Source organism: Aotus nancymaae, unplaced genomic scaffold (genome assembly GCF_030222135.1).
Source record: "Aotus nancymaae isolate 86718 unplaced genomic scaffold, 86718_ANA_hifiasm-v0.15.2.pri h1tg000053l, whole genome shotgun sequence".
Classification (NCBI taxonomy): Eukaryota; Metazoa; Chordata; class Mammalia; order Primates; family Aotidae; genus Aotus; species Aotus nancymaae.
This window is the reverse complement of record NW_026988467.1, coordinates 8,637,403-8,779,494: the sequence shown is the minus strand read 5'-3', so window position 1 is coordinate 8,779,494 and position 142,092 is coordinate 8,637,403. Positions and strand designations below refer to the sequence as shown.

The following is a 142,092-nucleotide window of genomic DNA, read 5'->3' as shown; positions in this document are numbered from 1 at the left end:
GTCCAAACCCCGCGTCCATGTGACTCTCAAACATATACACGGATGGCCAAGGCAGGTAAATCAGACGGCTCAGGGCAGGCTGTGCAGTGAACGCACCTAAGTTTAAGCTCAACTTTGATGCTTAGCTATCAGCTGGGTGCCTTAATTCCCTTGGGCAATTAACTCTCGGAGTCTCAGTTTCCTCATCTGTATAACTCTGTATCATCTCTGTAGATGTCATCTACAGAGACGTTGTGAAGATTAAATAAGATGGGGCGCGTCCACTCTCTCCTGAGCACCAGACACATCTTTAGTGCTCCCTAAACTCGTTGTAGACTCATTTCATCCTGAACTCAACGTAGGACATGGCAATCCAAATAAGTCCCTGCCAAGAAGCAGGGGGTTAAACGCCAGAGGCTGTGAGTACTTGAAAGCAATGGGCAGTTCTGAGGCACCTGTGGCTCTGGCAAGGTGGTCCCGGACCCCTTCTGTCAGCCTCAGCCCTAGCTGAGGGGCTCCTGGTTTCTCGGGATTGGATTTAATCTCAGCAACCCTCACAGGCATTTTAGCTGCTTCCCAAGAACTGGCTGCTGAGCCAGCAACCCGGGAGGGACCATCGATCTAAGAGACCGATGGACCCAAAGCCCACATCTGTATTACAAACCTTACTGTACTCCAGGCAGGTTGATGTGCTGCGCTGCCAGAAAGCTCTGAGCCAGCTTCCCGAATGGGCTCCCTTCAAAGCCAATGGGGAGCCCCCACCCCAAGATTCAGATTCCATAACCTAGGGTGGGGTCTGGGGTGACCCCCAGCAACAAGGAACAGTTGCTTTCTGAGCGCCCTTCTCTGATGCAGAAGCTTCCCAGGCCTCTTGGAGTCTGAAAATTTTTATTTGTTTTCCTAATTACGTGATCAATACCTGCGCAATGAAGGAGAGCTGGAAGACAGACACAGAAAAACCCACACGGGGAATACAGTAATCCAGCCGCGCGGAGACGGCTAATGTTTTTGGCAATTTACTCTCGGCCTTTTTCTAAGAGCGTATTCCAACATGTAACATATTGTTTTGCATTGTATTGTTTTAGACTGCCTTTTCAGTTAAGAGAATAATGCCATAAATGCTCTTCCTTGGTAGGAATTTTTATGCCGGCCCCCATCTTCCAGCCCCCACTCTGGGACTGGCTCAATATATTCTTCCTCTCTAATATATTTGCTCTCCCCTCTCTCTTGGGCTCATATTTTCAGCCAGTATTCTTAGATTTCCTCATCTTGGACCCTCTCTCCTCTTCAAGCTATTTGTCCATGTTCTTTTGTGAATTTACTGTCGATTTTCTAAAAAGAAAAAAAAGGAAAAAAAAAACCTACCTTGTCCATGCCCCTTCCACCCCACCTTTGTCTCTAAAATACTCATTTCCTGATCGTAAAGCCCGGCTCTTGTCCCTTCCCGGTCCCTGGGGTGCTCTGGGGTAACACAAGTGGTAGAAATAGGATGTGAGCCACATACGGAATTAACATTTTATAGTAGCCACGTTCAAAGCTGGAAAAGGAACAGGTGAAATAAATTTTAATAACATACTTCATTTAATCCAATACACCAAACTATCATCATGTCGACATGTAACATGTAATCAACATCAACGTTATTAACGAGATATTTCACATTCTTTTTTTTTTTTGTACCAAGTCTTCGAAATCCAATGTGTATTTTGCATTTGCAGCACACCTCTATGCGAACTAGTCACAATTTAAGTGCTCAGTAGCCACATGTGGCCAGTGACAGTGGCATGAGACAGCACATACCTGAGGGACTCACCGAGGACCCAATGGTCAAACCCAACCACCTCTTTTCAGGGAGTGGATGTCTAGAGTGTATTCTGTATCTGGCATAACTGTCCCTTGTTTCACCTTCATATGTTAAATCTTTACTTTGAAACTTCTTTTGTGTATCAGTAATACATGGCCATCTCTAAATATCAGAAAAATTCAGGATCTGGTGATCTGGGGGGTCTCCCTATTTCACTGTATTGCCCAGGCTGGTCTCAAATTCCTCCTGCCTCAGCTTCCTAAGTAGCTGGTATTACAAGCCCAAGCTACCAGGCTGGTAGTCTAGATTTTTAAAATAGGATCTTTGTGACTTTTTCTGCACCCCGTCCCCAGACCCCTCCTTGTAGTCAACCCGTCTTGGTCAGGTAGAGGGCTCACTTTGCAATAGGGTTAATTATGGCTGGAGCCCAGAGACAGGAATAGTCACTGTTGGGATTTTTGAGGATGAAGAGGGAAAGTCCCAAAGGAAGCTGGGTTTGAATTTTGTGCAATAGAAACAGAGCAGAGAAGAAGGGTGAGCCCAAATCCACTTCCCCTGTGCCACGGAAATAAGACAAGGACACTAGGGTCAGTTTTGGAGCAGAGAATGGATATTTTGCAGGGTCTTCAGTGATCTGCAGAATCACTGGGCACTAAAGGCCCAAATTTCCACTTGAGTTTTCAGGAACCATTCCTACAGTCACATGGCAGAACTGGCCACCAACAGGGAGGCTGTCTTTTCTGTTGTCAAAAAGCCACTTGAGGAATCAGGAGGCTGCTCTTACAGCTACAGGCTCCTGATCACACTGCCCTGAACCTGCTGCTGAATTAGGATGCAGCTGCCACCATTTACACCAGCAACACTGGGATTCTGGAGGCTGGGAAGTCCAAGATCAAGGTGACTGCTGACTTGGTTCCTGGTGAGGGCTCCCTTCCTGGCTTGCAGACAGCCGCCTTCTCCCTTCGTCTCTGGTGTCTCTTGTTATAAGGGCACTAATCCCATCATGAGGGCCCCACCCTCATGGCCTTATCGAAATCTCTCAAAGGCCTCATTTCCAATACCATCACATTGAAGATTAGGGTTTTAATGTACGAATTTTGGGGAGATAAGATTCAGTACATAGCAGTATTTTTAAAATTGCAGGATTACCAAGGCTACTGAGTTGCAAGGGAGCCTGGGAAATATAGTGATTTTGTTCTGGTTTTCCCAATCTCTGCAATAGGGAAGGTGTGTTAGAAGGGAGTTGGGAGACATTGACACAATTGGGGTGGGCATGATGTGAAGGCAGCACTGGCCCCTTGGAAGCCGATCCCCCACCCCACAGACACCCTCACAATCTATCACCAAGGTTGTCTTTGATACTGTGTTGTAGTTTTTATAGACTTTAATAAATGTATATTAATGACCAGAAAGAAATTTGAGATCCTACTCAACATAGGATTCCATGAGTGGCATTTCTATTTGATGTATCATTGAGTCTTTTCTTATATCTACAGACATTTGATGTCTACACCATCAATGTTAACACCTTCCTGATATTTCACAGTCTGGATTTAAAAACCCATAATTTATTTAACCAAATGCTTATTGTTGGCATTTTTTAGAATGTATTAATATTTACATTATTCCCAATTTTCCCCATTAGACACAAAATTACAAAAGACATGAGGTGAAATCTAATGATTAATGACTGAGAGTAAAATTGCTCAAAAAGGGTGTACATATTTTAAAGACTTTAGATACACATTACTAAATTGCCCTCCAAAAAATTATGTCAAATTATACTCCCACCTGTAGTGTTAGAAAGTGCTTATTTCCTTAGGTCTTCAACAACACTGTGGATTGTGATTAGAACTTTTTCCAACTTAATAGTGAAAAATTTCCCCAACTCATCCTCACCACTTTGATGTCCCCCTCCTTTGATTTCACTGGTAATTCTGCCACCCTCTTGGTTGACACAGGTTTTCTCTTCCTCACTCGGCCTCCAAACGTCTGTGCCCCCAGCTGTCTGTCCAGCCTTCTTCTTTCCCTCCCCAACATCCCCTAGTACATTTGAGTGCAATTAACCTCTAAGCTCTCCCTCTGCCAGACACTCACTTTAAAAAGGCTTCATCATAATGCAGGCAAAGCCCCAGAGTAGGGCTTAGCCCCTGAGGGTTCTTGGCTTTGCTCAGGAAAGAATCAAGGGCAAGGAGTGGTAGAAAACGGCTTTACTGAAGAGGCAGTGTGAGCGCTCCATGACTGCTCCCGCAGAGCAGGGTTACCCCGTAGGCAGAGAGCAGCAACTCAGTGCAGTTTTGTGGTCATACTTACACCCACTTCTAATTCTATGCAGATTAAGGGTGGTTTATGCAGAAAATTCTAGGGGAGGGTTAGTCACTTTTGAGTCATTGGGTCATTGTCATGGAAAAAGGCAGTAACTCCCAGATGTTGCTATGGCAATTGTCAACTGTCAGGGCACACAGGTGGGAGTGTCTTATGAAAAGCTGCTTCTGCCCTGGCCCTGTTTCAGCTAGCCCTCAATTTGGAACGAAGTCTGAGCTCTGCCTCCTACCTCAGTAACTGTGTCTCTCCTGTCCTCGGCCCCAAATAAACATGTGATAAATAAACAGAGGAGAAATAACACTTCTAGTTACGATTTGCAACCAGGTATGGAGGGGCCATCCTCAGAACCTGACCTTAAGGGAAAATTGTTCGCATTCAGTACAGTCAAGATTTCACCAGCGAGAACCAAAGAGAAAGCCCTGTCTTAAAGAATCAGCTTTAATGTGCCTTCCTGCAGTTTCCTGGGAACACAAGACAGATCTGGAACAGGGCAAGGCAGCAGTTCTTAGGAAGCACATCCTACCTGCAGATTGAGGAAGAGTTTACTACGCATCTCGTTAGAAAGATCTGCTGCAATACGATACCTTCAGGGGTGCTTTGGTTCACTCTGAAACAGGTTTTGTTTCCACCTCCAACAGGGTCTGGCCACCTCATTTCTGCTTCTAGAGACCTTTGGAAAACAAGAACCAAACAACAAAAAAGGACTTTCTCGTCTCTGTAGGTGAGACTTAATTGTCGCCTCCACCTCTTGAGCTTTATTTTCATTCTTTAGAGATAGGATCTCACTGCGTTGCCCCGCCCAGGCTGGCCTCAGAGTCCTGGGCTCAAGTGATCCTCCCGTCTCAGCCTCCTGAGTAGCTGGGACCATGGGCGTGCACCACCATGCCTGGCTTCTCTTGAGCTTTGGGCTGGGCGTGAACTAGATGCTCTGCTGGGATCTCAGACTCAAGAGGCTACTGCGTCATTTTCCAGTATTCTCATTTTTATTGATAGCCGACATTTATTGAGCACTGTCTTCAGTTGTTTTCCCAGGAGCAGGCCCAGAGATGAGACATGGGTGCAAATAATTCATTCGGAGGTGATTCCAGGAACACTAGTTGGAAGAAATGAAGTTGGAGGGGGTAAGGGAAGGAAGCCAATACAGGGGGTGCTGATGGGCAGGTGACTATTGTGGGCACACGGGGCTCACTCTCCTGGGGACGGCTGGGAGACTTCATAGAGCAGACTTCATGTCACCCAGGTGAGGAGCAAAGAGGCTGGTGTATATCCACCAACTCTTCTTCCTTCCTACGAGAAGGCTGAAAGGACTGGTGCAGTGAGCGAGGTCTCTGGCCAAGGACCCACAGAGGCTTACCGTAGGAAGCCATTGGCTGTGCAGGGAGGGTGAGTGATACGTCTAGGTTTTATGTCCCAACCCAAATCTCATCTTGAATTGTAATCACCACGATCCCTATAATCTGCACGTGTCAAGGGAGAGACCAGGTAGAGGTAACCGAATCACGGGGGTTGTTTCTCCTAAGCTGTTCTCGTGACAGTGAGTGAATTCTCATGAGATCTTCTGGTTTTATAAGGGACTCTTCCCACTTCAAGCGGCACTTCTCCTCTCTGCTGCCCTGTAAAGAAAGTGCCTTGCTTCCCCTATGCCTTCCACCATGATTGTAAGTTTCCTGAGGCCTCCTCAGCCATGCAGAACTATGAGTCAATGAAGCCTCTTTTCTTGATAAATTACCCATTCTTGGCTATGTCTTTACAGTAGTGTGAAAAAAGACTAATACAGTGGTGTCCGTGGGCTCAGAGGGTGCACGTGGCATTCCTTCCCTGTGAGAGTGTCCTGCTGTGTGATTTGCACACGCCATCTCCTTCATCTCCATAGCAGCTCAGGAAGCAGAGACTCCGATGACCTCCATTTGCAGATGGGGAAACTGAGGCTTGAAGAGGTCAACGGATCGGCTCAGGGTTGCCTCCAGGAGGGGAGGAGGCTGGGCTTTAGACCAGGGAACCTGACCCAGGGCCTGTGCTGCTCCACTCTGCACCTGCTGCTTCCTGACACACGACTGTGCTCCTCTGAGGATGGCACCTGGCGAAGAAATGGGAGACAGAGAAAACTCAGAGCTTACTGAGCCTCCGTGCTGTGCATGTCTTTAAATCACAGGATTCTTGCAAGTTTCCGAGCTGCCGGTTCCCCTGCTTGGTGAGATTTTGGGCTCTGAGGTGGGAATTCTGCCTGGGAAGCTCTGCAAAGGGGAAATGAACCAGGAGCAGCCCTGGGGGCTTGGTAATCACATTAGCTGGATTTTGATTGAAGCAAATATGTATGTGTATGTGAGATTTCTTAATGCTTTTGGAGGGGTGGATTTGGTTGGAAAACAACCATTTCTTGGCTTTGAATAATACACTCTAAAGGCGTTCCTTCCTGTCTATTGGGTTCAGAAATCTCAGTCAAGCACAGGAGAAGAAACATTTTCATTTCTGATTTTCTTTACCTCGTCACTTGCTATTTCCTTCAATAAAATAATAGTAGCAGTAGTAACAGTGGTTATTGACAGAGGGCTTACAGTAGATACAAAATGGTATATAGATAATATAGAAACACATTTGTGTATATGATATCTAAATACATAAGTATGAATATGTATCTATTGTATTACTTAATCCCCACAACAACACTGTGAGATCAGTGTATGTCCATCTTGCAGAGGCTGAAACTGAGGCTCAGGAGGTGAAGTTATTTGCCTAAATTCTCACAGCCAGGAAAGGGTGGGGAAGAGGCCACTCCCAGCTGCCTGGTGTCAAAGCCTTCGCTTCTAACCACTACCCGCTCTGCCTTCCTCTAACCCACTCCCCAGTAACCCTGGCTTCTCCATTCCACTTTCCAGATGGGATCTAAGTTGTTGTTTTTGCTTTTTGAGACAGGGTCTCACTCTGTTGCCCAGGCTGAAGTGCAATGGCGTGATCTCGGCTCACTGCAACCTCCGCCTCCTAGATTCAAGCGATCCTTCCACCTCAGCCTCTGAAGTATCTGGGAGGCCTGCGTGACCATGCCCAGCTACTTTTTGTAATTTTAGTAGAGATGGGGTTTCACCATATTGGCCGGGCTGGTCTCGAACTCTTGATCTCAAGTGATCAGCCTACCTTGGCCTCCCAAAGTGCTGGGATTACAGGCATGAGCCACCGCACCAGTCAGGGACCCAAGCTGAAGTGGGCTCAGCTTCTATTCTGGGTCATCCGGTGGAGTCAGCCGTGAGCCTGGGAAGCCTGGGAGTGGCCCTGGAACCCCGTCCCTGTTCTGTGTCCCAGGAGCCACGACTGTGCCCTCTGCTGAAGGCCTCTCATCACAGGTAAATATGTCACAGCATGACGTGTTAAGCATCAGGACTGTGGGTGATTTTTGTTTTACCTTCCATTCCAATTCCTCTGGCTATAGTGTAGGTGCAATGAAAGTGAGTTCCAAAGGCTTTATCTTCTCTGTTCCGCTCTCCCTTCTGGCCGTCCTCTTTCATCCTGTCTCTCCTTGGGCATGTGTTGGATGTGAACGTCCATTCAGTAGTCCCAGCAGTGACACGGAGCCGTTCTCCGGCCCAGAACGTGGCTCTGTGTGGGGACTGGGGTCTCTCTCCGCCGGAGAGAATCAACACAGGAAAATCAACACGGTCACTTAGTGGGAGACACACAGATGGAAAGGGCTCGGAAATGATGTTCCAAACAGCCACCAAATGAAAGACAGGGAGATCCAGATCCCACAGCCACTAACAGAGCGCCCATGGGGGGCGGATGCCTGCCTCACTGACGCTGTCCGGCGGGAGAGGAGGGGAGGGATGGAGTGCTGAACTCGGCTTCTCGGCCTCTAAGCTCTGCCAGCTCATCCTCTCATTCAACAAACGTTCCTGAGCATCTGCTATGCTCCACACCCAGTTTTAAGGCACTGGGAATGCAGCAGGCAAGTATTCTGGCCTCCTGGAGCTTAGATTCTAGCAGAGAAAAATCAAGTAGAACAAGGTAAATCAGTAAATGGTTACTAATAACTATGGCTTGGGAGACGGTGATGAGGTAAAGCGGGGAGTGGGGCTGGCTGGGGCGATTTGCACTTTAAAAAGTGTGGTCGGTGGAGGCTCTCGGAGGAGGTGGTAAAAAGACGGGTAGCAGGGGCAGGTGTGAGCCCTGTGGGTCTGTGGAGGGAGAGCATCCGAGGTAGATGAGATGGAGCAGGGCAGTGAGTTTGAGGAACTTGTTGGAGCAGGTGAATGAGTGACCAGTGCCAGAGCATGCAGGACCTTGGGGTCAATGCCTTGAGTCAGAAGGGAGCCACTGGAAGGGTCTCAGCACAGCAAGGGTGCAATCTTTTGTGTGTGTGTGTGTGTGTGTGTGTGTGTGTGTGAGAGAGAGAGAGAGAGACAAGGTCTTGCTCTGTCACCGAGGCTGGAGTGCAGTGGCACAATCATGGCTCACGGCAGCCTCAGCCTCCCAGACTCATGTGATCCTCCAGCTTCAGGCTCCTGAGTGAGTACCCAGGACTATAAGCACACACCACCATTCCCATCTATTTTTTTCTTTTTTTTTTTTTTTGTAGAGATGGAGTCTCACTATGTTTTGTTTTGAGATGAAGTTTTGCTCTTGCTGCCTGGGCTGGAGTGCAGTGGTGTTATCTCAGCTCACTGCAACCTCTGTCTCCTGGGTTCAAGTGATTCTCCTGCCTCAGCCTCCTGAGTAGCTGGGATTACAGGTGCCTGCCACCATGCCCAGCTAATTTTTTTGTATTTTTAGTAGAGATGGGGGTTTCATCATGTTGGCCAGGCTGGTCTCAAACTCCTGACCTTCAGGTGATCCACCTGCCTCAGCCTCCCAAAGTGCTGGAATTACAGGCATGAGTCATCATGCCTGGATGGAGTCTCACTATGTTACCCAGGTTGGTCTTGAACTCCCGGGCTCAAGCGATCTTCCCGCCTTGGCCTCTCAAAGTGCTGAGATTACAGGCATGAGCCACAGCGCCCGGCCTGGGAGCACAATTTGATTGAGGATTTAATGGAATCCTCCGGCTGCTGTTTCTGGAGAAGAGGGTGCAGGGACCAGAAGGGTGGATGCTGGATCCTAGGAGTGCGGCCCTGTGGCACTCCAGGCTTGGGCCAGCGGGTGCTGGGAGGAGTCGAGGAGCCACGGGTTCTGGATGTAGAAGGTGGCACTGAGGGGACTTGCTATTGGGCTGGGTGAGGGGTGTGAGAGAAACAGCATTCACGCTGACACTGGATTTGGACTGCAGGAGCTGTGGGTTGGGGACAGGTCGGGGCTGCTCCGGTGAAGCAGGGAACGTGCAGTGCATGTGGCCGGGAAGACAGCCTAGGCCCTGATCCCTGGGCCACTTTCCTAAATGCAGGTTTAACTCTCTGGGCTCCGCATCAGGAAAACGGGCCAGCAACTTCTTCTCCACGCGTAGTCATGGGGCTGTTAATAACAGCTGACGTCTGTCCCAGGCCGCCTGTGCAGCTATGCTGCTAAGTCCTTTATGCCCCTTAACTCATTTAACCTTCACAGCAGCCCTGTGGGCAGTGTGCTGGTTAACACGGAGTCTCAACTTGATCGGATTGAAGGATACAAAGTCTGGATCCTGGGTGTGTCTGTGAGGGTGTGGCCAAAGCAGAGTCACGTTCGAGTCAGAGGGCTGGGACAGGCAGAGCCACCCCTGACCTGGGCGGGCACCATCTCATCAGCTGCCAGCAAGGCTAGAATATAAGCGGGCAGAAAAACGTGAGCGGAGAGACGGCCTAGCCTCCCACCTACATCTTTCTCTGGTGCTGGATGCTTCCTGCCCGCCATCATCAGACTCCAGGGTCTTCAGTTTTGGGACGTGGACTGGCTCTCCTTGTTCTTCAGCGTTCAGATAGCCTATTTCGGGACCTGGTGATGGTGTGTTAATAAACTCCCCTTTATATATATATATATATATTCCATGAGTTCTGTCCCGCTAGAGAACCCTGACTAATACAGGCAGGTATGATGATTATCCCCACTTTAAAGATGAGGCAACTGAGGCACAGAGAGGTTAAGTAGCTTGCCCAGGGTCACACAGCACATGAATACGAGGGCAGGACTCACGCCCAGGCCATCCAGCTCCAGAAGCCACCCGCTTTCCTGCTCTCCCTCCCTGCCCCTGGCCTCTGGTGAGATGAAGGGTGAAGGGCCCCTGCCACATGGCGCAGGACCCTTTTCTCTGCTTTTCTGACACCCCCAATCCCCTTTCCTCAGGTTCTAGGGTCTGAGATGGAAAATGAACTTGAAAAAACAAAAACAACAACAACAACCACTTTTGGGAGGTGGAAGAAGAAGACTTTCTTTCCAAGGTGAGGGCTGCGGGAAGGGGGAAGAAGGGAGAAGGGGCCTGTGCCGGGCTGCCCACGGTCAGGGCTGAATCAGGAAGTCCCAGGTGAGGGCTGTGGGAAGGGGGAAGACGGGAGAAGGGGCCTGTGCCGGGCTGTCCACGGTGGGGGCTGAATCAGGAAGTCCCAGGTGAGGGCTGTGGGAAGGGGGAAGAAGGGAGAAGGGGCCTGTGCCGGGCTGCCCACGGTCGGGGCTGAATCAGGAAGGCTGCTGTTTGGGTTCGTGGTCCTTGCATTGAATCTGTGTGCCGGGGCTGCCAGGACAAAGTATCCCAGACTGTGTGACTTCAACAGCAGAGATTCACGTCTCACAGTTCTGGACACCGAAAGTCCAAAGTCAAGGTGTCAGGGCCAGGTGCAGTGGCTTATGCCTGTGATCTCAGCACTTTGGGAGGCCGAGATAGGTGGATCACTTGAGACTAGGAGTTTGAGGCCAGCCTGGCCAACATGGTGAAACCCCGTCTCTACTAAAAATACAAAAATTAGCCGGGGGTGGTGGCGGGTGCCTGTAGTCCCAGCTACTCGGGAGGCTGAGGCAGGAGAATCGCTTGACTCTGGGAGGCAGAGCTTGCAGCGAGCTGAGATCACGACACTGCACTCCAGTCTGAGCGACAGAGTAAGGACTCATCTCAAAAAACGAGAAAGAAAAAAAGCACTACATTGACCAGGGCAGGCAAGGTCATCCTTCCTGCCTTGGCCAGAGCTGCCAAATGTTCCCAGGGGAGGAGCTTTGCTGCAGGGCTTCCAGAAAAAGCCGTTTCCTCCCGACTCTTGCCTACCTGCAGCCTCCTCATCTTTTCAAGCTTGTAATTTCCCTTCACCTCCACGGGAACCAAAGCCATCGCATTAACCCACATTGCAGGGGGAGGTGCTTTTAAAGATCTTTTTGATTCTATGTGACCCTGGTTTAGCTCCTGGGCAAATATGATGCCTGCTGTGGCCACCTGCATCCAGCTGAATGGAGCTTTCAGGAGCTGACCCTACAAGTGCCGCTAGTGGTTCTGAAAAGCATGGCTAGCAAATGCCAAGTCTATTTATTCCGAGACACGGCCACGGTCTCCAGGCAATTCTTCACTATTTCTGAAGAGGAGGCGATGAAGAAGTGGAGTGTGTACGTGTGTAAGTGTGCATGTGTGTGCAAGTGTGCATGCATTTGTATGGGAGAAAAATCAGGAGCTGGTAGCCTAGAAATGCAACCAGCACTACACACATGAATCTAACCCTTATGAATTCACACCTACTGGGGACACACTGCATGTTGCTCCCTAAAAACCCTACCAGGTAGGAACGTTACATCATCTCTGTTCTACAAGTGGGTAAACTGAGGCACAGGGAGATGCAGTAAATTGTTCAGGCTTCCACAGCTGGTAAGTGGAAGAACTGGGATTTGAACCCACAAAGTCTGGTTCTGGAGTCTGTGGGCTAAACCGTTGCACTCTGCTGCCTGGAGAGTCAGCACTGGCCACTTCTCCAACTCTCGGGTCATCTCTGGTGGGTGCCCATGGGTGATTGCTTTTGCTGGTGCCTCTGGGTCAGGGGTGGCCAGTAGGGGACATTCAGGCGGCAGACTCAGAAAATCATGTGTGGCGGTCCTTCCCCAACCTCAGAATCCTGGCTAACACTGTGCTCCAGGCGGCTGCTACGAATCCCGTGAGAAAACCCCGCTCAATCTGGCTTAAGCCGAACAGGAAACACACTGGTTCCTGTAGCAGAACTAGGGGTGCATCTGGCTTCCAGTGCCCAGTTCTCTCTCCACCGGCTGGCAGCTGCTGTGTTGGTTTGAATAGGGCTCTGGGCAGTGATGTGCAGCTCAGCCTCCTGTCCTCCCAAGTCCTGGTCCAGTAGCTGCCTCTGAAACCCCTGGTCCACTGCAGTCAAGGGGCTGGAACGGTGCGATGGGTGACCTCCCACCCAGGGTGGAGCCTTTCCCAGCATGACGGTGGATCATGCAGAAGAGAGTGGTTGCGGGGTGCCTCATACCCTTTCTCTCCCAGGGGGTCCTGCTCCTTCCTGTTCCTCCCTCTCTCTTTTGGCTCCAAAGGCTCGGAGCCCATTTTCTCATATAGCATCTCTTCAGGGGGCTGAAGACTTCCCCGAAGGGTGAGGTCTTCTGTTTCCTCCCCCTGCAAACCGTTCCTCACCCCAGGCAAGGAAAAATTACGCCCAGTTACCTGGCGTGAGATTGTGTGTGTGTGTGTGTGTGTGTGTGTGTGTTGTATGCATGTGTGTGTAACGACTGCACACACACAGATCAATATCCCAATAAATTATCCTGATGATGGAGCGGCGAGTGAATCATCCCTACCCCATCAGGAGTGGAAGCTGTGGCGTCTTCCAGCCACCTGTGGCCCCTCAGGTTCCCCGCACAGGACGGCTGAGCTCTGTGCCTTACATCCATGATTGGCTGGAACTTCCTTTCCCCTCACCCCGGCCACCCACAGATTTGCTGCTGCCTCTGACTCTGTCTGGACAGCACAATGACAGAAGAGAAAGGTCGCCAAGCAGATTGTCATGAGCCCTCCCAGGAGCCACTCTCTGTTCTGTGCTCTGAATGTGGATTTTCCTACTGGATTTTCCCAGGACGCCTGCATGTGAGTTTCACGAGGGCAGGGTTCCTGCTGCCTGCTCCCAGAAGAAACTCCACTAATAATTATTGAAAGAATGAATGATCCAGTGAGCTAGCTACTCTATTATGCCATTTGTGAGACGAGGAAACAGAGGCTCAGAGAGGTTTAGTAACCTGCCCAGGGTCACACAGCACAGAGGTGCAGAGGGGAGATTCAAACACAGGCAACCTCTGCCTGTAAGTACTACTCCGGCCTTGCCTGCTGCTCTGCTGGGAGGAGCCCAAAGTGACAGAAGCCAGGGACAAGGCCAGGACAATATGGGGCTGAGTCCTGGGGCCCTGCCCTGGTTCCTGCCAGGGGCAGCAGCTCGGCAAGCTCCTGGGCTCTCCGTGGTTCTGCTCGTGCTCACTGAGTGGCCGAGCCACCTGCTAAGCCACGCTGGCTTTTGTGCTCCTTCTCCCAGCCACGGTGTGTTCTGGTCACCGGGTGCCTGTGATGCAGCGTCAAGCGCAGCGTCAACCACAGCATGTACTCACCCATCAGCGTGTTCCGGCACGCAGGCCATTACCGCTGAACGAGCTGGAACGTTCTGCCTTCTTCTTGTATTAGGCATGACACAAAACCCCTGCTCCTGGGGAAGTCCAGGGGAAAGTACACCCCCTCCTCAGAGGAGGCGGACGACTAGGAAATGAGTCAGCCAGGACCCTTCTTTAGGGAGGAGGCATCCAAGCCCTCACTGCTGCCTGGCCTGGAACTTTCTCCCACTCTTCCCTCTCCCCCTCCCACCTGCCACCCAGCTGGCTCATGCCACTCCCAGAGTCCCCAGAGCACCCCGGCTCCCTGTCCTCTCATTGTCGCTCCTTCCTCTTATTTTCTTACTGGACTGTGAACTCCATGAGGACAGTAACTCCAAGTTCTGTGTTTGCAGCTGTTCCCTCCGAACCCAGTTCATGGTCCTCTGTGCAAATGGGAAAATGGAGCCTCTCCCTCACAATAGTCTGTTGTCATCTGATATTCATAGGTAGTTGTCCTAATTCACATACAAATCTAGGAACACAAAGTATGATCAATGTCCTCTAGATTTGTGCAGTGCACAGCCTACACAGCTGTACATGACAACCTCCGTGCAGCATGTGTTTATTAACTGACGATAGTTATAAACGAAATGTAATTCAAATGCTCAAATATGTAAACTAAGTCATTTAAATAAACAGCATCTGCTGTGGCTGAAGAGAGTCCGATCTTTGGTACACGGGGCAGAAAACTGGGTCGGGGATACCTAGACAACTGTCAAGAGGCTATTTAGAATGGCAAGGCCCAAAAGTGGGTCAGGGCTTGATCCTGTGCAAATCAATGACTGTTTACTAAGTGACTTATTTAGTGGCTGCGTGGTTGGAGACTTAACTCATTCTGTGGTTGAGCTGCAATAGAGTAATAAAATTGCTTTTTAAAAACACCTTTCCATTCTTAAAGTAAGGCCTTTTCTGACCAGGCGCGGTGGCTCACACCTGTAATCCTAGCCGTTTGGGAGGCTGAGGCAAGTGGATCCCTTGAGGTCAGGAGTCCAAGACCAGCCTGGCCAACATGGTGAAACCCCATCTCTACTAAAATTATAAAAATTAGCTGGGGCCGGGCGTGGTGGCTCACGCCTGTAATCCAAACGTTTTGGAGGCCAAGGCGGGTGGATCACCTGAGGTTGGGAATTCAAGACCAGACTGACCAACATGGTGAAACTCTGTCTTTTAAAAAAAAAAAAAAAAAAAAAAATTAGCTGGGTATGGTGATGTGTGCCTGTAATCCCAGCTATTCTGGAGGATGAGGCAGGATAATCTCTTGAACCTGGGAGGCAGAGGTTGCAGTGAGCTGAGATCTCACCATTGCACTCCACTCTGGGGGACACAAGAGAAACTCCATCTCAAAGAACAACAAAAAAAAAGGTGAGGCCTTTTCCGCTGAGGTCAAGGCTCAACATAACTGCCCTGCTGGCAAGACGCAACCAGAAGCAGGGACAGTAGAATCTCGTCTTGATTTTCTAACAGCTTGGAGAAAATTCAGATCAGCCTCTCCCGCTATGTGCCTAGGCTCTGGGAAACTCTGTCCTCAGGGGCCTCTGGTGCCCGATGAGTATGTTGTGATGGGGGCAGTGGCAATCGAGGATGCATGTGTATGGGAGCAGGGAGATAGACACAAGTGGGAAAAGAAAAGGCCTAACACCTAGCGAGGCTGGCTGTGTTTGGGCGCTCTCGGCACCTGTAAGCAGATGGTCTCATTTCATCTGCCCGACAGCCGCGAGAGCGAGCCTCACCACTGCTGTCATTAAGCAGATGAGAAGACAAGGTTCAGGATCAAGGGTTAGCAGACTTTTTCTGTAAAGAGCCAAAAGTTAAACAGCTTAGGCTTTGCAGGCGGTATAGTCTCTGCTGCAACTACTCAGCCCTCTCCTTGTCACGTGAAACCATGCCACAGACAATTCATAAACAAATGGACATGGTCATGTTCCAATAAAACTTTATTTACAAAAACAGGTGGTGGGCTGGATTTGGTGCACAGATGCTCAGGATGATTAACTTGCCATGCTGAGGTCTAATAGATGAAACGTGATGGTGGATAAGGACATAGAGGTTGGAGCTTGGATAAGGACATGGGGGATAAGGACATGGGGGTTGGATCCCGTCTCCCGAGCTTACCAGCTGATCCTGTACAGATTTCATAACTGTTTTGTGCCTCAGTCTTCTTATCTGCAGAATGGGGACGAGCTCAGTACCTCCTGCATAGGTTTATGTGACGACGGCCAGGTGAGCTAAGTGCCTGGTGCCATTAGTCAGTGCTCTACCAGCCTGGGGACATTTGGGTTCAAAGCCAGGGCATCTTGCAGAGGGGTGGGGAAGGGGTAGCATCCTTCCCTCACCCCTCCCTGCCACCTCCCATCCGCCTTGTGGAATATGCTACAGCTGAACCCTCGAGCCCAGCACTAGTCTCACCAGGTGAGGATGGGGAATGGGGGATGTGGGGCTTGTTCTAAAGAGAATCTAGGGTGTCGCCTTCCAGGCTGGAGCTGTTTTTCCTACATGCTCCCCACTGTCCAGGTGCCCCCTGACCCCAGGAGGACAAGACCTTACGCTTTTTGAGAAGTGGGGTGACACCCAGTTGTCACCATGTCGCTATGCCACAGGTAGGTGGCTGTGCTCGGGGCAAGTGCAAGACAAGGATTTATGGGGTGAAGCGAGAGGCAGCCTCCCTGGTGGATCAGCTTCACGCAGCACCATTTAGCACGGGGAGGAGAGAAAAACAACATAACGAATGAGATGCCGTCCTGGAGCGTCAGGTAGTGCAGCCCATATATTTCTGCCTAAAAGATTTTATACAACTTGGCACTCGCTCAGCAGGGCCGCTGTGTGTTTACAGACGGGGGTTTTAAAGGAACGTCTATGACTAGTCCATAAAGTCACAATTAGCCAAACCCTAATTTACGAGCCTAATTTGTGGTTGCGTTAGAGCTGGTGCCTCCGTGGCCTGCTGGAAACTGCTGGGATCTGTACTGCATTGCACTGGCAGAGGGAGGCTGGGCTCTGTCTGCCACCACAGGGCTGCTTGGGAGCAGATGGGGTACAGAGAGTGTCCCCTAATCTGGGGAGGCTCCCTGGTGCACAGCTTGACATGAGTTCTCAAATCCTCAAGACAACCCTACTGATAGTTTCTGATACTCTCTCCGATTTGTAAGTGAAGAAACTGAGGCTTGGGGGTGTTGATTAACTTGTGTGGGGTCACGTGGTCTGTAAGTGATGGCGCTATAGCCTGAGTCCAGAGCGGGGGAAGGTGGGTGTAAAGCCCTTAGCACCATCCCTGGCACCGCTAGTGACTCTGAAGGATGGCAGACCTGGGCCCCAGGCGCAGCCTCATGCTCACTGCTGTGTAGCCTTAGGAATGTTACTTACCCTCTCTGAACCTCATTTTCGCTGTCTATAAGATGGTGATGATGAAAAAGCCTATCGCATTAGACAAAGCGATGCACAGGGCTTAGCTGTGGATTCATTTCCCAGGGCTGCTGTAACAAATCACCACCAACCAGATGGCTGAGAACAGTGGAAATTTCTTCTCTTACAGTTCTGGAGACCGGAAGTCTGAAATCAAGGTACCATCATGTTGGTTCCTCATGGAGGCTGAGGGAGAATCTGGTCCGTGCCTCTCCCGCACCTTCTGGTGGCTGCCAGACTGCTTGGCATCCCTTGACTTGTGAACACATCACTCCTGTCTCTGCCTCTACCTTTACATCAGTTTCACCTCTGTGTCTCTCTTCTGTCTCTTACAAGGACACGTGTCATTGGATGTAGAAACCACCCCAGTAAACCAGGGGGATCTCATCTTAAGATCCTTTATTTAATTATGTCTGCAAAGATCATTTTTCCAAATAAATTTACAGCCACAGTCTCTGGGTGGCCACATCTTTTGGGGAGCCACCATTCCACCCACTACAGCCCACAAAATGGGTCCAGAGATGTGGTTCTTGTCATCATCAAGGGCTTGCTGAAAACCTCTGTATCGGCCTCCCCAGACACCACCAACCCCCAACCCAACTTCTGTTTTCGAATACTCAGATCTGAGTTCTGTCTCTTTTGCTTTTCCATCTCTGGGTCTTGGGGCTGAAGGACAGATGCTCCCCATCCTCCATGATCCTCCGATAGGCTCCCCTGCGTTTGTGAACCTGGGGTACTGGAGGCTTGTCCTTGGGTGTGAGGGGGTGGGCTGCAAGGGGCTGCCCAGTTCTCAGGAAGCTCCCCTTGCCCCCAAATTGTGGCTGAAGGGGTGGGTGCGGAAAACCCCTCGGATTCCCCTAGAAAGATCCAGGGTGGTTAATCGCTCAGCCTTCCCAGCTTAGGGCAGAAACATGGGCCTGGGCCTTAAGGAGGCCAGGCAGGGAAAGCTGGAGCTGGTGAGCCCGTGTTCTCACCCCAGGCCTGCCCTTGCCCTGTGGGTGCAGAAGGCAACAAGCTCAGATGATGAATAGACTTAGAGTCTATTTATTTTTAAAATCAACTTTGTTGCTGCTATTACAATAGCAGACGTGTTCAGTATGGACAATTTGGCAACTGTAGAAAAGACGAAAGTAGAGAAAGAGATCGCTCCTGTTTCTCCCACCCAGGGGCAGCCATCGACATTTTGGTCTTTCCTTCTTTCCTTCCAGTTGTTGTTTTTTTTCTTTATGAGTTACTTTCATTTCACTGGGTTTAAACTTTTTTTTTTTTTGAGATGGCACTTCGCTCTGATCACCCAGGCTGGAGTGCAGTGGCACTGATGCAGGGCAGGTGATCCCCAACCTGGGGCTCAGTCCGCGAGAGTTCTTGGCTTTGCCCAGGAAAGAAATCAAGGACAAGCCGGTGGTAGAGGAGAAGGAAACAGGTTTACTGAAATGGCAATGCTACAGCTGGGCGACTGCTCCCGCAGAGCACGGCTGCCCTGCAGGCAGAGAGCAGAAGCTCAGGGCAGTTTTGTGGTTATATTTACACTCGCTTCCAATCGCGTGCAGATTAAGGGGCAGTTTATGCAAACATTTCTAGGGAAGGGATAGTAACTTTTGGGTGACCAGGTTATTGCCACGGAAAGGGGCAGTAACGCCAGGTGTCGCCATGGCAACGGTAAACCTCATGGCACGCTGGTGGCATGTCTTATGAAAAGCCACTTTCACCCTTGTGGTCCTGCTTTAGCTAGTCCTCAATTTGGTCCAATGTCCGAGCCCCACTTCTGGCATTGAGCCCTGCCTCCTACCTCAGTGGGATCACGGCTCACGGCAGCCTTGACTTTCTGGGCTCAAGCAATCCTCCTACCTCAGCCTCCTAAGTAACTGGGACCACAGACAGGCATGCACCACCATGCCCTGCTAATTTTTTGATTTTTTTTGTAGAGACAGGGTCTCACTATGTTGCCCAGGCTGGTCTTGAACTCCTGGGCTCAAGCCATCCTCCCTCCTTGGGCTCCCAAAGTGCTAGGATTGCAGGCGTGAGCCGCCACACCTAGCCTGATACTGTTGATATAATTTCGTGTCTTGCCTTTTCCCACTTCCTCCTATAGCATGTAAGTATTTCCCCGTGTAATGCCCATGTCTTTATAAATAGCATCTTGAATGGCCAGGAAGTATCCCACAGAGTGGGTACTGGGCCGTTTCCCTAGCTGGCCCCTCTGGCTGGACCTCTTGGTTGTTTCCGGGGCTTGAGTAGCCATCAGAGCCGGCAGCCAGCAGCAGGGGAACTGGCGGAGGCCCGGCATGGGGTCTCAGGCTGGCTGACCAGGGCTGGGGCAGCGAGTCTGGAGGGCTGGCTGAGCTGCATTCACCGGCCACCTGCAAGGCCGGGCACCCGGCTGGTGCTGCAGTCGCCGCCCTCAGACCTCCTCATCTGCAAGCAGCTTTATCTTCATTTCTGACTGATCTGCGGGGCTTAGCCCTGACACTTCCTCTTTATGTCTCTCCTTTCAGAGCCTCTCTGTCAAGTAGCTAATGAACTGTAAACAGATACTCCAGTGCTCCAGGGGGCCCTCCAAGGAGCTGGCAGAGCTGCCTCTGTACAGCAAAGAAGCCTTCAGGGAGGCGGATGACACTCCGCCGGCACCAGCCCGGCTGGCTGGCGGGGACAGAGACCCTGAGTCCCTGCGTGTGCTCTCCCTGCTGAAGACACAAAGGCCCAAGGGGCAGAGGGATGGCGGGGGCTCTCCCCAGACAGCCTACGCCCTGGGATGCCATTGCCTGTTGCTTTGGAAGCCTCAGCGGGTCCCTGCCCCGCCTTCCTTCTCCCTGCCCCCCATCATCCCCGCTGTGTATAATCCTGGTTCATGGCTAGACTCAACAGAAGACCTTTTGGAAAATGCAGATTGCCAGGCTCCTGAGCCTAAAGATTGGGACTTAGTGGGTTGGGTGGGACTCCCATCTGATTAGATGGTCAGAATGCTTTGGGAACCACTGGCCTAGGCTGGGGACGTCCTCAAAGCTCTTTTCAGAAGCCTCCTTTTTCGGGACAGCACCCCAGGATTGCCCCTTCCTCACTTGGAGCTTGGGGTTGCTGTGCTTTTAAGGAGCCCCGATGTCACTCCATTCAGGGAGGGATGGGTCCTTTACACTGTGTCTCCCTGTTGGGCTTGGAGCCCTTTGAGGCCTGGCGCACAGTAGGTACTCAACCACGTTGAAAGTGAGCAAACTTGGGCCAAGTGTTATGTGGTATTCCTCGCTTTCACCCTTACAGCCCTTTGTGACGTGGGGCCTTTTATTTTCACCCCCATTTTACAGATGAGAACACTGAGGCCCAGCAAGTCTGCATAACTTCCCCAGGTCACAGGGCCTATAAGAGGAGGGTAGGAATCAAATCCTCTCCCTTCCCTTGAATCCATCACTACGCCATGGATACAAGTCCCTTATCAGACACATGGTTCACAAATGTTTTCTCCCGTGTTGTGTATCGTCTTTTTACTTTCTTGACGGTGTTCTTACAAGTTCAGAAGATTTTTTTGTTTTTGTTTTTTGAAATGGAGTCTCACTCTGCCACCCAGCCTGGAGTGCAATGGCGAGAGCTCACTGCAACCTCCGCCTCCCGGGTCCAAACGATTCCCCTGCCTCAACCTCCCGAGTAGCTGGGATTACAGATGCCCGCCCTCATGCTCTGCTAATTTTTATACTTTTTGTAGAGACAGAATTTCACCACGTTGGCCAGGTGGGTCTCAAACTTTTGACCTCCAGTGATCCACCTGCTCCCAAAGCGCTGGGATTGCAGCCGTGGGCCACCACACCCAGCCAGAAGTTCAGACGTTTGTAATTTTGGTAAAGTCCAATTTACTGTTTTTTATTTATCATTTTATTTTGTTACTTTTGCTTTTCGTGTGGTATCTGAGAAGGTTTTGCCTAACCCAAGGTCATGAAGATTTACTGTTATGTTTTCTTCTAAGAGTTTTACAGTTTCAGTTCTTACATTTAGGCCTATGAGTCATTTGGAGTTAATGTTTGTGTACAGTGTGAGGAAGGAGTCCCGTTCCTTTATTTTTTATTTTTATTTTATTGTATTTTATTTTAGAGACAGAGCCTCACTCTGTCACCTAGGCTGGAATACGTGTGGTGTGATCATAGCTCATTGCAAACTCTAACTCCTGGGCTCAAATGATCCTCCTGCCTTAGCTGGGACTACAAGTGCACACCATCATGCTGGCATTTCCTCTCTGTCTTTCCCTTCCCTTCCCTTCCTTCCCTTTCTCTCTTTCTCTCTTCCTTCCTTTCTTTCTTTCTCTTTCTTTCTTCTTTCTTTCTTTCTTTCTCTCTCTTTCTTTATATATATATATATATAATTGCACTTTAGGTTCTGGGGTACATGTGCAGAACATGCAGGATTGTTGCATAGGTACATACATGGCAATGTGGTTTGCTGCCTCCATTGCCCCATCATCTATATCTGGCAATCTGGCATTTCTCCCCATGTTATCCCTCCCCAACCTCCCTACCCCCCACTGTCCCTCCCTTATTCCCCCCCAACAGACCCCGGTGAGTGATGCTTCCCTCCCTGTGTCCATGTGTTCTCATTGTTCAACACCCGCCTATGAGTGAGAACATGCAGTGTTTGATTTTCTGTTCTTGTGTCAGTTTGCTGAGAATGATGGTTTCCAGATTCATCCATGTCCCTACAAAGGACATGAACTCATCATTTTTTATGGCTGCATAGTATTCCATGGTGTATATATGCCACATTTTTCCTGTCCAGTCTATCATCGATGGGCATTTGGGTTGGTTCCAGGTCTTTGCTGTTGTAAACAGTGCTGCAATGAACATACGTGTGCATGTGTCTTTATAATAGAATGATTCATAATCCTTTGGATATATACCCAGTAATGGGATTGCTGGGTCAAATGTAATTTCTATTTCTAGATCCTTAAGGAATTACCTCACTGTCTTCCATAATGGTTGAACTAATTTACACTCCCACTAACAGTGTAAAAGTGTTTCTATTTCTCCACATCCTCTCTAGCATCTGTTGTCTCCAGATTCTTTCTTTCTCTCTGTCTCCCTTCCTTCCTTCCTTCCTTTCTCTTTCTCTCTTTCTTTCTTCTTTCTTTCTCTCTCTCTCTTTCTTTCTGTTTCTCTTTCTTTCTTCTTTCTCTCTTTCTTTCTTCTTTCTTTCTTTCTGACAGGGCCCTGCTATGTTGCCTGGGCTGGTCTTGAACTCCTGGACTCAAGCAATCCTCCTAACTTGGCTCCCCCAAGTGCTGGGATTGCAGGCATGAGCCACCATGCCTGGCCTCTACTCTTTTCTTTTGCTCAGGAATATCCAATTGTCCCCGCTTCATTGCTTGAAGAGGCTCTTCCTTCCCCACTTAGGGCTCACTTTTGAGGGAAGGAGGGAGACAGGTTTACAGTGTGTCTTCCCTCACAAGTCTCATTACTCAACTCTCAGAGGCCCCAGAGAGGCCATGGCAAGCTTCCAGCTAGAGCCACCCCCAGCCCTGGATTTTCCATCTCAGGGTGACTCTCTCCGGAAATGGGAAGACACAGAGGGAGATCGGAGGGACACAGAGGTGGCCACAGCCTGTGAGGGAGGGCAGGCATCCCAAGGAAGATGACCCATGTACAACTTCCAGGGAGGTTCTGGGGCTGCTGGGGCTGACCTCTGCCTTCAGAGGGAATTTTGCCGGTCTAGGGGCTCTAAAAGGAACACTGGGAAGAGGTTCTGCCAAGTGTTTGGATGGAGGCAACAGGACAGTCCGAGTCAGCAAGATTCTCCCAAAGCCAACTCCTTCAGCTCTCCCCATGCCCATCGGACTGCGATTACTCAGTCCCCAGGAGGGCTTCCCTGTGCCAGCAGAGGCCCTCCCATGGCCGTCTCCCAGGACTCCTGTGTTCCTGCTCGGGGTCTTGGCATCTCCTGCAGTCTGGGATGCCCTCCTGAGTCCTGCCAGTGCTGCCTCTGCTTCCTTCAACGGCCGCCCAGAACCCCACCCCATTTCTCCCAGGCTGCTCTGGAGCGGGACCTTGGGACATTGCCTGCTCTCACCTGAAGAATTCTGGGACAGCAGAGCCCTGAGACCATCAAGGCCAGAGGTTTGCACACTGTTCCTCAGGGGTCTCTACAGGGCCAAGGGGCAGGACTTTGGATCCTCCCAGCCACCACCTTCCAGACCCATTTCACATAGGGAACTTCCACCGAAGACTGTTTATACAGAGGGTCCCATGATATGAGAAGTTTGAAAACTGACTGATGTAATCCAATTCCACCATGTTACAGCTGCATGATGGAGGCCCAGAGAGAAAGGCCTTGTCTAAGGCCCTGGCATAGAGCTGAACTAGAACATGGCTCCCCGATCCCCCTGTTCCCCCAGATCCTGTCCCTGTGTCCGAGAGCTTCGTGGCCCCCTCCCACCCCCTGCTGCTGGAGCCCAGTTGGGCTGAGTGCTAGGATGACCGCCCCCGCCCCGCCGCCCCACCTGTCTCCCCACGGTTGAGCTCGGCTGCCCTGGTTCTCCTGCCTATCTGCAGCCAAGCTAATACAATCCTGCAGTTCCGATAACTGTTAGGTCCCGCCGAGCCCTCCAGCTGCTTTAGTTTCCAGTGGGTTTTGCAAGGAGGGGAAAAGGCAAATGCCTATCACTCTGCCTTTGGAAGGTGACAATGAATAGTAACTCCTTTATCTCTGAAGTCCTTTTCATGCTTGAAATTCCCTGATCTTGCCCCAGATCTGCCTGCAGGGATTTGATGGCCTCCCCCACTGCGTGCGGATTTGCTGACATCCTGGGGTTTGTGTCACGCTCAAGGACCAGGTCCCTGGGGGAGGTGAGGATGCCTGAATGAGAGGCATGAAAGAGCGGGGTCCCTGCCCTGGTGAGGGGGGTGAGTAGCTCTTCTGGTGTCACAGAGGGAGTGGAGGGTGGGGTCTGGGTTCAGAGAGGGGCCTGAACTTGTCATAGAATGCGTGTGCATGTGTGTGCACGTGCTTATGCATGAACACTTGGGTGAAGGAGCTGGCAACTCCGAGCCTGCATGTCCCCTCCGGTGTGGGGTCTTCTCTGAGGCAGAGAGGCATCAAATGGGTCCACAGAAGGGAGCAGTGGCAGCTGAGGGAGCCCAGTGTCTGAAATGAAATATGGATGAGGCTTAACATCCTGGTAAATTGGTAGCTGGGGCTGGGGGCGGTGCTGGCTGGAGGCCCTGGCGCTTGTCTAAACTGATAATGGCCATTCTCAGTGACTCCTACTCCCTCACCTCTGGTCTTCCCTCTTATGTGAGCTTATCGCTGCAACTCTGGGATGGAGGTTGGGGGATGAGTGAAGAGATAGGATGGGGTGGGGTACAGTGGGGGGCCTGGAGAGAGCTGGTTTTCTAGGGAACTCTCAGATGAGTTCTCTTCTGGGGTGGAGTGGGGCAAGTGATGTCCTGAGTGTCATATTGGGGCAGCTGCTTTCAGGGACAGGGACAGGGACAGTATCTGCCCTATTCTCCTGAACCCCAGTGCCCAACAGGAGTCCTAACATGCAGGTTTAACTAGTATTGCTAACTTGATGAATGAGGAACCTCAGCATCTTGTCCTTCAAAAGCTTGTTCTCTGCCAGGTGTCAACTAGTACCATGGTCTGAACTAATCTATTCATTGACCAATATATGTTGAGCACCTACTATGTGCTAGACCAAGTCCCTGTGGTCAAGAAGCTCACAGTCAGTGCTGAAGGCTTGCACCTCTCAGGGAACATTTCAGAGGCGATTTCTTGATGGTGGGCATGTTGGGAGCATCTAGGTAGCGGGGGAGGAGATCGCTGGTTTGGGAAAGGAGAAGAGAGACTTCAGAATTACTACCTTGTTGGAGCCTCCCATGGATCTGAGCCAGACAAGGCAGGCAGGTGAGGAAGTGGAGACTCCAAGGACTCATTCCAATTTGCCCTGGGAGTTGGTGGTAGGGCTGGCAGCAAGACTGTGGATTGAGTGGGGAAGAAATACCTTTGCGCTGTTTTCCGGCTGCTGTGGACAGCCCAGGCTGGGAGGAGGAAAAGCTTCTTTCTCTTGCACCCACTCTCCCAACTCTGGGACTGGCTGCAGCCCTGGGTGGGCTGGGGTTGTGTGATGCAAATGTCCAAGCGGAGATACTGATGCTGCCGAGAAGAAGGGGGATGGCGGCCACCGAGTGTCCTTATCACACTAAAGAGTGTCTGGCAGGACATAAAGGATCCATCTTGGAGCGTCCCCAGCCTGTCCCTTCCCCTGCTTGCTAAAGAGGGCTCTGGCATTGCCTATTCAGTTCTACCAGACCCCCTAGCCCCCCGCCCCCCAGCTCCAGGGAGAACCCTACTGTTGAGATGAGACTGGCTCTCTGGGATGCAGAATTGGCAGGAGACGGGGAGTAACGGGAAAATAGAGGGCTGAGATGAAGCCAGGGCTTGGTGGGGGGGGTGCGGGGTTGGAGGAAGGAGGTACCAGAGGACTCTGCAAAGAGAGAGGGAGGAGGGTGGGAGAGGACAAGGCAGTTGGGATGTTTCTCCGACTGTGTGTCCCCTTCCAAAGTTTTGAGAGATGCAGTGGAAGACTTTGAAATAATTTTCATTAGGTTTTTGGTGGCCGGACTATGTGTCTTTATGTGACACTGACTGTGTGGACCGAGGTTTTAGTCGGGTTATGTGTCCTACGAATAAAGACAAAAACGATAGCTAACGGGTACTGAGTGTTATGCACTAGGTATGAACAGAAATTCTGATACACCCCACATTTCACGTAGCAGCACTCTTCTGCCTTTTTCTCCTTTATATGGTAAGCTCTGACCTCCTCAGGCTGCCTTTTTCCTCCCTCACTGCTGACTAATAGAATTTCAATATCTGGTCTTAAAACCGTGGATCCTTAACAACTGCTGGAGAAAGAAATGTCAGCAAGAGAAGATGTTAAAAAACATCTCTGCTCTCCCTGCAGCTACGGGAAAACACACTCTAGTCTGCATCAAAAAATCCATCCTTGTAAATATTATTTCTAACAAGAGTTTTAGAGACTTCAGAATAGTTGCAATGCTTGATGGTAAATACCTTTTACTCCTTTAAAAACTCCATGATTCTGTTTGATTGTCTTACTTAATAATTGATTACTCTGGCAATAGTATTTAAAGGGACATTCCTGTTTTCTGAAAGATATACATACTTATGAATAGTCTTTGTAAAACCAGAGGGGGTGGGCACTGCCTTCTCTCTGCAGGAATGAGGTGAAAAAAAAACCCAGGTCTCTGTTAGAATTCTTATTTAAACAAAGAGTTTGAGAACCTTTGTCTCATTTGAATTAACACGAGTGAGCGAAGTGCTGAGTTCTTTACCTGGGTTATCTTGTTTAATCCTAACAGCCTCACATGGCAGCCTCTATTATTATCTCTCTTTTACAGATGGGACAATCAGACAACGTGAGTCTGGCAAAAGTGCTGAAGGACATGCAGCTGGCAGGTGGCAAAGCTGGGAGTTTGAGCCAGACGGTCTGACATAGACTCTCTCGCCCATAGTGCTGTGCCACCCGGGTGTGGGGAGCTTCATTTCTTCCTGTAAGTTGATGAGCTGGGAAAAGAAGGATGTAGAAACAGGACCCTTCTGGAGAATCTAAGCATTCAGAAAGTTGGAGAGAAAGGTTTCAGAGGAAGGGCAGCTTTGGAGAGCCTGGAAGGAAGGAATGGCCCAGAAAAGAGGAGAAGAATTGAGAGTATTCCTGGGTCAGGGTCCAGGAGGCTGTGGGGTGGCACGGAGTGGAGAAGAGCCCAGGGAGGGGCTGCCAGAATGACTGGGGTGGGTCTGGCAGGTGAAAGGCATGGGGACCTTAAGGCCAATGCCATGGACATGGCACAGCTCAGCTCAGAGGGCACCACTTACCAGGAAGCCTAGGTGAGGAGTGGCCCCTGGGCTTGGGCAGCGTGGAGACCTGGCTTAGAGGAGCAGCCAACTCACTGGATGAAAGAAGAAGAGGGTACATGCAGAAGAGCCTGATAAACGCTTTAATGCTCTGCCAAGCCAGCTGGGAAAGAGAGGCTCCATACCCGGAACATACCTACTTCTACATTGCCTGGATGGCACAAGCACTCCTCCTCGTAATGAAAGTTGGTACATTGCAAAATAGTGGGCACAATTCTAGGTTCTTCAGGTGTAAGACCTAGTGCCTGTTTGCCTAGTGTGCTTCCTCATCCTCTTTCTGATCCTATGTGAAACTATCCTTACACACACACACTCACTCACACTTCCAGTTATCTTCTGCTACATAACATGTTACCCCAAACTGAGTGGCTTAAAACAACAAATCTGTCATGCCCACACTTTCTGTGGCTCAGAAATTGGGAAAGGGCAAAGCTAGGACAGCTTGTCTTTGCTTAGATGACTGAGTCTTCATTCAGGAAGTCTCAGTCTTGGGACAAGAATCGTCTTGAAGCAACTTCATTCACATGCTTGGTGGTTGATGCTGGTTGTCAGCTTGGATCTCAACTGGGGCTGTCAGTCAGGATACCTGCATTCAGCCTCTCTGTGTGGCCTGGGCTTCCTCACAACATGGTGGCCTTGATCCTCTTAAATGGGAGCACAGATCTCCAGAGGTGAGTGTCTCAAAAGGTAAAAAGTGAAAGCTGCAAATTTCTGAGGCTGGGCCCAGAAAAGAGGAGAATGTTACTTTTGCCATATTCTGTTGGTTGAGGAAGCCACAAAGATCCACCCAGTTTCAAGGGAAAAGGACATAAACTCAACTATGAGATGGGAGGAGTGTGTAAAGCAGGTTCCTTTTGCACTGGTTACCAACTTGTCTGAGTCTGTAGAGATAGAACACCCACACACACCGCAAGGTATATGAAGCAGATTTAGTACTTTCAGACAGAAGACTGGGATCCATTGTGAGCTGGTCCCCCAAGCCTCAAGAAAGCTGCCCAGGGCAGATGAGCCTCAACTGCACATGCCCTACCTACATCACAGCTGAGTGACTCAGAATGGCAGCCCACCTGGGTTATTTTATATGTCAGGACAATGAGACTCACAGAGCTAAGGCTTGGAAGGGCATCTTGCTTCCTGGGGAGAGAGGAACCAAACAGCTAGGGCAGCTAGGGTTAAATATGTGACCCAAGCAGAGCCATTTGAATTTTTTCTGCTGTTGGTCTATGGACTGGGGAGAGGAATCTTCTGGGAGGATACATGTCTGGGCCTGCTGGGGACCCTCTCAGGTCAGCCAGGGCAAGCCTGCCTTAGGCATAATTCCAAGCAGACACATGCAGAGCTGGGAGTTAGAGAGAGACAGGCAGGGGATGACCACATTGCTTGAGCCTCTGGGTAGCGTCATGCCCCTAACTCGGTCCTGCCCGGGAATTTTATGTTTCTGGCATAACTGAGAGAATTCTTACCAATAGACCAGGGGATGGGGATGATTAGACCACAAAGGTAGTGAAAGAACCAAGATTTGGAGTCCCAAGACTCATTCTGTGGAGGAGAAATTTCCTCCAGAGGGAAAGCAGAATATCTCCAGGGAAGAAATAGTGAGAGATGCTTTGGGGAGTCCCCACCCCCATGAAGTCTGTCACTCCTATCTCTTCCTCTCCTCCCATGATGATCTTATTTGCAAAATAATCCAAGAATCAGGGAGATAACGTCAGAGTTGGGTAATTAAGGGTATCAGCTTCCCATTCCTGTGATACTGAGCAAGCCACTGAATCTGTGTTCTCATATAAAATATGGAGATTGGGGTTGTTTGAGGATTGAATGAGGTGATGGTTGTGAATCTCTGATAGCAGCACTGGGGACACGGTGAACTCGTGAGGACTGGAAACTGTTCCACGAGCTCCTTGAGTGGTCAGGACTCCTCTGAAGTTAGCACAAAGATTGAGATGTCAGCATCTCTAAAATAGCTTCAACTCTGCCCAGGCTTCTCTCAGTGCTGCCTGTGGAACGATTGGAAATGACAAGAGGCGGTCTTGCAGATTGATAAGTATGGGCGAATGGTAATTTCCTTAACAAACAGGCACACACAGCAGGACACAGTTTCCTCCAAGGCCCAGGAGCTGCAAAGGGAACACCTAGTAAACCAAGACTGGTGGATAAAGCCCAGAGTGTCCTCCCCACCTTCCTCATGTTAATGAGCTGACAGATTCCAATCACAAGCCCAGTGGAAGGACCTGAATGGTGAAGTTTGACAGTGGTCTTAAAACCAAAATAGCAATACATACAGAGAGTGTGCAAGGTGCACGGGCATCTGCATAGCCTCGCACACCTCCTGACAATGGCCAGAGTTTGCAGGAGAGGAACAGGAGGAGGCTGGGGGGAAGGGAAAGGAATATCTGGGGAGTGAAATGAGGAAGGTCCTGCAGAATGAGCTGTTGTCAGTTCCCTTTAGGACAGGAAGGGTTTACCTGGTTGCGTTGTAATAGTATCTCTGCTCCCACTAGCTCAGGCAGTTTGTAGATTTGTGAATAGTCCCATGTGACCTTCAGGTCTCATCCTGAAAAATGGGCACAACAATACAGGCTTTCCATACTTCCTGGCAGTTTTAGGAGCACCAGCGGGGATACTCAGGTGTGGAAGCAAAAGCAATGTGGAAAATGCAGGTCCTACGGCCACTGGTAGACTTCCAGACTATTGGAGCTGGAGGATCACGGAATTCAAACCAAACCCCTAGTTTTACATTTGAGAAGAATAAGGCCCAGGGACAGGAAGGCGGTTGGTTGCCCGGCATCCTCAAATGAATTAGTGAGGGAGAAGGAGCCCTGATGCTAAGCCACACGATCCCTGTTTTCCCCTCATTGTTCAGTTTGCTTCCTTCCTGGCAGTCCTATCCGGTGCAGATCCCCAAGGTGCCTGTGGCTGGTGATGAGGTAGGAGGCAGGACTCGACTCAGGAGGCAGGACTCAACTCCACAGGCAAGGCTTGGATACAAGACCTAACTGAGGACTAGCTAAAACAGGGACAGGAGGTGAGCACTTCCCTGTAAGGCATGTCCATCCATGTGCCATGTCAGCATGCCATTGCCATGGTGACAACCAGAAGTTACCATCCCCTTCCGTGGTAATGACTTGATGACCCAGAAGTTACCACACTTTTTTAGAAATGTCTGCACAATCTTCCCCTTAATTTGCATATGATAAAAAGTGTGTGTAAATATGTCTGCAGAAGTGCCTCTGAGCTGCTACTGTGGGCACAGGGCCTCTGGGGTAGCCCTGCTCTGCAAGGAGCAGTGCCTCTGCCGCTGCTGGGCACAGCTGCTTCAACAGAAGTGGCTGTCCAACACCACCAACATGACCTTTAATTCTTCCCTGGGCAAAGCAAACAACTCTCCTCGGCTAAGCACCAATTTAGGGGTTCACCCGCCCTACGTCATTGAGTCTAGTTGAGTGGAGCATAGGCTTGTCCACCATGCACTGATGGTCGCTTTGGGTCCTCTGGGTGGTCTGGGAAGTGATGCCCCTGTTTTATTAATACTTTAATTATCATATATGTTGATGCTTTTGTTCACTGCATAACTGATAGTGTTTGGTCTCCCTGTTGGCCTCCCATCAGTGTGAGCCCAGACTTCCCTGGCTGTGGTGAGGTTTGTTTCTTAGATAATAAGGGTAGATTAAGCACTCTGCAAGCCCTCCCTCCCCAACTGGTAGCCCATGAATTAAAAGGGTTTGAGAAGAACCAGCATAGAAGTGGTAATAGATTCTATTTCTAGATGAGCCAGGTGGTTCCAAAGCTACTATTCATTTATCCTTTCAACAATAAATAAATACATCGTCATATGTGACCCTGCTCACCTTCTCTCACCACATCTCACATCTCATTATATCTGGTGTCATGAGAGACACCAGAGGAAAGGAGCATGGTTGACTTGGGAAAGTGCATTCTTAATTTTGGAGATAAAATCCCTCCTGGTGGGAGACAAGGAGAGGTTATCATCACTATAATCTCAGTGGAGCACTGTAAGGGCTAAACTGGTGTCCCAGCCTCCCCTTCCATCTCCCATCTCTTCTCCACAGAGCAGTTGTATTAGTCAGGGTTCTCCAGAGAAATGGAACCAATAAGAGATGTACACACATATCTTTGATTTGTGGATATATATATAAATTTATTATAAGGAATTCATCCATGTGATTATGGAGGCTGACTAGTCCCAAGATTTACAGTTAGCAAGCTGGAGATCCAGGATAGCTGATGGTGTGGTTCCAGTTCAAGTCCAAAGACCTGAGAACTGGGAGAGCCAATGGTATAGTTCCAACCTGAGGGCTAGTAGGCTCTGCTTCTAGAAGGAGCCATTTCACTTCAAATCCAAAGGGAAGAAAGAACTTAGATTCCAGCTGGAAGGCAGTCAGGCAGGAGGAACTTCCTCCTATTTGTGGGAAGGGCAGCCTTTTTGTTCTATTTAGATCTTTGATTTTTATTTTATTTTATTTTATTTTATTTTTTTGCCAATCCAGTCTATTTTCCATATCCGTTTAATGTGTGAGTCTCTGTCCCTGGTGCTGAACACAATAGACTCAGCCGGGCACCTGGGCTTTGGGAGGGGGACACCTCTGGGGTCCATCCACATTAGCGAGGGCCATCTGCTGTACCCAGTCTACTGATTCAAATATTAACCTCATTCAGAAGCACCCAGACTAATGTTTGACCAAATTCCTCAGCACCCCATGGCCCAATCAAAGCTTTTTAAATTGCTGTGATGGTTTATTTTCATTTTAAACATAAATCAGGTCATATCACCCCCAGGCTTAAGATTCAAACACCTTATATGACCTACAAGGTCCCCTCCCACATCTCCAACTTCATTTCCCCCATCTTCCTTTCACTAACTACATTTCCTCCATACTGGCCTCCTTCCCATCTTTTTTTTTTTTTTTTTTGACAAGGTCTTGCTCTGTTGCCCAGGCTGGAGTGCAGTGGCACAATCATGGCTCACTGGAGCCTCGACCTCCCAGGCTCAAGCAACCCTCCCACCTCAGCCTTCTGAGTAGCTGAAACTGCAGGTGTGCACCACCACACCCAGCTAATTTTGCTTATTTTTTGGTGGAGATGTGGTCTCCCTATATTGCCAAGGCTGATCTCAATCTCCTGGGCTCAAACAATTCTCCCACCTCGGCCTACCAAAGTGCTGAGATTACAGGTTTGAGCCACCATGCCTGGCCTTTCCTATCTTCTGATGCCACATTTCTTTCCATCTCAGCACCTCTGCAGTTCTGTGCCTTTTGAGGGATGCATTCTTGCTGGATCTTCACAAGTCCAGCTCCTCATTGTTCAAGTCAAGGCAAACAACACCTCCTCAGAGAGGTCTTCCCCTATCATCCTAGCTAAAGTAATTCTCACTCAATCACTGTAGAGCCCATCACTCTGCTTATTTTCTTCATAGCACGTAGAACAAACTGAAATTTTCCTAGTTATGGATATGTTCATTGTTCATTGTCTTCCCCTCCCACTAGAATGTAAACTCCCTTAGAGCAGAGGATTTATTGGGTTCCTTTTTATAATTCCAGCTCTTACTGCACAGTAGGCTTTAAGCAAATAGTAGTTGAATGAATGAATTAATTGATGGTGGTACCTATTTTAAAGGAAAGATTTTAAAGTAGCTTTCCTTTGCCCTCTTAGGAAAGACTTTTTGTGTCTATGTTTCAGAAAACAAGGTGGGTCACAGTGGTTCTGTTCTTTTACCCATGTGATGCACTGGCAACTCTAACTATGAGAAACCCCATTTACCTGGGCATTCACTTAAGTGCAGGTCCCTTGGGAAGCACCTGGATTGGAAGAAGGAGGTGGCAGTAGAAGGGAGGTAAATGCTGGGTGTTTTCCAAACCAATCTTCTCATCACACATACATTTTTAATACTGTCAGAATTTAATTTGTTATACAAAGCTGGAAGCAGTAGCGTTGTGTGTAAATAGCAAACCGTGGGAAGACTGCTCTCCTCAAATACGTTTTTTTCCCCTCTCCCCAACCCAGTATATTTGCATCTCCATTTAATGTGTGGGTCTCTGTCCCTGGTGCTGAAACAACAGAATCGGCCGTGCACCTGGGCTTTGGGGGGGGGTCACCTCTGTCCGAGGTGCTGGAACGCCCTCCCCTCTACCTTTCATGGAGCTGTCCAGCAGTGTGTGGTCACTGTGCCCTGCCATTGCTGGGTCACGCTGCAATGATAGCTGCGGGAAATCACAAGGCTCGTTTGCAATCTCTTGAAGCTCATCCAGGCGCTGCTGCAGCCATCCTGTTCTGCTCTAGGGAGAGGGACTATGAGATTCTAAGCCCTTTTGGGAGCTCCACGGGGTGTGTCCAGCCTCAGGTGTTGTGAACCCATCAATAATGCCATGAGAAAGCACAGAGGGGCCACAGATCTCGGTTCACCACCTCCACTTAGTATGACACCTGCCAGTCCAGCCTTAGGTTGCCTAGTCTGCAGTGGCACCTCGACAGGAATCCACGTGTCCGACGGGCAGATAAGTTTCCATTTGCCTCAAGATGGAAAATAAGGAATAATCTCTGTAAATCTTGTGGCCACAAGAAGTAAATGACAGATAATAACTTGAATTTTGGAATGACAGGGTGACCATTTAAAAATGTTTATTGACCGGTCATGGTGGGTGGCTCACGCCTGTAATCCCAGCCCTTTGGGAGGCTGAGATGGGTGGATCACCTGAAACCAGGATTTCAAGACCAGCCTGGTCAACATGGTGAAATCCTGTATCCAGTAAGAGTACAAAAGTAGCCAGGCCTGGTGTTGCACACCTGTAGTCCCAGCTACTTGGGAATGAGGCTGAGGTAGGAGAATCCCTTGAACCCGGGAGGTGGAGGTTGCAGTGAGCTGAGATTGTGCCACTGCACTCCAGCCTGGGTGGCAGAGTGAGACTCCCCCTAAAAAACATTGCTAAAAATTTTGAGATATAACATATAAAGGACACAAACCTTAAGTGCACAGCTTAAAGAATGTGTGTATGTGTGTGTAACCACCATCCAGATACAAACACATAATATTTCCAGCCTACTCCTGCCCTGTGCCACCTAACAGGTGGCATTTTCCACCAAAGGTGACTACTTTTCTTCTATCTATCACCATAGATCAGTTTTTCCTGTTCTCAAACTTCATGTAAATGGGATTATTCCATAGGCACTCTTCTAGGTTTGACTTCTTTCACTCAACAACATGTCTTCAGATTCAACTATGTTGCTGTGTATAAAGGAGTTCATTCTTTCATTCTTTTTCATTACTGTTTAATACTCTTTTGTGTGAATAAACCACATTTTTATCTATCCATTCTACTGTTGATAAATATTTGGGTTGTTCCCAGTTTGAGTCTATTATGAATAAAGCTTTGAATACTTTTGTGCATGTCTTTTGATGAACAAAGCACTCGGTTTTGTTGAATACATACCCAGGAGTGAAATTGCTGGGTTGTGGCATATACCTATGTTTTCAAAGTGGTTGTATCAGTCTACAACCATTGCTTGAAAAAAAATTAATTTCTCCTTCCTCATTGTACCTCTTCTGTGTTCTCTTGATCAATGGAGATGTTCTAGGGAGAGGATCTGTTTAAATAGTTGTGGCTTTAGAGTTTTCTGGGGCACTCTATTGATCAATACTGATTAGATGACCATTCCCTACTAATTCCTCCCTAGAAACCATCCTTCTCACACATCTTTCTTCTCTTTGGCCATCACCACGACTGATTCCTGTAATGGAATCTGAATGAGATGGTGAGAGTTAAGAAGAAATCACCTCCTTTTCTTCCTCCACATGTAAGGCTAGAAAATGCCTGAGAGAAGACTCCAGCCAAGGAGAATCAGGAGTGTAGTCTTCACCCGAAGTACCCTGGATGAGTCCTAGAGCTCCAGATAGGCAAGGGCCAATTAAAAATTTGCAAGGAGCCTGGGTGCAATGGCTCATGCCTGTAATCTCAGCACTTTGAGAGGCTGGAGGATTGCTTGAGCCCAGGAGTTCAAGACCAGCCTGGGCAACATAGGGAGACTCCCACCACTACAATAAATAAAAAAATTTGTGGAGAAGTCCTGGTGGCTGAAAGCCAGGGCAGAAGTGCTGGTCCCACTCGGGATTCTGGGCTCGGTCCCACTGAGGCAGTGACTTCAGTAGGAGGGAGGAGGTTTTGGACATGCTGGTCCCCCGCTGCTGTGTATTGCAGCGTTATTTCAGTTCAAAATGAACTATATGCCTGGCACTGCCAGCCTCATCGAGGACATTGACAAGAAGCATTTGGTCCTGCTTTGAGATGGAAGGACACTTATAGGCTTTTAAAGAAGCATTGATCAATTTAGACTTGGAAAAGGAGAGTGACACACCCTTCCAGCAGTATCCATTGAAGAAATTCTAGAAGAGCAAAGAATGGAACAGCAAACCAAGCAGGAAGCAGAGAAGCTGAAAGTGCAGGGCCTGAGGGACCGAGGTCTTTCTATTCCTCGAGCAGATACTCTGAATGAGTATTAAGTCTTTTGCCCAGAGGCTGGTGCTCTTGAAAAGTAGGGGCTGTCACTCAGTGAAAGTCACATCCTGGCCACCCCACACAGTTGATCAGAGACTGTAGAGTTTTGAAAAGTCACTTTTATTTTTAATTCTTTTACACATGCATCATGAAGAAATCATGTAGGTGGATTTTTAAAAAATAACAAAATCATTGTTTAAAGAAACAGTGACATAGACTCCCTCACACGTCACTGTGGCGCCAGCAACCACTTCTTCATATTGTTCTTCGTATCCCAAAATAAGAGTTTACAGGGACAGTCTTCATTTACTTGTAAATAAAATACGAATCTCAAAAAAAAAAAAAGCCTAGTGGGATGTGGTAGCACAGGCCTGTGGTCCTAGCTACAAAGGAGACTGAGGTGGGAGAATCACTTGAGCTGGGGAGGTCAAGACTTCAGCGAGCCAAGACCATGCCACTGCACTCCAGCCTGGACAACAGAGTGAGATCCTGTCTCAGAAATAAACTCTGCAAGGAGCTCTCTGCTCCAAGAACAGGAGTGGGCAATTAGGGGAAAAGAGCAAGCTCCTCCTTTATTCTTGCTCCTCACCTTTTCCTTCAATTCTATGAGATTTGGGGGCAACATATCTACTGCCAGTGTATGTATAGTGTTTAGATAACTTTAGGCTCGAGCTGGGACTGTTTCATAGACAGCTCAACAATCTCAGGAGCATACATGGAGTACTTTATGGACTGTCCTAAACACTGATCCGTTCATTAGAGCACCCAGTGCTGAGTTCACCTTATTCTGCTGCTGTCCTCTCTGATGCTGGGGTCATGAGATTTCTAATCACACACTGACTCCTCTGTAAAAATCAATCTCTGTGTGTGTGTTTCTGTTTCTCTCAGTCTGTATCTCTGCCTGTCTGTTTCTGCCTCCCTGTCTCTCTGTCTTTGTCTCTCTCTCTCTCTCTCTCTCTGCTATTTCTCTGTCTCTTTCTCTGCATGTCTCTGTCTCTGTCCTGTTTTTTTTTTTTATGTTTTTTTGTTTTTTAGATGGAATCTTTCTCTGTTACCCAGGCTGGAGTGCAGGTATGCAATGATAGCTCACTGTAGCCTTGAACTCCTGGGCTCAAATGGTCCTCCTGCTTCAGCCTCCCAAAGTGCTGGGATTACAGGTATGAGCCATCCTGCCCAGCCACTCTCTGTCCTTTTGAAGACTAAGTCTCTGTCATCCTCCTTGCTCCTTATCTCTGGACCTCTCTTTCTCCCTGTCTTCTTCTCCTCCCACTTCCTCTTCTCTGCTGTACTCTTTGGAGAAAAGAGCTCTTGATTCAGAACAGCCCAAGTGGCTGGTGCAGAATAAAATGAACCTCCTGTGTCCTCCTCAGATGGAGCCAAAGATTTTTGTAGCCCTTGTAGAGGCAGCAGTAGAGATGGGTCATGTTTTATGCTTTGAGAGATGGGAGCAATCAGAGCTATGCCAACAGGACCATAGAACTTTCACCCTGCCTTTCTGAGTTGGGGTCAGGAGAGCTTTTGGCTGGGCTGAGGGTTAAAGGACTCCAAACTTAGGATGAGAAGGGTGTGTAGTACACATTCATGGTGGACTTTGGCTTGGATTTCCTTGTCCTAGAGACTTAGAGTCCAGGCAGGCATGGTGAGCAAAGGGAAGGGACAGAGAGTTCATTCTAGGGCCCTGGGAATATTAGAGGATCACGTAGATCTTTGACATGCTTTTAGGGCAGTTCCGAGTACAATCTGCAGGACAGGGAATCAGAGCTCTGCCTGTCTCAAGGTTATTTAATTGCCCCATTAGCCATCAAGACCACCTGCAGGTCACACAGGAAATGAGCTCAAAATGCAGCACAGCTGCAGGGGCCTCCCCGGGCCCACCAGCCCCTCTGGCCTAGTGATGGTCACTGTCAGCACTTTCCCTCTCTACGCAGATCGATAGGGCCCTTGGTTATGACCTCAGGTTCAATTATGGCTTCAATTATGGAATAAAGAGGCCCCCACTGCACACCTACCTCTTATTAAAAACGTTGCACTGGGGGCTGCAGAGACTGGACCTGGGGGGAATCATTAGCCGGCTAATTTGAAATCAATTTAAAGCGCATTTGCTTAATGGTATGAGCATTGCAAATTATCTACAAATTGTTAATTTAGTTGAACATGACACCAGATTTTTGTTTCATAAATTGCATTTTGGGGTTGGCAAATATGAGCATGTGTGTCCTTCCTCTCCCCTCAACCCCTGCCTTCTTCCTTTTTGTAAAAAAAATAAATAAATAAAAAAGGGTCAATCATCTGTCTTGTGGTCTGAGCTTGCGATCTTTCACTACTCAAAAGTCTTCGGCATTTGGAGTAATTAGGACAGGAAGCATGCTGCCGAGAGCTTGCACACCTGTGACCCGCCCATGCATCAGTGACAGCTCAAGGAGGAGGGCGGAGCAGAGGAGGGAGGCTGGAGGAGCCGACCTGTCTCCCAGCTGGCTCTGTCTGGCTCAGAGTTGGAGGTGGCCGTGCCCTCTTCTCTGTGGATCACTGTCTCTGTCTGGACCAAGAGACAGGAACATGTGCCCAAGAGGCATCCTCCCAGGATGAGTGAGCTCGGAATGGTTAACAGGACTGTATGTTATTTGCAGTCACTGCCATGGAACAAGGTTGTTGGCTTCAGTGGCAGCTTTTACAGGGTGAAGTGGGCACCTTCAGATATGAGGCGGCACTGGGTGGGCCCTTGCAGGCAGGCAGGGACTCTTAGTACCTAACTGACTGGAATTCATAAGACTCTTCCCGAGCCACTGTTCCATGGCAGGCACTGTGCTAACACTGGAGGTCAAATGTGAACAAGGACCCTGCCCTCGAAAATAGCTATGTTGCCAAATCATCACTTGCTTTCATGGAGCCTTTGCTCTGTGCCAACTGCTTTTCAGCACTGCTGTATTGAATCCTCACCGCGACACTGAGTTAGGCGCATCCATGGTCCCTTCTGATGGACGAAGTAATGGCGAGTGATTGATTGTTTGCACAAATTCCCCTCCCTGTCTCCCTACGCCTTTGCGTAGGAATTTCAAATTTCCTCACATTAAGAGGTAGAGCCTATTCCTACACCATCTGAACCTGGGGTGACCCAGGACTCACCTTGACAGCCGAAGGCGGCTGAAGTGATGTTGTGACAGTGCTGATGCCAGGCCTGGGGAGGGTGCCAGTTCCCGAAGGCTGCCATAACTATAGAGCATAACCAGGTGGCTTAAACAACAGAAATGTCTTGTCTCACAGTCCTGGATGCCAGACTCTGAAATCAAGGCACAGATAGGTTCCAGGTCCCTCTGAAACCTGGCGGGGCGGGATTCCCTCCTTGCTTCTTTGTAGCTCCTGACACTCTGCTGGCCCTCCCTGGCTTGTGGGCGCACTGACCTATTCTCCATCCTCACGTGGCATTTTGTCCCGGTGTCATCACCTCGTCTCCCCTTGGCCATGTCTGTGTCTAAATTCCCTCTTTTTATCAGGATACCAGCTGTGTTAGTTTGCTGGGGCTGCCAAAACATGTGCCACAGACTGGGGGCTTAACCCAGAATTATTTTCTCCCACAGTTCCGGGGGTTGTTAGTCCAAGATCAAGGTGTGGGCAGTGTTGGTTTCTCCTGGGCCTCTCTCCTGGGCTTGCACGCAGCCGCCCTCTTGCCGCCTCTGCACGTGGCTGTCAGTTCACACTTTCAGGTCCCTAGTGTCTCTCTGGGTGTGCTAATCCTCTCTTCTTAGAAGGACAGCAGTCAGATTGGATTGTGGCCCATCTGAATGGCTTCATTTTAACTTCATCACCTCTTTAAGGACCTTATTCTAAATACAGTCATATTCTGATGTTCTGGGGATACAAATTTTGCAGTGCAGTGACACGATTCAGCAGATAACTTCAGTCATGCTGGGCTTAAGGCCCACCCTAATGGGCTCATCTTAACTTGGTTCAATCTGTAAACACCGTTTCCAAATAAGGTCACATCCTGAGATACTAGGAGTTAGGACTTCAACATGTTTTTGTTTTTGTTTTTTTTTGAGATGTAGTCTCACTCTGTGACCCAGGCTGGAGTGCAACAGCATGATCTTGGCTCACTGCAACCTCCGCCTCCTGGGTTCAAGTGATTCTCCTGCCTCGGCCTCCCGAGTAGCTGGGATTACAGGCGTGTGCCACCACAGCTGGCTAATTTTTAAAAACTATTTTTAGTAGAGACAGGCTTTCACCACGTTGGTCAGACTGGTCTTGAACTCCTGACCTCAAGCAATCCACCCACTTTGGCCTCCCAAAATGCTGGGATTACAGATATGAGTCACTGCACCCGACATGACATGCTTTTTTGGGAAAATAAAATTCAGCCCATAACAGAAGGCCATGGGCGCTTCTCCTCACCCTCCAGGAACCCTGCTGTTGCCCTGTAAACAAGCCCAAGCTAATTTGCTGGGTGGTGAGTGGCATATGACCCTGTGACCCCTGCCCCCCAGCCTGACAGCCAGCTAAGCCCCCAAAGCAGAACCACCCAGTGAACCTACAGCTGACTGCGGACACAGGAGGGAGCCCTGCCAGGGCCAGAACCCCCCGATGAACCCAGCTTCTTTAGTGGCAGAATCATGAGCTAAATACATGGCTGTCTTAAGCCACTAGATGTTGACGTGGTTTGTTAGAGGCAGCAAGAGATACTTGATACCCGGAGGCTCAGAGAGATCGGGAGGCTCGCACAGGTCACACAGCTACGGGTGGAACCTAGGTGCGTCTCATCGCCACGCCAAGGGGTCAGGATATGTCCCAAGGTATCAGGTTCTGCCAAAGTGTCCCTGGGACAAGGCTCCCCTGGGTGGGACCTCTGGAATTCAGTGACCTAGGGACAAGATGGGAAGAGTCTTGCCTCAGCCTCATCATTTGCTGTGAGCCCCCGGGAGAAGTCACTCTACCTTGCTAAGCCTCAGTTTTCTCATCTGTAGGATGGGTTGGTAACATACCTGCCTTGCAAAGTCGTGAGGAGCTGGTGAGATTCTGAATGAGACAGCCTCTTGTAAGGTGCACAGTCTCTCTTCAGCGCCACAAACACCCTCTGTCTCCTCTGATGCTGACCGCATCACTGAGGCCCTCTGAGCCACTGCTCCCTGGGAAGCATTCACACGTGGTGCAAACTGTCTTTGGAGTCAGCTGGCCTGGGTTTTGATCCCACCACTCGGTGAAAGTGGGTGAGTCACTTTCCTGTCTGAGAAATGAGGTGCACCTTCTTCTCTGGGTGGGTGTTTGGGAGGAAGTGAGCTTTTGGAGAGGAGGCCTGCAGAAGGGACTCGGTTACAGCTCAGCTTCCCTCCCTCGCTCCCTCTTGCTCTGGCTTCTACCTGTTCTCACCGAGGGAAGGCAGATCAGCCCTGAAGGTGCCCCGGCAGGCAGAGTGGAGTGGCGAGGGACAGCCCTGTAGGAAGCTCTTCTCATCTCCCCACGCAAACAAGGTAAGTACAAGCAGCATCCCGTCAGGTATACCTGGGCATTCATCTTCTGCTGACAATCTGCATTTTCACCTGGAGTTCCTTGGAGAAGAGGCAGAAGGAGGATGGGAAGCAGGGAAGGGCGGGCAGAGGTGGCTGGAGAGTGACAGGGGTGGTGCCAGCTCCTCCAGCTGCAGCCAGGCCAGGCCAGTACACTGCTCTGCCCCAGTTCTGATGAGATGTTCCCGTTGTACAGAAAGGCAGATGGAGGCTTAAAGGGATAGAAAATGTATCCAGTCAATAGATTTTTATGGCAAATAGACTATATGCCAGGAACTGGGGATACCCAGTCTTGGTTTTCATGGAGGCTTCATGCCTTCTTCCCCCAGTTCGGGGAGAGAGCCAAGCAACAGGTCATTAACAACACAGGGTAGGGGAAGTGCAGTGCTGTGTGGTCATATCCCAGGACGACTAACCCAGACTTAGGCACCAGTGAAGGCTTCCTGGAGGAAGCTGCGTCCTGAAGGAGAAGGAGAGGCTATGAAGGTGTAGCAGGTGTGGGAGGAGTGTTTAGGCCCTGAGGGAGCCACAGCTCGGCATGACTAAGGAACTGAAAAGTTGGTTCCCCTGAGGCCTGAGGTGGAACATGGAGGCAGTGGCACGAGATAAAAACGCGGAAGTCAGTGAGACCCTAAAGGACCTGGAAGGCTGGATGAAGTAACCTCAACTTAATTCTGGAGGCAACAGGCAACGCTTCAGGCAACTGTTGCTGCAGTAAGGCTGTGTGACAAACCCCTCAAACTCCACGGCTTTGCACGACAGTTACTTACGGGCGTCGCCTGAGAGTTGACCTACACCAGGACCAGCGCAACTTGGCTCCAGGCCACACGTTGGGTCAAGTCAGTTCCATGTGTCTTTCAACCTGCTGGATCCAGTGGGCTCGCTGGGGCCTGCTCTTCCCAGGGAGGCACAGAAGCAGAGGGAAGTCCCCTCGGACAGGAACTATAAGCCCACACCGGCCTGGCTCTTGACAACATCCCCAGAGATGACAAAAATCACATGGCTGGGCCTGACATCAATAGGACAAGAAAACCTATTCCCCCCAGCAGCTGGAGAGGGACCAGCTGGGGACAGAATAGTGCCTGTTTATTGAAGTGCTGTGCAATTCCAAGTGCATAAATGCTGTCCTGAGTTGGGGCAAATCTGTTTTATAACAACGATGGTGGGTGATGGCTTTAGAGGTATTGCTGTGGCCAAGCCCTTGGCAAGCATCCTCTTATTAAAACACGAACATGCACGATGGGTATTATTCTACTGAATGGATGGGCAAACAGGTTAAGATGGGGCATGTGACTTGCCCATATCCACACAGTTAACGGAGGCGAGGTTTAGAATATAATGAATTCTTCTTCAAAGGTTTTAGCCTGTAAATTGTTGAGTACAATGAGTTCTGAGATCCTCTTCAAAGAACCAATGTATCAGCACATTCAGCTCCCCTGTTCTTTGCTCTCAATTTCAAAGTTTAACTTCCTGGTTTTCTTTGCCCCCTTACCCCTAGTTTTAGTAAACAACTTTCCCACCAGTTCTAATCAGTAGTTCATATCTGTTCCCCTGGTAACCTGCTTTGACCTGAGTCAACTTTAGTTACCTTTTCTGTAACTGTCCTTCCCACCAAACTGCTCACTCCACCACTCTGGCTCATATCCCTGCCCCCTTTAAAATAGCCAATCAGAATTAGCTTAGACTGTGCAGTCCAACCCTAGCCACTAGGGGAATGACACAGCAGTAGGGGCTACCTGCGTCAGGGATAAGAACCCCTCCCCTCCCTCGTTTGGGTGTGTGCTCACCATTGCTCCATCTGTGAGATGCACCTTTCTGTAGATGTAAATTGCCTTGCTGAGAAAATTTTTGAGTGTTACTTCTTTTGCAGCACCAAAAATTTACATTTAACACAGGGTGAGGAAGGGTTCTGTGACTACACTGCAGGATGGCTGCATCCAAACTCCAGCCTCTTTCTGTTACCCTGTGCAGCCACCTCTCAAGCACCCGCTCTGCTCAACTACAAGGGTGGGCAAGGGAGCAGCATCAGGCAATGTCATGCTGCTGATCACTCCAAAGCCTCTGACTGGGACTCTGGCTCTGGAGCAGGGCAGGGAGGTCCCACCTCATTCCTGCTCAGGGAAGGCAGGGAGGGTGCCTGGTGCCCATCCCAGCATCTTCTGGCAATGCCGCCAGGGCAGAGCAAGTCAGTTGACATTTGCTGATGACTTCTGAGCAGGGGGTGTGCTCCTTTTCTCCTTCCTCACTGCTTTCTCTCTCCTCCATCCTCAGTCCTGCAGCCAGAGAGAGCTTTCTAAGGAGCAAGTGACAGCCACGTCTCTCCCCTGCTTACAAAATATCATCTAGATAATACATTTCTGTAGTAAAAAAAAAACCCAAAAGAATGTAGAAAGATTTATAAAACCTTCCTCCTGTCACGTTCTGCTGTCTGCCTAACACCACTCTCCCCGCACACACAGGTAAGCACTGTTTCCGTTTTTCTTTTTCCTCAGAATTTCTTTATGCCTATGCAAGCAAAAGTGAGTACATGTTCTCTCACCCAGCCATTTTTTTTTACACATAAGCCAGCATATTTCACACACTGTTCTGCAAGTTTTTTCCCCCCATTTAATGTATCTTGGCAATTTTTTCATGTTGTTACACAGAACACTTCCTCGTTCTTAACACAGCTACAGAATGTTTCACCGTCCCTGTGCCGATGGATGTGTGGGGTTTCCCAGCCCCTTGCTGCACTGGACAAGCCTCTAGTGAGTCACTTTGCGCTTGGCCAGCGTAGTAAGTTTAGCTGCAGGATAAATTCTCAGAAGCAGCATTGCTGAATCAAAAGAACGTGAGAATGTAATTTTGATAGTTACTGCCAAATCACTCTCCACTCTGGCCACCACCAAAGCGTGACAGCCCGTGTCCCCTTAGCCCAGGCAGTAGTGTGTTATCAACCCTGTAGATCTTTACCGAGTAGATAAACACAAAATGGTCTTCTGTTGTTGAAAGCCTTTCACTGTAATCTCGATTCCCTCCAGGATGAAGTCCAGCTTTCTTGGGTAGACACGGGAATGAGCACAGCTTTGTCCTTTCTCAAGGCTCCTTATCAGCTCGGGAGGTGAGGGGGTGGACCTGGGCACAGCTCATGTCTCTGGGCTTCAGTTGCTTAGCAGTGAAATAGGGCAAAAGCATTCTCTCTGACGAATGCTCTCGAGAGTCCTGAGAACGCACAGATTCTTGCCCAGGCAAAGCAGGCACTCCACACACGTGGGCACGCATTGATACCTCCTGGTCTCCAAGGGGAGGGAGAAAGAAGGGGCTCAGGGAAGCTTGGCAGGGGGTAGGGGTCCCTCTGCCCTCGCTCTCCTCGTGCTTTCGGGCCCCTCCTCTGTGCGACATGCTGCCACCTTGTCATGCTAAATGCCTGCACATCCTCGAAGACCTTGGGCTACCTGCTGTGCCCAAGCTAACAAAAGGCATCTCATTAACACTCAGCAAAGCTCATTAAGACCGTGAGCTGTGCATCAGTGGCAAAGGAAGGTCAAGGTTCTTTTCGTGGGAGTTAGTGCCTCTGGGTCCCTGTGGCACCAGTATTCACAAACAAGATGAAGGGGGATATATTTGGAGGTAAGTAGGCAACTGGTTGTATGGCCAGAGTTCTGGAAACTCCCACTCATGGCCTTCCCCGAGCCTGGCCTTGGGCCCGCTCCTGGAGGAAAAACTATCACCCCGAGAGCTGACAGATCAGGCACCACACAGGGCCAGACAGGTCAGCTTTGATGAGGAGACGCAGACCTGAAGTTGAGAATGCCATCCCCAGGGGTGAGCCTGGCCAGAGGCTGGCGGGGAGGGAAGCTGCCGGGCAGCCTGCTAGGTGCTCGCTCTTTCCCCTCTGGGCCTCTGAGTGCTCATCTGTGAAATGGGAACTCCACTTGCAGAAGTCGTGAGGGATGCGTCAGAGGTGTACAGGTGCCACGGAGCCCTTGCCACCCTGGGGGAGATGACAGTGACACAGGGCCTGCTCCTCCACCCTGGACCTGCCTGCCCAGCACCCCTGCAACACCCTGAAAAGGCAGAGGCCGGGGGAAGGAAGAGGAGCTGTACCGCAAAAGGAGAGGGGTGAGGCGAGGGTTTCTTTACAAATGGGCATTATTTGTTTTTGTTTGAGACAGTCTCACTCTGTCTCCTAGGTGAAATCTCGGCTCACTGCAACCTCCACCTCCCAGGTTCAAGCGATTCTTCTGCCTCAACCTCCCAAGTAGCTGGGATTGCAGATGTGCACCACCATACCTGGCTAATTTTTGTATTTTCAGTAGAGACGGGGATTCGCCACATAGGCCAGGCTGGTCTTGGACTCTTGGCCTTATGCGATGCACCCGCGTCGGCCTCCCAGAGTGCTGGGATTATAGGTTCAAGCCACTGTACCCAAACAAATGGGCATTATTTGAACTACATGCAAATGATATGCAAATGATTCTATCTCCATATTAAAACTAAGTTTTGGGGAAGTTCTCAGGACAAGTACTTGGAGATGCAGATCTTTTTCTAAGCACCTCCTGGGGCATCCTATTTGCCAGCCCCTCCCCTCCCCACCACTATACCAGGTCTCCTCCCACCAGCCTGTCCCATTCCCCCCGCATAGGTGGTCATTTGGACGAGGATCGATCCTGCAGATGTGGCCTCATGCACATCTGGGGACCACTGCCAGCGGGTCCCAGGTCAGAGCCCGGCCTGTGCCCTGATCGGGTCCTTCAGGGCTGTGTGCTTCGGGGCATGGTCCTTCCCCTCAGCCACTGAGCTTTTGGGCCTCCCGGGGTCCAAGTTTCCCAGATGTTAGATGGGAAGATGCCCATGTATGAAGCACTGTACAAACACAAGGGTTCTCATTCTGGATTTTCTAAGAACGAGCCTCTTGATCTGACCACCAACCTCAGACAACCCTGTAACCATCATCAGCCTTTGTTAGACTGTACTGAGAGGGTGTGAATCTTAATGGCTGGGGATACACCGGGGGACAGGCTGGTGGGGCTCCGTGCCTGGCTCCACCATTGTGTGGCTGCGTGATCCCCGTCAGTCAGTCTCAGATCCTTGGCTGTCCCGTGTGCAAAACGGGTGTGACTGCACCTACTCCTCATGGTTAACAAGTGAGCTCACACGTGAGAACCCTGCTGTGTCCCCAGAGAGAGATGTTGAAGTTCTAACTCCCAGTACCTGTGAATGCGAGATTATTTGAAATAGGGTCTCTGCAGATGATCATGTTAAGATGAAGTCACTAGGGTGGGGCCCAATCCAATATGCCTGGTGCCCCTCTTAGAAAGAAGGTGCCATAGACAGAGAAACAGACTAAGAAGGTCACTTGAGGATAGAGGCAGAGGATAGAGTGACACAGAGACAAGGAACAGCAAGGCTGGTTTGCTACCAACCAGCAGAAGCCAGAAGAGCAGGCAACAGACTCTCCGTGAAAGCCTGCAGGAGGAACCCACGCTGCTGACACCTTGCTTTTGGACTTCCAGCCTCCAGAACAGTGAGAAGAAACTCTTGTTGTGGAAGTCACATAGTGTGTGGAGCTTTTTTATGGCGGCCCGGGGACATGGACGCAAACCCTGAGGAGAGCCTCTGGCATAGTTACTGCCATCCACTAGGCTCACTCACTGTTTGCTTGATGTCATTCTTCACCATGCATGGTGGGCCCAAGGTCTAACAGTCCCTCAACAAACACTTGCTAAGTGGAGGACGCCATGGTGTATGTCTGCCTTGCATCCTCAGGCCCCCAGTTAGTATTTACAGAAGGCCAGGAGGGCTGGCCTGGAAACCACCTTTGATGTCTTTCCCACCCTCAGGGATTTGTTCTAGCTCAGTCTGAGTCCACACTCATCAAGCCCAGTGGCAATGTCCATCCCCAGGGAAAGAGCTCAGTGCCCAGCACCACACTCGGCACACCAAAGGCAGCCTCAAAACGCCCCTCTGTGGAGCCAGTTGGACCCTTTAAAGAGAAGCATCTCTTGAACCCCACCTCCCCCAGAGCGTCCTGTGACCTGTTCCACGAGGGTCGGCACCCTCCAGCCCACCCCCCTCTCCCTCCGGTGCCAGCCCCAGCCTTTGTGCCAGGTTCAGGATGGGCGGCGTGCACAGTCACACTTCAACTTGAGAAATGTGGTGGAGCCAGCAGTGCTTAAAACGCTCGTGTTAACAGCAGCGTCTACAATCCCATGTCACTTGACTAGGAACCCTCTGCCATGAGCAGGCGGTAGGCATGGTAGGCATGGCAGCTCCTTCCCACAGCGGCCACCCCCCAAAACATCCACTTGGAGTAGGTGGGAAAGATGGGGGCTTGGATCCGTGAGGAAAGCTGTGCTGAGCCCCACAGCCCCCAGAGAGGGCCTTCGAGGGCCCCTTGAGACTGCGGCCAGGGGTAGGACATGCAGAAGCCCAAGCCGGGTCCCTCTGTCTTCTCTGGCCAGGACCAAAAGGCCCAGGGAGGGCCACAGGGCCATTCAGCACTGGCCGCAGTAAAGCTGAAGGGGAGGGTTACGGGGGCAGGGGGTGTGAGCCCCCCCACCCTGCTGAATCCACTGTGCTCTTCCTGCAAGACCCCAAGGGCAGCATGAGACTCGGAGGCAGCTCTGGCTCTGCCACCGATCCAGCGACAGGGCAGTCACTGTGTCCTGGTGCCTCAGTTTTCACATCAGTAGAATGGGGGCCACCCTGTAACATCCACAGCAGAAGGCTGTGAGCACTGAGGCAGTGTGAGAGGGAGGTCCCCTACAAAAATAAACTGACCCCCATGGGGACCGGGCATGGGAGGAGGGCTGGTTTCTTCTGCCACTAGGCAAAAAGCCTAGTGTAGCTGCCAGCAGCCCGGTCTGTGGGGTGGCGGCCATCTCCAACTCCCAGCTCTGAAGAGGCAGCATGGTCCACACCATTTGTATGGATGTCAGCTTCCACGCTGGCCCGCAGGGCGCCCCAGGCCCAGGCTTGGGGACACAGCTAGCTGGAGCCAAGCTGGGAAGCAGCTCCTGTCCCCCATCCATGGGACCAAAAGTGCAAGTGTCCAGAGCCCGACCTGGGCTATAGGGAGGCCCCTGCGGGCAGGGGGATTTTATAGCCGCTCCGCAGGAGCACGAGGCAGGTCCCCAGCCCCAGGGCCCCTGTCAGCAGCACAGCACCCAGGGCCTTGAGGAAGGAAGTCCGGGTCCGTGTGAAGGAGCCAGGCGCCATGATGCCCAGCAGGGCGGTGCTGACGGTCAGCGTGTAGAGGATGGACACGCCCGTGTTGAGTGCCACGATCTTGCCGAACTTGGCAAATGGGGCGATGATGCAGAAGAAGAGGGGCACTGTGGCGATGACTGTGGTGAGGGCACTGGAGACGATGGCCACGCCCACGTGTCGCACGGCCTCCAGCGTACGCCACTGGCGCTGCGATCGGGCATCCTGGGGGCGAGAAGAGAGCTGGGGGCCTGGCCTGCACATGGGACCCCTCTGGCCAGCACCTGGGGAATCATGCACCCCCACCCCAGGCTGGGTTCCTGCTCTGTAACTGGGATGAGAGCTGCAAGCGGCCTCACAGGGTTGGGAAGGTAGGCACATGGTGGGTGTTGCTATGGCAACAGGACGCCAGGGTCTGCACAGTAGGTCCTCATAAATGGGAGCCCTGCTTGGAACTCATTTTGTTCCTTTGACCACAGGCAGTTAAATGTGTAACTGATTTGATTTTTACATATTTGTGAATGTTTTCACACCAGTACAATAATTCCTAACTAAGGAAAAAAATTGTTACTAGGCCCAGATCCTTTGGCACTGAGTATGTAAATACGTCCTCACCAAGCCACCAGGGGCTGGAGCAGAGTTACGGCCTCTGGGTCATGGCTGGAAGGAGAATGAGCCATGGCCTTGTGGCAATGGGAAGAAGGAAGGGCCCTTAGAATCCTGTGTCTGGTCCAACCCTCTCATTGCTCACTTGGGGAGACTGAGGCTGGGGGTGAGTGGACCTTAGAATGTGATTTCCTGAGGCTTGGGGATCAGCTTTGGGAAACCTTAGTTCCTAGAACGCAGCCTGCGTGAGGGTCCTGGTACCGGGGGTGTCCAGCTGCCCTTGAGGGTCCCTCAGCTGCACTGAGGTGGGAGAAGACCCAATGTGGGTGGTAGGGGGGTAAGGCAGGCAGGGTGCTCACCTCGGCCTGGTGGGGGGGCAGGTTCTCTCCGGCCAGCAGGTAGCCTTCAACCAGGTGGACGCAGTAATCCACGGAGGAGCCAACAAGGATGGACAGGGAGATGGCTTCCACGGCGCCCATCTCCCAGCCGCTCCAGTACATGATGGTCACCACCAGGCACACGATGCCTGCGAGGGGACAGCAAGGGAGGCAGCTTGGACTCTTGCCCTGGAGGCCTTAGGGGAACAGGGACGTCTGGAGTCCAGCCCCACCCTCAGGTGACAGGAGGGACAAGGTACACTGAGGGGGCCCCCGAGGGAGGGGACAAGTGTAACAACACATCACTAAGCTGAGGGCTACGACCTGGGTACCCCGGCTCTGCTCGGGAGCGCAGACGTGCAGGAAAGACAGACCTATAAGCCAGTGTCCCAGACGGCACCGGCAGGTCTTGTGACGTGGGGTGTGGGAGGGGGAAGCCTCCGACAAAGAATGCGACAGTGAAGGCTTCAGAGAAATTTGCTACCTGGAGGCCACCAGGGAGACCCTGCCTGTTGCCGTCCTCACCAGCTGGATGCCTGCCAGCCCCTCACCCACGTACCCAAGATGCTCAGGAGCACGGGCAGCAGGAGCAGGATGTGGGTGGTGAACACGGCCACCGCGGCCACGCAGATGAGCAGGGACAGCACCAGGCCACACAGGGCACTCTGCACCCCTGCAAGGGAGAACAGGGCCTCAGTGCACTGCTCTGTGGGTGGCTGCAGCCAGCTGTGCTGCTGGGGTGAGCCCTTGACCTCTCTGAGACTCTAATTCTCCATCTGTAAAATGGGGTCATAACGAGACCTACCCCACAGGCTTTGTTTGGAGTTGAAGAGAACACAGGTCAGGCCCTCAGTCCAGAGCCTGGCACCTGGGGGGAGCTGGTAACTGGCAGCTGCCATCATGGTCATGACTGCTACTTTTTTCTTTTTTTGAGACAGAATCTCGCTCTGTTGGAGGCTGGAGTACAGTGGTGTGATCTCGGCTCACTGCAATCTCAGCCTCCCGGGTTCAAGCAATTCTCTTGCCTCAGCCGCCTGAGCAGCTGGGACTACAGGCACATGCTACCATGCCCAGCTAATTTTTATATTTTTAGTAGAGAGGGGGCTTCACCATGTTGGCCAGGATGGTCTTGATCTCTTGACCTGGTGATCCGCCCGCCTCAGCCTCCCAAAGTGCGGGGATTACAGGCATGAGCCACCGCACCTGGCCTGTTACTTTTTAGGTGGCCAAAGTCTAGATCAGAGAACATGGCCAGATGCCCCCGACAGGAGAGGACCCAAACTCCAGCCTCTGATCAGTGTTCTGGTCACTGTGTCACTTGGTTTCCCCAGGGCTCTTGGTCAGGATGGAGAGTGTGGCTCAGAAAGGCCGCTTCGCACCCTCCCTGCCCCAGGTCCCTCTGCCTCAGCCCCCGCCTGCCCAGGGTGGAGGGGCGGGGCTGCCGCTTGCCTACAATTTCCATGAAGATCTGCTTCCAGTGCTCACAGGTCTGGAAGCCCCTGTGCAGGGCTGAGCCCTCGGGGAAGGCCCGCAGCTGCTGCTGGAGGAAGCTCTCCCAGCGTAGGTAGTCCGAATACGTCTGGAAGGAGGATTTGCCTTTGTACGTGGTCTGTGGGGAGAGACAGGAGCTGGTGAGACAAGCAGGGGCTGTGTGGCCCACCCACCCTTCCCAGGGCATGGCTGGTCTGTTCTGTGGCCACTAGTGCAGTGTTGCGTGTGTTGGGGAGGGTGTGAATGATGATTCAATCCAATACGAGTCCCCACCAGCTTCTGGAGGCAACATGTGATTGTTACAGCAGCGCTGGTCCAGATGCAACCACGGTCCTGGCCCACCAGAACGCCCTTCAGCTCCCAGGGCCCCCCACGCTCTCGTGTCCACGCAGAGTGCATGCTGTTCCTTCTGCCTGCTCAGCCGGTTCTTGTTCATCCTTTAAGGCTTTCTGGGATCCTATCTCCTCCAGGAAGCCTTCCTTGATGCCCCAAGGTGGGCCTCCTTTGGGGTCTCCAAACCCTCAGTGCTTCTCCAGCTCTTGTCGCTGCCTGGCAACCTGCCTGGCCCTGGAGGGTGTGACTGGGAATTGCAAGAACAGGAGAAGCCTGGCTGGCCCACAGTGCTCAGCCTTGAGGGGTGCTCATGGATGATGAATGAGAGAAACAGGCACTCGCCCTGCTCTAGAAGGTTCTTAAGGTATCTGCTCATCAATTCTGCTCTTGCTGCACATAAGCCAGTTCACAGGAGTCTGCGTGTATGTGTGTGCGCGTGTGTGTGTGTCTGAGTGCCAGTGGGGTCAGCTTGGAAGTGGGCGCCCTGTCATGCAGTAAGCCTGAGTGGGGACTTCTCTCCTCCCTGGAATTGCCTGGGGCTTCAGCCTGCAGAGGGAGGTGAGTTCAGATATATGGTGCAACATGGACGAATCTCATACCGAATAAAATGAACCAGTCACCGGCTGGGAGCATTGGCTCACACCTGCAATCCCAGCACTTTGGGAGGCCGAGGCGGGTGGATCACCGAGCTCAGGAGTTCAAGACTAGCCTGGCCAACATGGTGAAACCCCATCTCTACTAAAAATACAAAAAATTAGCCAGGCCTGGTGGCGTGCACCTGTAATCCCAGCTACTCAGGAAGCTGAGGTAGGAGAATCGCTTGAACCTGGGAGGTGGAGGTTGCAGTGAGCTGAGATGACTCCACTGTACTCCAGACTGGGCGACAGAGCGAAACTCCAGTTCCAAAAAAAAAAAGAAAATGAACCAGTTACCGAAGGACAAACACCACGTGATTCCACTCACATGAGGCTCCCTAGAGTTGTCAAAGTCACAGAGAAAGTAGAATGGTGGGTACCAGTGGCTGTGGGAAGGGGAGGGGGAGAGGTGGTTTTTAACAGGGACAGAGCTTCAGTTTGGAAAGATGAAAAAAGTTCTGGAAGTCGATGGTGTTAATGGTTGGATAACAGTGTGAACATACTTAACGCCACTGAATTCTACGCTTAAAAATGGTTCAGGCTGGGCGCGGTGGCTCACGCCTGTAATCCCAGCACTTTGGGAGGCCGAGGTGGGTGAATCACCTGAGGTCAGGAGTTCGAGACCAGCTTGGCCAACATGGTGAAATCCCATCTCTACCAAAAAATAAAAAATTTTAAAAAATTAGCCAGGCGTGATGGTACGCGCCTGTAGTCACAGCTACTGGGGAGGCTGAGGCGGAATAATCACTTGAACCCAGGAGGCAGAGGTTGCAGTGAGCCAAGACGGTGCTGTGAGGTTGCAGTGAGCAGATATGGTGCTGCTACACTCCAGCCTGGGTGACAGAGTGAGTGGCTCAAAAAAAAACAAAAAAAACGGTTAAGATGGTCAATTTTATATTATGTATAGTTTACCATAGTAAAATAAATAAACAATCTTTAAAAATCCATCTGGGGCTTTGAACTGGTGTCTGCGTTTGCCTGGGGTCTTGCTGAGGGCTCTGAGGCCCTCCTGGCTGGTGGCCGGTGGTTTCCTTGCTTGTGCAATGAGTCACACAAACAGTAGGAAGGAAGTCAGGGCGGGGGCCAGAGAAGAGTCACCTACCCCGTAACCTGTCACCTTTGTTCTTACTCCCCAGGCTTTCCCATGCGTTCTTATCTGCACACCTGCCAAAGGGCCGCAGGGACCTTTAACCCTCTGAGGAGGCCAGAGGGGATGAGTAACTTGTTCAAGGACACAGAGCACACTAGGATCCCAGTGAGGACTGAGCCCAGGTCTCTGCACGGAGGCAGCAGAGACGGACTTGCCAAGCCTGGGAGAGCCACGTGCCGGGGCAGAAAGGTCCCACAGTGCCCATGAACCTGGCACTAAGTAAAATAAACCAGCCACCGGCGCATGTGTAGGTTGGGTGCATGTGTGTGTATGTGCACAGGTGTGTGCCTATGCCTCCTTGGGCAGAGCCCAGGGAGCATCCAGGGGTGACAGAGGCAGCAGGGAGGTACAGGGGATGGCCGGTCCCCTGGCCACCCTGAGGGAGGCTGCCAGGGTCTGGGGCCCTGACCTGGCCTCACAGTGGCAGAGGGGGGCATCCTGGACTTCTACTGGCCCCTACAGACTAGAGACTAAAAAATACCATGGATACCCAGTTAGTGGAGAGGGAGGGGAGGAGAAGAGTGGGTGGAAGGGAAATGGCAGGCCGCCCAAGGGGAAGAAAGGGCAGAGCTCAGTCAGGCGGCCTGGTTTAGCACTTGACACTGACACCCACTAACTGTGTGACCTCAGGTAAGTCACTCCACCTCTCTGGGCCGCAGCATCTCCCCCTGATCTGGGATCAGAGGTGGCACACATGGGGCAAGTACGCAGCACGGTGCCCAGAGAGGCTGCCCGGGCTCACCGACTCGAAAGCCATGGAGATCCACTGCACGCGGCCCTCCCTGACGCCCACTGCCCCATGGGACAGCTGCCCCGGGAGCAGGTTGGGCTCAGGCAGCTCCTTGCACTCAGGGTGCAGCATCTGCAGGAAGGAGGAGATGCTGTAGCCTGCGGGAGAGACAAGAAAGGGAGCGGGTGGTGGCCTTGAAGAGCCAGTTCACCCCTGTCACACCTGTGCCCATGCACTCACCTACCTCTGAGGCTTAGAGTGTTTGTAACCAGTGGCAACGCCACTGGGAAACCTACAACATGCATTTGCCATCGGGGTGGAACATGACATGTGGGACCCTCCCAGGGACACCCCTGCAGCGGCCTCATCCAGGTTGGCTGTGGACCAGCCCCTGGCCCCAACCCCAATTTTGGAAAAGCTACCCCTGCAAGTGTGCCCCACATCCCACAAATCCTCACCTCTGCACTAGTCCTGTTCACACACAAGCCTGCTCACATCTGAAAACCCTTGACTGCCGGCACACACCCCATGCTGGTGTGGACACATGCAGCACAGATACACACCTGCAAAGACCCCCATACGCCAGGCACTGTGTCCTTTGGGCTGTCTACCTTGGACCACGGCCTCTGTGCCTCCCAGGTCAGTCCATCCTCCCTCGGAGGAACCAGCTCCCCCGACCCCACGCACCTGAGGGCAGGCACTGGGCCCCGCCCGGCTTCACCAGCTCGGAGTTGGCTGCGATGGCCTTGCAGAGACGACACAGGTGCCCAATTTCCTTGAAGAGGTCAAAGCTGCTGTCGTAGACAACGCTGCCCTTTCCCAAGGAGACACAAGCCGGCCCGGGCCGCTCAGTGAGACGGGGACTCAGTCCTGGGTGCTCACCCCCAGCCCCGGGGATGCCACACAGGCCCCTATGGCTCCCCTCCTCCCCTCCCCCCCCCACCTCACCTGGACTTCTTCCTTTTCTCCCCACCCTCCCAGACAGCCACATCCTCACTGTCCCACAGCACCTGCCTGGTCCCCTGGCCCCGCTCTGAGCGCCTGCAGACACCCAGTGTGGACTGAACACACACATCTCCTCCAACTCCACCTTGCTCCCGACTTACTCCACGGCTGCCATTCCTGTATACCCCACCGCGCTGTGACTACTAAAGGCAGAGGACACCCAGCCATCCTTCCTCCCAGGCATCCCCAGCACCCACTATGCCCAGCTCAAAATGGGGCAGGAGTGCATGTGAGGGAGGGGCGTCTCAGAGAGGAGAAAGCCACGGCTGAGCTCAGAGCCAGGGGGAGGGCAAGGAGGTATCCACACCTGGATCGCCCTCTCTCCATTCTAGTCCCTCACAGGCGGGCAGCCCCGTTGGGCCCTAAACCCAGATTCCTGGGTGAGTCTAAGAGGTGGACGCTGCTGAGTCCTCAAGAAGAACAGGGCCCCCATGAGCCCAAGGGGGTTCTGTCTGGACTGGAGGAGCCATCAAGGAGCCAAGACGGGGTGGGAGGCACTGGACATGGTTCCCTGGGCAGGTGCTTATTTGCAAGTCTGTTGCAGCTGGGCCCTCGGCATCTGCCCAATGTAAGCCCCATACCGGGTCTCCAATGACGTGGTTGTCCACCTGCCGGGTGCGGTTAATGCCAATAATGCCGAAGACCACGAAGACCATGGCCCCAGTGTCCACCAGCGGCCGCACCGCCGGCTTCCCGCAGCCCGTGTTCACGCAGGGGTTGAAGCCGAAGGTGGCTGAGAGACGGGTTTTGGGCACTGGGAACAGGAAGGCAGAGCTGTAAGGGCAGGCGGGGCCCAGTTCCCAAGGTCCCTACCCGTGTGCCCCTGCCGTACCTTTCTCACTAGGCACGAAGAAGAAGCCTTTGGTCGGCCCGTCAGGGCTGGAGCTGAGCAGGCAGCCAGGAGGAGCCAAGCACACGCGCCCGTGGAAGGGGGGCTTGTGGGACTGGGCGAAGTACAGCTTCCTGTGGAGGCAACGGAGGCCGGGCTGAGGCCAGAAAGGCCAGGAGGAGTCAGGGGAGGCGAGGCCAGTGGGCTGGGGCCGGGGCCGGGGCTTGTGGGTAGTGGGGTCTGGACTGGGCTCTGCCCTCGCGTGGGGATTTGTTCTCGGGCTGGGGGAAGTGCCCTGGGCCGGGGGTCTGGAGGCTGCTCTAGCCCCGCCTCTGCCAAGGCTGACTGTGGGAACCTAGTCAAGGCCCTGCCCCTCTGGGCCTCAGTCTCCCCATAGGAGGCATGAAGGGTGGAGAAGACCAGCAGCTTTCAAACTGTCCCCCAGCGGTATGAGGGTTCAGGAAGGGCTCCAGGGTCAACCCTAGCAGTCCCCGCTCAGAAGCCCCAGCCTTGCCTCAACCCTAACAGTGAGGAAGTCTCTAGATTCTACAGGGAGGAAGGGCTGCAGGGTCAACAGCTGGCTAACCACTGGATCCACTGCAGCTCAAAGTTCTTTCTAGAATGTTTCCAGCTCATCTAGGCAGCCTGCCTGAACTCCGGTCACTGCTGTGTCTGTGCAGAATGAGGCCAGCCTGGGGCTCAGGGGAGGACAGGCAGAGGGGCCCCCACCCCCGAGTCAGGGTGCCAGGCTGGAAAGGACCCCGTGGGTGCTGTCCTGCCATTTTCCAGCCTCCCAGCTGCACCCTCAGCCCCATGCAGAGTTTGGCCTCCTGTGGCTGCTTGACGCTCCAAACCCAGCCCTGTCAGAGACCCTGGAAAGGACCCAGCAAAAGATGTCCTGCCATTCCCTGGCCTCTAAGCTGCACCCTCAGCCTCATGCAGAGTTCAGCCTCCTGTGGGTGTTTGACACTCTAAAGCCAGCCCCATCAGAGCCCACAGTCCCTGCATGTCACCCAGCCCCATCAGAGGCCACAGTCCCAGTGTCACCAAGCCCCGTCAGAGTCCACAGTCCCCGTGTCACCAAGCTCCGACAGAGCCCACAGTTCCTGTGTCACCCAGCCCTGTCAGAGGCCACAGTCCCCATGTCACCCAGCCCCGTCAGAGGCCACAGTCCCCATGTCACCCAGCCCCGTCAGAGCCCACAGTCCCCGTGTCACCCAGCCCCATCAGAGCCCACAGTCCCCATGTGTCACCTAGCCCCGTCAGAGCCCACAGTCCCCGTGTCACCCAGCGCCATCAGAGGTCACAGTCCCCGTGTCACCCAGTCCCCTCAGAGGCCACAGTCCCCACGTGTCACCCAGACCCCTCAGAGCCCACAGTCCCTGAGTGTCACCCAGCCCCATCAGACCCCACAGTCCCCGTGTCACCCAGCCCCGTCAGAGGCCACAGTCCCTGTCACCGAGCATGGCCTCACACCGCTGTTCTCTACCACAATGACAGTGGGGCTATTTCTTTCAGAGCACGTATCATAGTCTATAATGACACTGCTGTTTACTTATTAGTTGCCTGTCTCCCGAAAGATGCCCAAGGGCAGGAGTCACATCTGTCTTTGTCACTACCACATCCCTAGCACAGTGCCAGCACAGTTGGAGCCCACAGTTTGTTAAATCTGTGAACGGCGGAGAGACACCTTCGGCTAACATGGCCTCCACGGATAAATGGATGCAGGGCCGTGTTTACAACATGGGGAATGAAACCCCAAAAATGTGCCCCTGGCTGGTGTGGAGATCCCAAGAGCAAAGAATTCAGCCTCTCATTTGGCATGTAGTGGGGGCCGATTTCACACCAGGCAGTAACAGGGACTGGGCCGGGGGCAGGTGAATACAGCAGAGGCCCTCCCCTTACTCTCCTTCCAGCATAAGGGGCGGGGGCATTCAATATTTTCTGAATTCATGATGTATTCAGAGTGTGGATGAGTGTCTTGTCAAGGAAGAGCGGTGCGTACTCATTCATTCATTCATTCATTCAGCAAGTACTTATCTGCACCTGCTACGCCAGACACCATGACAGATGCTGGGAGGTGGCACCAAGTGAGATGGTCAAGGTGCCACCACAAGATGCCCGTGTGCTCCCGTGGGAAGACAGGTGACACCGCAGGTCAGCATAGTGGCAGGTGGCAGTGGGGCCAGGAGCGCAGTGGGTGACTTATGGAAAGAGGTTGGACATGGCGCTCGGGGAGGGACAGCCTCTCCCGGGAGATATTTGGACAGTGGCTTGAATCTTGAGAAATTGTCTCGCACGTGAGGAGCTGGGGAAAAGCATTCTAGGTGAGGGACAGCAGGTGGCCACTGTAACCCCCAAGGAGCTATCAAGAGGGGGAGCAGCTCCTGGGCCCTGGGCAGAGACCCATCTGAGCAGGTGTGTGGAAATGGGTGGCAGTTTCTTAAAGGGGACTGCTGGCCTCCCTCAGGGCCGGGTGCATTGGCTCATGCCTGTAATCCCAGCACTTGGGGAGGCCGAGACAGGTGAATCACCTGAGTTCAGGAGTTTGAGATCAGCCTGGCCAACATGGCAAAACCCCATCTCTACTAAAAATACAAAAATTAGGCAGGTGTGGTGGTGCATGCCTGTAATCCCAGCTACTCAGGAGGCTGAGGCAGGAGAATCACTTGAACCTGGGAGGCAGAGGTTATACAGCGAGCCAAGATCACACCACAGTACTCCAGCCAGGGCAACAGAGTGAGATGCCATCTCAGAAAAAAAAAAAGTGGGGAGGCCTGCTGGCATGCCTCATGTGAAGAGAGAGAGAAAAATGAGAAAAGGGCAAAGAAGCAGCGGGGCTGGTGGGCACCGGCTAGTCTGCCAGGCTATGTTACCGGGTGTGCTGCTGCTCCTTGGTGGCCACGTAGAAGCTGAAGTCAAACTTCCAGCCCCGCTTGGCATCACAGGCCAAGGTCGTCAGCATCCACTTGCAGGAGGGGCTCGCCGCCTGGAGCAGCCCTACTGTAGACATACAAGCGGTCAGCTTCCTGGTGAAGTTACCAAAAGGCGCTCTATACACCTAAGCAGTGGGTTGACAGAGACAAGACACATGACTCGGGGGGGCTGCCTCGGCCTGGGCCCGGCCTCAGGCTCCGTCCCCTCCCGTCTCAGCATAGTTCACCCTGTCCCCGTCCTCGGAGTCGGGGACAGAGCCCTGGGCGGCGGCTTGGGAGGCCTGGGTTTGGGTTCGGCACTTGGGCAAATCCCTTCCTCCCTCTCTGAGCCTCATGTCTTCCTTCAACAACTGCTCACTGTCTGTCCCATGCCAGGAACTGTGCCAGGCTCTGATGGGCATGGTCCCTGCCCTCGTGGAGCTGGCAATGATGATGGCTCCCAAGAACAAGGAAGATAAGATGGGACAAACGGCAGGGAGAGGAGGACAAGGCGAGAAAGGCGCTGGGGCGGGACTGTGTGGGGCCCGACAGAAGTGCCGAGACCTCGACGAGCACCAAAGAGTCAGCCACGTACGAAGCCAAAGGAAAAGCTTTTCAGGCAGTAGGAACAGCACGTGCAAAGGCTCAGAGGCAGAAAATGCCTAGAGACCTCATCTTTCAAATGAAAATATAAACCCTGAACAAAGGAATTGGCACGTGTCCCTGTCACCACGGAGGGTGTACCATGTTAAAGAAACACGAATGAGCCTGGGCAACACAGAGAGACCCTGTCTCTACAAAAAATAAAAAACAAAATTAGCTGGTGTGGTGCTGTGTGCCAGTGGTTGTAGCCACCCAAGAGGCTGATGAGAGAGGACCCCTTGAACCCAGGAGGTCGAGCCTGCAGTGAGCTATGATCGTGCCACTGCACTCCAGCCTGGTGACAGAGCAAGCCCGTCCTCCCCACTCCAAAAAAAAAGAAAAGAAACACAAATGACCCCCACGAAGGGGAAGACTCAAGTCTGTGCTTGGGGACTCCTTTCTGCCGTGCTGGAGCAGCTGCCAAGGACAGCAAGATTCCTGGCTGCCACTGCCCAAGCAGGGACTGCGCCCAGGCGTTCTGCACTGCACACGCCTCACCTCACGCACCTCCAACAACGCTGGCTGGTGTTTGTCACATCTCCGTGTCACAGATGAGGAAACTGAGGCTCAGAGAGAGTAAGTAATCTGCTCAAAGACACACAGTTAATAAATGGCAGAGCCAGGATTTGAATCCAGGCCTGGCTGACTCAGAAGCCCACGCTGCTACCACTCAGCAGGTCCCTGTCATGGACATGACTAGTGTAGGGGAGGGTCGTCCTCATCTTCAAAACTGTGTCTCCCTCCCTATGTGGCCAGTGCCCATAATGTGGCCCTCAGGGCCCCTCACCCCCAGTGGTGGTGGCTCGCTTCACCACAGCCCAGACTCACCTGGAAGGAGGGTACCTCTCCATCCCCAGGTGAAACAGCTTGCCAAGGAGCAGGCAGGCTGGCATTGAGGGAGAGCCTGTAGACAGCAGGGCGGCCTTTACTCTTCACTTTAGAGATGTACACAGTGCCCAGGAAATCTATGGACAAATGAGGGATGACAGAGGGGAGGACTTGACCTTGACTGACTTATCCTGACCCTGAAGCAGGACACCTCAGCTCTGTTGACTAAAGAGCTGAGTCCTGGCCTTGGGCTCATCTCCGATGCTGACTGTGCCCCTCTCTACTGGACCAGGTCCATGGCAATGATAGTGGAGGAGGTGATGGGCACATGGATGGGGTGGGAGGGATGGTGAGGGAGGTGATGGGCACACAGATGGGGTGGCAGGGATGGTGGGGGAGGTGGATACTGGATGAGGTGGGAGGATGGTGGAGGAGGTGGGCACTAGGATGGGGTGGGAGGGATGGTAGGGGAGGTGGGCACTAGGATGGGGTGGCAGGAATGGTGCAGGAGGTGGTGGGCACTGGGATGGGGGTGGCAGGGATGGTGGGGAGGTGGTGGGCACTAGGATGGGGTGGGAGGGATGGTGGGGGAGGTGGGCACTGGGATGGGGTGGCAGGGATGGTGCAGGAGGTGGTGGGCACTGGGATGGGGTGGCAGGGATGGTGGGGAGGTGGTGGGCACTAGGATGGGGCGGGAGGGATGGTGGGGGAGGTGGGCACTAGGATGGGGTGGCAGGAATGGTGCAGGAGGTGGTGGGCACTGGGATGAGGTGGGAGGGATGGTGGGGGAGGTGGTGGGCACTGGGATGGGGTGGCAGGGATGGTGAGGGAGGAGGTGGGCACTAGGATGGGGTGGGAGGGATGGTAGGGGAGGTGGGCACTAGGATGGGGGTGGCAGGAATGGTGCAGGAGGTGGTGGGCACTGGGATGGGGTGGCAGGGATGGTGGGGAGGTGGTGGGCACTAGGATGGGGTGGGAGGGATGGTGGGGGAGGTGGGCACTGGGATGGGGTGGCAGGAATGGTGCGGGAGGTGGTGGGCACTGGGATGGGGTGGGAGGGATGGTGGGGGAGGTGGTGGGCACTGGGATGGGGTGGCAGGGATGGTGAGGGAGGTGGTGGGCACTAGGATGGGGTGGGAGGGATGGTAGGGGAGGTGGGCACTAGGATGGGGGTGGCAGGAATGGTGCAGGAGGTGGTGGGCACTGGGATGGGGTGGCACGGATGGTGGGGAGGTGGTGGGCACTAGGATGGGGTGGCAGGGATGGTGGGGGAGGTGGTGGGCACTAGGATGGGGTGGGAGGGACGGTGAGGGAGGTGGTGGGCACTGGGATGGGATGGCAGGGATGGTGGAGGAGGTGGGCACTAGGATGGGGTGGCAGGAATGGTGTGGGAGGTGGTGGGCACTGGGATGGGGTGGCAGGGATGGTGAGGGAGGTGGTGGGCACTGGGATGGGGTGGCAGGGATGGTGGAGGAGGTGGGCACTAGGATGGGGTGGCAGGAATGGTGTGGGAGGTGGTGGGCACTGGGATGGGGTGGGAGGGATGGTGGAGGAGGTGGTGGGCACTAGGATGGGGTGGCAGGAATGGTGCGGGAGGTGGTGGGCACTGGGATGGGGTGGGAGGGACGGTGGGGGAGGAGGTGGGCACTAGGATGGGATGGTAGGGATGGTGGAGGAGGTGGGCACTGGGATGGGGTGGCAGGGATGGTGTGGGAGGTGGTGGACACTGGGATGGGGTGGCAGGGACGGTGAGGGAGGTGGTGGGCACTGCGATGGGGTGGCAGGGATGGTGGAGGAGGTGGGCACTAGGATGGGGTGGCAGGAATGGTGCTGGAGGTGGTAGGCACTGGGATGGGGTGGGAGGGATGGTGGAGGAGGTGGTGGGCACTAGGATGGGGGTGGCAGGGATGGTGGGGGAGGTAGGCACTAGGATGGGGTGGCAGGAATGGTGCGGGAGGTGGTGGGCACTGGGATGGGGTGGGAGGGACGGTGGGGGAGGTGGTGGGCACTGGGATGGGGTGGCAGGGATAGTGGGAGAGGTGGTGGGCACTGGGATGGGGTGGGAGGGACGGTGGGGGAGGTGGTGGGCACTGGGATGGGGTGTCAGGGATAGTGGGGGAGGTGGTGGGCACTGGGATGGGGTGGCAGGGATGGTGTGGGAGGTGGTGGGCACTGGGATGGTGGGGGAGGTGGTGGGCACTGGGATGGGGTGGCAGGGATGGTGTGGGAGGTGGTGGGCACTGGGATGGTGTGGGAGGTGGTGGGCACTGGGATGGGGTGGCAGGGACGGTGAGGGAGGTGGTGGGCACTGGGATGGGGTGGCAGGGATGGTGGAGGAGGTGGGCACTAGGATGGGGTGGCAGGAATGGTGTGGGAGGTGGTGGGCACTGGGATGGGGTGGGAGGGATGGTGGGGCAGGTGGTGGGCACTAGGATGGGGTGGCAGGGATGGTGGGGGAGGTGGTGGGCACTGGGGTGGGGTGGGAGGGACAGTTGGGGAGGTGGTGGGCACTGGGGTGGGGTGGGAGGGACGGTTGGGGAGTTGGTGGGCACTGGGATGGGGTGGCAGGGATGGTGGGGGAGGTGGTGGGCACTGGGGTGGGGTGGGAGGGACGGTGGGGGAGGTGGTGGGCACTGGGATGGGTGGCCCAGGTGACAGTGATGGAGGGTTCCATGGTGAAGGTGTGCCAGTGATGGTACAGGGCTGGCACTGGGAAAGACAGTGGTTAGGCAGAGGTGGTGACAGTGCCATAGGGTGATAGGGATGGAAAGAGTTCCCTCCATTCCTCCAGTACACTTGTCCCAGCACCCACCTCTGAGGGAGACTTCAGTAGGGATAAGCCAGTGTTCAGGGCCCGGGATGCCCGCCGCTCCCCCCACCCCCCGACACTCAGGAGATGGCTCTGGTGCACAGGGAAGGCTTGGGGAGCACCACAGACCAGGGTGTCAGGGGAGCCTACTGTCCTGGCAGGATGGCAGGTGAGGGCCCCAAATTCACCCCCCTTCCCCAGCTCCTCTGCAGTGACCAGGAACACAAGTTCTTCTTGCAGGAGAATCCAGAAGGAATTTTACCTGTTCCTCTCACAGAGCCCCCAACCCTAGCACTAGGGAGGATTTCCCCACACTCCCACCCCCAGTGCTCACCCTGCAGGGTGGCGTCAGGCCGGCTGGCCCAGGGGACCCCTGAGCCTCGCCTCTTCTTCTCCAGGGACGTCCGGATGTTGTTCTGCAGGCTGTGAGGCTTCTCCTGGAACAGACCTGCCCCCCAACGCCAGGTCAATGACAGCAGGGCATCCCGGGCTGGGCCCGATGGGCAGAGGGAAGAGGCTGGGATCTGAGACAGCCTCAGGAACTAGGGCCCAGGGACTGGACGGGGGGGGGGGGTCGGGGTCAGAAAGAAACTAGGAAGAACTTTTACAAAATCAAATACTGAATTTATAAAAATTTTAGGCCCAGAGAAAGGCACCATCAGCCTGCCCAGAGAAAAACATTGAACCGCCCCTGCTAGCCCTCTCTGTGCCATTCTGCCCTCTGTTGGGTAGGGATGATGCCACACTTCCCTTGGGGGTGGGATGTCACATCCTCTGTACCCAATTGACAGGCATGACTGGAAAGCCCAGGTCATCAGCTGGCGGACGTAATGGGAGACATATATTCCTGTCTTGCCTCAAGTGTCGTTAAGTTAGCCTTTTGAGTTTTTTTAAATTAGAAATGAGAGAAACTACACCTTCAAAGTTTTAATCCTCACAGCCATCCTGCGGCAGTTCCGTGAACCCCACCCTGATGGAGTGGAAAGCAGAGGTGGAGGGACCTCAGCACTGTTTGGGTCTGGCCTCACCTGCCCTTTGTAAAGCTGAAGCACTCTGCTGTACTCTGGAGGGGTCTCTCCAAGAGGCAGTTCCAGAGGAAGAGGTACAGGGGGCAGGGGCTGGGCTGTGGGTGGGGTTCTGGCCCCAGATGTTGTCGGGGAGTTTGGGGTTTGTCCATCTGTGGAAGGGGAGCAGGCCCTTTGAGCAGGCAGGAAGCCTGTGGTGGCAGTGATGGAGTGCAAGGCCATGCCCTGGCAGCGGGGAGAGGAGCTGGGGACGTGGCCGAGGCTGGCTCCGAGGTTCGAGGGGTTCCCCCGGTGCCTCTCAGAGCTGCAGTGGATGATCATGCATTTGGCTACCATTACCAAGGGGAAGGCCAGGTTAATCTGAACACCGCCCTAATTAAATGAAGGCAATTACGCAGCCAGCAGACCTGCTCCCGGGAGCTGGAAGCGCTCACCCAGGCGTCTTCTCATTTGGTTTCTAACTGCCCTGGCAAAGCCGGATGACCTTGGGTTGACTTCGCCTGCCCCCACTCCCCTCCTAGCCTGGCTAACTCCACCCCTTCCCTCCTCTCCCCATCTGGCTAACCCTTCCTCTTCCCTCCTCTCCCCTCTCAGCCTGGCTAACCCCATCCTTTCCCTCCCCTTTGCCTTCCTGGTTAACCCCTCCTCTTCTCTCCCAGCCTGGCTAACCTCTTCCCTCCTCTCCCCTCCCAGCCTGGCTAACCCCACCCTTTTCCTCCTCTCCCCTCCTAGCCTCGTTAACCCCTCCTATTTCCTCTTCTCCCCTCCCAGCCTGGCTAACCCCAACTCTTCCCTTCTCTCCCCTCTGGGCCTGGCTAACTCCTTCCCATTATTGTGAGTTTTGGCTTAGATGTCACTTCCTCCAGGAAGCCGTCCATGATGTGGGCCTCTAAGAGTCTCTATTCTTCCTCCACCAAAGCTCAGATCTACTATTAGTGACCAGTCCCTCGAGCTGGAATGTGAACTTCCTGAGCTTGGGAAGCCTGTGCCTCTCACCCACCACACTCCCCAGAGCCAGCACCCAGCAGGTACCCCAGTTGCATCCATGGAATGAACCGTGGGAACATGGGGGCTGAGAGGTGAGGGGGACTCGGCTGAGGTCAGGCATCAATGGGGAGCCCAGATCCTGCATCTCTCAGACCAACAGCCTTTGAGACTTGGACACCCAAGAGGGCAGGTAACGCCTCACCTGAGCAGGTGATGCAGGAGATGCCCTCGGCGCTCAGGTTGTACTTGAGGTCCAGCAGCACCTGGATGTTGGTATCGGGCCGGAAGAGCAGCGGGGCCCGGCTGGCGGGACGGAGCCGGCTGGCGAACACCAGGGACAGGATGAGGATGGAGACGAACAGCCCTGTGAGGAAAGGGCGCTACACCAGGCGGGGCTGGGCCCAGCTGGTGCATTCCCAGCGGGCTCCCGAGCGCTGGGAGACAGCTGCTCTGGTTGTGGGGGCCGGGGTGTCCTAAGGGAGTGGGGGAAGGCCCTGCATGCCAGCCCGTGGGCGAAGCTTCCTGGGGATGGTCCTCCAGGGCCAGGGATCAGGCTTTGTGGTGTCCCCTGGGGTTTGACTATAAGCTATAATCTGACACTCCTGGACAAGCAGCAGCCACCACCTCAATGAGAAGCTGGTGCACCACTTGATCTCATACAACGCTGAAATACTGTTGAAGACGACAGCGATGACAGCACTTCACATTCACTGAGCATTCACTGCATGCCACGCGCTGGGCTGAGGTCTACGCACCCTCAAATCACAGCTGCCTTCCTAGCCACGCTTCTCATCCTCAATTACAGAACTGAGCGCTACACGGACTGGAATAGCCAAAGTCACAGAGCTAGGATGCGGCCAAACTGGGACCCAGGCTCAAGTGGATCTAACTCCAGGGCCCACGTGCTCTGTGCTGCTGCCCAGTGTGAGGCTGGCACACAGCAGGGGCCAATGAGCAACCGCTGCCGTGGGACCAGCTTCATTCTACACAGGAAGGAGGGGGGTTGGAGAAGGAGAGACCCCAGCCCAGGCCTCTGACCCTGGTGCATCTGTGAGGGGGTGGGCTCCCAGTGCCTGTGTTTTGGGGGTGGAACTGCAGGACGGGGGCAGGGGCAGAGGGCCCACTTACCCACGATCACCCAGCGGCTCTTGACGGCTGACCACAGGACCCAGTGGTGCAGCAGCTCCTGCAGCTGCGCAATGAGCTGGCCGCGGCTGCCCGTGTTGGAGGCTGGCTGCAGACCCTCGGGGGACACAGACACCAGGGACACATCTCCCAGTTCCAGTGACACTGCCAGGGCAGAGCAGAGGCCTGTCAAAGCCCACGGTAGTCCACACTCGCTTCCAGGGAAGCCCAGATGCTTGGTGAGGAACCTCCCAGGCCATCCTGTCCAGCCCCCTGCCTCAGGACCAACTTGTCAAGCATTACTCCCCTGGCAGAGGCAGCGCTGGGTCTGGCTGGGGTGAGCAGGGCAGGCCCATGCCAGCTCTCACCTGGCTCTTCCTCGACGTCCAGCAAGGGGATGTCATCATCCAGGTAGGGCATGGGGCTGCTGCCAGCCTGCTCAGGAGCTGCAAACATGACTCCAGGGAAGTGCAGGGAGCTCCTGCGGCCACAATTCTGGTGGCAGCTGTGGAGAGAGTAGGGGACAGCGGTGAGCCAGAGGGGGTGAGGCAGGGCCCTGGGGATCAGATGAACCCAGGCATCACAGTGCTGCTGACGTCACACACGGGATGCACACCCCAGACTTTTGGGAGCTGTTCACTTGGTTTCTTTCTAGTACCATCTACCTCAGGGCCCTCAGGTGCCAGTCTTCCTCCAGAGAGACAAATGGTAACAGCAGACATTACCCTGGATGACGACACACAGTGGCCTGGGCACTAAGGTGATCAAATCAGGGCCTCATTCTTCTGCTGCTGTGTGACCCAGGGCTTCTGCCACCAACTTAATACTCAGGGGAGCCAGGAGGAGGAGGAGGAAGAGGGAGGAGGAGGAGGGGGGAGGAGGAGGGGGGAGGAGGAGGGGGAGGAGGAGGGGGGAGAGGGGGGAAGGAGGAGGGGGGGAGGAGGAGGAGGGGGGAGGAGGAGGAGGAGGAGGGGGAGGAGGAGGGGAAGGAGGAGGAGGGGGAGGAGGAGGGGGAGAAGGAGAAGGAGGGGGAGGAGGAGAAGGAGGGGGAGGAGGAAGAGGGGGGAAGAGGGGGAGGGGGAGGGGGAAGAAGAGGGGGAGAGGGAAGGGGAGGGGGAGGGGGAGGAGGGCGGCTAAGGGTGTAGCTGCATGGCCGAGGTCTCAGCTGGAGTTAACGCATGAGAGACAAGGCTCACCCTAGGGACCTGGCACAAGAATAATCCTCATGGTTGATACGAGCACTGTGTGTGTGTGGCTAATACCACTGCCACGTGCCAGCAGCAAGCCGGGAGCCCTGCGTGGATGATCTCAATTAATCCTCACGGGACTCACACACAGGGATCACAACAGCTTCAAAGAAAAAGAAACAGATGCAGAGAAGTGAAGTCACCTGCCCAGGATTCCACGGCTGCCAAGGGAGGAGGCTGGGCTTGGAGCCCACATCTGACTGACTGCGAAGATGACTGCGCCCAATAGGACTATTGGGGGACAGCCCCAGACTAGGGGGCAGGGGCAGTGGGCTTATTTGGCATCTCTGTAAAGATTAGAAAAAGGTGCCCTTTCCCCACAACACTGGTTCTATGTCATGAAACTGTCATGGAAAACAGTCAAATCTGAATGCCAATGGTACAGAGAACAGAGCTTAGCCAGCAATGCCCAACCCGTGCTACCACAGCAGGGTCCTGAAGGGAGAGGGTGTGAGTGGGAGAGCTCAGGAGTCCATCTCAGGCCCAAGTCTAAGCTCCTTGCTGGGCCCTTCTCTCCCTCCAGCCCTCCATGGCTCACCATGTGCAAGTGGACATTGTCATGGGTCCCTGAACACCACTGACCAAGGCTTTTCTTTTTTTTTTAATCTAGAAAGACCAAGGCCTTTTTTACAATGAGTGGCCCTGTTCCAAGCCCAGAGACCCTCCATCAACTCTCCATTCTCTCCACCTCAGGCAGCCACCCAGGCCTTACTCAGCTCCACTGCCATCCCCCTCCATCTTTCCCGACCACCAGGCCCACAAGACCTTTCCCCCTAAACCTCCAGCAGCAACTCTGAACTGAACTGTTCAGCTCTGCACATGGCTCACTACATCTAAAGACGAGAACCAGAGGACATTCAACATGGAACCTAAGAGCATGGGATGTGGAGGCAGACATTCTTAGGTTTAAATCCAGGCTCTACTGCCTACTAAATGGGTGACCTTGAAAAAGGTGTCCAACCTCCCTGAGCCATTGTTTTCTCATCTGTAAAATGGGGACAGCAAGAGAACCCAGCTCCCAGGGTACTTTGGAGAATGAACGGTGATGTCATAAGATCTTGGACAAAAGTGTTTGCTCACTTCCTGGTGATACTGGTGATCACAAATTGCAATTATTGGACGGAAGTATCTTCTCTTCCCTGTTCCCTGCCTAGCACAGGACTGGGCACACAGAAGGCTTTTGGAAGAGAGGGTGGTACGCCGAGCGGCTCACAGAGCCCTGTTGTGGATACCCTGCTGTGGGAAGAAGGCCCACCTGACTTACCTGGTCTGGCAGGAGCTCTCCAGTGGTGCCAGGTAGAGGCTCCAGAGGCCCAGAGCTGCAGGCATGGTGACAAGCACGGCCAGCCAGCAGCAGGACACGATGAGAGACATGAACAGGCCGAAGTCGTGGACGGCTGGGATCTGGTGATGGACAGGAAGAGAGGGATGTGGGGCTGGTTGGACCTGGAGTCAGCGGGTCTGGGTGCCCCTGCAGCCAGAGAGACACTCAGGACCCCAGATCCCTCCCAGACTGAGGCAGGAGGAGGAGGCGGCCCAGTCTGCTAGAATGCCAGCCACCAGCCTCACACGACACCAGGAGCCAAGGGCTGGTGTCAGGGGACGCAGCAGCACAGGAAGGGCCCCATCTCGAGTGGAGGCTCTTGGCTATCTGTAAGCCCACTGCCTAGAACAGTGCCTGGCACAGAGCAGGGCTCAGTAACTGTCATTACGGGAATGAATGGAGGACAGCGGAAGACACATCCCATTAGAACAGGCCATGTGCTAATTGAGGGGAGGGGGAGAATGTTGCCACATGACGGAAGCATGACCCTGGGGACTGGGAGCAATGGGTATGTTCCAGAAGTATGACAGGGACCACAGGGAGGTGCCAGTTGGAAGGAAGCTGTAACCAACATCACAGCAGCCTGCACTCTGTGAAGCATTTTCACAGCAATCCTAGCATATCAGTCCCTGGATAATCCACACATGAGGAAAGTGAGGTTCAGAGAGGTCACACAGCCTGCCCCAGGTCACACAGCAGAAGCTGAACCCAGCTCTGCCTACCTTCTGGAAGTGAGTCTCTAGAAGGACCCAGATAATCCTAAATCATCTACTCATTTCCAGATAGACTGCTCAGCTCAGGTCGTAAAGTCTCTCAAAGACTTGGGCCAATTCACTCTCCATACCAAGGACCCAGCCTGGGTTCAAGGCCTTCTCCTAAGCCTCACTCAGAGGCAGCGAGAGGAAGTCAGCTTGAGGGAGGAAAATGCAGCTGAAAGCAGGCAGGGGTTGGGGCAGGGGTGGGAATCGCTGTGGACTTGGTCAGGCTTCTCACTTATCTGCTGTGTGACCCCGAAGAAGCCACTTTACCTCTCAGGGACCAAGTTTCTTTTTTGGAAAACAGGATGGTAATTGTACCTTTGTCAATTACCACGGGTGATGAAGATTAAACAAGAAGGAGCTTTGGAAACTGCCAAACGTCCTCCAGGGTGGAGGCTGGGCTAGTACTACTGAGTATCCCTGATACACGCTGTCCAGATGATTATAATATTCCTACTTGTTAAGTTTGAGTAATGGGTGATTTGTGACAAAAATGAACTGTAGAGATGGAGCAAATCCCTTGAGGTGAAGGCTATGCAGGCACTCATGCGGTGGTGGAAGGGGCAGAGACCAGGGCTAGGTGTGCACGCAGCGGGCAGGGGGAGGGCAGGTCCGCACCTGAGAGAAGACATTCGCTGCATAGGCGGCAGCTGTGGTCAGGGAGGTGAAGAAGGTGGCCTTGCCTGCAGTTTGGACGGTGTGAATCATGCGCAGCTGTGGGTCTTCCAGATGGGTGGCCTGGCGGTAGGTGTTGATGAACACAAAGACGTCGTCCACACCTGTGGGAGGGAGTCCCGGGCCAGGAGGGCAGGTTCAGGATCATTCTGCTGTCTCCAAGATCGGGCCCAACCTGGGCCTAGACCAAGTCTGAGTGGCCTCCTGGGAGGTCAGGCTGCAGGAGAGTCCTGCTTCTCAGCTTCGAGTTTGGAGAGACCCCTCTGACTGGCTCCTCCCACCAAGAGTTCAAGCCCCTCCCCCTCAACACACCACACTCCTTGGCCCCAACCTCACCCAGAGGTAGGTGCCTTCTGCCACATCCTGGCCTCCTTCCCGCACTTCCTGGGCTTTTCCCACCATCCTCACTTCCGCCCAGCAAACCTTCCTGCTCTCTCCACTCACCCTATGCCAAGGATCCACCCACCACCCATATTCTAACCCCGCACTCCAAGGCTCTAGGCCTCAGTGGGGCTGTGTAGAGCCCCAATGGAAGCCAGGCTTTGTATCCAGGGAGAAAGGGGGTGGGGCAGAGTTCCCATGTGGGAGGCATACTGCCATGGCAACAGCGGCAACTCACCAATGCCCACGATCACGAAGGCGGCCACGCCATTAAGGATGCCCAAGTACTGAATACCAAAGACCACGTGGTACAGGAAGAGGGCCACCAGGCAGCTAAGACCAATGCTGGCAATCCCGAAGAAGGACAGGAACACTGGGCAGGGTAAGAGACACAAGGGAGAAGGTTGGGGGACCTTCATGGAACACAAGCCCCATTAGTGTCCCTGACGTCGGCTGGGTCCCACCTCTTCCCCACAACCCTGGACACCATTCACCACTCTCTCTGTTCCCAGCACAGGCAGAGGGCCAATTCTCAGTTCTCCACGCCCAAAGAGGGCAGCGGCAGGAGGCCCAAGTGGCAGATGAAGCCATCTCTGAGTAAGTCAGGTCATCCTCCTCTTTGCAGACCTTACCTCAAGAGCCTTATGGGCCTTGTATATTACCTGGGGGTAGGAGCTGTGTCTGGATCCCTGGTACCTTACAGCATCTGGCATATAGTTTGGTGCCCGGCAAATATTCGTTGCATGGATGAATGAACGTCTTTTCCATTTTGGAAAGTATTACCATTCTCTTGTCTGCTTGGGCAATAGAGTGTGCCTACTGTATACAGACAGCAGTAAGCAGCAGCTAGTGTTCATAGGCAGGTGGAGGTGGAAAATTGATCAGTAAGGGGCAGAGGGCAGCTGACTTGGACCCCAAAATAGGCTACAAAGTAATCCACAAAGGACTGCAATACCCCAGGATCCCCAACACAAGGCTATCAACAGGAGAAAGATGGTCAACAGGCAAAAGGTCCAATCATGCAGGCGCCCAGGGTAGAGGGTGTGACTCAGGCTGGCACAGCTCAACCTGCCTCTAGGCCTCAGTCTGCCTGCCCGTGGTTAGATGATTTCTGGACACATCCCTGTGTCCCCAGCTCTGACGTGCTGGGTTCAAGAGTATTCTGGCACTCTTGAGAAGGCAGGCTCTGGGCAGACAGGAGCACCCTGGGAGGGAAGGAGGGGGCAGGCTTGAGAGAAGTCCTACCTGAGCAGGAGGTGAGGACGTAGACCAGGGCAGCGATGCAGCTGCTGCTGATGAAGGCCAGGAGCATGTCATTGTTGAATGTCCTGCGCACTTCATAGTCAAACAGGTCTGTCCCCCCATAGAGAACCTGGACTTTGCTGGGGGAAGGGAGGACGTGGAGAGAGGAAAGACGGGAAGAGGATTAGAGCCGGCTGTGAACACATGGAGGAGGATCAGGAGCTGTCCACTTCCCTGTGGCTTTGTACCTTGGCTGGACATCAAAATTACCTGGGGGCTTCCAATCATCCTGATGGAAGGCCAGACTCCAGACAAATTCTATCAGAACTGCCAGGGTGGGGCTGAATCATCAGGGCTCTTTAACTCTCCCAGGTGATTCAGATGTAGGGTCAAGGTTGAGAACCACTGCTCTACGCAGATCATGATCAATTATAATCAGCTTCTATGTCATCTTCCAATTCTCCGTATCTATAGCCAAGTTCTAAATCCAAACTGGCTGCTAGATATTCAGTTTTACACTGCTATTCAGTGTGTGCTTAACACAAGTTATTTTTAATTAAAAAAAAAATAACATAACCAGCCTGGTCAAACTGTGTCTTAAAACACAAACGAGTGACATCTGCTTCTGGCCAAGATGGAGTAAGAAGATGGAGTCCATATTTGTCTTCCCACTGAAACCAACCAAAATGTTAGAAAATACATGAAACAAGGCAACCAAGGATGATGATCCCTGAGAGATGAAAAACAAAATGAGTCCTATACATATCCTGGCTTATTGCTTTTGAGAGAGTTTCCAGTCCTCCATGCAGCCTAAAATATGGGTTATTGGACTCCCCAAAGGAGGCTGAAAATTTTCCAAACTTGATGAAAACTATAAACCCACTGATACAAGAAGCTTCAGCAATGAACCCCAAGCACAAAAAAGCTACAGTGCACATCATAACCAAATTGCTTAAAAATAGTGACCAAAAGAAAATCTTAAAAAGCAGCATGAGGAAAAGACACAGAGGAACAAAGACAAGGCTGGCAGCAGCCTTCTCATTAAAAACAGGGCACACGAGAAGGCAGGGGAGCAACATCCTTTGCAGGTAGTGGAAAAAAAGTCAACCCAGGATTCTATACCCAGCAAAAAATACATTTCAAAAAACAAAGGCACAACGGAAAATTTTTTCAGATAAACAAAAACTGAAATAATTAATCTCCAGTACACCTGCACTAAAAGATATTTTTTGAGTCAGGGTCTCACTTTGTGACCCAGGATGGAGTGCAATGGCATGATCATAGCTCACTATAGCCTCTAACTCCTGGGCTCAAGCAGTCCTCCTACCTCAGCCTCCTGAGTAGCTACACTACAGGTACGTGCCATCATGCCTGGCCATATTTTTTTTTTCAATACAGATGGTGATATGGTTTGGTGGTGTCCCCACCCAAATCTCAACTTGAATTGTATCTCCCAGAATTCCCACATGTTGTGGGAGAGACACAGGGGGAGGTGACTGAATTATGGGGCTGGTCTTTCCCGTGCTATTCTCGTGATAGTGAATAAGTCTCATGAGATCTGATGGGTTTATCAGGTGTTTCTGCTTTTGCTTTTTCCTCATTTTCTCTTGCCATCACCATGATGGCCTTTTGCCTCCTGCCATGATTCTGAGTCCTCCCCAGCCATGTGGAACTGTAAGTCCAATTAAACCTCTTTTTGTTCCCAGTTTCAGGTATGTCTTTATCAGCATGGTTAAAATGAATGAATACAGTAATTGGTACCAGTAGAGTGGGGTGTTGCTGAACAGATACCCGAAAATGTAAAGCGACTTTGGAACTGGGTAACAGGCAGAGATTGGAACAGTTTGCAGGACTCAGAAGAAGACAGGAAAATGTGGGGAAGTTTGGAACTTCCTAGAGACTTGTTGAATGGCTTTGCCCAAAATGCTGATAGAGATATGGACAATAAAATTCAGGCTGAGGTGGTCTCAAATGGAGATGAGGAATTTGTTGGGAACTGGAGCGAAGGTGACTTGTTATGTTTTAGCAAAGAGACTGACAACATTTTGCCCCTGCCCTAGAGATTTGTGGAACTTTGAACTTTAGAGAGATGATTTAGGGTATCTGGTAGGAGAAATTTCTAAGCAGCAAAGCATTCGAGATGTGACTTGGGTGCTGTTAAAGGCATTCAGTTTTATAAGGGAAGCAGAGCATAAAAGTTTGGAAAATTTGCAGCCTGACTATGTAATAGAAAAGAAAAATCCATTTTCTGGGGAGAAACTCAAGCCAGCTATAGAAATTTGCATAAGTAGCAAGGAGCCTAATGTTAACCTCCAAGACTATGGGGATTACCATTCTCTGACATGGAAAATCTCAGAGAATTTCATGGCAGCCCCTCCCATCACAGGCCTGCTGGAGGCCCAGAAGGAAAAAATGGTTTCGTGGGCCAGGCCCAGGGTCACCATGCTGTGTGTAGCCTAGGGACTTGGTGCCCTGTGTCTCAACCACTCCAGTTGTGGCTGAAAGGGGCCAATGTACAGCTCAGGCTGTGGCTTCAGAGAGTGGATGTCCCAAGCTTTGGCAGCTTCCACATGGTGTTGAGCCTGCGGGTGCAAAAAAGTCAAGAATTGAGATTTGGGAACCTCCACCTACATTTCAGAAGGTATACGTAAACATCTGGATGCCCAGAAAAAACTTTGCTGCGGGGACAGGGCCCTCATGGAGAACCTCTGCTAGGGCAGTGCAGAGGGAAATGTGTGTCGGAGCCCCACACAGAATCCCTACTGGGGCACCACCTAGTGGAGCTGTGAGAAGAGGACCGCCATCCTCCAGACCCCAGAATTGTAGATTCACTGACAGCTTGCACTGTGCACCCAGAAAAGCCGCAGACACTCAATGCCAGTCCACGAAAGCAGCTGGGAGGGAGGCCATACCCTGCAAAGCCACAGGGGCGGAGCTGCCCAAGACCATGGAAACCCACCTTGCATCAGCATGACCTGGATTTGAGACCTGGAGTCAAAGGAGATCATTTTGGAGCTTTAAAATTTGACTGCCCCACTGAATTTCAGACTTGCGTGGGTTCTGTAACCTCTTTGTTTTGGCTAATTTCTCCCATTTGGAACAGTTGTATTTACCCAATACCTGTACCCCCATTGTATCTAGGAAGTAACTAGCTTGCTTTTGATTTTACAGGCTCATAGGCGGAAGGGACTTGCCTTGTCCCAGATGAGACTTCAGACTGCTTTTGGGTTAATGCTGAAATGAGTTAAGACTTTGCGGGAACTGTTGGGAAGGCATGATTTGTTTTGAAATGTGAGGACATGAGATTTGGAGGGGCCAGGGTGAAATGATATGGTTTGGCTGTGTCCCCACTCAAATCTCAACTTGAATTGTATCTCCCAGAATTCCCATGTGTTATGGGAGGAACCCAGGGGGAAGTAATTCAATCAAAGAGGCCCATCTTTCCCATGCTATTCTTGTGATAGTAAGTCTCATGAGATCTGATAGGTTTATCAGGGGGTTCTGCTTTTGCTTTTTCCTCATTTTCTCTTGCCATCACCATGTAAGAAGCACCTTTTGCCTCCTGCCATGATCCTGAGGCCTCTCCAGCCATGTGGAACTGTAAGTTCAATTAAACCTCTTTTTATTCCCAGGTTCAGGTATGTCTTTATCAGCAGCATGAAAATGAACTAATACAGATGGGGTCTCATTACGTTGCCCAGGCTGGTCTTGAACCCCTCGCCTCAAGCAATCCTCCTGCTTTGGCCTCCCAAAGTGGGATTACAGGCGTTAGCCACTGTGCTCAGCCTATGAGAGATGTTAAAGGAAATCCTCAGGCAAAAGGAAAATGGTAACAGATGGAAATATGGATCTACATAAAGAAACAAAGAGCACTGAAAATGGTAATGATATCAATAAATATATACAAATTTCTTATTTATTTAAATCTCTTTAAAAGATAATTGACATTTAAACAAAAATAATGTAATGTGGGGCTTATAATATACATTAAAATAAAATGTATAACCACATAACATAAAGGTCAGGAGGGAAAAAATGGAAGTATACTATTGTAAAGCTCTTATACTATATATGAAATGATATAATATCATTTGAAGATACACTGTGAAAATTTAAAAATGTATACTATAAACTCTAAAGCAACCACTAAAAGAGTTATAGCATAAAAGCCAACAAAGGCAATACAACAGAAAAAAAATTCAATTAGCTCAAAAGAAGGCAAAATAGAGGAAAGGAGAAACAGAGCATATGGAACAAACAGAATAAAATATACTTAAGTCTAACCATATTAATAATTGCATTAACTGTAAATGGCTTAAACACTCCAAGTAAGTCAGAGAGTATCAGAGACCTTTAAAAAAATCAAGACGTAGCTGACTACTAGAAACCCACTTTAAATATAAAGACACAAATAGGATAAAAGCAAAGGGATAGAAAATGATATACCATGCTAACATGGATCAAAAGGAAGCTGGATTGGTGATATTACTAAAAATGAAGAAAATTTCAGAGCAAAGACTATAACTAGATTTTTAGAGGCAAAGAAGATAATTTCAAAATGATAAAGGGATCAACTCAACCAAACTACAATCCTAAATGTTTTTATAGCTAATAACAGAGCTTTAAAATACACCAAGTAAAAACTAACAACTGAAAAAAGAAATAGAGAACTCCTGATTGTAGGTAGACGTTTCAATCTCTCTCTCTCAATAGTGCTGGAAAAATTAGACAGAAAAATCAGTAAGGAGATAGAAGACCATGAACAACACAATCAATGAACTTGATCTAATCAACACCCATAGAACATTTCATGTAAAAACAGAACTTTTTTTTTTCATGTATATAGAGAACATTCAGCAAAAAAGACCGTGTACTGGGCCATAAAACAAGACTCAATATATTTAAAAGAACTTATATCACACAAAGTATGTTCTCTAACCATCATGAAATTAAATTAAAAATCAGCAACAAAAAGCCTGAAAAATTCCCAAACATTTGAAAACGAAATAACACACTTTTAAGTTATACATGGGTCAAAGAAGAGATCAAAAGGAAAAATCAAAAGTATTTTGACCTGAATGAAAAGGAAAATAACATATCAAAATTTTGAGATGTGCTAAAATAGTCATACTTAAGGGGAATTTTATAGCACTAAACACTTCCATTAGGAAAGAAAGGTTTCAAATCAATGGCCTTAGCTTCTACTTTAAGAAAGTAGTACAAGAGAAAATGAAATGTAACATGAACCAAAGAAAGAAAATAATAAAGATCAGAGCAGAAATCAAAGAAATAGAAAACAGAAAAGCAATGGAGAAAATCAATGAAAACAGGTAGCACGATAGGGTGACAATAGTCAATAATAAGTTAATTGTACATTTTAAAATAACTTAAGACTGTAACTGGATTGTTTATAACTCAAAGGATAAATGCTTGAAGGGATGGATACCCCATTCCCTGTTGATGTGCTTACCTCACATTGCATGCCTCTATCAAAACATCTCATGTAACCCATAAATATATACACCTACTATGTGCTCATGAAAATTAAAATTAAAAATAAATAAATCTAGTTCTCAAACAAGATAATCAATGAAACCAAAAGCTAGTTCTGTGAGATCAATAAAACAGATAAGCTTCTAGCTAGACTAACCATGAAAAAAAAAGAAAGAAGACACATGGAAGGAGACATCACTACAATTTCTACAAGTATTAAAAAGATAGTAGGGAAATATTATAAATCATTTTATACCAACAAATTTGACTATTCTTTTTTTTTTTTTAAGAGACAGGGTCTCGCTCTGCCACCCAAGCTGCAGTACAGTGGCACAATCATAGCTCAGTGCAGCCTCGAACTCCTTGGCTCAAGAGATCCTCCCACTTCAGCTGCCAAAGTAGTGGGGACTACAGGCATGTGTCACCATGTCTGACTAATTTTTGTGTGTTTTTAGAGACAAAGTCTTGCTGTTTTCCTGGCTGGTCTTAAACTCCTGGCCTCGAGGATCCTCTTGCCTCAACCTTCCAAGTAGCTGGGAATATAGGCGTGAACTACAGTACCCTACTAGTGTTCACTGTGTTGATGATGGTGAGGGCTTCACAGTGTATACACGTCAAAACCAATTAAATGGTAAAGTATGTGCAGTTGGTTGTATGCCAATTATACCTCAATAAAGCGGTTAAAAATATAAACAGGACTTTAAAAAGCCAAGTTGAAAGAATCTCTGGATTATCTACTTCGTTGAATTAAATAGGTTAGCTATCCTTTCATTAGACTAGAAAATCAATCATTTATTCATTCACACATTAATTTGGATAGCTTTTATAGAGTAACTTCTAGGTTCTGTGTCCTGTGCTAGATGCTGGTTACAAAAAGACATATGCCCATACTTTTACTCTCAAGTTGAAAGAAATAGCTTATGGAAGACCAGTATCTTACCTAAAACTACTATAATGTCCACTAAAATTCAGAAATTATTTGCGATGACAGCAGAGAGTTGCTGAAGTAATCAGAACTAGAGGGCTAAGACTCCAGAAAGGAAAGAGCCCAGGGAAAGCAAGCTGCCCTTCTACAGCCATGTTTATCCTGGAGGCATTTGCTGATTCTAAATTTGGGCAGAAGCCTGGAAAACCTGGCTGGGATAAGCCAGCAGAGCTCTGGGCAGACACTTGCAGACCAGCAGAGCACATGGGCAGGTTTTCCCTCAGCCCTTCTGCTGAAGACGGGGGCTATGTGGGGTCTGAAGCCAAAACCTAAGCAGAAACCCTCTGAAAAAGCAGGGTGGAGTTTTTGTTTTTATTTTTTTAGCAGCTTTGGGAGATAAAATATTAGAGTTTGGAACCTATCAGGGAAAAGGATGCTGCAGAATACATCAAGCTCTCAGTTGAAAATCCTAGAAAATCTAGGGCAAACTAGAGGTAGACTGAGACTTTTCAGGATTGCAAACCATCCTCAACTCTCAGTGTGGTCACTGCCTGTTTAAGGTGATTAGTCACGACTCTATGTGCCTTCTGAAGTGAAGGATAACTTTTCTCTGGAGGAAATAACATCATTTGGACCTCTGTGTGTGTGGGTTTTTTTTCCACATAATGTTCATCACTAATAAAAGTTACACTTTGAGAGGCTGAGGTGGGAGGACCACTTGAGGCCAGGAATTTGAGACCAGTCTGGGCAACATAGCGAAACCTTGTCTCAAACAAAACCAAAAAACTAGCTGGGCATGGTGGCACATGCCTGTAGACCTAGCTACTCAGGAGGCTGAGATGAGAGGATTACCTGAGCCCAGGAGTTTGAGGCTGCAGTGAGCTATGACCATGACACTGCACTCCAGCCTTAATGACAGAGTAAGACCTTGTCTCAAAAAGACAAAAATAAAAAAATAAAAATTACCAGGTATACCCATAGGCAGGACCACATGATCCCAAACCAAGTGAAAGAACAGACTACAAAACAAATCTGCAGGCTATCCATATACTAAAAGTTGGTAAGATCTTTAAAAAAACTATAATTAACATGTTTAAGAACAGAGAGAAGAATGTGAACAAAATAAATTAAATGATGAATAAAATAACTGCACCAGTGATTTAGATCTATAACAGATTCAAACGGAAATTCTCAAAATGGAAAAATAGAACAATAACATTAAAAACTCAATAGACATTAAATGGCAGACTAGAGACAATAAATAGAAAGCAAGATCAGTGAACTAGAATATCTAAACCAAAGTATAGAAAGAAAAATAAAAAAAAACAAAACCCAGAAAAAAGCATTGAAAACATGGGGCTCAGTGAAAAGATTTAACATCTGTGTAATCAGAGTGCATAAAAGAGGGAACAGAGAACAAGGTAGAAGCAATATTTGAAGAGATAATAGCTAGGACATTCTTAAAACTGATTATAGTTATCAATCTACAGCTTCGAGAAACTCTGCGTCCTCAAACAGAACAAACACAAAGAAAATGCACCAAGATGCCTCACAGTAAGACTGGTGAAAACAAAGACAGAGAAATCTTAAAAGTAGAAAACAGAGAATTTTTAATAGAGCAACAAAAAAGATTTACAGCCTACTTTTCTACAGAAATGATGGAAGTCAGAAGACAATGGAGTGACATCTTCAGGTAAAGTATTAAAAGAAATTAACTGCCAATTTATAATAATTCTATACCAGCAAAAATATACTTCAAAAATGAAAGTAAAATAAAGATGTCTACTAGGCAAACAAAACAAAGAATCTGTCACCAGCAAACCTACACTGAAAGAAATGTAGACACAAGGAAAATGATCCCAGTGGGAAACATGAAATAGAACAAAGTAATGAACACCAACAGAACAGGCAATTATGCGAATAAATATAATGAACACAGACTCTGTAAAATAATGATGTAATGTCTTATGGGGCTTAAATGTAGTAAGAATTAAAATGCATGCAACATAAAGGCAAAAAACTGAAGCTCAATAAATGTAGTGAACATATTGTAAGATTCCAGTATTAAAAGCAGTAAAAGTGATCATTTATATTATACTGTTAAGTCAAGGTACATGTTGCCATCTCTTGGGTAACCAATAATAGAGTAATTTTAAGAATTTTGTTCATCCAAAAGAAGGCATTAAAGACAGGATTGTCACCACTGCTGTGACACTCTAACGGGAGGAAACAGAAAAGAGTGGCTTTTCCCTTAAGGGCGGGGGTTTTGCCTTAGCAGCTAAACATCTGGGCAGAGATAACACTGGTATCTAAAACCGTAAAGGTCCTTCTATAGCAAGCACCTTTCAGTTTCCCAACCCAGCCAAGTACCTTTCCTTGAGGCATCTCCATTCATTTATTCATTCACTCCCCAGACAAACCCTTACTAAGGGGTACCTGGCACCGTGCTGTGGCTTGGCCTATAGAAACGGAATCAGAAACAAACCCAGTCTTCAACAAACTCACATCCTATAGAGACAGACGGTTACACCAGACCTCTCTCAAACTCAAATGTGCAAACAAATCACCTGGAAATACTGCAGGTCTGGGACAGAGCTTGAGATTCTGCATTTCTAACAAGCCCCTAGGTGATGCTGATGTTGTTGGCTGGAGAAATGCACTGTGAGTTACAACTAAAAGACAGAGTGAGGGGCACTATGATAAAACTGTAGCTCAGAGAGGTGAAATAGCTCACTAAGACTCACAATAACTTGAATAACTGGGATGGGACTCAAGATACATCTGACTCCAAAGTCTGTGTATGCTCTTTCCTGCCTCCCTTAAGGAAAAGAAAGGGGACTGTGGAAACAGGGGGAGTTTCTCAGTCCTATTTGTGCTGTTATGACAGAACACCGGAGACTGGGTAATTTACAAAGAAAAGAGGTTTTATTTAGTTCATGGTTCTGCAGGCTGGGAAGTTCAATGGCATGGCACTGGCTTCTGGTGAAGGCTTTTGTGCTGCATCATAACACAGAGGAAGGTCAAAGGGGGAACAGGAAAAAGGGACCAAACAAGAGGAAGAACCTCGCTTTACAACAACCTGTTCTCTTGGGAACTAATCCATTCCCGCAAGAGTGAGAACTAGCTCACTCCCACAATATGGCATTAATCTATTCATGAAGGATCCACCCCCATGACCCAAACGTCTTCCGCTAGGCCCCAGCTCTCAATACTGCTGCACTGGAAATTATACTTCAACATGAGTTTTGACAGGGACAAAACATATCCAAACCATAGCAGGTTGAGTGGGCATTTAGTCCAGCCTTTGGGCAAAGTTGCCCAAGTTGGATCTTAACAGATGAATAGGAGCTTGCCTGGCAAAGAAGTAGGGCAGGGAGAAGGCTCCCAGTGCAGTAACTGGCACAAAAACACAAAGGGTGAGCGTCTGGATTTCAATCTCATTCCACCACCGATAAGCTTTAAAATTGTGAACAACTTACCTAATTGCCATTTCTCAGTTTCCTCAACTATAAAGTGGAGATAATCATAACAGCACCCACCTCATTGCGCTGGTGTGAGAATTAAATGAGTTGGTATGTATAAAGGGTTTCGAACAGTGTGTGGCACAGAGTAAGTGCTCGATAAACATTAGCTCTGATTATTCCAGCAGTTACTCAATATAAGGGATGAGCAGTGGAAGGAATGAGGGTATTTCACGCAGAATGATTCATCCTGTGCCTGGGACTGGCCTGTCAAGGCGGAGACTGGGAAAGCACTGCAATTATTGCCCAGAAGGATTTCTGCCCTGTTCTAGTGGGGAAGGACCCAGTTGCATTCCCAAGCACACCATCCCAAAGCCCCTTCCACCCCAAAGCACTTTCACATCTGTTAGCTCATCTCTTAGTGACTCCAGAGGGCAGCCAGAATCATGTTCTCCATTCTAACAAAGGAACGCTGACACCCAGAGAAGTAAAGTGACTTGCTCATTACCTCCCTGGGTATTACAGACAGGAAGTGTGGTTAATTTTAGGTATCAATGTGATTGGATTAAGGAATACGGAGAGAACTGATAAAGCCTTGCCTCTGGGTGTGTCTGTGTGGGTCTTCCCAGAAGGGACTGGCATGTGAATCAGTGGCCAGGGTGGGCAGCATCCAGTTGGCTGGGGGCCAGGATAGAATGAAAAGGGCTGAAAGGTGATTTCCTCTCTCTCTCTTTCCCTCCTGCAGCTAGGACACTCTTCTACCGCCCCGGAAGTCAAAACTCTAGGCCCTCTGGCCTTTGGATTCCAGGACTTACACCAGCTGTCCTAAGGGGGTCTCAGGCCTTTGATCTTGGGACCAAGAATTACACCATTAGTTTCCCTAGTTCTGAGGCCTTCAAGTTTGGACTGAGCCAGACTACCAGTATCCAAAGGTCTCCACCTTGCAGATGGCGTGTCCTGGGACCTAGACTCCATAACTGCATGAGCCAATTCCCCTAACAAATCCTCTCTCACATATCCCTCTATCCATCCTATTGATTCTGTCTCTCTTGAGAACCCTGACTAATACAGGGAGAAACTCCTTACTCCCTGGCCGATACTCTTTCCAGAAAGACCTTGAGCACCATCTCAGGAGAAAATCAATACCCAAGACCTCCAGGGCAGAGTTCTGGGATTTCCCACCTGGCCCAAAGCTGTCATGTTCACTAACCATTAGCACTGATCAAGCAAAGGGGACTTTCATGTGTCAGAGTGACTGCAAGGATGTACTTGTTCTGTCCCGATTTGGAAAGAAAGACTTCCCAAGGAAAGATGATAGGGAAAGGGATACGGGGTTTAAGGGTAAGAGGCAACTGGAAACCAGTTTCCTGTCGTGACGCAGCCCTTTTCTGGGACACACATGGGCACGCACACACAGGATGCAGCTGGACTTCCCACCTGGTAGACTGCTTGGCCAGCATGGCTACGTAGGTGACCACGAAGCTCTGAAACTTAGCCCGTTGTTCCTCCCAGCGGTCATCCACTGAGTAGTAGTTGGGCAAGGGTGCTCCAAACAGGATCTCACTGCGCAGGAGGGAGCTCTTCAGATTGTCTGCAGAGAGGCCCTCATCCACGTACCAGTAGAACTCAGGGTGAGTCATGGCCAGCTCCAGGGAGCCTGCAAGGACAGGGGTGGAGGCCCCAAGAGTTCAGCTGGTCAGCTCCGACCAACCCTCCTCCCTCAAGGCCATCCAGTCTCATTGCAGCCCTGCCTCCCAGGATTCTCCCCTGCCCACATCTACCAAAACTCCACCCCAGGCCCCACAGCCACTCTCTCACCCTGCCCTACCCTTCCTCAAGCCCCTCCCTAATTTACCTAAAATGAACCCTACCTCAGTCTTCTTCAACCCCAATCTTTCTCCTGTCTTCCTCTGGTCAGATTCCTGGTTCTCTCTTACCACATCCTGGCCTTTCTCTAACCAGCCTCACATCCGAGCCCCATTCCACGCTTTATCTACTTCCGACCACAGCAGAACCCCCAAAAACCTTCACCTGGGTCTGCGTCCAAACTTCCCTCCAAGCTCTCCTTCAGTTCCCTCTCACGCTCACCTCACACCTGAGCCCAGCCCTTTTCACCTTGTCCTCTGGCCATGCCCAACACTCAGCTCCAGACTGACTGGGCCCGGACCAAATCTCCCCAAAGAGCTGTATGAAACCAGGTCCTACGCCCCGCCCCAGGATCCCGGCCGCTCACCCCGGATGTCCGCTAGGTCCTGGCCCATGCCGTCATAGTAGATCTTGCCGCCCCTCTCGGTGGGGAAAAAGTAGGTCATGAGCGAGCTGGGGGGCGAGCAGTAGGAGTAGGAGCCCAGCGGCAGGTCCTTGAGCACCTCGTGGGGCTTCCAGCAGAACTCCCGGAAGCCCGGGTGGTCCATGATCTTGCGCTCGATCTCGTGGATCGTGACCAGCCGCTCACTGGTGAAGATGTTGCGCTCTGCGTCGCCGCGCGCCAGGAAGATGAGCTCGATGCGCCAGTGCGCGTGCGTCTGCGTGTTGGCACTCACGTAGGCGCGCGAGTAGTCCCAGCGCGAGGCTCCTCGGCGGGCACGGCTCTGATTGGCCGCGGCTGCCGCGGGGGGCGGGACGCTGGGCTGGTGCCACCCATTTTTGCTCAGCCGCTGTTTCCACGGGTCTTTGCTCTGGTCGGCTGCCAGATCCCCCAGGGGCGGGGTCTCACGCCGAAGTCTCCCGCTCCGATTGGCGGGGGACTTTTGGGCAGTGGAAGTGTCCTGGGACAGTCCTGGGCCGCGGAGTGAGGCCGCCGGGATGACGCGGGGGGCTCGGGAAACTTGCCGCGAGCGGTTGCTGACATGCAGCTGCTGCAGTTGCTCTGAGATAAGGCGCTGAAGCGTCTCGGAGGTGAAGTCGGCCAAGTCGCGCCGGTTCCGCCCCCAGGATCCAAACTGGGACTTGAGCGCCAGGGTGAGGGCGTCGAAACGCTGCGAGGCCTCGTGGTTGCGTATCTCAAAGGCGTTGTAGGAGATGTCAATGTCCAGCGGTGGGTAGTAAAGAAACATGAAGGCTGACAGGACCATGGGGATGCTGCAGCCCAGGAAGAGCACCAGCCCAGCACAGCACGGATTGGTGAAGGCCCAGCCCAGGGTACTCCAGAAGCCCGAGGCTGGGGGCCGGGAAGGTAAGGGCCAGTGCCGCCAGCAACACTGCCCCACTGCCCCAGGTCGGGGCCCTGGCTTCTGGGCCCCCGGAAAGGCCTCACCCGTTGCTGCTTCTTCCTCCTGCTCCTCCTCTAGCCACACATCCTGCAGCAAGGGGTCATCCTCCGTGTCCATAGCCTGCAGGAGAGGGAGAGGGTCAGCAGGCTGGAGAGACAGGGAGGGGAAGGTGCCCTGTGGTGTAGTTCGCGCAGCCCTGGGTAGCAATTCTGTCCACTCATAACCAAATACTAACACTGCAATGGAATTGCATCAAGCTCGCATCAACACAACTGAATTTAACCACTTGTAAAAAATGCAAAGAAAATTCCTGTTATTTGCCCATCACCTCTCCCTTTTGGGTCTTGGCTTGAAAGCCAAGGCCACAGAAAATAAGGAGAATTGCAGACAGAAAGGATGTTTCTCCTGGGGTGACGGATATTTTTTAAAAAGTCTGACCACACAATTTTCTAATTTTTGCTGCATCCTCTGACACTAGAACTCTCAAGGCCAATGTAAGATTCGACTTCACTGCAACCACTCTTATTTAATGAACAGCTGTAAAGTACCTCCAGCAAGTATCAGGGTGCAAGGGAAAGAGCACGATCTTTGGAATCAGGCAGACCCTGATTTGAGTCCTGGCTGTGTATCAGCAAGGCAGTGAGCCTCCCTGAACTTTGGAGTCCTCATCTATAAAATAGAAGTGGCCATTGCTGCCTGTACGACTGTGGGGTCAAAAGTGGAAGTACTCTGCAGTCTGTGTAGTATGTTAGTTATTATCTGTCACATAAGCAGATTTCTGCTCCCCGCTGGGGACTGTAACATGCTCAGCCATTGCCCGGGAACTGTGCCAGGACTAGGTGCCTGTCACAGCTCTCCTGGAGAACCTTCAGTAGCTTCCCACCCCCTCTCTGGGATGCTGCAGCTGCAGCCACTGTTTGTCAGGCTCGGGCCACTTAATATGCAGCTCCAGCAACATCAAACCTTTGGGCATGGGCAGGGGCCGGGCATCTGCCTCCCAGAGACTTCAGCGCAGCAGCAGGAGGGCCTGGCAGGAGAGGGCAGGGCTGGGCAACCAGAGGACTCCAGCGGGGTGGTCCAAAGAGAAGAGGCTTTCCGACATCCCCGGCATGGCCTGGGCCCCTTGTCCTGCCTGCCCTCTGGACAGAGAGAGACTCATTATCCAGTTAGATGCTAGGCAGTGAGAGGAGGAAGTTAATTATGCTAGCGATAGCTAATTAATGCTGCCTTTCCTATTAACATTCTCTGGAGTGCTCCATTTCAATTAGATGATCTGTCCAGGAAGAGAGGCTGCTGTCAGTCCAGAGAAAGTAAGCAAGAGGAGGTGAAGGAAGGAGGGAAACAAAGACAGGAAAAGAGGAGAGAGACAGAGGGGAGAGTGGAATGGTGGGGGATGAGGGAGAGACTGAGATGCAAACAGGGAGACAAGAAGAAACAGGAAGAGTGACTAAGGATGTGAGGGAGAGGACGGGTGTGCAGCAGAAGACTTGCAAGAGAGAGGCCTGGAAGGGGCGGGAATTGCTCCTGTAATATGCAAGATTCCTATCAATGAGATAATTAAACTTCCCATTTGCGATGCCCTAACACGAGCCTGCCAGCTTGCCGAGGGGGTGCTAACTTCTCTGAAGCCCAATTTGTATTCGCACTGGAGGCAGCTCAGACTGACCCCATCTCCAAAGGGAAAAACCCAGTCTGCACCTGGAGGTGAGAAGTGTGGGAGCCTTTGCCCCATTCTTGGCCTCAGAAGAAGAAAGCTGATGGGAATAAGGTGGAGAGGGGAGAGGCCGCATTTGCAGCTGGGAACTACATCCATCCATCCTGCCCGTGCCTCAGCCTGCCTTGTGGGGAGTACAGTTTAGTGTGTTGGTGTTGCAGGGGGTCAAAGGCCAGGATTCTGGGTCACAGCAACACTCCCTGGGTGATCTGAAAGCCCCTTGATCCCATTGCTATTCCACCAGGAATGTCACTGCCTTCCCCAAGGGGTCCACATTGAATTCATCATTCAAGTCCTTGCTCAAGTGTCACCTCTGCCAAGAAGCCTTCCTAGATCTGAACCCCTGCCCCCAGCTGCCTAAGCTTCTCACCATCCTTACTAGATTTTGCCTGGAGGTAAAAATTACTACAGGGAAGGGAGGGAGAGGCAGTGGAGCAGTGTTAAGAGCTACGGCTTCGGAGGCAGACAGACTTGGGTGCAAATCAAGATTTAGGGCAGGCAGTTTAACTTTGCTCAGCATCAGTCTCCCCATCTGCAGAATGGGTGGAACAGTGCTCACCGCCAAAACTATCAGAAGGATGGCGTAGACAACAGACCGAGTACAGTGCCTGGCGGACATCAGTGCCTGGGAAATGGCAGCTACTATTCTTTTACACGCTCCTTCCCTCCGAAGGCTGGAACCCCTAACAGATACATGGAGCAGGCTGTGTTTTCCAAAGAGGCTGCAACAATATCTGCCATCTCAGGTGCTTATCTCCGGATGTGACTTTGCCTCTCCTCCTATCAAGCAGGCAAGGCTGCCATAGTCACCAGCCCACCCGGATTCAAGGGGAAGGAATGCAGACATTAGGAAGTAAAGGAAGATGCGGCTTCCTCCTGGCTCTCTTTGGATGCTCATCCTTGGGATCAGCCACCATGCTATGAGAATGCCCAAACTAGCCCATACAGAGAGATCACACGTAGGACTTCCTGCCGACAACCAAGCTGACAGCCAGCATCAACCACCATGTGCTGTGAGCATGTAAGCGACGCTGCAGATAATCCCAGCCCCCAGTCATTGAGTAACCCCTAGCCTTCCAGTCTTTCTAGCCGAGGCCCAGACACCACGGAGTGGAACTCAGCCATCCTCTCCTGTGCCCTGTCCTGACCCGCAGAATGCACGATAGTTGTTATATGTCTCTGCGCTCTGGGACGTTTTGTTACATAGCAATAGCAACTGGAGCAATTGCAGTGAAGCCTTGTTCTATGTGTGACTCCATGCCCTGCAGACAGCATTCGCTGGGTTTAAGTGACCAGAAAATTGGGCCCAGCCACTCCACCTCTATGTGAGAGCCCTACAGGGGGGTAGACATGAGCTTTAAGGGAGCAGGGACTTAGTTGTCATACTCCCTGCTGGGTTCTCATGGCCTAAAATACTGTTCGGGAGGGGGGGCAATCAGATATTTGTTGAGTGAAAGAAGGAAAAGGAGTCTCTGATGAACTTGGGTTAGGTATCCGATAGAACTTTCCCCTGGACAAATGAATTAACGGCATTTGCAGCAACCTGGATGAGATTGGAGACTATTATTCTAAGGGAAGTAACTCAGGAGTGGAAAACCAAACATCGCATGTTCTCACTGATACGTGGGAGCTGAGCTATGAGGACGCAAAGGCATAAGAATGATATAGTGGACTCTGGGGACTTGGGAGGAAGGGTGGGAGGATGAGGGAGGAAAGACTACAAATGGGGTGCAGTGCAAAACAAATTGTAAATTTGTTTTCCTTTCTCAAATGATGAGAAATGATCAGCAGTGCACCCTATTTGATGGGTGATGGGCGCACCAAAATCTCACAGATCACCATTAAAGAACTTACTCATGTAACCAAATACCACCTGTACCCCAATAACATATGGAAAATTTTTTTTAAAACAATTTTTTTTAAAAAGAACTTTCCCCTGGACAGAAAGGGCAACAGACCCCAAGCCACATAAGCATCGGCAGGGGATACAGATTCCTCCAGGTTGGGAAGGATCTGGAAGACTGTGAAATGGACAAGGCAGGAAGTGGATTTGATGAGTTCTTGGTCGATCCTGCACCCTCCCCACTCCGTGCCTGCCTTCTCAGTCTGCCCCCAAAATGAAAAGTACCACAAGGGAAATCACACCAGACTGGTGGGTGGTCAACCCACATGTCTCCAGGCCTGGCTCAGCCACCAGCTTTCTGGGAGGCCCTGTGTCTGTCCCACCCCTCTTGGGGCCCTGTCTCCCCTGTCTCATAGCGGGGTGGTAAAAGCCCAGGTCCTTCCAGCTGTGCCACCCCTGGAATCTCCAAGAAACCCCAGACAGCTAGGCCTTCCCATCTCCCAATCTGCAGCCTGAGTAAGGCAGAAGCCATCTGAGAGTCCCTCGCACCAAACTGAGGCTGGGCTGCTAGGGTGTCACACCAGTGCCTCAGCCAGCACCTCCCTCCGCAGGCCCCTCCACTAGGTAGGATGGGCAGCAAATTGTAAATCTGTTTTCCTTTCTCAAATGATGGGAATTGATTAGCTTAGCGAGGAACTCCAGCTGCTCCGTGGAAAGGAATGAAGGTGGTTCCTGCAGTAGCTGTCATTGATTCAGACAAAGCCCGGACTAGGACTGGGAGGACTGAGGGGGTGGAGTGAGGGCTGGGGAAGAGTGGGGGCTGTAGTCAGCCCTTTATGGGCCCTGGGAACGTTCTCCTTCTCGGTGACCAATGCCCTTTCTCTCTGCCTGTGTCTCTTTCTCACACATACAGGCACCCTCAGAGGTTGTCAAAAATGTAAACTCTGGGCCTCGTTGGGGCCCAGGACCAAGGTGGACGCACATCCGCGAATCAGATCGTCCTCCTCTTGGGAAAGGCAACCGGGGCAGCTTCTTAAAAGAGAGCAAGAGGACCTAGGGAGACTCAAAAGGAAAGACCTCACCCAGTTTCAAGCCCAGGCTTGTGGCAACCCAAAGCCATATCTGCAGTCAAATCCCAGGTTTATCACAGAAAAAGAAAAACAAAACACATAACCATTAATAGCAGCTATCTGGGAGGATTATGGGTGATTTTTATTTTCTCCTTTGTACTTGTCTCTTTCTAATTTTTCTACAATGATCAGGTACAGCTTTACTTTTAGAATCAGAAATAAATGTTATTTAAAAATAGAATATTTGTGTATGTGTGGGGAAGGGATTTTGCTAACAGCATTCAACCCTTTAAGGAATTCCTGTAAGAGGCAGGGCTCTGCCGTGCAAGGAGAGAAACCAAGGAGATTCGGCTTAAGTTGTAGCAGGAGAGAGCCGAGTAAGAAAGCAGAAGGACCTTGGACAGGGGGAGTGGGCAAACGCCCCGTGGGTGAGCGAGTGTGGAATCACCTATTCCCAAGATGGAGAGAGGGATCGTTCAATGAGCAGGAAGCAGGTAGTGGCCCACTGGACCCAGAAGAGACTTCAGAGTATACCTTCTCCAGCGCCTTCATTTTACACATGGGGAAACTGAGACTTACCCAAGGTGAAGTCAAGGAGAAGGGACTGACCCGAGCTCATCTTATCAGTGGCAGGACCAGGATTCATTCTACTCCATCCCCAGATTCTGGGGACAGTGTTTGGCAGCCCCAAGGAACAACCAGGCCTGGAGGGAGATGGCTTGTGGACTCAAAGTGCCAAAATAGGAGAGCTAGTTTTGTTTTTGTTTTGTTTTTTGAGATGGAGTCTTGCTCTGTTGCCCTGGCTGGAGTGCAGTGGTGCTATCTCGGCTCACTGCAACCTCCACGTCCTGGGTTCAAGTGATTCTTGTGCCTCAGCCTCCTGAGTAGCTGGGACTACAGGCATGCACCACCATGCCTGGCTAATTTCTGTATTTTTTAGTAGAGATAGGGTTTCACCATGTTGGCCAGGCTGGTCTTGAACTCCTGACCTCAAGCGATCTGCCCACCTCAGCCTTCCAAAGTGTTGAGATTACAGGTGTGAGCCACCGCGCCCAGCGGGAGAGCTGTTTTTGAAGCTGAAGGGAAAAGACAATCTTCAAGTCACAGATCAGACGGACTTCCCCATTTGGACAGAACAGGGCTTTCGTGGGAGGTGGTGTCACCTCAAAAACATCCCCAGCCCCCTGCCAGGCCTCACTCTTCTCTAGGGCAAGTGGGGCTCCCAGGGATGTGAACCCATGCCAGAGCCTCCCTGTGCTCTTGTTTATAACTTCCCTCCTCTGGCAGAGGATGACAGAACGCTTCCTTCTCCATTCCCCCATCCCAGTCAGACTATTAAAATGTAATCAAAAAATCACATTAGACATGCAGATTTCACTTAAAATACGTGTATGTATATATAATTTAACGGCAATTAGGAGCTAATCAGTTTTTTCTTCCTGGATCAGGGTGTTTTGCCTTCCCTAGTTCAGCTCTGGTGCTTGAACATCTCGAGGTCTTTGATTCTCTTACCCTTGGGTCGGGAGATTTGGGTAGAGGCGCAAAATGAGTTATTTTGAGTTGAACAGCTCCAGAGGAGGGAGGAAAGAAAAGGGGAGGCCTTGATGCCACCCAGGCATTGCTGTGCTAAGTCTGGATACTCCATCTTCTGAGAATCTGTCGCTCTCCGGATGCCCCAGCTATGTACCTGACTGTCATCAGAATTCCAAACCTTTCTCTGAGACTTGGATACTGCACCTAGGCCAGGAGGCTGGAGAGGCACTGGAGATGTGGTGGTGAAACTGGGGCGAAATCATGTACAGGGAGTGAAGTCAAAAGCCCAGCTAGTTCATTGCAGAAACTGACGCCCATTAAGATCATCATCATAATTAACTCTGCATCTACCACGTGCCCAGTAGTCCTTATCCATCCTCTGTCATCCTCACATCAGCCCTGCAAGGACGCTAGAGAAGGCATTATTAGCATCCACTTTTTACAGAAGCAAAATCAGAATTAGAAAGGTTCAGTGACTCGCTGGTGGTCACACAGCTACTAAGGGGCAGAACTGGAGTTTGAACCTCAGGTCTATTGCTCCTAAAGCCCAGGCTCTTTTGGGCCATACCAGGCAGCCTAAGAGCTCTCTGATAGCTGAGATGTCAGTACTCGTTGGAGAAACCCATTGCCTTTTAGCAAGTTTGCACCATCCCCATAAGACCGGAAATCACTCGGAGCCTGGCAATTCCGCTTTCAGTAGGCGGCAATTCAGGGCATGATGTAAAGGAAGTCTCTCACCAACCTCAGAAACTTGGCCTTCCCTTCAATGGGTCATGCGTGTGATGGTGAATTCTACGTGTCAACTTGACTGGGCTATGGGGTGCCAAGACATTAGGCCAAACGTGATTCTGTGTGTGTGTGTGTGTGTGTGTGTGTGTGTGTGTGTGTGTGTGTGAGAGAGAGAGAGAAAGAGAGAGAGAGAGACAGAGAAAGAGAGAGAGAGAGAGAGAGAGAGAGAGAGAGAGAGTTTCCAGATAAGTTTGGGTTTTTTTTTTTTTTTTTTTTGAGATGGAGTCTTGCTCTGTTGCCCAGGCTGGAGTGCAGTGGCACAATCTCGGCTCACTGCAACCTCTGCCTCCCAGGTTCAAGTGATTCTCCTGTCTCAGCCTCCTGAGTAGATGGGATTACAGGTCCATGCCACTATGCCTGGCTAATGTTTGTATTTTTAGTAGAGATGGGGTTTCACCATGTTAGCCAGGCTGGTCTTGAACTCCTACAAGTGAGCTGCCCGCCTCAGCCTCCCAACATGCTGGGATTACAGGGTGAGCCGCCAAGTTCAGCCTCCGGATAAGATTAGCATCAGTACACAGAGTAGAGCACATGGTGCTCACTAACGAGGGTGGGCCTCAATCAATCAGTTGAAGATCTGAATAGAACAAAAAGGCTGAGTAAGACGGAATTCTTTTTGCTGAATGCTAGAGCTTGAATGTTGGTCTTGTCTTTTCTTTTTGTTCTCTCTCTCTCTTATTTTATTTATTTATTTATTTATTTGAGATGGAGTCTTGCTCTGTTGCCCAGGCTGGAGTGCAGTGGTGTATCTTGGCTCACTGCAACTCCACCTCCCAGGTCCAAGCAATTCTCCCGCCTCAGCCTCCCGAGCAACTGGAACTACAGGCGCACGCCAGCACGCTCAGCTAATTTTTTCTATTTTTAGTAGAGACGGGATTTCACGATATTGGCCAGGCTGGTCTCGAACTGCTGGCTTCATGAACCACCCACCTGGGCCTCCCAAAGTGCTGGGATTACAGCCGGGGCCACCATGCCCGGCCGACATTGGTCTTTTCTGGCCTTTGGACTCAAGCTGAAATAACGGCCCTTCTTGGATCTTCAGCCTGCCAACTTTCAGACTAGAGCTTACATCATCGTGCTTCCTGGTCCTCAGCCCTTCAGTCTCCAACAGCAGCTATGCCGTCAGCTCTCCTAGGTCTCCAGCTTGCTGCCTGCAGAGCTTGGGGCTTCTCAGCCTCTATCATCACATGAGCCAATTCCTTCTAATAAATCTCTCTCTCTCTGACATATATAAATCTCCTGTTGGTTCTTTTTCTCTGGAGAACCCTAATACAATGGGGCCATGGAGCATCCCAGAGAGAAAGTAGGGGTGAAGCAGGGAGCCCCATCCTAGCAGCTGGATCCTAGGGCCCTCCCAGAGTCTTCTCTGAGGAAGTCCCAAGTCCTACCTAGAATCTCAAATAAAAATGGCGACAGAGCCTGGGAATGCCTTCTAGATCCATAGAGGAAGGGGTGTTGCTGGGTGACTTTCCACACTTGTCTGAGCTCTTTCCCCAGCAAGAAGACCCGAAATCTTTCACCCCATGTCCCCTGCCCCAGCCCCAGGGAAACCTGGCTTTGCGGCTGCGGCTGAAGCAGGCACCTACCCCGACTCCCCACCACCCCTGCAGCCCCCTAAGAAACACATCTTTGTTGGCTCAATTTGCCAGCAGGAAGTTCAGAGGGGCACAAATGACCATTCCTCTCTGCAAAGAAAACCAGGGCTAATTATTAGGAGCCCAGGTTGGGTGGGGAGGGGAGTCAGGTGGGACTCTGTGGCGAGCCTGTCCAAGCCCCCCATTTCTCAGAGAAGGTCAGGCTGCACAGATGGAGTCGATGAAGGATGACTGGCCTCCCCGGGCTGACAGCTGGTGAGGAAACTGTGGGCGCTGACTCGTAAACCGAACGGCTCAATACTTATCAGGCAAACAAGCTTTGCCCGGGTCCATATATCACCCGGGGAAACGTCCCAGCCAACACCAGAGGGATCCAACGCTGATGGGCACAACAGCCACTGTCACCTTCCCTGTTCTCTGTCCCCTCTCTAGTGGGCTCCGTGGGACAGAACTGGACCCCCTAACACCGAGAGGGAAATATGGAATGGGGATGGTGACACTGCTCCCCTGCTGAACCACAGCAGCTGGTATGATTATTATGAACTTCTTAGTTCATCATAAGGTCTGGCCCCTGCTGTAGGCAGGTCCACAAGTCGACTGGAGCAGACTCCTTTATTCTCTGCTGCAAAGATCCTCGGACTGCAGTGTGAATTGGAGTGACTAGGCATACTTGTTAAAGTGCAGATTCTAGGGTGATACCAGGTCAGATTCTGAGGAGGTGGGGACCAGGAACCTGGGCTTTGTTTCCTTTGGTCTGTTTTGAGACGAGGTCTCACTCTGTTTCCCAGGCTGGACTCCAGTGACACTATCACGGCTCAATGCAGCCTCAACCTCCCGGGCTCAAGTGGTCCTCCCACCTCAGCCTCCCGAGTAGCTGAGAATACAGGCGCATGCCACCACACCTGGCTGTCTTTTTTTAAAATCTTTTTTGTAGTGATGGGGTTTTGCTAGGTTGCCTAGGCTGATCTCAAGCTCAAGCAATCTTTCTTCCCCGGTCTTCCAAAGTGCTGGGAATACAGGTGTCAGCCAACGTGCCCAACCTGGAATCTGTATTTAAACACCTCCCCAGGTGATTCTGATACAGGTGGTCCAGGAGCATTCTTGGAAAGCCCTTGCTGCCCTGGTCCTCCTCCCCCGTTCCCAGTGGCTCCCTCCGGCAACTGATCAGCCTTTGGCCTCCCCGCCCCCACCCGACAAGGCTCACATGTGCCCCTGGGGTTCGGGGAATGGACTCAGGCTGCTGGATCGCTAGCCAAGGCTCACTCCTCAGCAGAGTGTCTTTTCCTGCAGCCATGGGGAGGGAAGAAATGATGGCATTTGGGCCAGCCGGACAGGGGGACACACACAGCACACCCAGATCAGCCAAACAGCTCTTCTTGGTAGAGCCAGACCGTAGAAGGAAATAGAAGTCCAAGGGCTCACTATCTGCCAGGCCCCTTACAAGGGGACTGGGTGGGGAGTTTATCATTCACTGAGCACTACTATGTGTCTGGCACACGGGAGGTGCTTTATTTATTTATTTATTTATTTATTTATTTATTTATTTATTTATGTCATGTCTGATCCAACCCCCGCCCTACAAGGCTGGCTGCAGAGCTGGGCTGGACTGGAGCCTCTGGAGGCAATGTCACAGCCCATGCTTTTAGCCACAGTGCCCCGCTGCCAAAAGGAACTCCGTCGACTGAGCCTCTCTGGCCCCTTTTCCCCACCTGCTGCCCCTGCCTGCACAACTCGGGCCTCACCATCAAAACCCATCAGCTCTGGATCCTGAAGCCCACACAGCAGCCTTGGCATCACTGGGGAAAAGACAGTGAAAGCTGAATAAAATCAGCAGCACTTACAGAACCTGTGAGATCTGACCAGACTCCCAGATGCCCTGGCCTGAAGGGTCAGGGGGTTCCTGGAAACCCTCACTGCAGTCCTTGGCCAACCTGTCCAGACCGTCCCCTCCCACCGCATGGCTCCCACCCTCAGTCCCAAGTCCTGGGTGTGTGACGCTGGAGACCACAGCTGCCAAGTGCAGAGGAACCTCTGGGCCCAGCAGCCAGTCCAGTACCCTAGCCCCTCCACTGCCGGGTTCAAAGAAAATAAAAAGATTTCAACGATATATGACCAATAACTATGGCCATCAAAGCCAAATTGGATTTCTTCCTGGCTGATGAGCTCAGGGCCCTTTTCATTCTGAGATCCGATCAACAAATCTGTAAAACAATTCCCTCAGCATCGCATCTTGGGATCTTGCTGCAAGTTCAAGCTTGGGGGCAAGGAGGTGGAGGAAGCAGGTGATCTGTGCCTGAGGCAGCACAAGTGGCCCCAGGGACTTCAGGTTGGAACCTGCCTGGACACTGGCCTGCTGTGTGACCTAGAACATGTCCCTTCACATCTCTGGATAAGTAGTTTCTCCATCTGCCAGATGGGGAGCAGGAAGAGATGCTCTCTAAATCCTCTGATTCTCAGTCACCACCCATTTGGGGGAGGCAGAGCAAAGGAAGCTGGATGCTGAGAGAGGCTCCCCTTCATCTCTCTACAGAATAACTGGTGGTGGCAGCAAGCAGGGGTCCTGCTGTCTTTGGAGGGGGCACGCACAGAGGCCAGGCCAAGTGGCAAGAACAGCTGAATAGCCAATAGCCATGTGCTGGGTGCCATCAGCTTTGCTGGGACACAGCAGGTGGTCACTGGCCAGGTCCTAGCTTTGGGGAAGGCTTGGGAGACTGCAATCCCTCCCACAGCCCCAGCATGCCCAGACCACAATCCATTGGTCCAGGGATGTTGCAAAACTCTTCTTTGCCCCACACCACCCAAAGAGAAGCTGGAGGATGCATCAGAAGCTAAACGTGCTCAAACCTGCTGGGGGGCCGGGATGGAGCTCAGGATGGAGCTCTGGGAGAGGACTGTACCTGCAGCCTCTCTGCCTGGGAAGGAAGAGAGAACCTTAGGGCAAACCTCTCTCTCTCTGAGAACTTGGGGCTCCCCCATCCCCTGCTGCCTGGGCCTGTGAAGGGCTGAGGAGGCCAGCAGCAGAGGAGAGCGGGGAGGAGGTGGTGGAGCTGCCCTTGTGATCCTGAGCAGGAGCCCTTTCTCTTCCCATCCTCAATCCTCTCGTGGGGGTGGGGAGCAGTGGGACCGAATCGTGTTGCCTCCATGCAGCAACTTCCAGCTTGGGGATGATTTTTGCGTAGGTTTCTCCTCCTAGGAATTATTTCCAATTTGCAGACATGAAAACTGAGACTAAGGAAGTGAAGGGACTTATTTGAACCTGATTTCTGATAAGCTGAGTACCCTTCTCACTGTGGTAGATTTTATTTGAGTCTTACGTATTTCAATATCTCAGGGTCCTAAAGTCAGTCCTCCCAACCCCCACTGGGGTGTGTGTGCATGCATGCACGTGCGTGTATGCGCACACACACACACACACACACAGCATCTGCCCTTCTGGTCACAGCTTAGTTACAGCACTGGCTGGACTGTGGGTTCCAGGGAAGGGAGGAGGTTGGAACTGGACTGACCTTCCAGTTCCCCATCAAAGGTGCCTAGGTGAGATCTCACCTTTGGTACCCACACAGGTCAGTGGCTCCAGGGAAGACTTCTTGGCTCCCCTGCTGAGTGACAGCTCAGGCATGGACAGTGGGGAGCAGGTGTCTGTCCAGGAGGTGGGCTCAGTACCCCTCAGCCCCTGGGGCCAGCACAGAGGCCCTTGCTCTGGGGTGGGGGGAGTCTGACACTGGCCTCAGCCTCAGAACACCCTCCACAATGATGCAGCTGCCTATAGAGACAGGAGTTGAGGGTTGGTGCTCAGCCGCTGGGGCAGAGGACCCTCAAACTTCCTCCTACCAAGACTGCCCTCCCCCAACTCTGCTGCCTTTCTCATAAAATGCTTGGGAGGCTCACGGCCCCAGGAACTAGAAACTGTTGCTCCCAGTCCTAGAAGCCAAGAAATACCCAGTGAAGCTACCTGGACTCAAAAATCCCAGACCCCTTCCCTCACACCCCCACCCTGCTCAATGGTGGAGTGTTACCAAAGTCCCATGGGCATGCCCCTCCCCACGCACCAGTTCTTCCATGATAATGGGGCTCTGTCTCCTATTTGAACTTGGCCAAGTCTTTCCTTCTCCCGGGCCTCAGTATGCCCTTCTGTCAAATGGGAGGGCTGGCCTTGAGCTTTCAGATACCTCCCAGTTCTGTCATTTGGAGTCCCTAGAGGGCCAGGACACAGGAGTGTGACACAAGAGAGAGGATGGGGTAATTTAGGGCTGAGGAGCCAGTTGAGGTCAAAGGGTCATAGATACCCCGGGTCCTGAGGCAGCAGCCTCCATCTGCTTTCAGCAGGTTCCAATCCATGCCACAGCCAGAAGCCAGAGACAGCCCAGGACCAGAGGGTCCTGCAGAATGGGATGAGGGTGGGGCAGGCAGTGAGAGGGCAACATTCAGGGAGTCAGTCTTTTGCCCCAACCTGAGCCAAGGGTGTTCTGGGCCCCTCATTATTCCAGGACTGGAGAACCAGCTGGAGGAGGAGAAGGCTGGGAATGCTTTGAGAGTAGGTCTGCAGAGGGAGAAATAAGCTACTTAAGCTACTTAGTCTTTGGGGCTGGTGACAGCAGGAATGATGCAAATTGATTCCTATTCAAGTGCTGTCCCAGGCAAGGTGGTGGCAGGAAAGGCAGAAGCCTCCTTCCCAGAAGCAATCACCTCCAAGGGCACCCCCTGAGCATCAGAGCAACTTCTGAGCAGGGTAGCAGCGCAGCCACCCTGTTCCCCCAGACCTGGGCTCAGCTGCCCATTCTCCATGTCCCCTCAGGATGGGAGGACGTCCAGGACTCTCTAATCCAGAGCCAAAGCTCCCCTTCCCCAGGCTCCTCCAATCCAGGGCACTCCACTGCTGGGCAGGGCAGCTCCTCAGCTTTTCCTGGGGTGGGGGACATTCTTTCAAGTTTGGGGGGTGAGGACAAGAAAAGGAGTCTTCCTTTTGTCCATATTTGGGGTCAGGCCCTGCCAAATCAAAGTCCCTCAGCCCCTCCCCAATTCATACATTTACCAATTCATTCACTCATTCACTCTCACTTCATTCACTTGTTGGTGCTTCCTATATAAAATAAGGACTTTCTGCTAAATCATCATAATCTGGCCAGGTGTAGTGGCTCACACCTGCAATCCCAGCACTTTGGGAGGCCAAGGCAGGTGGATCTTAAGCCCAGAAGTTTAAGACCAGCCTGGGCAACATAGGGAGACATGTCTCTACTAAAAGTAAAAAACATAGCCATGTGTGGTCATGCACACCTATACTCCAACTACTCAGGAGGCTGAGGTGGGAGGATTGCTTGAGCCCAGGCGTTTGAAGCTGCAGTGAGCTGTGACTGCACCACTGCACTCCAGCCTGGGTGACAGGGAGCCTATCTTAAAAAGAAAATATAATCTTAACTTAGTGATGTCTTAAACGCCTTTCCTCCTGAAGGCTCCGTGAACCTTTTCACCCCAGATCTATTCGCGTGCTCATTAACGCCCAAGAATGCCAACTGGCTGAGTGTCCCTGTTCATCAGACTCCTGGCTCTGTTACTCTGGGATCATCTGCTCGAAGATTCTGGAGCACCAGGCTGGAAAGTCAGAAACCTCGGAGGGAACCCACAGCAGCTACTGGCCTGCAATGCACGCCGCCGGCAGCCTTTTCCAGCTTTCCTGGCTAAAGAAGGGAAGGAGGGGTTTTCTCTTCCGGCTGCTGACAGTTTTCCAAAGCCTGCTTCCTCTCTAATGTCTCCCAGGCCTGGACTGCAGGGAGGAGCAAAAACCAACAACCTGCTTTTGCGAAGTCACAAGATGATGCCTTAAAACCAACAAACACTTTTCAACCTGGGATTCCCCACACACAATCATGTCCAGAGGGATGAGTCTCAGCTGTGTCTACGTGGAAGGAAAAGAGGAAACATCTGGATGAAAGCCAGCAATGTCCTGCCAGTCTGCCAGATGCTGCCCACATCTGGACATTCAAAAAGTGAACTCTCCGGTGGCTTGGCAGTCAAGAAGCAAATGGTCAGCTCACGTCACCCTATCCATCAGAACACAGCCCGAGTCCCTGTGTGCAATTACCAAGATTACTGAGGGACTCACAAGGTACTCTGGCTTCAATCATACTCATCCTCAAAGATCCAAATCAAGGGGAGGTGAAGGCCAGAGTGTGGGGCTCAGTCGTTGTGCACGTGGAAGCTGGGTCCCATCTCCACTGCTTATTTGTAAGTGCTTAGTCTCCGCACTTCACATTTCTCATCCTTAACGTGGAGACAACAGTGCTATCCCCCTTGCTGGGCAGGTACAAGGATGAAATGAGATCATACCTGTAAAGTTCTAAGCCCAGGGCCTGGCAGGTACTAAACATTCACAATATGTTGACTTTTATTATCATGATCATTATCACTGGGGTGATTGCCCTGCAGAGCTCCCCAACAAAGAACAGAGAGATCCCCCAGGCCAGGGCAAAGGTCAACGCAGTTGCAGCGTGTGGGGGACACATACTTTTCCCAAACCTCCCAGGAACACCAATTTGCCACAACCTTCCCCACCCTGCCCTCCACTGAAGCTGCTTTCCCCAGAGACAAGAAGATCGCCACACCCTTCTTCACAACAGGAGCAGCTTCCAGCGGCAGTCATAAGGTTTGGCAAAGGACACGTCATCCAGGTGCCACTGTATGTGTTGGATGTCCCAGGCAGATGGCTGGGCAGAGCCTTCTCCACCACACCTTCCTCCTACCAAGACATCAAGCTCATGGACAGCCCAGTTGTCCTGGGGGCAACACTTACAGGAAACTTTCCTCCTGACCCTGGAGTGATCCCTTGCTTGGATCATGCCCTCTCAGCCCCAGGGGTCTCCTGGGTCCCTCTTCTACTGAGGTAGGGGACCTGGCTAAGACACCATTCATCTATCACCTCTGCTCCTTCGGTCAGAGGTGCTGGCAGGTGGGAATGGGGACTCCGATGAGCTCTACAGGGACAGAGACAGAGACCTTTCCATTAGGTTGGTGCAAAAGGAATCGGGTTTTGCCACTACTTTCAATGGTAAAAATCACAATTACTTTTGCACCAACCTCACACTTCTACAAGCCCACACCTATACACAGTAGGACTGCTCAGGCAGATGCTTGTGGGATGGGAGATTACGTTTCTGGCAGAGGAGCTTTAAGTCCCTGGACGCTATCTCCTAGGACATCACTCTGTGGTTCCAAGAAGTGCCCCTGTAAATGGTACGTTCTGGAATCTAAATCCAAGCCAATCCTTCCCATCGTCCTTACTGCGGCCTTGTTCCCAATGGTCAAGCTCACGGTATACAGAAACACCATCATCTGCTACCGAACAGCCTTTTCCAAACTGGCAGCTTCCCCATTTGGTTCCCTCAGAGGGAGGAACGGATGGGAGGAAGTAAATTGCCAGGATCAAGGGCATGCCGGGAGTTCTGCAGGCAACGAAGTCCTCTCCAGCATCTTCTCTCCCCTGAGTTCAGGGAGAAACATAACCCAGACCTTACACTTCACTAGTGCCTTCCAGGGGCTGGCCCCAGGATGCTGTACCAGGTTCTTCCTTCCAGGTTTTGGCAGAGACACAGCCTCTGCTGGTACACATGCCAGCAAGCGTGACCAGCCTGGAGGTGTAATATAAATAGCCTGCCGCTGCCCATCAGCTCCTCCGCCCCCTTGGCATCAGTTCCAAACCTTTCCCTTCCTCACCCCCAGAGCAAACCAGCCAGCAGGGGCTCTGCTGGGCTCTACCTGCCTCCTCACCAGCACTGTGACCTTGAGAGGGTGACTTGACCTCTCTAACCTCAGGCCCCTCCATTGTGAAATGGAATCAGAGCACCTCCCTCTTGAGTGGCCATGGGGATCACATCAGTTAAGGTCCATGAAGCATTTAGCACACTGCCTGGCATGTGGCTGATGTCAGAGGGGTGCAGGGGAGAGGACTGGAGCAATGACAGCAAGCAGCATTTCACCTCCGCTCTTGGAAGGGAGCTGTTAGGTTTACCAGCTGCATTGGTTCAGTGCCCTTCCTTGGCATGGTTTGGACGCTTCCCATGCACCCAAGGAAGCCAGCCTGGCTGCCTGGGAAGATCCTTGGCCTGGGATTTGAGACTCAGGCTCTGCTATCAACATGCTGTGTGATGCTGGGCAACTCACTTGCCCTCTCTTAAGTAACTCCCCCATCTGCAGAGGCCTCTCATATCCTCGACCTCTTACAGAGTTAAGTTGTCTTCAATAGTCCAAGCTTCACAGCTTGAGCCCTATTCCAGCCTCTCACGGGGACTCAGCCCCAGCCCAGCCATGGCTCAGAAGCCTTGAGTACCCAGCCCAGGCCACTGATTGATAAACAGAGGGGAGGGTGCTGCCCTTCACCTCTGGCCTGTCTGGCAGAAAAATTTACATCTTTTTGAAACCCATCACATAAACAGGTTTCTCAACAAGAAAATATTTGTTGAATGACAGTAACCAAAACAATATAGGGTACTGGGCAAAATGGGGGTTTTTGCTTCATTTAGATCAAAATCTGATCCCAGCCTGGCCTCTTCTCGCTGTGTGACCTTGGGCAAGTCTTTTCGCTTCTCTGAACTTTGCTTTTCCCATACATTAAATGAGGATGACAATTTATGTGCCATGAGATGGTGGCAAGGCTTAAGTGAGACAGTCCACGTAAATGCTTAGCACCTGGCACACAGTAGGCACTTTACACATGGCAGCTATGAGTGTTGGTATTGTTAGCGCCAGCCTCCCATCATAAGGCCGAGGACCTGAGGCCACCAGCCATGTCCGGTGCCTGTTTCTAAAGAGCTTCGACAAGACACAGACACATATTCCTTGCAATCCTCCCGCCCATGTACCTTCCAGCTGGTGCAGAGTGGAGTGCGGCTGTCTGGTCTCCCGGCGGCCAGGCAGAGAGTGAGCTCACTGGGGGAGGCTCTGCCGCCGTCCCTGGGCTGGTCCCGCAGCATCCATGCCTCCAGCCTTTGTTGGGCAGCTGCAGCATGAGCCGCACTGTCTGCCCGTGAAATGCGACTTTTGGAAAACATGCATATTTGTGAGTTGGTGCATGTTTCTATTTTGGGCCAACACGGCTCTCTTTATTTATTTTCCCCGGGCTTCGATGCTTTGGAATCCAGCTTGGAAGGGTGTTTTGACAGACTTTGACACCTCTCCCGGCTCCTTTGGCAAGACACATGCTCGGGGTAGGGGGAGGGCAGGCAGAGAACAGGATTTCAGCTGACAAGCCCTCCTCCTTGGCTAGGACTGATGGACAATCCCACACCCCTGCCTCACTGTCCCAGCCCTCAGTTTTTCCACATTTGGGTGTGGGGAGGAGTATGAGAGGGGTTCAGATGGGGAAACCATTTCAAAGAGGGGGAAGGGAACCAAAAAGGCTAATCACTGAGCTCCCGATTTTAACAATGTTAGCATCATCATCAATACCGATAGTATTGTTACCGTCAACCATCACTACTACCACCCCCACCATTTTGGGGTGCCTACTTTTATCGCTGGCAGTGGGCTGGCTGCTGGCCCTTAGGGACACCACCTCCTTGCTCATCTCACTTGGCTCATCTGTGGAGGCTATTTTTGCCATCCTCAACTCATGAAACGAGGGGTTATGAAACGAGGCTGCTCAGCCACATGGTGGTCATGGCTGTCTTCCCTCTTGGCATCAGAGCCTGGCCAGCAACCAACTGCCCATGGGCAGTCTACTTGGCTGGGTCTAAGGACATGAGGCTGATTGCAAAGCGCTACTTACTGGGCAGGACCTCTAAAGCTGCTCTCAGCTGGTCCCTTCTCTGTGGCCATTTACAACCAGCCCAGCGTCTGCCACTTGGGAGGAAGGACCTTAACTGGGGCAATTCCATTTGCCTTTGATGACAAGGGGAATGGGGGTGGGGAGGATGGGGAGACAAGGGAAGTATGTCTACACTAGCAGAGAAATGGGCTTAAACCATTCAAGGACCAGGGGATCAGGAGATTCAGGTTTAAGTCTTCTATTCGTTCATTTGATCATTCACTCATTCATTCACCACATATCTACTAGCAGAACTGGTGGTTTATGCAGATGATATATAGACAGTAGAAGTAATGCCCACCCCAATAAAGACTGCATGTCAGCAGTCCGACCTCAAGAAAATTACTTGGCATCTCTGGTCCTATGAAAGAAATCATTTGAACATCCTTCATTCAGGGAACAGCAACCCTTTACTAGTGGTGGGTGCTCTAAGGAAGGGGAAAAGCAGGATCATCTTTGGGCTTAGAATCACAATTTTCAATCCCACCCACACTGAGGAGACTCACTAGAGAGTCAATGTTCCAGACCATTAGGACCCTACAGGTCACCTCAGCCAGTCCTTTAATAGATGGGAAGCCTGAAGCTCAGAGAAGGGCAGTAGTTTGCCCAAGGGCAAATTGGGAGTCTGTGGTCAAGCTCGGACTAAGATCCAGGTCCCCTCATTTCCAGTCCAGTGCTCCTTCCGCCACACCACGCTGGGACTGTTCTTCTTTCAACCCAGTTTCTGAAGGACAACAGCAGGAGAGGTGTCAAAGGGCAAGCCAAGTCATGGCTACCAGATCCCATGGCTAGCCAAATCTCCATGGGTCGGGGGGGTTCCAGAACAATTCACCCAAAGTTCTTGGCCCCTTGGAAACACCTCTCCTGGCTCCCTTGGCAAGACACATGCTTGGGTAGGGGGAGGGCACAGGGGCTCTTCCTGGAGAGGAGAACAGAAGCTTCTGAGGCCACGGTGGAGGGCCGTCAGATTTCCAAAGAGAGTAACGGGGACATGGAACCTACAGTGGAGAAAGCAAGTCTGAGAGAATGGAGTCAGCTCCCCCTAAGGGTCAGCCGTGCCCACATCCCAGCAAAGACTGGGTCAGACCCAGCCTAAGGAAAGTTGGGGAGAGAAGTGAAGGCAGTGGGTGGGGAAGGATGACTGAAAAGACCAAAAAAAGAGGGTGTGTGTGTGTGTGTGTGTGTGTGTGTGTAATATAAACCTAGGGGAGGGAACAGAGCAGGGAAACAGATGATACAATCAAAGAATTCGGACCCTGATTGTACATGTGTCTGGACTAAGGTTAGAGGAAGAGGAGTGACTATTGGGGTAGAGAGCCAAGCAAAATGGACCCTGGGCTGAAAATGGAGATTCTGTAAGGCATCTGCCCAGGCTGGGCTTCTGCCCAGAGCTTCCACCGGGCCACAGTCTCCTCCCTCCCTCCCTTCCTCCGGCAAATGCCCTGGTCCCCTGGGAGGTATGTAGTAGGAGGTGGGAGGGGGTGTTTGCTCTGAATCTCCCTGCTTTGCCCATAGGAGGACAGAGTGTGTGTGTGTGTGTGTGTGTGTGTGTGTGTGTGTGTGTGTGTGTGTGTGTGTATGCGCGCGTGCGCTGGGGGTGGGAGCGTGTCTGTGCTTGGGAGCATGAGTGGCTTTGTGAGTCATGGCATCGGTGGGAACACCAGGTGGTGGGCTCTGGAGTCTGGGGCTTAGTCAGTGAGTCCGGAGACAGCAGCCTCAAGTGTGGAGCGGGGGCGAAGATGCTGCCCAGGTCCACAAACGTGTGTGCTTGTGAGATCTGTCCACCCACGTGTGTGTGAACCGTGGGTCCGTGTGTGGATTGTGTGCACCTGAGGATTGTGGGTGGGTGTGTATTTGTGCCAGTGGACTACGAATATGTGTGTGGACTGTTTTCCAGTGGTCTGTAGATATGTGTGTGCGCGTGGACCGTGGGTGTGCGTGGGTTTCTGAGTTTCCAGGGTGGCCGCGAGGCGCTGTCCGCGGTGCTGACCCGGGGCGTGGGTCGACCAAGACCTGTGGCCAGTCTCGGAATGCGGGGGGAATCGCGGGCAGCTGACGCCGGCCGTGGAGCAGAGAGGGGCCACGAAGAGGAAGCCCCCAGGAACCCACCCCTGCTGCGGGCCTCCCCAGGGAGTTGCGGAAAGTTCTCCCGGCGGTGGGGTTGGCTCCCGGAACTCGGCACCTCCTGCGCTAGGAATCTTCCCAGACCCTCAGCGCCGCCACTGCCCGGCTGCCCACTCCACCTCCACCCTCGTTCGCGTTCTCGGCAGAGCCCGGGGACCCTCTCGCGCGCAGATTCCATAGCCGGCCCAGCCCGCCCCAAAGCCCCCACAAGCCCTCCCCGCTGGACCTGCAGCCAGGTTATTCGGCGAAATGTCCCTCCGATAGCACGAGTGCGCTAGGTAGGGGGTGGGTGGAGGGGGTCATTAACCTTACTCTGTCCCCTCCCTCCGCTCTAGCGAGAGCCCGATCCTGGGGCGGCTTCAGACTGACGCTTAACTTTTATGGACCCAGATATCCGCCAGCGGGGACGAGCAGGGGCCGGAGGTCGGAAGCCTCGCCGTTCCTGGACATCCAACATCCAACGCGTCTAGGCCGACCGAGGCTGCTGCAGCCCCGCGGGGAGCTGGTGCGGGGCTGGGGCCGGGCAGCGGAGGGCAAGCCTGGGCTCTGTCCACCCCTGAGCGGCTTTTCCCGGGGGTCCCCCGAGGCCCGCATCCCAGGCTGGCTGGAGAGCGGCAGAACTTCGCGCGCGGCGCCACGCAGGCCAGGGTGCAAACGGCGTGGAGGACTTCCCCCTCCTCCTAGCAACGCAACCCCCAGCCCCGAGACCGAGGCCCGATGGCGCCCCGCGGCCATGCACTCACCTCGGCCGGCCGAACGGGGCTGGGCTGAGCCGCCGGCGCCGGAGGGAGTGCGCGGAGGGTCGGGGAGCGGCGGCCACCCCGCCGCGCAGACTCGTCTCCTCGCGGGAGTCGCAGGGGGAAGCTCCTAGGAGCCCCAGGAGGCCAGGGCTCCTCGCTTCGCTCCTGGGCAAACAGACCGCGGGAAGCTGCGCGCGGATCCCTGTCCCCAGCTAGCAACCCGAGCACTCCGCGCCGCCGCCGCCTTTTATTCGCCGCCCGCCTTTGTTTGGGTCCCGGCTCCTACCACGGGGCGCGGGGGTGTCCGACTCAGGATCCGGAGCCGCGCCGCCGCCCAGCCCCTGGCGCCTCCTCGACCTTCGCGCCACCGCGCTTTGAGTCGTGGCGGACGAGAACTGGAGCCACGCCGCGCGCTGCGGTCTCCGGGGCCCTCTGCCTGGCGCCACCTCGGCCGCCGCTCCCCCTGCCCAGCCACGCGGTAGTTCAGCCCGGCCCCGGCGCCCGCGGGCTGGGGAGGCGGGCTGCGCAGCGACCCCTGGGGGTCGGTCTCCGCCCCTGCAGACGGCCCAGGCCGGGCCCCTCGCCCCGCCTCTGAGTTGCCGGGTTCCCAAGTCTCTCCCCTCCGCCGCGCTCTCCCTCCTCTCCAGCCGGCCCGCCCAGCCTTGGCAGGTCACCAGCCTCCTGGACACTCGCGGGCATCCCTGGGTGCCCTCCGGAGGAAGCTGCCAAGCCCAGGCTCCTGGCGCCGTCCCTTCCTCGTTTGTTCTTCAGTTACCCCTCTGGCACCAGAGCCCAGAGCCATGCCAGCCCCTGGGACCGGGCATCCCTCCAGCTCTAGCACATAGCCTGCCCGACACCCCTGGCCAAAGGGCCACAAGGAGAAAGAGCCTGGGGCGGGTGGTGGCAAGACCAGTGCCCTGGCCCATTTCTCTCCATCAAGGCTCAGAGAGCGTTGACATTGGTATTGCCCAGGGAGAGCTAAGGGGGACCCCTCAAAAGGGGGCCAGCTGCCAGCCCCCAGCCGCAGGGTGGAGGGGTGTCAGTGACGGAAGCCAGAAAGGAGGAAGGCCATTGCCACGCTGTGTGAGTCATGAGCTTGTCATTTGTCCTCTGAGTGTGTGCTGACCAAGGACCTGGGAAGATAGGACGATGGTGAGATACAATGCTTGCCTTCAGGAGGTTTCTGGCTTATGAGAGAGAGAAGAATGTGAGAGAGTTGTGAATGAAACATGACAAGCCCAGCCAGCCAATACACACAGATGCTCAACCCACGTCAGCCCCTCCCCACCCCCAGCCCTTATTTGTAAAAGAGGAAAACTGGGGGGACACACCTCAAACGCCAGGGTGCTGAGTGGAGCTCCTGTGCTGTTCCACTGCTGCTCCTGCTCTGTCTCTCTGCTGTGCAGTCCCCAGAAGCTGTACCCATAGACTGGCTGTCAACGGGACACATTGGTGTTTATGACCTGGGTGCCCTGAGAGCTCATCTACGCAGAAGCAAATGGCCCGAGCTAGTGTCCCTGCCCTGGCACTCACTCCCCCATGTGCTCAGCGTCTCAAGAGAGCCATTGCCAGGCTGGCCAAGTCTGTCAGAAGACTCCCAATGGCTCCATCTGTCCTTGAAGACATCAGGGTTGGGGGCAGTTCCTGGGGTGAAGGGTGCCACTCTGAGCTGTGAGGGGCAGAAAGAGACAGGAGATCTCTTGCAGGCAGTAGAGCGTGTGCAAATTGCTATCCCAGGACCAGAGAGCAAATCTGACATGAGTGCAGAGGACCAGACCTGGCACCGCCCTGCAAGCATCCGGTCCCATTTACCGTATCCTAGAGGGAGGGAAGAGAATGAGGAGCCATGGGAGAGGGTGGGAGGAAGGAGAACAAGGAAAAGATTTGTTTTTAAAGGAGCAATAGAGAGACACAAAGTGTTTTCCCAAGCCCAGCTGAGAGCAAAGGGTTTCCTTGGCTGGGTGAATGGCTTGATTCTTTTCAGTTTGCTTTAAGGTTGCTTCTAGGAGCCTCCTCAAAGTTCTCCAAGGCTCCAGCACTGTTCCTCTCAATCTGACAAATCCATAGGCCACCCCATTGGTGTGCCCCATGGTGCTGTGCCACCCTCAGCCCATGCCTGGGGATACAGCTCCCACTCCTCTGGGAAATAGATTTGGTGGGTTTCATAGGTCCCTAATGAAATTCTTGCCACCTTCAAAGGGGTCCTGCTTCATGTTCCCTAGCCTGCCATAGCTGTGGCCACCTTGACCATACCCTTCTCCAAACCCTCCCTGGCCTCTTGAGACCTCCAGAGGATCTCCAGTGGGGCTGGGCTTGCTCTGCCTTTGGTAGGGGATCTTCTGCGAAGGGAGGGTGCTGAGGCAGAGGCCCGTGGAGGGGGGTGGCAGAAGGTGCAGAGTGTAGTAGCCAGGAACACTGGAACGATGCAATTTTCCCAGGCCATCAGTGAGGTTTTAAAAATGCAAATGGAACCAGGCCTTTGAAATATGCCTGCCATAAAGGGGAACCGGTGGTGGCAGCGGAGCTGGTGTGGGCATGAAAAGTCATGAGAATCCTCCTCCTGGGGTTCATCCCAAAGTTCCCTCCCCCTCCCCTGCCGGCTCCCACTTGCAGGAAGCCTGTTTACTATGGGGGCCTGGGGAAGCTGGCCTCAGACATCCCTGCCCAGCCACAGGGTACTTTCCTGAAGCCTCCTGTACCTCCAGGTGAGTAACAAAGATGACTCTGGTAGACGGATGATCTGCCCAGATGAAAGGCTGCAGAGAATGAGATTCTGTATCCCCTCTGGCTCCTCGTTCCAGTGCTGTCTGGTGGAAGTTCTTCCTGGGTCTGATTTAAATGCCTCGTGGTGCCGATAAGCTGCTTTCCTTATAGTCTGTCTTCACGACTAATTGAAAAGCCTTCTTTGCAAGGGATATGAGCTATAAAGGGCTGCTTTATCCTCTCCTCCTATCCCTTTATTTCTACTTCTATTTCCGCTCCAACTAGGTCTGAAGCAGAGCCTCTGAGCTGAACCTCTGATTCTACCCCTGTCAGTAAAGTCATTTTTCTGTTCCACCCCTTACCAGCTGCGTGACCCTGGGAAAGTCACTTCACCTTGCTGAACCCCAGTTGTCTCATCTATAAAGTGGGGATGGTAAGAATATCTGTCTCATTGCAGGAGTTATAGTTATGAGATCATCCCTGTGCAAAAATTGCATTCAGCACTGTTTATGGCACACATTAAGCATTAAATAAACATTAGCAGTTTCTTCACCGCCCCGGCCCAGCCCCCGTGAAGGGGTTGTATGCAAATCAAGTCCTCCCACCAGATGGGTGAGCAGCTGAGGGCTGAGCATATGGGGAGGGTTGGGAGTGTTTTTCTTTTAAAATATGGTATTAAGACATTGTCCCAGCACCAGGGAATAGAATGAATGGATTTATAAGTAATCCCCTCTTCGATCTGCTAAGGCATTGACTTTGACACTCTTGGCCCCCAGCCCCAATCTCACCTTCCCCAAGAAGCCACTGGGCAGAGTCAGGTAGGCTGGGCCATGCTGGAAAGAACTCTAGATTTAGGAAACTGGGTTTGATTTTTATGTGTGTCTTTTATCAGTACGATCTTGGGCAAGTCACTTCACTTCTCTGAGACTTAGTTTCCCCATCTGCAAAGTGGAAGTCATAATGACTACTGCCAATAATCTTTCCAGCTAAAGTAGAACACAGATTTATTATAAGTAACCATTTGATAGTTAGCTCTGGATATAGTTATAGCTATAATGTAGAGAGATAATAGGATGATCAATCCCTGTTTCCATGAGTTTCAGGGTTGATTGTGCTTCATGTGACATAATAGATGCAAAAGAGCTCAAGGAGCTTGCTCAAATTCATGGTGAATGAACTTCTGACTCCAAGTCACATAGAAAGTTAGTGGAAGAACTTGGGTTGGACTCCAGGTATCCCAGCTTCCCATCCTGCACTTCCCTGAAACACCATCCTTCCTCTCCCCAGCCCCTTCCTCCCTAAAGCTCTGATCAGGAGGTGAGTGTAAGCTTATGGGAGCGAGAAACATTAGAGGATCTCATAATTAAATAGAAGACAGAAAGCTCTGAAGAAGGGCCTGAGGAAGGCCAACAGGGCTAGGCTTAGGGCAGGGGTACTGCAGACAGGGCCTGAAGGAGGCTAGACAGATGGCAGCTCTCCCCTCCTGCCTCCTCCAGAATTCTGCAAACAGCCAGGCTTAGCATGCCTTTCCCAGCCTTCCCTGCCTCCTTCAAGGGAGCAGGCATCCTGTGCCAGAGTGAGTACAGTCCAAGTTATTAATTGCCTGCAACAATTAGCCCCAGTGCCTGGGCCTGCAGACACCCAGGCTCTGAGAGAGGGAGCCAATTACAGCTTCATCAATATTCACGCTGCCACACAACCCTCTTCCAACAAGACGTCCCCCTTGTCCCCCATCCACATTTCTAGGGGCCTTTGCTCTGACCTCAACATCTGGAGAAGACTAAATATTGCTGATTTCTTCAAGAGGGAAAGTCAATGGAGGGGTTAGACCCAAGGGGCATTTTGCATAGCAGAGCCAAGACATTGGTAGGGAAGGGCAGGATCCTGCCAAAAATCTGGACAGTGTGGCATTAGCCAAAGACAGTCTCTTTGTTGGGAAGAGATTGTAACCTCCAGGCTGAGGGTTTTACATAGATACCCTGAGGGCTCTTATTGATAGAACTGGCTTGAAAGGAGGAGATCATAAATACCCAAAAAGTTACAGTTTTAATCCCAGCTCAGTCGCCGACTAGCTTTGTGGTTTCTGGAAAAGCCCTTTGCATCTCTGAGCTCATGTCCTGACCTGTAAACCAGGGGGGAGTGGCCACCCCTTCCCATGGAGGAGAATTACAGGAGATGCTCTGTGGAAGCACACAGCAGTACAGCAAGTGGCACCCAGTGAGCTGGGAGTAAATGGCTGTGCTTATGTTTATCCAGAAAAAGCTCCAGAAGGAGATCTCTTGATCCCCAGTGAAGAGTAGGGTGATGGGGAACAAGGCAGATGGGCAGTTAGGAGGCCAGGATGCTGACCCCAGATTTGCTGTGACATGCTCTCTGGTCTTGGTGCCCTTCCATCTTCGGCCTCTTGTTTCTATTTGACAGACAAGTACATGAGCTAGATGTGCTCCAGAGCCCCTCTGACTGTGATCTTCCAGGAGAATATGAGGAGACAGAATGAGTTCAGACTGGATAGGAGGCCACAGAGAATATGCAATCCCCGATTTTCCAAGGGGGTAAACGGTAGCTGTGGTCCATGTGATGGAATCGCCAAAAGAATGTGAAGGCAGGCACAGGAATAGTTAAGCCAAAGTCACACATTTGTTGGTTCTGCAGTGGTTAAAAAGAAACCATATATCTTTGATCAAGACAGAAAATAAAAATCATCATCTTGTTCAGAACTCCTGGGAAAGGCTGAGTAGAAGTCCCCAGCACAGGCCTTTGCCCCGGTGTGTTTCAGAACCATGGACAGTTGCTGCTGCCAGCTTTGGTTGTGATGCGGTGAAGGGATGAGGGGCATGAACTCAGACACCGAGTTGAGTATTTGGAGGTAGTATGATGCTCAGGGTGAGTGATGGTGAGCAGGTCCAGGTTCAAGAATAACAGTTACAACTGGCTTTTTTTTTTTTAATATGGGATCTCTGTCGCCCAGGCTGGGGTGCAGTGGTGTGATCACGACTCACAGCAGCCTCGATCTCCCTGGACTCGGGTGACTTTCCCATCTTAGCCTCCAGAGTCGCTAGGACTACAGGCATGTACCACCATGCTCAGCTAATTTTTTTTTCTGTAGAGATGGGGTTTCACCATGTTGCCCAGGCTGGTCTCGGACTCCTGGGCTCAAGCAATGCCCCACTTTGGCCTCCCAAAGTGCTAGGAGTACAGATATGAGCCACCACACCAGGCCACACCTGACTTTTGAGTACCCAGTGGGACTGCTTAAACCTTTAGAGGGTAGGGGTCTTCCCCTGTGCCCCCCTCCCAGGAATACCTAAGGTTCCTGGTGCACCTACCTCTGTACGGGCTCTTTGTGACTCAGCACAGAGTCCCAGCCCTATCTCCACACTCTGCCCTGCTCCTCTGTCTCTCTGGATTTGGTTTCATGGCACAAGTTGACCAGTGCCTTCCACCACCCCAGTCAGCCTGGCTGGCCCACTGGCGCCAGGAGCCAGGTCAGCTTTAACCCTGGCCACCAAATCCCATCTGGGCCTCAGCAGTGACAGCAAGAAAGAGCTTTTCTGGCATCATCCCAGTCAGGAATCTGTGCAGCTCTGATGGGCTGACCCAGTGCCAGCTCCTATTCAGGCACTTTCAGTGTGGGCAGGGGTGGAGCACGTTCAGTGCCAGGACCCCTGAACTGACATGCAGGGCTGGTAGGCAGATCATCAGGGTCCCAGCAGCTAAAATACTTTCTATGCAGCAAGGGATGCTACTAACAACATCAGCGACAATAATAACTAATGGCTGCCATTTCTGGATTGCCAGACCCTATGTATGCATTATTTCATCCAAACTCACAACCACCCCATGAAGCAAGTCCTCTTATCTTCCTCATTTCCAGATGAGGAAATTGAGGTACAGAAGAGTAGTAAGTTGCTAAAGCTGGTAGCAGCAACCCAGTCAAACCCACCCAGGCAGTTTGACTCTATAGCCCAAGTTCTGTATGAGATTATTCTCCCCATTTTACAGATGGGAAAACATAGTCAAAGAGGTTTAAAAACTTGGTAAGGGTCACAGTAATGGAGAGGATTTGAATCCAGCATTGCCCGATGTGTAGATACTGTTTATCTGCTCTACTCTATCGCTCCCCATGGAACTAAGTCCCTGTTGGGGGCCCACTCTCAGTTCTCCCTACTGTGGCACTGAGGTCTCACCCTAAGTCTAATCACAGCTAAAGTAATCTCCCTGTTATCCTTAGGGAAGTCGCAGCCTCTCTCTCTGAGCCCAATCTACCGAGGGAAACTTTCTAAAGCAGAGCTCACATTCCAATTTGAGAATGGCTTTGTTTGATGAGATCCTTCCCTGGAAACCAGAGGAGCCATGCCATCCTGCAAACTGACAGGGTAGTTCCCAGGACCCAGGAGGGCTGAGTCATGCCCATACCTCCAGGACAAGATGCAGGGACCAGGGCCACTAGCTGCAAACACACCATGGGATTGGCATCACCTGGCACAAAATGCCAAGTCATCTCCTAGCCTATCATTTCACGAATGGGGAAACCAAGGCCCAGGGCGGATGAGCATGGTGGTCACCCCTCCAAGCTTCTTTGTCCTTCCCAACATCCCTGTGTTTTCATTTTGGAGCTGGGCACGTCAAAGGACAGCTGTTCTTGCGGGCATCCAGGGCCACATCTGGCAGCAGGCACAGAAAGAATGCATGAGTGGTCTAAATGGCCACATGGGGAGCAGCCCAGGCCCGACCAGCACATCTGGCTGCGCTTGGGTCGCTGGGCTGGCGGCAAGGCCTCCTCTCATCCTCCTCCTCCTCCCCTCCTCCTCCTTCCCCTCCCCTTCTCCTCCTCCCTTCCTCCTCCTCCTCCCCTCCTCCTCCTCCCCTCCTCCTCCTCCTCCCCTCCTCCTCCTCCTCCTCTCTTCCTCCTCCTTCCCTCCTCCCCTCCTCCTCCACCCCTCCTCCTCCACCCCTCCTCCTCTTCCTTCTCTTGTCTTCCTTCCTGTCTCTCTCCCACACTCCCAAACTCCCTGCCTTCCTTCCTTTACAATCATTCCTTGCTTTGATAATGATGACAGTAAACATTTACTGAGTACTTACTGTGTGACAAGGCCTGTACCATCTTCTTTAATCTTCGCAACAACCCGTGGAGAACAATCATCTCTCTTTCACAGATGAGGAAAATATAGGCCAGAGAGGCCAGGGTTTGTATGGCCCAGCTGACTTCGATCCCACACCCTCCTGCTTCTTTGGTTTTTGGGAGACAGTAGCACTACATCACACAAGGGGCAAAAAGACCGGAGATGGCGCCATCCATTCGCTTTTGATCTAGGATGTGTTCTTTGGCAGGGGCTTTGCTTTCTTTTGATTTTTCTTTAAAACTCTAAGCTGATTTCATCCCCACCCCTAGTCTGTTTCATTTTCTGTTCCTTCTGAACCCCTACTTCCCAATGCGTATATGCACAACCAGGAGTGAGCCAATGGTCATTATTATACTGACTCTGGAAAGTGGAACCAGACCGTCACATGTGGCACCTAAGTGCAGAGGACTTCCCCTGTCCCCACGGATGTCGTGGTTGTCACCATTTTTAATACAATCAAAGGGGCATGCAGAGCAGGTGGCTCAGAATGTGGAGTTTGAGATCAGACAGAATTCGGTCTATTCATAGCTGCGTCGCTTACTGGCTGGGTGATGTTGGCCAAGTCACCTCAGCTCTCTGAGTCTCAGTTTTCTCATCTGTAAAATGGAGACAACACCTGCCTCAAAAAGCAGTTGTGAGGTGTCTGTGCTACTGGCACATAGCTGTCCCCAGGTAATGTCATTGCCCTGCTCCATCTCATTGTGGGTCTAAAGAACCTGGGAAAGCATATTCCCTCCAGCCCATGGAGGCCCCTGAGGACTCATTTCCCAGGAGTTGTTTGCTCTGCCAGATATATTTGGTAGGATTTAGGTAACAAGGTAATAGTCAACATTTTTCTTTTTTTCTTTTCTTCCCTTTCCTTTTTCCTTTCCTTTCCTTCTTTCCTTTCCTTTCCTTTCTTTCATTTTCTCCTTGCTTTCTTGCATTCCTGCTTTCTTGCTTTCTCTTTTTTTTGATGGAGTCTCACTCTGTTGCCAGGCTGGAGTGGTGCAGTGGCATGATCTTGGCTCACTGCAACCTCCCCCTCCTGGGTTCAAGCGATTCTCCTGCCACAGCCTCCCCAGTAGCTGGGATTACAGGTATGTGCCACCACACCCAGCTAATTTTTGTATTTTTAGTAGAGACGGGGTTTCACCATGTTGACCAGGATGGTCTTGATCTCCTGACCTTGTGATCCACCCACCACGGCCTCCCAAAGTGCTGGGATTACAGGCATGAGCCACCATGCCTGACCTTTTTTACATATGCCCTTTATGTGATGTGCAAATTGTTCACATCATATATAGAGTATGTAAGTTCAGAGCACAAGTCCTGGAAACCAGACAATCTGGGTTCAAATCCCAGCTCTGCTGCTTACTAGCTGTGTGACTTTGGGCAAGTCACCTAACCTTTCTGTGCATCAATTTCCTCATTGTAAAAGGGGTTAGTAGAAGTGCCTACATCTTGATGCTGGGATTATAGGCACCCACCACCACGCCCGGCTAATATTTGTAATTTTAGTAAAGATGCAGTTTCGCCATGTTGGCCAGGCTGGTCTTGAACTCCTGACCTCAAGTGATCTGTCTGCCTGGGTCCCGCAAAGTACTGGGGTTACAGACATGAGCCACTGCCCCCGGCCCGGCCATATTATTGTTTTGTTTTCATGTTAATCTCGGAAAGTGAGGCTAAGTCATGAGTCCAAGGTCACACAGATAGTAAATGGCAAAACCCTTTGAACCGGGGTCTGACTGATTGCCAGGCCTAAGAGTTTCCCACTGCAGCCTCATGTCTTTAAGGTAATAGGAGGAGAGGGTTCGTGGGTCATCCTGTGGCTCAGTCAGTGTCCTCTGACGCCACAACCCAGGTGAGCTCATCCTCCCACTCTCATGCCTTCCCTTGCACCTGTCTCAGCTGGATCTTGCCCTTTCCCACCAAATCGTTTATTTCAAAAACAAACTCCTCCTTAACTTCAGCTGAGCCCGCTGGGGCTTCTCACCTTGAAACTTGCTCACTTTGCAGGGCATAGGTGCCTGTAGAAACCCCGAATCCAAGTCTTGCTCCCTGCCGGGTCTGGCTTATAGGACACCCAAGACACCCCAGTCACTCCTGCCAGTCGCTGGGGGAGGGTCTGTGGCCCCAAGCACTGCATGACCCCACCCCACTGCCTGCGGGACACAGCCCTGACACTGAACATGGCACTCAAGGTCTGTTCCTCCTCAATGACATCTCTCTGGCCCCATTAATTGGCAGTTCCTGTCTACACCCCCAGCAACCCCGACTCGCCTAGCTTGATCATTGCTCAAATAGGCCGGCTCCTTCCTGCCTCTCAGCCCTTCCCCACACCACTCCCTCTGCCTGGAGTGCTCCTTCCCTTCTTCCCTACAGGCGGGAATATTATTCATCCTTAGGGTCCAGTGCCTCCCTTTCCTGGGGAAGTCGCCCCCAGCCCTACCCCACTCTTTCCCCCAGAGAGCCTTCAACTCTCTCTCCTCTTTGCTCCTGGAACAATTTCACACATCTATTTCTGCATTTATCACAGGCTGACGTGTTTTCTATATAGAGTCTGTTGTCTAAGTGTGAGGGTGCATGATGACTCTCTAGGGGGTCCCTTCCCAGGCCAGGGCTGGGGTGGGGGGGAGACAGATCATAAGCAGCAGAGCCGGGACCCTCTACTCCAGGGCCTGGCTCACAGGTCTGAAGCTGGAGTCAGACTGGACTCTTCTCAGTTTAGAGATGGGACAACGGAGGAATGACTCTCTCATGATCACATCGTGCTTCACGGGGGACAGCTGAACCTGGGCTCCCTAATCCTACAGGGCTCCCAAAGTCCCACTTTCAGGGCTGGGCTGATGCATAGCAGAACCGCTAATCCTCCTCATCAGCTATTGCCACAACAGGCTGTGTTCTGAACCTCAGCGGCATTTAACAATAACCAATACTTTGCTCACAGGTCTAAAGCTGGCAGGGAGCTCTGCTTCATGCTGTAGGGTAGCTCAAGTCTGCTCCACTTGTCATATTAGGGGCCAAGGCTACCCTGGTCAAGTTCCTTTTCTGGCTACAGCAGGAGAACGAGAGGGCAAGCAGAACCCACGCCAACACCTCAAGGTCCTTCCCTCATTATACCTGCTACCATCTCATTGGCCAAAGCAAGACACCTGACCAAGCCCAGAGTCAGGTGGTGAGGAAGCAGACTCGTCTCACCGCGTGGCCTTGGCAATAATGTGAACGTGAAATACTACTCCAGGAGGGTGAAGAATTGAGCCCAATAATTCAACCTTCTATGCTGCATTTCTGCCTCCACTTTCTTCCTTACAGATTCAGATTGACAGTTGGCTGTCCCCCAAAGCCGCTAGACAGAGCCCCCCAGTTCCCTTCCCTGCAGACGCTACTTGCAGAGTCTGTGGCTCACTCTCCACTGTCCCCATCTGAAACTTAGCCACGCTGACTGCAAGACAACAGAGAAGGAAGGTAAAGAGGACACTCAGGCCCCAAGAGTTGGTGTAAAGGAAGAGTGAAGGGCGTGTGGTCTGTTTAACCCTGGAAGAGCAGAGAGTGAAGGAGGTCTGCCTTCATCCCCAGCTTCCAGCACCATCCATCGTCCCAAATCTGAGAGATGAATTTTAGGAATCCCTCAGAGCTTTGAGTCACGTTCTCGTGGGATCCCTGCTCTCTATAGCCTCAGAATCTCAGTATGCACTTTTTATTTTTGCCTTCCTGCATCTGTTCACCTTTCTTCGAATAGCAGCCCCTCAATTTCCAAAGAACTACCCTCCTGCTTCAGGCCATGTGATTTGGGTGGGGTGCATGCCCACGTGACTCAGGCCTAAGCCAATCAGAATATCCCATCATCCCCTTGACCACAGTGATTGGTTCAGGGATAGACTCATGGCAAATCTGGGCCAATGAGAAGTCAGTTGTGAACTTTCTCTGAAATTGCTGCGGAAGAGACTATTTTTCCTGCAGGACTTGAACCTGAGAAGATATAGGCTTTGTGTTATCAGCAGCCATCATGCCACAACATCAATGCCAAGAATAAAGTCACCATGAACTGAAGGACAGAGAGGCATGACTTGAACTCCTGGATCAAGCTATGCCTGAAGTCCTAGTTCTACTCTTGGACTTTTCTACGACTATGAGACCAGGCAGAACATATTTTCTGTCACTTGCAACTAAACTTACAATCCTTTAATCATAAAATTTTAGATTCCTAGAGCCAAGGATGCTTAGAATCATAAATTTGTTGACTCTCAGAGTTGGAAGTCCTTAGAGATTAAGCCTGACTCAGGGAACAAGCGGAGGGGCTAAAAGCTTTGAGTGTGGAGACAAGGAAGAACCATATGCCTTTATGTACCCCCTCTAGTGCTGGCACATTTGTCCTGGACGAGGAAGTCCAGCAGGGCCCAGCCCTTGACTTCAGATTAGCCTGGATGAGCCAGATACAGTGAGATTAGTAATCCCAGCTTCTTGTCTGGGCCATGGCCCCCACTTGTAGCCCTTCATGGTTGTGTTTCTAGATGCCACCTCTCATCCAAGGAGGAGATGGGGTCTGAGCCGGCCTGGGACACCGTGGCCAATGCTGGTAGGAGAGACTGCTGCAAGCAGAGGGCTGGTAAGCACCCTGTAGAGGGGTGTCCTCACTGCCCACCTCTCTCTCAGAGCTCTGAGAGAGAGGTGGGCAGTGAGGACACCCCTCTACAGGGTTGCATTTGGCCAGCAGGGAAGGCTGCCCCAGACCAGACTCCTCTGAGCCAAGCACTGGGCCCAGCGTGCCAACCTCTAGCTTGGCATAATCGCCAGCTCCTGCTGGCTGACCTTTCTGAGAAGATATTCCAGGAAAAGGAATGAAGGCTCCTACCTTGGTCTGGCTTTTCCACCTGCACAGACAATCTTCAAAGGTGCCAACGACTGACCTGGCTCCTGAGTCACTTTCCTCTGCCAGGGCTGGGGCTGCCACTGGCTCTGTTTCCCACCAGCCCACAGGGCTCCCTGCTTGGCTTCAGCTCCCGGGCCCAGCAGTACTGCTGGCCTAGCCACACTGCTTCGGAAGGCAAAGGACTCTTTTGCCCTGAATGGAGGTTCCTGAGTGTAATAGATGTGGGTTCTAATTCCACTTTCTCCAGTGACTTGGAGCCCTCTCCAATAATGGCATCCCTCACTAAACGCGTGAAATAGGCCTTTGCTCTACTCTCCATTCTACAGGCAAAGAAACCAAATCTCTTTGAAGTCATGACTTCCTTCAACAGCATTTATTTACAAAATATTATCGAGCACTCACTAACTTGCCAGCCACTGTACCAGGCTCTGGGGACACAAGGTGATTAAACAACGTCCCAACCCACATGCTGCTCAGTTGGGGTGAGTAACAGACTTGCTCATGGTCACAGAGCACACTGTCATTTCCCTGCACGTAGTAGGTGCTCGATGAATGCATGAGTTGGCTGAAATACCTTGGCAGGGGGCACTGACAAGGAGGAATCACGGGCAAAGACAGCGTGATGCAAAGGACGCATCAGGAGGAAGGGAGATGTCAATTTCCAGCCTCGAGGCTGGATTTGCAAACAAAAAAATCTGTCATATCTGACACTGTTTGCTAAAGACCAGAATGGAGATGAGGGAAATGAGTGGTGGCGGACGGTGTGCTTGGCTCCTGCCTGACAAGCAGCCGGGGGCCTGCAGGGGCTGCGCTTGTGCAATGAGCTTTAGAATGGTCCCCAGTTCCCCTAGTCAGGGCTGAGAGAAGGTGGGAATACTGCAGTCAGGGTAGCGTGTTGGGAACATTGGGAACAGGAAGGAGCGTTTGCAATATGAGAATAAACACATAATACCTAGTTGAAGTATCCTGAGCCAGGCACAGGAGGGTGTGCTTGTAATCTCAGCTACTTAGAGATGGGAGGATCTCTTGAGCCCAGGAGTTCAAGTCCAGCCTGGGCAAAGTAGCAAGACCCCAACTCTTTTAAAAAAAATTCTTGAAATGTGCCAAGCACCAACAATGATACCAGCAGCTTCTTTCTCTTCCTCTGGGACCTTGCTTCTCAAAGCACAGGCCAGGGACCAGCAGCGTTAGCCCATAGGCATTTGTGAAGATTGCAGGCTCCAGGACCCCTCCCAGACATGCTGAATGGGAATCTGCATTTTTAACATGATTCTCCACTGTTTTTCAAGTTGGGCTGCATGTTAGAATCACCCGGGGCAGTTTAGAAAACACTGATGCCTAGATGTACCCCCAGAGATTCTGATTTCATTGGTCTGAGCTACCGCCTGGGTATCAGGACTTAAAAGCCAATCAGGTGTGAGCCAAGGTGAGGGCCACTGCTTTAACTTCACGGAGCACATTTCCAAACTTTGCCTCAAAAGCCCTGATACACCCCTAGATGCTCAGGAGGATAAACGGTAGCCCCATTTTTCAGAAAAGAAAATCAAGGCCATCTACTCCCAGCAGGTTGGTGTTCAGCATCAGTTCTCAAAGTGAGGTCCCCAGACCTTCAGCAGCATCATCGCTGGGAGCTTATTAGAAACCCAGAATTCTAGGTCAGGCACGTGGCTCACACCTATAATCCCAACACTTTGGGAGACTGAGGTGGAAGGATGACTTAAGGCCAGGAATTTGAGACCAGCAACATGGCAAAAACCCCGTCCATACAAAAAAAGAAAAGAAAAGAAAAATTAGCTGGCTGTGGTGACATGCACTTGTGGTCCCAGCTACTTGGGAGGCTGAAGTGGGAAAATCACTTGAGCCCAGGAGGCTGAGGCTGCAGTGAGCTGTGTTCGTGCCACTGCATTCTAGACTGGGTGACAGAGCAAGCCCCTGTGACAACAGAGAAACACTAAAGAGAGAAATGCAGTTTTCTGAATCAGCACCTCTGAATCAGACGGCCCGGCGTCTGTGTTTTGCAGGCCCTGCAGGTGATTCTGATGCCTCCCTTCCAGAGTGCTCCCATGGCAGACATGGCTAATCCATCACAGCACCGCTTCCCACTGCTCCCTGGATTGACCCAAGAGCCTTTCTCAGTACACTTTCTCACTACTCGGTGTCCTCTCTTCGCCTCCTCCCCTAGAGTAATCTTCAGCAGCCACCAAGGCCCAACTCAAATATCACCTTCTCCGTGAAGCCCCCCCCCCGATGACTCCAGGCAGGGACATCAGAGCTTCCTTGGAGACAAGAGCACTTCCTACCTGCATTGTGACATCTCTGTTGTAACCCACATCCCCCAGTGGACTGTGGCTCCTGGAGATTAGGGACCATCAGGATCCCTAACACGAAGCTCTGAGTGTGGCAGGGATAGCGCTCAAGACAAATGAGATTGGAGGAAGCATCCAGACTCCTAGTGGGGAGGGGAGGTGGCGAGGTGTCCTCATGGGCTCCAGCACCCTCTGGGTCACAGTGCCTCCTGTGCTCATTTGAAAGGCGTATTGGCTGACTTCCCACCTGCCAATTCTCCATCACACAGAGTCTAGCCCTGGCCCTGGCCCAGATTGAGAATGTGGAGCTTGGGAGCTGCCAGGGTGCCCTGCACAGCCTGTCTGGCCTGGCTGTTTCCCAGGAAAGTGGCGGGGAGGGAGAGAGAGGCAGGTGGTGGCTGCATCCCTGCGATCGCTAGCAAGAAGCCCGCAAGCAGGTTAGCCAGCCAGTGACTGAGTCAGAGTACTGACCCCATCACTTCTGTCACCCCAGCATTTTGGGAGGCCGAGGCAGGTGGATCACCTGAGATCAGGAGTTTGAGACCAGCCTGGCCAACATGGTGAAACCCCATCTCTATTAAAAATACAATAATTGGCCGGGCGTGGGAGTGGGCGCCTGTAATTCCAGCTACTCAGGAGGCTGAGGCAGGAGAATCATTTGAACCTGGGAGGCAGAGGCTGCAGTGAGCCGAGATCGCACCACTGCACTCCAGCCTTGGTAACAGAGTAAGACTCTGTCTCAAAATCAAAAGCAAAAAAGAGTATTGCCCCAGAGGGCTGGGGAAGGGGTGCCGGGACTGTGACTGTGTTCACACATCAGGTCCAGTTCACGGATGTGGAGCGGCTGTCCCCTGTCCGCGTGCCTGCATGATCTTCATTCGCTGTGCTCAGCCCAGCTGGGAAGGAGGAGGGTCCATTCAGTCTATTCTAGCTGTACACGTGTTGGGCATTTAGCCACAGGTGCGGTGCCACAGGGAGCATCGAGGAAAGACACAGTCTCTGCTCTCAGAGGGGAATGAGCAGGTGAAAGATGCTGGTACGCATTGAACGTAACTATGTATTGAGCCATGCGAGAGGGGAATGTGCGTTCAGCACAGGCAGCGTGCCAATCCTTGAGCGAAAGGAAGTGCATAGAGCACCTACTGTGTGCTGAGCCCTGTCTGGGGAGGGGATGTGTACTGCATACCCCTGGCACTGGGCCCTAAGAGAGGAGAATCCGCTTTCTCCACTTGAGCACCTACTGTGTGCTGAGCCCTGTGAGGCTGAGTACACTGCATATCCACAAAACACTGGGCCCTGAGAAAGGAGAGCACGAATTGAACGCCTGTTGTATACAAAGTCCTGTGGGAAGAAAGCTTATAACAGTCCTTCCAGGCAGCTTCGGGAAACGGGCTTCTGTGCCTTTGTCTCCCTACCCTACTGTAATGTAGGTGCCATCTTAAAGATACTTCAACAGGATTCAAACCATGCATTGTCTAAATCAAAGGAAGCCATTCTTTATCTCTTTGAAGCCATAATGGTGCTGAGTGACATCCAACACAATTTGCTGGCCTATTCCATGGAGAAGAGGATCCTGCATCAGCAACAGGAGCTGGTAAGGAACGTCCTGGAGCCGAACTTCAGATGCCCCTGGAGCATTCCCTTCACCCTCAAGCCCGAGCTCCTTGCCCCACTCCAGAGTGAGGATTTGGCCATCACCTATGGCCTGCTGGAGGAGTGTGGCCTGAGGATGGAGCTGGATGGCCGCAGGTCAACCTGGGATCTAGCTGTGAGGATGCCCCTGTCTGCCCTCTATGGGACTCTCTCATCGCAACAGCAGCTGGCTGAGGCCTAAGCCCTTCCTGATGGGCAGTCAGTCCAGGGATGCTGGCCCCTGCCCAGTCTATGCTGCGAGTGTCTTTAGGGGTGCAAGAGATAGGGCTGTGCCTCTCTGCTCTTCTAGGTGGAGTAGAGACAGCCATGGGTAGAGACTTTAGGAAATGTCTTGGGGGTGGTGGAATACTCTATATATTGACAAGGGTTTATATATTTGTCAAAACTCCTCAAATAGTATGTTAAAGATGTAAGCATTTCACTATGTTTAAATTTTACTTCAAAATAATAAAAAACAAATACTGACTCTAAAAAAAAAAAAAAAAAACCTCCCTCCCTCCAGTTCCTCCTCGACCAAGGCCCAGCTCAAAGGCCGTCTCCACGGAAGCCTTTCTGCACTTTCTTTTCTCTGCTTTTCCTCAGCATTGTCAAGGCAGCCCTCCTCTCCTCTGCCTGAGATTGTTGACAACCAGGACTTCCCTCTGCCCAGCCCTTCCCATGGCCAGAAACGGCACCCAGCACCACCATGCATTCTCTCTCAGTCTGCACCGCCAAGCTACTGGGTAGGTACGACTGTTACCCATTTTACAGCTGAGGAAACTGAGGTCCTGGGAGGCTAAGGGACTTTCCTGAAGCCATGCACCCAGCAGGTGACAAAGGAGCTTGACCCTAAGCCCAGCTCTTCCCTAGCTCATTGGGTAAATGACACAGCCCAATTCCAGGCCCTGGGGCATGGCTGGCCCCAGAGGACAATGGGCTGTTTTAACAGCAGAAAACCAAAGTCTTCTTCCCAACGTGGCCGCCCTCAGCCCAACCCCCCAGCCGCTGACTTGGCAGGCGGGGACCCCTCCCCCAGAAAGCGGCAAGACTCGATACATTATATTTCCAAACTGGGGCACAGGCTGACATTTCTGGGAGAGGAGAAATCTCGAGGGGCTGGGTTGTCACCCTCCCCGGGGAATCTGCGCGCCGCACTTGCCATGGTGCTCTCCCTCCCTCTTCACAGAATAATTGCTGAACAGATTGCATCGGAAACAGAATTCCTGGATTATGGAGTCATGATTCTAAATGGCTGTTTAACTGTGTTTTCCTTCATTTCTTTAAAAAAAAATGTTAAAATTGAAGTAAGTGAGTTAAATGCAAAGGAAATGATCGCGGCACCCATCGTCCCGTGGAGGACCAGATCGTGCAGCGCGAGGAAGAGGCCGGGAGGTCTCAGGGCCACTAGCGACTGCCTGCTGGCTTTTCAGACTTGCTCCCCACTTGTCAGGCACAGTATCCCTCATTGTCTGCCCCATTTTATGCATGAGAAAATGAGAGCCCAGAGAGTTCAAGTAACTGGGCCAAGGTCACACAGCATTGGAACTGAAAGACCAGTTGGTCCAAGCCCAAAGCCAAGCTTTCCTCCTTCCCATGCTGGGTTAGAGCATTTTTAGTGCCTCTTCTTGAGCCCCGCTCATGGCTGCTCTAGAGTGACAGAGAAGAACCCAGAGGTCCTGAGAGAAGCGACTCCCAGATCACATAGCTGGCAGCAGAACCAGGGTTAAGATTCCCACACGGAGATGCCAGGCGTTGCCCACTATGGGTAGGGCTTCTACCAGAACTGGGTGGGGAGATGGGTGCAGGGGGAATCATGGGCCTCCCCTGCCCCCAGGGAGGTTAGTCTCCGAGATGAGATGAAAGGCCCCAGCATGGTGACATGCAAGACCACACCACCTCCTCAGGCCAGGAGCACATCTCTAGATCCTGGCTTCCCACAGCACTGACGCTCTGAGGCTCCCTTTGGGCCCTGGAGCATGAGATTCCAGGCGCTAGGGAAGCTCTCTCTGCCCCTCAGCTGCACGGCCCTTCGAGGAACCCTTCACGCTGCAGATTCAATCACAGCCTCTACAGTTTATCAATCACTAGACCCTGGACAAGTTGCTTAGCCACTCTGAGCTCAGTGTGTTCATCTGTAAAATGGAATTAACAATGGCACCCACTTGGTAGGGTTAATATTGGGATTCAATGAGTAAAGGCAGGTAAAGGGCTCAGAATAGTGGCTGGCACAGGGACACAGGAAGTGCTCCATTATTCTTCCTTCAATAATTCATTTGCTGGGCTCCTATGTGTATCCCATGCTGGGGAGGCAGAGGTGAGCCACGGACCCTGCCTGCCTGGAGCTCGTGTGCTCAGGGCCTGGGCAGGCATGGTAAATGGGTAAAGACCCTGGTGTGGGTGTGAGCACGGGGCATTTAGGAGCCTAGAGGCCAGGGGTCAGGGGTCAGGGAAGGCTCCCAGGAGAGGAGATGGCAAAGCTGAATCTTTTTTTTTTTTTTTTTGAGACAGAATCTTGTTCTGTAGCCCAGGCTGGAGTGCAGTGGCTAGATCTCAGCTCACTGCAACCTCTCTCTCCTGGTTCAAGCAATTTTCATGCCTCAGCCACCTGAGTAGCTGGGATTACAGGCGCATACCACCGCACTTGGCTAATTTTTGTATTTTTAGTAAAGAGAGGATTTTGTCATGTTGGCCAGGCTGGTCCCGAACTCCTGACCTCAGGTGATCCGCCCACCTCAGCCTCCCAAAGTGTTGGGATTACAGGCGTGAGCCCCTGTGCCTGGCCAGTAAAGCTTAACCTTGATAGATGAGGGGTCGTGCAGCAACTGAACAACAGTAGGATCAGGCATCCAGGGAGGAGGACAGCACAGGTGGAGGCCCAGAGACGAGGAGGAGCCAGGCACGCCTAGGAAGCTGCAGGTGCCCAGGATGGCCGAGGGCTGAGGTGTGACAGGCAGTCATGAGAGACAGCCACCAGGAGCCTCCGCAGCTGGGATGCATTGCGTGCTGTCCCCAAAAAGAAATGGGTTGAACTCCTGCCCCCAGTCCCTGTGAATGTGACCTTTATTTGGAAATGGGATCCTTGCAGGTGTCATTGGTTAAGATTAGGTCATATTGGAGTAGGGTGGCCCCAACCTAATACGACTGATGTCCTTACGAGAAGGGGAAGGATGCGGGGAGGAGAAGGCTGTGTGAAGACAGAGGCAGAGGCTGGAGCCATGCCGGCATGGAACGCCAAGGGCGGCCACTGCCACCAGGAGCCGGAAGAGGCCAGAGGGAGTTTTCCCTTGGGCTTTCGGAGACAGAACGGCCTGGCGACACCTCGAGCTTGGACTTTTGGCTTCTGGAACTTCGAGATAATACACATCTGTCGCTTTAAGTTGCCAGGTGTGTGGCACTTTGTTATAGCAGCCTCAGGAAGCTACATCCAGGTAGGAAGGGTGGACCCAGTTGTGCCAGGTAAGGAGGGTCTGGCCACGGTGGCTTCCCTGATTTTCCCTAGGTGCCCAGTGCTCAGCGGCAGCTCACGGAGAGCCGGCACCCTGCTCCCTGCTGGTGCCCCCACGTCAGCCCTGTCTCTGCCCTCAGTGCCCCTTCCTTGACCCTGTGTCCAGGGCCCAGATCCCCATTGCAGCCAACTCAGGGCTCATTGCTGAGAAATACAGCTGGCCTTGAGCTGGTGACAGGGCTCGGCTGGACTGGCATGAATCATGTTTATCACAAACAGGAAAAAAAGGGAAGAAGGAAGCAAAGCCGGGTGTGGGGGTGGGCAGGCGGGAGCGAGGGGGCGTGGGGGGCTGGCCAGGCGCTGCCCACGGAAAGGCCTATTAATTTCCTGATGTTTGCTCCACGACGGAGCAGCCCGCTGCCTGTTGAGGTTTATCTGTGCGGCTCAGCTGTGGTGCACGCTACATGCCAGCTTCTGGGTGCTTCAGAGATTTGCCAGACACAGGAGGGGGCAGGAGACACTGGGAGCAGCTTCTGGCCCATCCATGACACCAGCAGGGCTGCTTTTCAGGCCAGTCATGGGTGAAATCGAGGAACATTCCGCCTGGTAATGGCCAGAGGATGGGAACTGCTCCAGCCGCCTGACCCAGCAGGTCCCCGCCAGCCCAGACTAGCCTGGCCCGAGGAGCCACTGGGGAGGGGAGTGGGTTTGGCAGGGGTGGAGGATAGTGAAGGCAGAGGGTCAGCAATGAGGGAGTGCAGCTTATTGAGCACCACTGTGTACCCAGAACTGTACCCTTTGCCGCACTGAAATAGCAGGAGATTTGTGTCTTAGGACTGCTGTAGCAAGTGAACACACACAGTGCGGCTGAAGAAACAGCAGTTCATTCTATTACTGTTCCGTTAGCTAGAAGTTCATATTCAAGGCGAAGGCAGGGCTGCCTCCTTCTGGAGGCCCTGAGGGAGATTCTCCCAGGCCGCTCCCCAGCTTCTGGTGGTGGCAATCGCGGGGTCCCCGGCGTGTAGATGCCTTGCTCCAATCCCTGTGACCATCGTCACTGCTGTTCCCCTTCTGTCTATGTCTGTGCCCCAAATTTCCCTTTCATGAGGACAACAGTCATTGGATCTGTCCTCACCCTAACGCAGTATGACCTCCTCTTACTCATCTTAACTTGATCACATTTGCAAAGACCTATTTCTTTTTTCTTTTTTTTTTTTTGAGACAGTCTCACTCTATTGCCTGGGCTGGAGTGAAGTGGCGTGATCTTGGCTCGCTTCGACCTCTGCCTCGCAGGTTCAAGCGATTCTCCTGCCTCAGTCTCCCAAGTAGTAGCTGGGATTACAGCCATGCACCACCACACCCGGCTAATTTTTGTATTTTTAGCAGAGACGGGGTTCCACCATGTTGGCCAGGCTGGTCTTGAACCCCTGATCTCAAGTGATCTGCCCGCCTCGGCCTCCCAAAGTGCTGAGATTACAGGCATGAGCCACCACACCCAGCCCAAAGACCCTATTTCTAAGTAAGGTGACATTCAGGTACTGGGAAGTTAGGACAACAGCATATCTTTTGGGGGACACAATTCAACTCATAAGAAACGATTAACATTTACTGACGGCTTATTTGATGCCCAGCATTCTGCTTGGAGCTATTCATGAGCCTCTGATTGGATCTTCACAACAGAAACATGAGGCAGGCACTGTTACTTTCCCATTTTATTGATGAGAAAATTCAAGCTCAGAGACAAGTAGCTAAAATGTGGCAAGTCCCAAATCCAGATCCAGACCTGGGAAGATGTTACACAAAGTCATGCTGTGATTCGAGGGACAGATGGCATGGAAATCTGGAGCACTGAGAGCATTTAGTGAAGGCATGTGATGATGTTGGAAAGGCCAGTGAGGCTTCCTGGAGGAGGCGATGCAGAGGCAGAGGCCAAGGGGTCTTCCTGGAGGAGATGCTGCCAGAACACACATTTGGAGGGTGGGTAGGAGATTGTCATTTTACAGACAGGGAGACAGAGGCCCAGAGCATGGGAGGACAAGTCCAAGGTCACAGTGTTGAGGGCTGAGGGTGGCGGCGGCTCCAGTCTCTGCACCCTGGGGCAAAATAAGAGATGGGAGCCCTGGCCTCCACTCACCCTTCCGCTATCCTCCCCCAGCAAAGGGGCCCTGGTCCAACTCCATTCCCCAGACAGTGCCCTGGTGGTCTTGCCCATCCCCCCAAGCCACTGGGGACGTGACAGCAGGGCTGGGGCCCAGCTCTGCCACTTCCTAGCTGTGCATCCTTGGGCACCTCTTCATCTCTCTGAGCCACTTACTGCAACAGCAACAGAACGTGAGTGAACAGATAAGATGACAGACGCGAAGGTGGTTTGGAACCTAACGCCCGGGAAATGCCGCCACTTCTAAAACACTTGAGATCCAATGACGACCATGTCTTTCCCCCCAACTCTCCCTGGCACACCCAGCTGCACCCACCACCCACTGTCCTGTGCCACCCTCTCCCTCCCCTCTGGGCCTTCACACAGGCTGTGCCCTGATAGGAGAGCCTTCTCCCTGTTCTTGTCTTCTTTGCAAAATCTCAGCTTCACAACACGCTGGCTGGGTGACCCTGGAGGAGTGATGACATCTCTAGGCCTCTGTTTCCATACAATGGGGATAACTGTCATGCCAACTTCCAGGTTGCGGTGCAAATTAAATGAGGTTATGTTCATAAAGCCTTGAGTGCCGTAGCTGGTATTAGTCTGAGAAGATGGTGGTTTCCACTTGAGTGGCCGGGAAAATGGCAGTGGCCCCACTTACACAGAGAGGACAAAAGGCAGGGACAGACTCGGGCAGAGGACAGACAGGAGACAAGAACTTTGGAGCTGACTTCAGAGGCAGGATCTGAGAATAGAACCTAGGGGTCCCTGCCTCCTGAAGACACCAACCATTGCTCTCCCAGGCACACCTGCAGGATCGCGTGTCCTGCTTCCTCCAGATAGCCAGTCGTTTGCGGGAGCCTGTTTCACTTGTCCTCCAAAACTCATCTTGGCCACCCTCTCTTATGAGGACAGTCCTGATCTCTCTGCTTCCTCTACCCCAGCCTTCTCCCAAGACTCCGTGCACCTCCTCTCGCTGGCCGATCTCCAGGACACAGCTCCTGCAAGGCAGCTGTGGACTTTGTTTCCGATCCCTAGACTAGCACGAGATGGAAAGTTTCTCAATGAATCAATGAATGAAATGAGTTCATGAATGACCGTGTGGGAGAGAAAGCCAATGACAGAGTCAGCAGCCCCAGCAGCCCCAACACGACCTCCACCCCCAACACTCCTGCCTCTGCCTTCCCGCTGTGTGCAGCCCACCACACCCTACAGGGGAGGGAACCCTGGGAGATGGGAGGAGGCTCCGTCACTGCTCTGCCTGTCATCCCCAGCAGAGAGGCCCTAGCCAGCACACAGCTCCACTGAGCACTGAGTCACTGGAACCCTGCCATCTGCACCCTACCTCTTTTATTTATTTTTATTATTATTATTTTTTTGAGACTGAGTCTCACTCTGTCACCCAGACTGGAGTGGAATGGCGCGATCTCGGCTCACGCAAGCTCTTCCTCCCGGGTTCAAGCGATTCTCCTGCCTCAGCCTCAGCCTCCTGAGTAGCTGGGATTACAGCATGTGCCACCACACCCTGGACAATTTTGTATTTTTAGTAGAGATGGGGTTTCTCCATGTTGGTCAGGCTGGTCTCAAACTCCCGACCTCATGTGATCCACCCACCTCGGCCTCCCAAAGTGCTGGGATTACAGGCGTGAGCCCCCGCACCCGGCCTGCACCCTACCTCTTGTTACAGCCTCAGCAGAGGGGAGGCCTGACCTAGCTGGTAGGTCTTGGGGAGAGGTGGGCCTCACCAAGGGAGGGTAGCAGCATCCCAGCTGTTCTCTGCACCCGAGGTGCACCACGTCCTCACCCACCCAGCAGGCTCTTCAGCTTCCAGGGACCCTGATATTTAAGGAAATTAAGGTCAGGCCTGGCTGCTAAACATTTGTCTAAGTGGAACAGAAAATGGTGCCAGAAAAGAAGGCCTTCCATTTTACGAGCAAATAAATCATATGAGGAAGAATGGGCTGGGGAGAGGGAGGCAGGGTAGGGTGCGCAATTATTTAGAGCAGATAGTATCTCTCCAAATCTGGGGGGCTGTCCAATTTCCCCCCTTTATAAAAGCATGGCTCCTTCACCTTGCTCCTGGGGGTGGGGCAGGGGCAGATCTCTTGCACGCTGTCACCCTCTTTGCCGGGATCCACAGCAGGTGATTCAGGCTGCCCCTCCCCAGAGGGCTGCACCTCTGGATACCCTTGCCCCACCACTACCCAGAGCAGCAGCGCAGAGGAGCTTGGTCTCTGGGCTCAACTGGGTCTGAGTCTGAATTCAAGCTCCACCATTGGCTTCAGCAAGTCAGGACCTCCTGGGCCTCAGTTTTCCCCTCTCTATAATGGGGTAAGCTGGTACCAACTTCACTGAGTTGTTGTGAATGTGAAGCGAAATGCTGCTCCCCATGCACAATCCATGGGAATATGCCCTGCCGGGGTCAGCGGAATAACGGCCCCCAAAGATGTCCACGTTCAAATCTCCAGAACCTGTGAATATGTGGCCTTACGTGGGAAGGGGAATCAAGATTGCAGATAAAATGAAGGTTGCTGATTGTTGGGAACGGATGCTCGGTGCCACAAAGAAAATCAGCACTGAGACAAAGGATCTTTCAGCAATGCAATTTTAACTTCCTGGACTGCAGGAAGGGTACCCTCACTAGCCATCGTGCCACGAGAGTACAATGAACAAAGGAAAACAGACAAACTTATTCCTTACGCATTTGGGGTGGTCCTTACTGCTGTGTCTGATCTCCGTTGGCTGGAGCCAGACCTCACAATCTAAACTAAAATGCGATTGGCTGACAACTTAATTTTTTTAACAGGTAAAAGCAATGGAGAGCTGGGACATGCCTGTGAGCACGTCCAGCACAGATACCTTGGTTAAAGTACAAGGACATAGAATATACTACGTGCCTGTAAGCATGGCATGTCTAACAGCTACATAGGATAGGGCTTAACAAAGTTATTAGCATACTTATTCTCTAACAAGAAAGGAAACTTTAAAAAGGAACTTTTCTACTTGCCACACTGAGCCATTGACCTTGAGATGGAGAGACTGTCCGGGTGGCCTAGTGTGATCACAGTGGGAATGCAAGTGCAAGGAGCCAGAGTCCGTGTCAGAACGATGTGGTGTGGGTGACTCGGCTGGTGCTCCTGGCTTTGAACATGGAAGGGGACTGTGGCCAAGGAATGTGGCAGCCTCTAGAGACTGGGAAAGACACAGAGATCAATTGTCCCCTGGAGCCTGTAGGAAGGAACTCGGCCCTGCCCACACCTTGACCTTGCTGGAGGGAGACCCATTTATACTTCACACCCCAAGAACTGTAGAGTAGTAAATGCGTGTTGTTTTAGCACGCTAAGCTTGTGGTAGTTGTTAGAGAAATGGTAAGACGATGGACAGTAACCACTATCGCCTCTGAATAGTCACTCGAGGAAAACATGTTGATTACATGAATAAAAATAACTCTGGCCTGGGCATCAAGAGTCTTGGAGTCTAGTTTCAACCTTGTCCCCAACAGGCTGTGCTACTGAGGTATCCCCGGTGCTCTCTGGACTCAGTTTCCCCATCTGGAAACTAAAGAGTTTGGATTACAAATGCTCTTCAGGGTCCCTGCCTCCCAACTCTAAACATTTTCTTCTTATAATTGTCCCCCAAAAGGGCTTCGTGCCCCCCCACTCTCCTCCTCCTCTTCTTTCCACCTGCAATCTGCTCCCTGCTCGAGGGCAGGGTTCAGGCTGGGACTGGCGGAGCCGGCAGCCCCCCGAGGAGATAGTTAATAAAGGCGGGAGGAGGAGAATCAATGTGCGCTGACAGCCCGATGACAGATTGGCGAAAGCGACAGATTTAATATCCTGCCGTTTTCCTTCCCCAGCCTGGGGACCAGAATTGATTAAATAAATTAAAGCTCTGCAGCCCGCGAGGCTCTGGGTAAGGTCGTCTGGTCCTCCCGCTGTCACCATCGGGCTGCACGGCTCAGCCTGTGGAGGACGGAGTCCTGAGAAGCAGGGTGCCTCTTCTTCTCTGTTCGGACCACATGGGGGTGCAGATGAGCCCTGGGCCAGGTGGGAAGCACGGGACAGGACGGGGTGGGGGGTGGAGTGGGGAGCAGAAGAGGAAGATAAGAGGCAAAGAGAGGGTGGGACTTCACTGAGCGCCAGGTTGTAGGGTTGCAGCCGTGAGCAAGGTGGCATGTCAGCCTGGACAGAGCAGAGAGAGCCCTCGGCACAGACCCAGGACAGCAGACAGGGGAAGGGACTTGCCCAGTGGAATTTGAGGCCAAATGGGAGCTAAGCCCCACAATCCTCGAGGAAAACATGTTGATTACATGAATAAAAATTAACTCTGGCCTGGGCATCAGGAGTCTGGCAAATGGGAGCTAAGCCCCACAATCCTCCCTCTAGGTCTGCCAAGCCCTTTCCCGGCACAGCAGGTGAGCCTGACCTCCCCAGCCTGCTCCCATTCCAATTTCTCCCATGACTGGTTCAGGGAAGGCAGGCTCCTGAGCCTGTAGGATTCAGAGTAACTCAGGTGTTAAAAATGACAGCAGAACATATCCTAAGGCTCAACTGAAAAGATTGGCCTTTCGGGCACGGTCTGCGTCCCGGCGCCCCTCCTCGCGTGCAGAGCTGAGAGCTACGCATAAGGCCGAGGAGCGTTAGTAGGGGCCTCTCCCCTCCCACCACCCACAGCCTCAGCTTTGAGTCTCCTGGCCGTGTACAGTGGCTGGCGGGATCTTTTGGTCATTTTCCTTCCTTGGTGCTCACTGTTACCATCCCAGTGAGTGGAGGGCAGAGCCTCATTTCGCAGATGAGAAGACCGAGGCCGTAAAAGGGGAGCAGCTTGCACAACGTCACGGCTACAGCCTGAGCCGGAGCCTGGGATGACTGGCTGTCTCCGAGGTCAACGCTTCCACATCCGGGGAAGCACAGAGGCTAGCTGGGAGCTGGGCTGGGGCAGGGGTGACGGTGGGACGGGGTAGGTTGGGAATGCAGTGATGAATTTGGCTCTGGTTCAGGGACCACCCCACCCTTTGTATTCTGCCAAAGACATCACCAGCCTTCTTCAGCCTCCAGAGGCAGATCATCCAGGGTTCAAGTCCCAGCTTTCCCACTGAGGTGGCCCTTTGGACAAGCCATCGGCTTCTCAGAGCCTCAGTTTCCCTGTCTGGAAATGACGTTGGTGATGATGAGGTCACCAAATCCATGCAAAATGACCTGTCCTGGGCCTTACTACGGGTAACGGGGCAGAGACGGAGCTCAGGCCTGCCCATTGCTCGCCTGAGCCTGTGAGGCCCTTATGTTCAGGGAGGATCATCCCTCCACAGCAAGTCCCACCGGGCCAGGCACGCAGCACGCACTCGGCAAGCGTCAGTCATGCTCAGATTGCAGGCAACGCACCCGAGTCCTCAGCTGATTTCTGGGATTCAGTTTAATTCATGAGTTCATTCAACACAGAGTCTGAGATGTTAGTGGAGTTCACCATGTAGTCCTTCCCTTTTTCATGAGGATTTGGTCAGCGGCACCCAAAACACACATCCCAGTCACTAAAATCACGTTGTTTCGGAGAAATGACAAGAGGCGCTCGGGACCCATGGTTTGAGCCGCCTGCATAGGGCTCGCTTCTCCTCCGTCAGCCCACGATGCGCTGGCTTTGCTCACAGCGCTTGGGCCGGCCAAGGTTCTTCAATCCCCCTCGAACCAGGCCCCCTGTTTTTCTCGGCCTTGATTTTCTCGCTGTTGCAATCGAGTTGGAACACGTGGGGGCGAAAGGCAGCCAGGTGCTTGGTGAATTTCAAGCACAGCGTCTACACTCAGCTGTCAGCTTGACCGAAGCCAGCTCCTCCATAGGGCCACATTTCTCCCTTGCGATTAATTCTCGCTCCAATTTGAACCCTTCCCAGGGAACGCTAAGCAGGTGTCCTAGGAATGGATGAGTCCCAGGAAGGAAGGAAGCAAATCCGGGTGAGGTGATGGCAGGGTGTGGGGAGGAGGGCAGCTGGGAAGACCAACGGTGGGCACTCCAGGAGGGTGGGTTTCCTGTGTCCCATTTTTCAGCTCCTGCTCTTGAGTCCAAAGCCAAATTCATTCTCCTCCTCCCAGCCTGCTCCTGCTCTGCAGTTACCCCTGCCCGGTCCCAGCCCCAGTACAGCCAGCTCTTCGCTTCTGTGCTTCCTCTTTCTCCAAATGCACCTCCCAAAAACAGTCTTCCAGGTGTTCAAGATGGAAACACCCACTGTCAAGGTTAACAACAGCAGTAATGGTAACGCCCCCATCCCCAAGCACGCACAGGCCGAACAGGCATGGCGCCAGGTGCTCTGGACAACCATCTCCTTTCATTCCCACACCCCTGAACTGGTAGGTGTGTGACTTTGCTGCCGCAGAGAAGAAAACTGAGGCTCAGAGAGGAGCCTCCTTGTGAGGCACAGCTGGGGATTTACACCCAGGCCCACCTGGTTCCAGAGCTGGCTCCTCACCATCTGACGGAGCGGAGCGGGCCACGGCACCTACAAGTCCTTGCCTTCTCTTCTCACCTGGTGATGAGCCCTTTATTTATTTTTTATTTTATTTTATTTTATTTATTTATTTATTTTGAGATGGTGTCCCGCTCTTTCTTCCAGACTGTAGTGCGGTGGCGTGATCTCAGCTCACTGCAACCTCCTCCTCCCAGGTTCAAACGATTCTCCTGCCACAGTCCCCCGAGTAGCTGGGATTACAGGCACCTGCCACCACGCCTGGCTAATTTTTGTATTTTTAGTAGAGTTGAGATTTCACTATGTTGGCCAGGCTGGTCTCGAACTCCTGACCTCAGGCCATCTGCTCGCCTCGGTCTCCCAAAGTGCTGGGATTACAGGCGTGAGCCACCGAGTCCAGCCTTGTCTTTTAGATCTTTCCTCCCCTATACCCACCTCCCCCTTCCCCAGCCCCAGCCCAGGTTCTTGGACTCTCCTGGGACAGTGTCATGGCTCTGCCCTGGTCCTCTAGCCTCTTTGCTCTCCCCAGCCAGTCACCACCTGGCAGAGGCTTGTCCTGGCTGGGAGGGTACAGAGCCCCCATCTCTGCTGGTCACTGTTCCAGAGCCAGGCCACCTAGAACAAAGGGCTTCACTCCCAGGGCTCCAATCACCCCATCTATACAATGGAAGAAACTTGTCCCCCCGCCGCACCAGGTCCATGGAATTCACCTACTCCTACTTTGCTCAAAGTGCCACATAAGCTGGTAATAGCCTTGACCAGCCCCGAGGAGCCCCAGAGAGGCTAACAATGAATGTTGCCACTTTGGAAACAGAGACTCACTTCCCGCACAGCCTCTGCTATAGTGGATGGGGGCAGCTGAGGGTGGCAGGAGCTGGGGCGCGCTCAGAGGGAAGGAGCAGCCAGCTTGCCGGGAGCAGGCACTGGCGGAGGCTGCACCAGGTGGCTTGGGCTGTCCCCCCTCCTCATTAAAGCAGTGCCCGAGGGCTGCTGCCTGCCAGAGATGCAGGGGCAGCTCACCTAGCCCTGCCAAGGGTACTGTGCCCAGCCAAGCTGCCATCCGTAGGTACTTGGCCTGCTCGGCTGTGCCCTGGAGGCCTCTAACTGAGGTCTGAAAGCCGGAGGCCAGTGAGGGCAGGACTGGTTACAACTTCTTCTCTGCATGGATGGGACATTAACTGAAACCCAGAGAAGACCGGAGACACCCCAGGTCTCCCTCGGCTCACACAGCAAATGTCTCGAGAACCGGAAACATCAGCCCCCTGCCAGACCCACCCCTGGAACACTGACCTGTCCGCATCTTCCAACACTCCAAACCTGGGAGAGTATGTGGGGGCAGAATAAAGATCTCTGTGATGTAACTATGTCCTCTGTAATAGATGTACATGATATTTTTAAAACTCAAGCAGTATGGCCGGGTGCGGTGGCTCACGCCGAGACCGAGGAGGGCTGATCATGAGGTCTGGAGTTCAAGACCAGCCTGGCCAACATGATGAAACCACATCTCTACTAAAAATATAAAAATTAGCCAGGCATGGTGATGCATGCCTTAGTTCCAGCTACTGGGGAGACTGAGGCAGGAGAACAGCTTGAACCTGGGAGGCAGAAGTTGCAGTGACCTGAGATCGTGCCACTGCACTCCAGCCTGGGCAACAGAGTGAGACTCTGTCTAAAAAAAAAAAAAAAACCTCAAGCAGTATAGAAGAAAATAGATAAGTGATCTTCCCTTGAACCCTGCCCCCATCTCTCTTCTTCTTTCTACTGTGGTAAATCAGACATAACATAAAACATCTGGCTTTGGCCATTTTAAAGCACACAGTTCAGTGGCACTGCGAACATTCGCGTTGTTGGGCAAGCTTCGCTGTCATCCACCGCCAGAACCTCCTCATCTTTCCAAACTGAAACCCTGTCCCCGCTGAACACTAACTCCCCTCTCCCTCCCCAGCCCCTGCCACCCACTGTCTCTGTCTCTGTGAACCTGACTCCTCTAGTGACCTCAGGGGAGTGGAATTAGACAGCATCTGTCCTTCTGCGATTCTGCCTCCACTCTGCCCAGGCCCACGTGTGTCCTTCAGCAGCCCCTTGTCTCTTTCCCATAGCAGAGGATGGGGTGATTCTTCCTGCCTCACTCAGGTGGGTCCGCCTCACTCCTTCGACCTCCTTTCCCTGTGGCCTGACGGTCCTCGTCCACGGCATCATGTCCAGTCCCCCTGCTCCTGTGAGAGCTGCTGCACTCGGGCACGTGGCACTCTGCATGCACGGGTGTCTCTGCAGGGCAGATTCCTTGGAGCGGACTTGCTGGATCAAAGGGAGGATGCACTTCTTTAGTCCTGAGAGGCACCTCCAATCACCCTCCAGTGAGGTTGCTTCAGGCACACACGTCCCTTATGGCACTTTGGGGACAGGTAACAGCTTTGGAGAGAGGGCAGAGGCGCTAAGGAGCTGACCCAGGCTCCGCTTCCCCCAGCTTCTCCCTGGGTTTGAGAGAAGCAAGCAGGTGACATGGCACCTGCTGTCCTCGGTGACATGTCTCTGGAAGTTCTCTGACCCTTGTCCCCAAGCTAGAAGACCAGGCTGGGACGAGGCTGGGGCCCCTTGCCAGTTAGCCCTCGGGTTTCTCAGCCCCCGACCAGCCCCAGCACTGCAGACCTGAAGCACAGCGCTCAGGCCGTGTGCAGTGGCTCCGCCTGTAAACCCAGCACTTGGGACATCAAGGCGGGCAGATCACGAGGTCTGCCACGGAGGCCCTGGCTGAGTTATGGCCTCATTTGTTCCTCTAGCGGATTCCTCCAAGGGTATTTATCTTGGGCCTTTCTTTCCCTGAGATAAACAGAAAATTCACAGCCTGCCATTCTCCAGGGCAAGGCGGGAGCGGGTGGCATTGCAGGTCTGGGGAGGGAGAGTCCTGGGGAGATGGCCAGGACGTTGTGGGGTGAGGCCTGGGATGGGGTGGGTGACAGGGTCGTGTGCTGCGATGGGGCACGGGGCCAGCAGGGTATGGGCCCCGTCCACGTGCTTTGCTTTCAGTCAGGTGTCCTGGGCAGAGTGTGGGCCCCTCCGAGACTCAACTGGCAACAAAATAAACTTAGCGGCCGCTGCGTGCCAAGCTCTCACACCGTGCCAGACTCTGTATTTACATCTTCTCACTTCACCCCCAAAACCCCGCACCCCCGAAATGCTCCCATCTTACAGAGGAAGCAAAGGAGTCTGGCAAAGGCTCACGCACCAAGGCCACACGGGTGATGAGGGGCAGAGCTGGGGTTCTGACCCAGGCCTCCCTGGCTCTAAACCTCAGCTCCTAGCCCCTTTTCTACCAGGCAGCGGAAACCAGAAACCTGAATTCTGCCTGGAGGGTTACTGAGTTCTCCCTTCCTCCCCACCCAGACCACTTTCTCAAGGCCAAACCCAATTGCAGATGGAGATGGAAGTTTCTGGATGGTTTTCCGTGGGTCTCCTTGCTTATCACAGCCATACAGCTGTGAGCTTCAGCCGCAGGGCCGGCCACAGTCACAGTGAGAAGGCAGAAGATTCGTCAGTCCAGTGTCATCCCCCAATCCAGCAGAAGCTGGGGAAGCTTCTAGAACTAGTCTCTCAGAAGTCCGCTTCAGTCTCCTCCCCACGCCGCACACCAGCCTTTTTTGCTCCACCCCACAGCCCCTACTCACCCCTTTTTCTATTCCAGGACAAGCACAGAAGCACAAAATGCCAATTTCCCTCCTGAGATCTCTCCTGAACTGGGAGGGTCTCTCATAAGGCTGTGTGAAGGGGTCAAACGTCAGACGCTGTTGTGAACTTCCTGCCAATGAGGCATGGATGCCTCAGTCCTCGTGGGGCATGTCTTAGGAGCAAAACCCCTAATTATGGAGACGGTCGGGAGGCACAGCAAATCACTGGCCCTCTCACTGGCCTCTCAGATGGCGCACATGACCGGGGGCATGGATGGAGCCCTCAGGCCACCCTGTGTCCAGGCCCATATGCCACCAGCCCCAGGGCCCTGCCTAACTCCTCCTCCCTGGCCCTCATCCTACAGTCTTACAGGATTCATTGCTGACAATAATTAGGTCTCACAAGGATAAACCCTAACCGAGTCCGAAGCCTTCGGGGATGGTATTAGCACGCTAACTCTGTTTGTGGTTTAAATATTAATGTCAGAGTGTAATTACCACCCCTTCTGTCGAAGGCAGTGGTTTGGAAACAGTTTCAGCCTGGCAAATGGGGTCCATTCATCCTCGATGGCGATGCACAGAGGGGAGAGTTTAGCCTTCCAGAGAGTTCTGAAGCACTTAGACCTTGGGGCATTTAGAGCAATGATTATGAATGGGGAGCCTGTGGGCCCAGTCTGGCCCTCATGCCTGTTTTAAAACGTTGGCCTGGCCGGGTGTAGTGGCTCATGCCTGTAATCACACTTTGGGAGGCTGAGGCAGGCAGATCACTTGAGGCCAGGAGTTTGAGACCAGCATGGCCAATATGGTGAAACCCCATCTCTACTAAAAATACAAAAATTAGCCAAGCATGGTGGTGGGCACCCGTAATCCCAGCTACTCGGGAGGCTGAGGCAGGAGAATCACTTGAACCTGGGAAGCGGAGGTTGTAGTGAGCCAAGATGATGCCATTGCACTCCAACCTGGGCCACAAAGGCAAAACTTCGCCTCAAAAAAAAAATGTTGGCCTGCAACATGTTTAAAAAGCAACAAAAAATAGATGTGTATAAACCTAGATGTATGATTTCTCTTGAACAACAGGGAACTGCGGCCTTGCTGGGTCACAGTCCCACAGGGTGTCAGTGGGCTGGGCTGAGTGGCAGCTACCCCCTGGAGACAGACATCTGCCTCCAGCTTACCACAATCCCCACCACTCCCTACTGCACCACACCCAGCCCACTTTGCCCATTTGCCGCAGCTGTCTGGGCCCTGAACGCAACGGAGAGTGCCCCTCCTGGTTCGGAATTTGGAAAGATTAGAAATAAAGAAGGTTGGAGCTTCAGCCCTAAGAACTAGGACTCAGGAGCCCCAGAAGGGCAGTGGCTTGATCTAGGAGAAGGGACATGCCTGGGGAAGGGGTGGCACCTACATTTCCCTGTCCTGCCCATTACTAACCACCTTGGCATGGATCTTGGCCAACACTGAAAAGCATACTTGCTCCGGAAATGGAGCCTCCCCAGCAGAGGCCACCTGGAGAGAGGGGTGGGGTGAGGAGTCTTGGGTCTTGCTGGGCATTTTCATGGATATTCTGCCCCTAACTGGCCACCACCGCCACCGTCACTCCAAAGCCTCCCTACCTCCGTGAAGTGAGAGCCATGGCCCCTGGAGCGGGGCTGCTGTTGGCTGGCCCTGGAAAGGTTCTGGGGCCACCTAAACTTCTGCCCATCTGGACAAATGCATCTGCATGGCCACTTCACTCAGGGCTGAGGCCACTCGGATGAGGGGTCACTCGACACTCTCCTAAGAAAGAGCTCTGTGGGGTCCAACACACTGTGCCATCTGTGGAAGGGGTTTGAGTGTAGCAGAGAAGGGCTCTGGAGTTAGAGGGAGAGCAGGAAGCAAATCCCTGCTTCTCCTTTTGCCAGCTGCAGGCACTCAGGCAAGTTAACCTTTCCGAGCCTGTTTTCCTGATCTGTAAATTACAGAAATGGTGCCAGCATCTCAGAGGTGCTGGAAGGAATGAATGAGGCCCCAGGCTCAGCACTTGGCACGGTGCAGGTGCTCAGCTCACGCCGGACAGGATCTGCTGAGCTCAAGTCAGAAGAATAAAGGCGTAATGTGAACCCAAGAAATGCCAGGGTGGGGCAGGAGAGGCTGCGCTGGGGTGGGGGTGACGGAGTGTAAGAGGTGGTGGAGAGAGGAGCATGCGACAAGAGGACAGGAGGGTCCCAGGAGCAGGGGCTGTGCCACGTGCCCCATACAGGCTCAAAGAAATTAGGTTCGCAGAAAGACGCCTGTGCTGCCAGGGACAGAAACCCACCTGTGCCCACCTGTGCAAAAGGGGAGTTTGTTAGGCAGTTTTAAAGGTGCCTCATGGAACCAAGGGTAGGAGTGGAGGGAGCAGGTGGGGGCTGAATGGCAGAACAGCAGGATTAGAGCTACCCACCTGCCCCCGCCCCCAGTACTGTAGTTCTGCCTTTAATGCAAATCTCTGTTGTCAGCCTCATGCTCCTTCTCTCTGTCAGTATCTACATCTCTCTCTGTCTCTGTCTCTCTGACTCTCTGTCTCTGACTCTGTGTCTCTATCTCTGTCTCTCTGACTCCCTGTCTCTCTGATTCTCTGTCTCTGTCTCTGTCTCTGACTCTCTGTCTCTCTGACCCTGTCTCTCTGTCACTGTCTCTCTGACTCTCTGTCTCTGCCTTTCTGAGTCTCTGTCTCTCTGATGCTGTCTCTCTGACTCTCTCTCTGTCTCTGTCTCTCTGACTCTCTGTCTCTCTGTCTGGGGTTCTCTGATTCTCTGTCTCCCTGTCTCTGACTCTCTGTCTCTGTCTCTCTGATTCTCTGTCTCTCTGACTCACTGTCTCTCTGACTCTCTGTCTCTCTGACTCACTGTCTCTCTGACTCTCTGTCTCTCTGACTCTCTATCTGTGGCTCTCTGATTCTCTCTCTCCCTGTCTCTGACTCCCTGTCTCTGTCTCTCTGTCTCTCTCCCTCTCTGCCTTGCCCTCTCCTGCCCTCAGCTCACAAGGCATCCCCCTCCTCTGATCCCGGCACGCCCACTCGGCTTTGTGCCTTCTCTGCACACACTGGCCTGACCTTTGTCCCAGGCAGAGGCAGCCTCGCACCCCGGTTCAAGTGTCTGCCCTTCAGAGACTAGCGGAATCTCCCAGGACCTGACTGCCAACCTCTGTTGGGAGGCTGTGGGGCCTGCCTGGACTGGTCCATGTGCTCCTGGTCTGCTCACCTCCGAGGCCGGGCAAACACACCCACCTGAGGGACTTAGCGCTCAGGTGACAGCACTGTTCACAGAGAGGACGGGCTGGGCTGGGTCAGCCCCCCAGATGCATCTACTCCAAGGGCTTGAGAGGCTGTGGTTCGAGGTCAAAGCTAGACCTGACTGGGGGTTAGCACTGGAGGTCAGGCTGTGGCTGGGAGGGTTCCCTAGGGCCAGCTGTCCAGCCACGACTATCAGAGCTGACATAGGGAGGGGGCACTCAGGACTAGAGAGACAGAGACAGAGAGGCAGAGAGAGACAGAGTGTCAGAGAGTCAGAGAGACAGAGGCCGAGAGACAGAGAGAGACAGAGAGGCAGAGAGACAGAGACAGAGACAGAGAGAGAGACAGAGACAGAGAGTCAGAGAGACAGAGACAGGCAGAGAGACAGAGCCAGAGAGACAGAGACAGAGTCAGAGAGACAGAGGCCGAGAGACAGAGAGAGACAGAGAGTCAGAGAGACAGAGACAGAGAGACAGAGAGTCACCTCTAGGGGCACATGGGGGCTCCTGGAGACAGCACCCTCATGACCTGACGTGGGCCCAGACAGGTGGGATGGCAAAGGGGATGGGGGTGGGGAGGTGCCCTGGTGTGAGGCTCAGCAAATGTTTGTTGAGTGGCTGCATGAGTGAGTGGGTGAGTGCAGGGCAGAGTCACAGATTTTAACCAAGCCAGGAGGGAGGGAGTGTGGGGACAAGAAGCTTGAGCAGAGGAGATGGAGGGGGAGGCCGAGGGGCTGGCTGGGAGTACCAAGGAGGCAGAGAGGGAAGAGAAGGAAGAGAGCAGAGAGAGGAGAACGAGAGACCGTAATTCATTCCACTTCATCTCTGTTCATTTTGGACAAACAGAGCAGAAACTGCAGACCAAGGAAGGAGGAAACAGGGCATGAAATTGCACCGTGCCTTGTAATAGCTCTGCCAGCCAGGCGGTCTGGGACTAATAACACACCGGGTCAGCCCTCACCCGCCCAGGAGCTGCAAGATGGGCACTGGGGCCCCCAAAC

At 52.2% G+C, this 142,092-nt stretch overlaps 1 protein-coding gene, 1 long non-coding RNA gene and 1 pseudogene across 2 annotated transcripts; 1 reads left to right on the top strand and 2 right to left on the bottom strand.

The window, feature by feature from the left end:
• The first annotated feature begins 35,150 nt into the window (after positions 1–35,150).
• LOC110568068 (U6 snRNA-associated Sm-like protein LSm1) lies at positions 35,151–35,435 on the top strand (annotated as a pseudogene).
• An 11,733-nt stretch (positions 35,436–47,168) lies between these two features.
• On the bottom strand, positions 47,169–84,435 carry DISP3 (dispatched RND transporter family member 3). Its single transcript, XM_064363270.1, has 20 exons — positions 83,340–84,435; positions 82,544–82,763; positions 71,231–71,367; positions 70,224–70,358; positions 69,548–69,708; positions 68,112–68,251; positions 65,969–66,105; positions 65,604–65,765; positions 64,678–64,839; positions 62,798–62,911; positions 59,655–59,791; positions 58,146–58,330; positions 55,273–55,403; positions 55,022–55,194; positions 54,123–54,249; positions 53,448–53,593; positions 50,546–50,705; positions 49,656–49,769; positions 49,079–49,245; positions 47,169–48,338 (listed from the first exon to the last, which is right to left on the bottom strand). Exons 1-20 carry the CDS (start codon positions 84,433–84,435, stop codon positions 47,976–47,978), a joined length of 4,167 nt encoding a protein of 1,388 aa, XP_064219340.1. The 3' UTR covers positions 47,169–47,975.
• Positions 84,436–106,554: 22,119 nt separating this feature from the next.
• On the bottom strand, positions 106,555–107,260 carry LOC105731748 (uncharacterized). The gene is made up of 3 exons (XR_001110816.1): positions 107,056–107,260; positions 106,854–106,955; positions 106,555–106,655 (listed from the first exon to the last, which is right to left on the bottom strand). It is a non-coding gene; the product is annotated as an uncharacterized LOC105731748 (long non-coding RNA).
• Between the last annotated feature and the right edge of the window lie 34,832 nt (positions 107,261–142,092).

Coding starts and splice junctions, on each gene's coding strand:
- DISP3 (XM_064363270.1), bottom strand. CDS start 84,435: ATGGACACGGAGGATGACCCCTTGCTGCAGGATGTGTGGCTAGAGGAG. Junction 82,764..83,339: donor GGACCTAGCGGACATCCGGG/GTGAGCGGCCGG, acceptor CTGTCCTTGCAG/GCTCCCTGGAGCTGGCCATG. Junction 62,912..64,677: donor CTCCTGCATCACCTGCTCAG/GTGAGGCGTTAC, acceptor GTTGGGGGGCAG/GTCTGTTCCAGGAGAAGCCT.